Source organism: Cupressus sempervirens, chromosome 1 (assembly GCF_028749045.1).
Source record: "Cupressus sempervirens isolate cs-2001-9-10 chromosome 1, ASM2874904v1, whole genome shotgun sequence".
Lineage (NCBI taxonomy): Eukaryota > Viridiplantae > Streptophyta > Pinopsida > Cupressales > Cupressaceae > Cupressus > Cupressus sempervirens.
The window spans coordinates 665,701,009-665,845,187 of record NC_143118.1 but is presented as its reverse complement, the minus strand read 5'-3'; the positions used below and the strand labels follow the sequence as shown (position 1 = coordinate 665,845,187).

At 36.1% G+C, this 144,179-nt stretch overlaps 1 protein-coding gene across 5 annotated transcripts; it reads left to right on the top strand.

Moving 5' to 3' along the window:
- Positions 1-48,812: 48,812 nt before the first annotated feature.
- LOC149579641 (3-isopropylmalate dehydrogenase, chloroplastic-like) lies at positions 48,813-118,021 on the top strand. Of its 5 annotated transcripts, none has more exons than XM_089786235.1 (9): positions 48,813-48,872; positions 49,018-49,254; positions 52,028-52,348; positions 55,667-55,828; positions 56,081-56,155; positions 116,974-117,083; positions 117,175-117,247; positions 117,368-117,577; positions 117,697-118,021. In XM_089786235.1, the coding sequence occupies exons 2-8, from the start codon at positions 49,039-49,041 to the stop codon at positions 117,557-117,559; spliced, it is 1,149 nt and encodes a 382-aa protein (XP_089642361.1). In that variant the 5' UTR covers positions 48,813-48,872; positions 49,018-49,038; the 3' UTR covers positions 117,560-117,577; positions 117,697-118,021. The 5 variants fall into 5 exon arrangements, with proteins under 5 accessions (XP_089642361.1, XP_089642381.1, XP_089642369.1 ...); XM_089786255.1 differs by having other exon boundaries at positions 49,001-49,254; positions 117,788-118,021; XM_089786243.1 differs by having other exon boundaries at positions 49,001-49,254.
- The last annotated feature ends 26,158 nt before the right edge of the window (positions 118,022-144,179 follow it).

Below are 144,179 nucleotides of genomic sequence, written 5' to 3'. Positions count from 1 at the left end.
GGGAAAAAGCACCAATTGCAACTAGTTACTAGTTTTTACTCTTCTAAAGTGAGCTCTGTTAGGATCCAACCTTGTTAAAGGTTACAAAACACACTATTAGGTGTGACCCTATTAAAGGATTTAATCACCCTATTAGGAGTGGCCTTGTTAGAGGTCTTCAAGACACTTCAAGTAGAAAAGCCACCTTGCTAGAGGATTTACAAATAGTTGTTTAGCCAACTCTGTTAAGAGATTTAGTTCACTACTACAATGGTTAGAGAGTAACAATGATATGACCTGATTGCTAATGTAAACTTATCTTTGTTGATTTCATATCTTAATTCTGGCTTGAATACTCGATCCTTCTTGATTGATTGCAATTCCACAAGGATATTTTTCTTATCCTTCTGATTCGCTTCCTTTAAGCATCTTCTTATCTTCACACACTTGTTCCACATTTTATCCGACCACTTGACCTTATATTTATATCTTACACATTGTCAAGTCGGCTTGAATACAACTTAGAATAATCAATATTCATCTCCTCAGTCAAATAAAACCATCAAACAAAACTTTTAACTCAATATGCCAAGACAGGAAAATCCTTCTTTAGTCAACCCTGCTTGGTAGACACCGACCAAAATAGATTTTCCTTCATTAACCAAGTGAGCTTGGTTAACACTAGTTTTAATGCCAACTTTCTTTATCTCCCAAGTGAACTCGATAGATACTTCCATTTGTGAATTTTCTTTGGTAACCGAGTGAGCTTAGCTAACACTCGTTACCTTCCAACTTTCATTTGTCTCCTGAGTGAACTCGGTAGACACTATCCTCTAAACTTGGCATACATGGGAATGCTTGATAGACATAGAGAACTATCTTCATCACTCAAGTGAGCTTGGCAGACACTAACTGGTGAATGTATGGCATTTTGTGTAACATCAAAGACAATATACAAATGATCAATTATTTTCAACTCTGTGTGTGTGTGTGTGTGTGTGTGTGTGTGTGTGTGTGTGTGTGTGTGTGTGTGTGTGTGTGTGTGTGTGTGTGTGTGAGAGAGAGAGAGAGAGAGAGATTTTGCCTGTTTAAGTTTAATTGAATGCCTATAATAGAGTGAGATAGTTTGTGCATACAAATATATTAAGACTTGTCATTAGAAGTTCAATTTATGGGTCAAAAAAAATCTCAATCCCTTTTGTCTAATGGTGTAACCACCAATCGTGGCTGCAAAGGAATTGTTGAAGTTGATGAAAGCTCAACCCCATAGCTCCCAAGAATTGCTTGCATGCAAACACCTATCACATAAGAAAAAAATGAGAGAAGGCAACGATTTTCTCTATAAGCATGCAAATTATATTCTTAGATCAAGAAAAGATGTAGCATTACAAAGAGATCAATCCTTATAAAAGGGGGATCGAAATCCGAAAAGGGTAACCTAAAAAGTTACAAGGGGTAACCTAAAAGGTAAAAGCTATTTAATAATTACTAATTAATTATTAAATAAAGAATAGAAAAAGTTCATAAAGTGAAATCTTAAGAAGGTAGAAAAAGTAATTGAATTAATGAAATGAAATTAACCTTTTTCTCTAACACCCCCCCTTAAGATGAGCAACAATACAGCTACAAACAATGCAAAAAAAGAAAGGAAACTACAATGCAATGTTGAAAGCAAACTTGGATCTTAGCAACAAGACTTGATGAGGTACCCAATTACAAAAAAATCTCTATGAAATGGAGAAATAGAAAATAATCTAGTGGGAAAAACTCTACTCCAAAAAGAGACAATTGAAAACCTAGTAAATGACTGCAGAAGCCTCCAACTAGAGGAATGTTCCAGAAAAATAGGAGTGATCATGAAGAAGCATTGATGAAGCATGAAGAAGTCACAAACTCTATCAAAAAGAAACTGTTGATCTATAGAACCTCCTCTAAAATAAAACCTGACCAAGTAGAGAACACTATAATCTGCAAGGAATCGGGAGACAAACAAAGATAAACAACTAAACTCAAAAATATAGATGGCATAAAACACCAAAGCCTAAAGATCTGATCAATTGAACCAAGGAAGCATGAGAAAAAATAGAAGAATCCCCCCTAATGTAGACAAGGGTAAAGTGATAGGCAACTGAGAAAGTGGGCCAATATTTCTTGCAAAATAGAAAGAACCAAGAACATCGAGAGTGAGGAAGAGGTACAATCACCTATAAAGGCAAATGTCATCAACACATCATTGGGCTAATGTCATGGAAGGGACACCCACTTGAAAAAGAAAGAGGGCACTAAAAGGTAAACAACTATCCCCCTATGGCACTTTATAATGTAGTGTGAGTACAACAAAACATAAAGATGTGCAAGATCCTAAAATGCAATAGAGTGTCACTTTATCTCAGTGCATTTACAAAAATACTACAAAAGGATGTCAAAAAAGATCAAAAGAGACATAAGGCTGATATAAGAAATAACACAACCCTCAACGAATCATCTGAAGCAACAAAATCGATCTTCGAACTTGAAATAACCCAGATATCCACTAGAATGCAAAAATAAAAAAGACTAAATAGAATGTTCCTAGAGTATATCTAGAAAAACAACCAGCATCACTAGAAAGATCTTGAAAATACCTTTCCAACCATATAAATAATTCTCAAATTGGAGATTGGATGCTCAAGATATGTCTCCCGAAGTGCAAAATAGAACTTTTGGCTTTGACTGAATAAATAAGAAACCAAATAGCATCAGAAGTCCAAATAACCTAGACCATCATGACGAGCTAAGAAAGAGCTTTTCAATGATATAATATTTGTCAAAAAATACCTCCATATGACAAAGATATGGCCAAAAAACCACAGACAACTTTTCAAGACAAAACAAATCAAAGAAGAGATGGTTTGAAGACCATCAAATTTTGGCTCCAAAATTGCTAACATCACACTTGTGGCTATCAAACCGCTACATCAATACTGAACTGACATGTGTCAGTACCTTGTTGACATATGCATGTCCTTCAATGATGCAAGCATCACATGCTTTTAAAAAAAATAAAAATAAAAGAAAGCAAGTATTTTTTGAAACTTTTTTTTTTGGAAAAACATGCATTTTTTTTTTTTAAGTTCTTTCTTCCTTTTTTTGTTTTTTTTAATAAAAAATAAATCTTTGCGTTGTGAAGCGTGCCCAAATCTGGGAGCAATATTTGCCTCAAATTTCAACAGTGTCCAAATTGGACAAATTTAAATGGAAATAGGGGTTTTTGGGCGCTACGAATCCAATAGTGAGGTCCGTTTGGGCTCAAAATGCATCGAAAAAAATGACCCCCCAAATCCAATACAAAATAACTCTAAAAATTGAAACCCTCTGAATTTTTATTTTTTAAAAAGCACAAATTTGAAAGCCAAGAAAAATCTCTCATAAACTGAATAGAGGTGTGAAGATCCAGACCTTTGATATCATGTTGAAGTTGATGAAAGCTCAACTCCATAGCTCCCAAGAATCACCTGCATGCAAACACCTATCACAGAAGAAAAAGATGAGAGGAGACAAGGGTTTGCTCTGAAAATATGCAAATTATATTCTCAGATAAAGAAAAGATGTAGAATTACAAAGAGATCAATCCTTATAAAAGGGGATCAAAACCCGAAAAAGGGTAACCTAAAAAGTTACAAAGAGTAACCTAAAAGGTAAAAGCTATTTAATAATAACTAATTACTTATTAAATAGAGAATGAAAAAAGCACATAAATTGAAATCTTAAGAGGGGAGAAAAGGTAATTTATTTAATGAAATTAAATTAACCTTTTTCTCTAACAGGAATCTCATAACTACTTACAAGTTTACCCATCCTTTGACAATTGCCACAATGTTTAACTTGCAATGGATTAGATCCTTGTATATAGTTGGCTAATAATATTCCAAGTTTGAGAATCTTGATTTCTATCCTTTTTGTGGCAAACTTCCCTCTAGGAGTTTCATCATGGTAGGCCTTGAGTATGCCAAAATTTAATCTTCCTAGAGGCATCTACATATAGCATGATTAGGACCAACAAAGGACATATAATCAATTATTTATGAATAAGAAAAATCATATTAAACTAGTTTCTTCCTTTCTTTTGGTAAGAAATAGGGAAGAGTGCACCCTACAACCAAATAATTAGTAATACTTGCATACGATGTGTCATGAGATAAGAGGGAAAAGAGATATTCAATAATAAATCTTCATGAGATCATTTGATAAAGTTGTCAACCATAGAGAAAATCTACCACCACAGTAATCCCTCCTTAACTTTAAAAAGCTCAAAGTGTAGAAGATTTTTATATGCTCTTGCTATTTGGTTTGATTTGCTTCACTTTGGTTATAAAATATTGCTTTATCCTATTCCTAGACTCCATTGTGTGGTGATAAATAATCACACATACATAACTTTTGTAGCAAATAGATTGATACAAGTGTGATAAATGTGTTTCAATTACTATTTTGTTACTGATGTCAAACCTGCTACTTGCTGGTAAGACAATTTCTTGTATGATTTAAGTATTATCATTTATTTGATTGATGAAGAGGATTTGATCAAATGAGGTAACAATAGCACCTAGAGGAAGGTTGAGTTATGGTATGAAAAAGTAGTACAAGAATTAGTTAAGATGGTGATATTATAGTGCATTGGTAATCTACTTAAGGTTACAAAGGTTGGTTACACTGAGTAAGTTTAGAAGAACAAGTTAAAGGAAGTTTGTCTACCAAGCTTGACTGAATGGATACTAAGTGCTGAGAAAAGTTAGTACAACCTAAGAAAAAAATTAGTTGGAGCCGAGCAAAGTCAATTTTAGTGTAAGTTGAGTAAAGTTTAGTTGATGCTGAGCACCAATAAACTTTAGTTCATGCCGAGTGTTTTGACAGTGGATAGCATTAGAAGCCAGTTAATGTCAAGTGTCAGCATTATATGAAAGATTGAGAATTTGATGAATCTGAGCTGACAAGTTTGATATCTCGGATTGTATGAACTATGTGGAAGATAAGATTAATAAGCTAGTGGCATAGAATTCATAGTGAACCATTTTGAGGTGAATTCAAAGAGAATTGAAGGAGAAGTTACTAGAAGGAAATGAAATGAAATGAGGGGTAGCTTTAATTGAATCCTACCTAATCTGACCTAACCCTAAAATGGACGATAGAGGATGAATGAAAAAAGATCTTAATTCTCTATTTATAGAAGTGGTTGGTTAGAAGTAAGGGTTGTCATGTGTGAAAACCTAAGGAAGACAAGGAGTCTAGGGTATTTCTTCATTTAGTGACCTAAGAGAAGAGATTGCATTAGCAAGCAAAGAAAGAATACTTAAGGGTATGGATGCTTAAAGGGTGAACAAGATATCAAAATTAAAGTGTATGAAAGCCAAGCAGAATGGAGGACTAAAACAGAGCTCTATAATCTGTAAATGAAGTTATAAGTTGTTATCAGATCAAGCCTTACTATTACTCTCTAATAATTATATCAATCTAGGGTAAATATTTTGGATTAAGGTTGACCTAACAATCATTTGTAGATCCTTTAACCAAGTGACATTCCAAGTGAATGATCTAAAGTTCTCTAACAAGGCTCACTCCTGATAGGGTGATTGAAATCCTTTAACCAAGTCACATTTAATAATGTGCATTATAACCTTTAACAAGGTTGGCCTTTCATGGGGCATCACTTTAAAAGAGTGAGAATGAGTAGCATGTTACTATTGGTTTTTCCCAAATTAGGTTTTCGTGTTAAATCATTGTGTCAAATGTGTTATTTAATTTGTTATTTTTCATGTTTATATTTCTACAAATTGATTTGATAGTATCCTACAAGTTTGAGTGGTTGCATAATCTAATTGATGCATGCATGATGAAAATGTTTTATGGATATGGGTTTACTAAGCTATGAAAAGTTTTATTTATACATCTAGACCTTGGATAACTGATTCACCCCCCTCTCAATTATTCTAAAGAATTCCAACAATTGGTATCAAAGACATTTTCTTAAGAGGACTATTATGAAGGTAGTAGAAGAACAAAGTGTATACACTAATCTAATGTGCTAGAAATACTAATTCAATGAAAGCATTTACACATTAAACTAACATAACATATAAGAGAGACAAAGAGAAGACAAACTCAAATGAGAATGTGAGCCATGGATAAGCTCTCTCAATGAGATTGTTCTCTTGTTTTTGAGATGTGTCTATGTGTAGATTGGGGATGTATGCTCAAATGCTCAAATGGCTTCAATGGAGATGGGTAAATGGAATATTGGTAGCTTTGTGAGCTCTCAATTTGGCATTATAAGGGTATGAGTATGGATTTTGGCTCTCAAAAGGGCATGGTAACTTTAGCTCAAGGATTGTTGTTTTTTTGGCTTGGGAGGGGATTCAATTTATAGGCCAAGGGGTAGAGGGATGGAGGGCTTAGATGCAAGGATGGGGAGATGGTTAAGGAGGGCTAAGATGCACTCAAAGGGGAGCACATGGATTGTGTTTGTTTAGCACAAATGGGAAGGTGACACTTGTCACAAGGAGGATGAGTGTGAGAGGGTAGGGTAAGGGGTTGGTTAAAGGCATGATGAGTGGGGTTGAGTATGTAAGAGAGATGTAAGAGGAATGAGTGTGGAAGAGGGAAGAGTGTGGAAGATGGATGTAAGAGTCATGAGTGGGCTTGTAAGAGTCTTTTATGGTTTGTATGAGCACTCATGACTTGGTGGTTGGGATTTTTGAGGGGAGACTTTAATTTGGTTTAGGAAAGTCTTAAACTTGTTTAGGGAATGTGACAACATTAGGAGGTGGATTAGGCTTGGGTTTAGGATTAGATTAGGGATGTTAGAGATGTGCAAGTGGATGGCATTAATGAGGGTGGGTGAGTTAGTGGCTAAGCTTGGTTAGTATGGGTGGATGGGGTGGATTAGGCTAAATGGAGGATTAGGGATAAGTTAGGGGTTTTTGGATTTGAGGATTTTATTTATCAAATAGATTTATTTAATAAATGGTGATTTTTGGAATTAGATAGAAGAATAGGATTTAATTGATAAATAATAGGATATTTGATTTATCAATTAGGACTATAGATGATTAATTAAATTAATCAACTAGGGGATGGAAAAGGATTAATTAAATAGGAATTTAATTAATGATGCCTTTAGAGATGGCTAAATTAGATTACCAAAGCGGTGTAATCAAATTTAGGTGTCTACATTTTGCCCCTCTTTGACATAGTGTTGAGACAACACTATTTCAAAGAAGTTCGAATGAAGACGACATGAGGAAGATGTTTTAGCAACAAGGTTGTCCCAGTCTCGGATAAGAAGAGGAGAGACTAGACTTAGATGATTCCCCCTCAAGAAGGTGGCGGGGAGAGAAATGAGGCTCGACGACTTCTTGAAAAGTATAAAAAATTGAGATGAGCTAAGACACAGGTTGGAAAAGAGAAGGGGCTGAATTAGCTCAAACTCTCACTATGGGAGAATGATAAAGGGAAATAGGATGCACAAGCTTAAGACTTTCCAGGATTGGGGGGGGAGATGAAGGAGCGAAGTGCTATAAAAAAGGAATCCAAGATAGGGGGATGGATGATGGGGATGATAAAGCTGATGCAACAGGATTTCAAAGAGTTAGATTGGCGGAAGATGGGTTTCGGAGATCCCTAGGACTAGGATTGTGGATCTCGAACGATGAGGCTTGGTGGATTGATTTGATTGGTGGATCCCTAAGACTAGGATTGTGGATCCCTAAAGCTAAGCGTGAGGAGTGATTCAAAGAGATACTGATGCATAAGCTAGGGTAGGAGCGACAAATGCAAGATATGGATGGGGGATAATGGAGATGAAGGGATTCCATTGAAGCTTTTTGAGCGGGGGGATACTTCAAAGAGAAGTACCACCATGTAGTTGAGCACTAGATTTGCTATAGGACTGTTGGTTAATTGCCAAGGTTACCAAGAACATCAAGGCCTTTTCACCAACTGTCCAGAGGACTGACGAACTGACTCAAAACAAACACGCAAGGATTGCCCCAGTATCACACATGAATCCTAGAGGAAGCAGCATGGAAACGACACTGGGTAACCCACAAGCAAAAAAGAAAAACAAACAAAAGACCTAATCAGGACCTTATGCTCTGATTGCCCCATTCGCAACATACCATGATATGGAAGATCGTGGCAACCTTGAGGAGGGAACAAGGAGATTGTTCGGAAAAGATATTTTTAAGACCCAAGAGGGAAGATCCCAAATCAAAAGAAAGCGAAAATCCAAAAGAGAACCATTTGCCAACGAGATGGGTAGGACGAGGTACTAACAAACCAAGATCAGACATGAGGAAAGCTATATCCTACAAGGATCTATCGGAGAGCACCTATGCTGATGGATCTGGATGAGTGATGCGTCTAGCAAGCTGAACTAAGAAGGATAACACTTTGGTGACAGGAAATCTAGCTAAAGGGTGCATTGGAATAGCTAACCAAGATGTGTGATGTGTGCAAGATGTTGATCAAGGATGCACTGACATGAAAGCTGGATAGATACAATGGTACTAAGCTAAAGAGGATGTACAAGCTGACGGACCAAGATATGTTACAAATGTACAAGTTTGTTCATGTTTTGTTTTTTTTGAGATGGAAATGTTTGTGAAGGATGGGATGTCTATAATAGTTGATAGGTGGATAAGTAGATGGTTTGTGAAAAGCTTAAGTGAAAATGGGGTTTTATGTGTGCACGTGATAGGATACAAGCTAAGATACAAGATTATTTACAAGCTAGAATATGGTACAAGCTTTGGACAAGATTCAGATGTACAAGCTATGGTACAAGATTTACAAGTTGAGGTTCAAGATTTACAAGCCAAGGTACAAGATTTACAAGCCGTACAGAAGGTATTTACAAGCTCCATTAGATTTTGGATATTTGGTTGGAACACCAAGGGAACAAGCAGGTGTTTTATGGCTACAGTGAATGGATGGATGAGGGATAGGATAGTGATAGATAATGGATTAGTCTTAGTACACAAGGCGCCTGAATTACCAGGTTCTCACCAAGGTACCTATCCAAGGCACTTGAATTGCCAAGTCTTCACCATTGGATGCTTATTTCTCTTTACTATTTTTTTTGTATTTTTCAAAAGCTAGGTATACCAAGGATCTTCAAGCGTAGAACTTCTTGAGATGAATGATGTTAGTAGGATCATTCAAGAGTTCTCCTTCCGGTGTAGATAGCTGATAGGCTCTAGAGCCAAAGGATGTTGTGACAACATAAGGACCAAGCCAGGTAGGTTCAAACTTGCCTTTCTTTTCTTGATCTGCTTGGACTTTCATATTTTCTTTGAGGACCATGTCACCTGGCTGAAAGTGTCGTGAGAGCACCTTCTTGTTGAAATTCCTTTTGAGACGAGTTTGGTAGGCTGTGAGATGGTCATAGGCTTATTGTCTCTTCTCATCTAAGAGATCTAGTTGGGTGAGCCGAGCTACTCTGTATTCTTCATCTGAGATTTGCCCTCGCAAAGATATGCGTAGTGAGGGAAGTTCAACTTCTATAGGTAATATCACTTCGGCACCATAGACTAAGGAGTATGGAGTTGTTCCTATGGATGTACGAAAGGAGTTTCAATAGGCCCATAGAGCCGGATTTATTTGTAGGTGCCAATCACGGCCGGAATCATTGACAACTTTCTTTAGGATTTTGAGGAGGGTTTTGTTAGTTGCCTTTGCCTGGCCATTACCTTGTGGGAAATATGGGCTAGAAAAGTGGTGATGGATGCAGACGGAAGTGCATAATTCTTCCATGTTGAGATTTTCAAAGTTACCTCAGTGGTCAGTGAAGATGGTGGATGGGATGCCAAAGCGGCAAACAATGTGGTACAAGATGAACTTGGAGACCTAAACTCCTGTAGCTGAGACTAGGGGGACTGCTTCCACCCATTTAGTGAAATAGTCTGTAGCTATTATGATCCATTTATGTCCATCAGATGATAGAGGTGTGATAGTTCCAACTAGATCAAGGCCCCAACAAGCGAAAGGCCAAGGTGGTGCAATAGGTTGTAGATCCTGTGTTGGAGCGTCCACAAGATTTGCATGCTGCTGACATGGGAGACACTTCCTAACAAAGTCGCAGGAGTCTTCTTCAATGGTAGGCCAATAGTAGCCTGCTCTAAGGATTTTTCATGCTAGGACAATACCACTCGTGTGGGCACCGCAAAGTCTAGAGTGTACTTCTTTTAATGTCATCGCGGCCTCATTTTCATCTAAACATCGAGAGAGAGTATCGTGATAACCCCGACAATATAGGGCATTAACTATGATAACATAGCGAGATGATTTTCGGATGAGGTTCTAGCATTAGGTACGTGTGAGGTGAGGGGATATGATACCATCGTTAAGGTAAGCATGAATTTCATGGTACCAAGGGGATTGGGGACCAACCAAGATACAAACACGGTTTGAATCCTCATTCGCATAGGCGGGTGTGAGGAGCTGCTCGACTAAAAACTCATACTGCATAGCTTCTTGGGGAATTTCCAAGAGCGAGCCAATAGTGGCCATGGCATTTGCTGCATTATTCTGCATTCGTGGCACTTGTGTAAACTGAAGCTTTATAAAATGCTAGGTCAGCTGATCAACTAACTCTTTGTAGGGTAATAGCTTTTCATCTTTGGTTTGATATTCATTTAGGACTTACTTGATGATGAGTTGAGAATCGCCAAAGACTTGTAACTCAATCATATTCCATTCTGCAGCTATCTTTAATCCTACTACAAGAGCTTCATATTCTGCTATATTGTTGGTGCTAGGGAATTGTAGCTTGAAGGCTTTTGGAATGTAATCTCCTTGAGGTGTAACCAACGATATTCCTGCCCCTGATCCATGAGAGGTGTATGAGCCATCAAAATAAAGCTTCCATGGGGGTTGTTCTTCAATTAGGCAGATATGCTCGTCTGGAAATTCAATGAGCAAAGGATATGCATCTACTAGAGATGCATCAGCCAGGTGATATGCTATAGCTTGCCCTTTGATTGCCTTTCTATCCACATACTGGATGTCAAACTCACTTAATAGTATAACCCATTTTACTAGCCGACCTATGAGTGTTGTTCTAGAGAGCATATACTTGAGAGGATCAATTTTGGAGACTAGTTGGATGGTATGACTTAGCATGTAGTGGTGAAGCTTTTGAGTTGAGAAAACAACTGCCAAACAAGCTTTTTCCATAGGAGTGTAATTAAGTTCATAACCAACTAGGGTTCTGCTGATATAGTAGATGGCTCTTTCCCTGCTATAATCATCGTGTTGTGCTAGAAGTGCCCCTAGAGCAGTAGGTGTTGCTGATATGTATAAGATCAAGGGACGACCAGGAACTGGTGGAACCAAGGTAGGGGGATTGGTGAGATACTGCTTGAGTTGATCGAAGTTGCGCTGACATAAAGGATCCCACTTGAAGTTCTCATCCTTCTTTAGTAAATGTGAAAATGGTGTACACTTATCTGCAAGCTGGGAGATGAAGCGCCGGATGGATTGAAGCTTTCCCTGAAGAGAGCGAAGCTGTCGCAATGTCTGGGGAGGAGGCATGTCTAAGATAGCCTTGACCTTCTTGGGGTCGATCTCTATACCTCGTTTAGAAACTATGAAGCCTAGAAGCTTGCCAGATGTGACCCCAAAGACACACTTCTTGGGATTTAGCATGAGATGATATTGGGATAACCTATCAAAGACTTTCTCCAGGTTAGCAAGATGATCCATGAAGGTATGATATTTGACCAAGATATCATCCACATAATCCTCCAAAATGTTATGGATAAGATCATGGAAAATGGTTGTCATAGCTCTTTGATAGGTAGCCCTAGCATTCTTTAGGGCAAAAGGCATTATGGTGTAGCAAAAGGTTCCCCAAGGGGTAGTGAATGTTGTCTTATGTTGATCCTCTTCTGTAATCTTGATCTGATTATACCCAGAAAACTCATCCATAAGGGACAGAATCTCATGTCTAGCTGTAAGATCTACAATCATATCTATGTTGGGTAAGGGAAAATCATCTTTTGGGCAAGCTTTGTTTAGATCTCTAAAATCAGTGTAGATTATGATGTCACCAGAAGGCTTAGTGACAGGGACCATGTTGGAGATCCACTCTGAGTAGTCAATAGGTCGAATAACCTTAGCAGCTAACATTCTTTCTAATTCAGCTTTGACCAGTAATGCCACCTTGGGGTGCATTTTCCTCAGCTTTTGTCTAACGGGCTTGATCTTTGGATCGACTGCAAGATGATGAACTACAAGCTTTGGATCAAGTCCTGGCATGTCCTGATATGACCATGCAAATCGGCCAATGTTCTCTCGTAAGACCTCAAAGAGGAGATTAGCTTGGTCTTGTGATAGGGATGCAGCAATGTGAACAAGTCTAGGGATCTCTAAAGAACCAATGTTGACTTCTCTAGTATCCTCTATTAGAATAGATGACACCTCTGGTCGGTTATCTTGAGGAGGTAATACTAAATCCTCATGTTCTGCTTGTGGCTCTAGATGTTCTGGCTGAGGGGTTCTCTTTGCTGCCTTAGCTAGTCCCAGATTCACCTTAGTTCTAGTTTTGGGTGTATCAGAACTAGGTTGGGGATTTTCTCCAAAATACCCCTTGGGATCTAGCTTATAGATATAGGCAGAATCTGGCTTTGTCTGCTTGTGAGGTGTTTCAACTCCCATGAATCTTAGAAGTGCTTCCTCTGATGTGAACTCATCAATTTGTATGACGCTTGGTTGGTCCCAATCTATGAGTTGTGGATGAGCGAGTGGTAGGTCAATGAGATGGATGGATAGTTCTCGGAGAACAGAGTCTCCTAGGAAGATTTGGTCTAGGATATCGTCGTAGGCTCTCTTTTCAAGTTCCTCAGGAATGTCTTTGATTTCGACAAGGTCATGGTGGATGTTCAAAATAGCATGACCGTTCTCGTTGGTGCCCCCTATTGTGGGTATGCCAAAGCCAAGACCTGACTTCGTTTCCCACTTATGTGCTTCGATGGGACATTGCATGCCCCTTTCTTCTGGTCCTAGTCCACCTCCTTGATAGTTCCATTTTTCAATGATGAGCTTATGTTCTCGGGGATACTTCTGGCTGAAGTGGTCAAGGCATTCTTGATTTCTTAGAGGTGCATCCTTATGTAACCAATTGTTGATATCTGGAGTGAGCTCTTCATGAAGAGGGGTTTTTGAGGACACAAAGGTGGTTGGGCCAAACTGTTTGTATCGAGGAGGTGGAATCTCCTTAGCTTTGTGATATGTCGACCATCCATGGGTATGTGGATCAAGTGGGATTGCTTCGACAGCAAATGCATCTGATAGACTATACTCTCCATAGCCTTTGTTGTTGATCTTTACGGTAGATAGGGTGGAGGCGAGGATGGTTTCTGCATCATTACAAGTGTGGGATGAGCTAGTGATGGTTGTACCGATGTCTATTCCAAGGCAATGATTTGTATATGAGGCTTCAACCACATTGCAGTAAGCAAAGGGTTCTGGATCGGCATGGATGGTTACATTAGTGCCTTGATGCGGAAACTTGATGCACTGATGGTAGGTGGATGGAACGGCCTTCATAGCATGAATCCATGGGCGACCAAGGAGGATGTTAAATGGTAGGTTTAGATCAACAACATGGAAAACTGTCTCTTGGATGACTGGCCCAACCTTGATTGGTAGCAAAATAGTTCCTTTTGTGGTTCTTTCCAAGTTGTCATAAGCTTTGATGGTGATAACTTCACTGATCATATCTGCCTCAATATACCCAACTTGTTTTATGAATTTTAGGGTGCAAATATTCAAGGCTGATCCATTATCTATCATTACTCTTTTCACGATGAAATTGGATACCATGATGGCTATGCAAAGCGGAAGGGTGTGATCTGGCTCGACCGCAGGTATGTCGGTGGGTTTGAAAGATAGGGCACATGAGGATGAAAGGTTTCCAACAAGATTACAAAAATCAGTAGCATTGATATCAGAAGGGACACGGGATTCTATGAGAGCACTGTCAAGGATGTCTTTGTACACAGGACTAGTGCAGAGAAGATCTAAAATGGAGATTTGGGCTGGCATGTTCCCAAGGTGTTCCAAGATATTGTACTGGCTTTTTGATAGAGTTGATGGTGCTGATGAAATTGGTGGGCCTGCGATGTTAACTCGCGCTCTTCGAGTGGTAATTGCACACTCATTGTCTGGTCCTCGGATATTGATAACATTGACAGAAGGCTCTTTCTCAGATATACAACCTATAAGGCTACCATAGTCTATATAGGATGAAGTGTGGTCATTGTTCTTCCCATGCTGTTGGTTTGGCTGGCGGTTGTTGGTGTTGTTGTTGTTTTGGATAGGTGCTTTTCTAGGATTTTGGTCGTTGTGTGGAGGAAAAGCATTTTGATAAATCTGTAAGCCTGCATTGGAAGAGGTTTGGGCACCAACGGTGATTTCTTTCCAGTCAATGAGGTCCTGCACATAATCTTTTAATTTCATGCATCTGAGGGTGGTGTGACTGTTTACCCTATGGAACTTGCAATACTCATTGTCCTTGTACCATGCAGCTTTGGATTGGCTTGGATAAATTTGTTGGGTAGGAGGAAATTTGATGAGGTTTTCCTTAGCCAATTTCTCAAAAATGACATCCAATGGCTCACCAAGGGGTGTATAATTTCTAGGTGTGGGTTGGAATCTGGGCTTTTGCCCTGTAGCTATATTGATGGCATTAGCTTGATTGTCAGACCCTTGAAAGTTGGGTCTTGTATTGTGGTTTTGATAGCTTTGGTTATTCTGCTGTTGGTAATTGATAGCTTGTTGGTTGTTTGTTTGATATGGTGGGTTAGACTGGTTTTGAGAAGGACCAACAATATTCACATGTCTGGTGTTAGTAACCCCATCTGTTGCAACATGCTTGTTTTTGTTCCAATACCTAGACTTGTCATTGGAATGTGATTGATTTTGGTTGGCATCTTTGTAAATCTTCACCACACCATCTTTAATGAGTCCTTGTTCAAGGATCATTCCTTTCTCTTTGATATCTTTATAGGTCTGCAAACAATTCATGGTCATGTGGTGAGCCAAGCTGGGATGTGCATTATCAATAAACATTTTCACCACATGGTGTTCTGGCAAGGTGCAGGATATGCGGGTGGTAAGGGTTTTCCATCTTTGCAGGTATTCGGCAAGGCTTTCTCTACCTTTTTGCTTGGTGTGGACAAGATCAACTATTGATAGCTCTGTTTCAACAAGATGGGCATATTGGGCTACAAATGCCTCAGATAATTCAGCAAAGTTTTTAATTGTGCCATAGGGGATTCTGTAAAACCATTCAAGAGCTGGTCCAGCCAAGCTTTTGGGAAAAAGGCACAAGAGGAAGACATCATTGTATGCCACGTCTTGGCAGTGCATGTAAAATTCTTTGATATGTGTGACAACGTCTCCTTTTCCTCTGAATTTGTCAAATTTGGGTACCTCAAAGTGTTTGGGAAATGGTGTCATGGTAATGGCTCTGTCAAATGGGTAAGGACACACATTCTCAAAATTGAATGTCTTCGGATCATTCCCTTCTTGGATGGCTTTCAAAGCTATCTTCATTTGCTCCCATTCTAATGGCTGGGGTGCCCCCAATGTAGGAGTGCCTTGAGGTAGGTATGCACTAAATGGGGCCACTAAATATGGATGGCTGTGAGGGATTTGCTGATAGGGATTGTACATTGTTTGGGCAGCTGCATGGTGGATGACGGGTTGTTGAGGGGGAGGTGGCACATATTGCTGCATGTACTATGAGGCTTGCTGTTGATATGGGATTTGAGGTTGGGATTGAGGAACATAAGCTGGCTGTGCGATAAATGGATTGCTTTGTGGAGGTAAGGTATAAGATGGTTGTGAAGCTTGGGGAAAGGATCGGAGGGCTTGTGGGGTTTGACCAATATATGTGGGTTGCGCCCCCATTTGGGATGGTATCTGCAAATAATTGGTGGTTGGTTGGGGTGGTGGATTACCTCCTAGAAGTGGCATTGAAAAGTAGTTGGTAATAGGAGGTAATGGATTAGTTGGTGGTGGAGGTGGTGGGAATTGAAAGATTGGGAATGGAATTGATGGGGTTTGATAGCTTTGTGGCTGGATTTGGAAGCTTGGTAGAGTGGTGGCGGGAGCTAGGGTCACTTGGGAGCTTGGCATAAAATTGGCAGTAGCTTGTGGGATTTGATAGCTTTCTGGAGTGAGGGTAATAGCTTGTGGATTTGTGGCTGATGGTATTGAGCTCCCAAGACCTAATGGAAATGATGGGATTGTGCTTTGGGTTGTGGTGAACAAGCTGGGGGTGATGAAAGGTTGATTACTTGGCCCCATGGGTGGCATCCCTATTGTATATTGCTGAGGTTGGCCAAAGATGCTAGCACTGATTTGGGAGATGGGTGGATTTGGAAGGCTGGGTTGGGGAGCAGCAGCAGCAATAGTGAAGGGGGTGAACGGTGAGGTGTTTTGGGTAAAGGGGGTTTGGAGCAGAGAGGTATGAACCAATGATGGAGTGGTGGTGGCTGGGTTGGCTTGCGGCATGGAGATTTCAACTTGGGTGGATGATGGTATGTTTGGGTCTGTTGGACCATATGGATTGGCTGGAGGCTCTTCTTTTGTCATATATTGAGGATAATTTGGATCATAAGAGCCGATGGGTGGCGGCAGCTGCCCAAACAATGGGTGAGATGGATCTGATAATGGAGGGGGTCTTCCAAAGTCAAAGGTTCCTACATTGTCCCTTCGAAAATTAGCCATGATTGTCTCTTTATTCTTGTCTATAATGGCGTTTACCAATACTGCATTTCCTGGTTGGTTCATGAAAGCTTCAATGTCAGTAGGTGATGGCATATCTTTCTCTAGGCTGAAGGATGGCTGAGTGCTCAAGGGGGGTGAGGCTGTTCGATCCAGATGATAGGGCTCCATTGTTTCTTTCTTCTTGGCTAAGCGAGTGACGGGTGACATGAAAAATGCTCCTAGGGATGAGATGCAACAAATGCTGGTGGATGCAAAAGGGGGAAGGCTTTTCTATGCAAATGATTTCCTAGGTTGAGGCAAAGCTATATGACAAAACCTAAGGAGGATTGGGTTGGGGATTCTAACTTCAAAGATATGTTGCCAAAGCACGAAAGGTCTGCTTTCCTATGCGCAAGCTTGGTGGTGATTGTGTCAACTTAAGGATAGACTAATGATCCTTTAGAAAGAACACGAGATTGACCACTTGTGGATCCCAACCTTTTGCTCAAGGTGATGAGGGATAACAAGTGACAAAGCTAGATTACCCTAGACAAAGCTCTGTCAAAGGGATAACCTTGGTGAGATTGGTGGATTTGGAAGATTTTAGGAAAGGCAAACTTTTGGCAAGGTGACAACAAATTTTGAAGGCCTGGATGTGAAGATTTTGGATTGCTGGCTAAATGTTTTGATTCTAAATGAGATGGATGAGCTAATAATGCTTAAGGGGATAACCTAGGATGGCTGGCTTTTCTACAAAGATGACTCTAAAGTGAAGCTTATCCAAGAAGATGTGGAGAAACAAGGGTGTCTAATCATAGAAATCATGCCTAGTTGGTAAGGCATAAGCAGGATTAACTCCTGGATGTTGGCTAAATTTGATGGTGCACTATAACCAGGCCTCTTGAAGTGCTTCGTCGGCAGCTTTGTCCTCTGCTTTGTGGAGTTTGGCTATTCGCGGGCTTGGTGTTATTTCTTTTCTCTTGGCTGAAAGTTCTTGGTATGCCAAAGATGGCTTGATTTTGACTTTGTGAAACTTCTGTTTGGGTTTGAGTTGTTCCGACATAAATTCCTGAATTTGCTTGGCTTTGAGAGATTTTGGTTGTTTTGCTTCAATTTGTTCAACTTCTAAAATAGGCAGTGACTACGCTAAGTGTGCCCTAAGCTAGGATTGACCAAGTTTGGAAAACATTCATTCAACAAGTAAAATAAAATCAAGCAATAGATAGGAACACCTAGATAAAAGTTTTTGGTTCTCAGAATGTGATACTTGCGCTGAGGAGTGTGTATGTTCTACAAATGTTTTGATCGGTCACTTCAAACACATTAACACCTTAAATGGTTTTCTGCAAGGCTAACAGTTGGTTTAGCTAGGGAGTCCTCGATATACGCAAGGTACGTGAGGCCCGAATCCGTAGATGAGACCAAAAAGATGCCGCACAGCCGAGAGGAGCGGTAACTCACTTCTCCTCTTTCACTTCTCAAGGGTATAAAGTTCCTTGAGGCTTAGCCCGAGTGACAAAATCTTGATCCCAAGAGAGGTGTCTTTTGATTCACCTCTCGGTTTTTATACTCCATCGGAACGCTAGAGTTGAGGTCATCTAAGGGGTGATGAAATCCCCAAGCATGCCTCCTAAAAAGAAACAAGGTTTTGGATCCTAATCTTATGCACCCAAGATGGCTTCGAAAGACAACAAGGGGAGAGAAGACTTGGATGACCTTGGGCTAAAAAACATGCTTGTTCTTTTACCAACTGACTCTTATGTGTGCTAATCTAGACTTTGCAAGCACTCATGTTTAAGAGAAAATGTTCAATTCCAACTTGAAGTGCCAACAAAAGTAAATCGATCGAAGAATGCAAACAAGAAGAAGAGTTAGGGTCAACAAAAGCAAACTCGCACGCCCAGAGGCCCTCCACGTCAAGTATCGATTAATTTTCTTTAAGGCATTCAAGATTGAGTGTGAGTTTGTTTTAAGACCAAAATAAAAGTGTGTGAGATTAGATTTCAAGGGTGCGCCCGGAGGCTCTCCACGTCAATTGTTGTTCAATTTTAGTGCCCAAACTTGAAGTATGATCAATTTAATTTAGAGTTTTGGTCATTTAAGAATTATGATAAAGTTAAAGCAAATGTTCAAAGACCAAGTGAGTTAGTTAGATTGTGGAACATTCAACAACTTTTTCAAGTAGACCCATCCCCATAAATGGCACTGAGATTGCAACCAATGGTTGAATTGATGGGTGATTAGAAAAGAGGTGAGTCCAAAGAACTACTCAAATTGATTTTTAACTGAACAAAGTTTCTTAATTGTCCAAAAATCAAACTTTGCCTAAATTGCATGCAAAAGAGAGATTTGTTTGTTCTTTTTAATGCACCAAAAATTGAAGTGTGAGATATTGCGATGGTTAATTGATCTTTGCATTCAAGATTGGATTTGTTGTTTTTAATCATGCATTCAAGAAAAATTTGATTTTAATCCATAGCATTCAAGAGTGTGTTTTGAGCAACATTCATTCAATGAAAAATGTGTTTAACCATTCAAGTTCATTTTAGCAACATGCATTCAAAGACAAATGGTTAAACATTCAAGTTCATTTTTTAGCAATATGAGAACTTGCAAGAAACATGGTTAGTGGTTTCATATGTGCTCCAACCTGCAATGAGACAAAAAATAAGAAGTAATAATTTAGTTAGTCATCCAAAATTTTCAAAAATGAAAGCTTAACTCGCAAACGACAGTTTGATGAAGAAGGCAGTTGGCGGCGTCGGAGATGACAGTTGCCAGGCAGAGACGACAATAAACTGCTGGCGGCGGCGAAGACGACAGTTTGAGCTTTTGAAGTGGCGCAGACGACAAAATCCAGGCGGAGATGCTAAAACTCGTAGACGCTGATCTGCGTAGATGCCGAAATTCGCAGACGACAGTTTGGGCTTTTGGAGACGGCAGTTGAGCTCGCACAAATGATGGTTGTGCAGGCGCAGACGACGGTTGAGATTGCGGAGACGACGGTTGAGTTTTCGTAGATGATGGTTGAGATGGTGGAGACGACGGTTTGCAGAGACGACAGGCAGAGACGCGGGGTCTCACCAGGCGTGCCAAAATGTATACACTAATCTAATGTGCTAGAAATACTAATTCAATGAAAGCATTTACACATTAAACTAACATAACATATAAGAGAGACAAAGAGAAGACAAACTCAAATGAGAATGTGAGCCATGGATAAGCTCTCTCAATGAGATTGTTCTCTTGTTTTTGAGATGTGTCTATGTGTAGATTGGGGATGTATTCTCAAATGCTCAAATGGCTTCAATGGAGATGGGTAAATGAAAAATTGGTAGCTTTGTGAGCTCTTAATTTGGAATTATAAGGGTATGAGTATGGATTTTGGCTCTCAAAAGGGCATGGTAACTTTAGCTCAAGGATTGTTGTTTTTTTGGCTTGGGAGGGGATTCAATTTATAGGCCAAGGGGTAGAGGGATGGAGGGCTTAGATGCAAGGATGGGGAGATGGTTAAGGAGGGCTAAGATGCACTCAAAGGGGAGCACATGGATTGTGCTTGTTTAGCACAAATGGGAAGGTGACACTTGTCACAAGGAGGATGAGTGTGAGAGGGTAAGGTAAGGGGTTGGTTAAAGGCATGATGAGTGGGGTTGAGTATGTAAGAGAGATGTAAGAGGAATGAGTGTGGAAGAGGGAAGAGTGTGGAAGATGGATGTAAGAGTCATGAGTGGGCTTGTAATAGTCTTTTATGGTTTGTAAGAGCACTCATGACTTGGTGGTTGAGATTTTTGAGGGGAGACTTTGATTTGGTTTAAGAAAGTCTTAAACTTGTTTAGGGAATGTGACAACAGTAGGAGGTGGATTAGGCTTGGTTTTAGGATTAGATTAGGGATGTTAGAGATGTGCAAGTGGATGGCATTAATGAGGGTGGGTGAGTTAGTGGCTAAGCTTGGTTAGTATGGGTGGATGGGGTGGATTAGGCTAAATGGAGGATTAGGGATAAGTTAGGGGTTTTTGGATTTGAGGATTTTATTTATCAAATAGATTTATTTAATAAATGGTAATTTTTGGAATTAGATAGAAGAATAGGATTTAATTGATAAATAATAGAATATTTGATTTATCAATTAGGACTATAGATGATTAATTAAATTAATCAACTAGGGGATGGAAAAGGATTAATTAAATAGGAATTTAATTAATGATGCCTTTAGAGATGGCTAAATTAGATTACCAAAGCGGTGTAATCAAATTTAGGTGTCTACACAAAGATCAAGATGTCAAAAAGAGAAGTACCCAAGCTTAATAGAGATAACTTTCCTGGATGGCAAAGTCTGATAAAGCTACACCTAGGAGGTCTTGGAGATCATGCATAATCTACCATTGTTGTTGAGCATATTGATCATGTTGGAGCCCTAACTATTGAAAATCTAAAAAAGAAGAAAGAACACAACTAGGCAATGTTGGAGTAAGCTATATCGAGTTTAATGATATCAAAGGTTGTGACAGTGCAAAGAAAATGTAGGATGCTCTAAATACAATCTATAGAGGTGACAAGAATGTTCTAAGAGCCAAAGCCAAAAGTCTCAGAGGTAAATTTGATGAAATGAGAATGCAAGAAGGTGAGAATATTGCTCAATATTGCACTAGGATAAAGATATTAATGCAATAAGAGGAGCTAATAGAAAAAATAGATGATAATATTGTATTAAGTAAAGTTTTGAGAATATTGTTGCCTATATATGTTATTAGAGTTTCTACAATACAAGAACTGAGATGTATGCAGGGAAATGATCTAACTCTTGAAGGTCTGGTAGGTAGGCTCACTACTTTTGAACTATCTAACTTTGATAATTACAGACCTAAAAATATTGAATCTTTTTTCAAAGCTAAGTTGTCATTGACGGAGCGTGATGAGAAGAAGAAGAAAACAACAAAATATGTGTCAAGTGATAGTAATACAAATGAGGAAGATGTAGATCAACTTGAAGCATTATTTTGCAAGGAGATTCCATAGAGGTACAGTGAAGGTACCTATCATGTGTTTCAATTGTAATGAGGTTGGCCATATTGTTGTTAAATGTCCAGAGAAGAAGAATTATAGAGGTGGTGACAAGTACAAAAGCAGAAGAGATGAAGGTAGCAAAGACTACAAAGACAAAGGCAAGAAGTCTTGCTACATTGTTGAAGAAGAAACAAAAGATGGATCTAAAGATCATGATGATGAAGTGGTGTATGTTGCAATAAAGAATGAATCAAATGAGGATGAGGCAATTGCACTGGTGTCTTGTGTAAACAAGAATGATAGATGGATCATTGACAGTGGGTGTTCACATCACATGACTGGAGATAAGAGTAAGTTCATTAACTTTGAATAATTATAATAGAAATAGTGTAAGATTTGGTAATAATGCACAATGTCTAATGAAAGGAAAAGGTTCTATCAAGCTCACAAAAAAGATTTTATGTGACAATGCTTACTATGTTGAAGGACTTAACTATAATTTGTTGAGTGTCAAAACTAAATAATTTGGGATGTAGAGTTGAGTTTGAGAACAAAATTGCTAAGATTTATGATAATGACGGAAAACTGATTGGAAAATGTGATCAAACTAGATATAATCTATTCTACCTTGATATAGAGGATGCTACTTGTTTAGTTGTAGAATTTGATGATGTGTGGCTATGGCACAAGAGGTTATGCCATATTAATTTTGATAACTTGGTTAGCATCAATAACATGCAAAGAGTCAGCAGTTTGCCTAAGTTGAAGAAGCCTACCAATATAATTTGCAAATAATGTCAGTTAGGCAAAATGAAAAAGTCAAGTTTTAAGAGTAAGACTTGTACTTTTAAAGGAATATTAGAGATTGTTCATACTAACTTATGTGGACCAACTGAAGTGCAAAGCTACAAAGGAGATAAGTGGATTATGTTGCTTGTTGATGATTATTCTAGAATGATGATTGTTATGTTTTTGAAACATAAATATGATGCTTTCCAAATGTTTAAGTGGTACTTAGAAAGAGTTGAGAAGGAAACAAGTAAAAGTTTAAAATGTTTGAGATCTGAAAAAGGAGGAGATTTTACATCAAATGAGTTTGAGATATTTTGTAATGACAGAGGAATCAAATGACAAACATATGCTCCTAGAACCCCTCCACAAAATGGAATTGTTGAAAGGAGAAATAGGTATGTAATGGACTGTGCTAGGATACTCATGATGGAGAAAAATGTTGCTTTGAAATACTGGAGAGAAGTTGTAAGTATAGTTGTCTATACCTTGAACCATGTACAAGTCAAGAATGGTACTCATTCAACACCTTTTGAACTATGGTATGGATACTCACCTAATATGAAATATTTTAAGGTATTTGTAAGGAAATTCTATATTGTCAAAGATTTCAGGAATGGTAAACTAGATGCAAAAAGTGAAGAAGGAAAATTTCTTGGTTATTCTACAAAAAGTAAAGCTTATAAGTGTTTAAATACTAACACTAACAAAGTTGTGGAAAGTGCAAATGTGAAATTTGATGAATATACAAAAGTATATAAGGTTGAAACCATGAAGGAACTAGAAGAATACAAATCATTTGTATACTTTTTTATGAAGGTATGCCTACTGATGAAGATGTTGTAAATCAAGTTGCAAACCAACAGCAAGTTTCAGTGACTACCGAGTCACATACTATTAATGTCAAGTTGCATTTAGGAACCAAGCTACATTAAGGTGTTGAGTTATAGAATGAAGTTGAGGCACATTCTGATTCTGAAATTAGTTTACATGAAAGAGATGTTGAACTACCTAATAGAGAGGTACATAGTGATTCAGAAGTTGAGGGACCAAATGTAGAAGCCAGAGCTGAACCAAGATTGTCTAAGTATGTCAAGAGACATCATCCTGTTGCACAAATCATTGAAGATAAAGATGTTGGACCTATGGTTGGGAACAAGTTGAGAGATGATACATGTTTTTCGAGCATGCAAGAACCTAAAATAGTGAAAAATGCCTTAGAAGATATGGACTAGAGTAAAGTCATGGAAGAAGAGATTGAACAAATTGAGAAAAATAAGACATGGACTCTAGTTCCTAGACAAAAAGACAAAAAAATGATTGGTACCAAGTGGGTATACAGAAATGTTGGTAAATAGATTTGTTCTTTCTGACTACTGACTCTTAAATGCCCAAACTATGAATAATATTTGATTACTAACAGTTGAAAAGTTGCTTCTAAAGGCTAACTTTTCTCTGAATTAATAGGTACAACTCCCTATTATGGATTTGAAATGAATTATGTTTTGTTCCTAAAACTTATATGGGGTGTGTTCTTGACCTAAGAATAGGAGAGGTAAAACTGATTCAAGCCTAAACAAGATCTAACTCAAGCAAGAAGTAATTTTTGAACAATTGGTTAAGTTCATGAACCCACACATCTTATGAACTCACAAAGCTTAATAAATGAAAATGTTATAACAGCTAATACTATCTGATTCAATTAAAATCTAAGCTATAGGGAAAGGAAAATTAACTAGAAGGAAATACATCTAAGAGGTTTCTCTTTGAATATGCCATGACACTATTTATCTCATCCGCTCACTACTTCGAAACAAGAGAATGAAACTCTATTCGTTCCTTGCTTCAACTTAGATTAAAGAGAAAACATATAATTAACAACTAACAGATATGGAATAGAGAATAATTGATACAAAATACCATTCAATTGACTCTGCAACATCAAATACTTCACACCAAAAATTAGTGGACCTTTTATTAATCTTTCAATTTCATACATATAGGATTCTAAGATGACCATTACAATAGAAGTTCAATCGGTTCATCTCCTCAAAAGAATGACAAATGGTAACAAACCATTTTCTCGTATTACAATGATTACATCAAAAAATAAAAGAGGTGAAATATGAATCACTTTGCCTTCTTTCCCTTTTCAACTTTTGCCCTATATGCCTTAGCAACAACAATGATTGAGATTAGCTCTTCATGCCTAGGCACGTCTATGTTGGTGTATCTAAAAAGCCAATTAGAATGCTCTCTAGCTAGCTCCTTCACATCATTCAATCGATCTTGTAGTTCCTTCGTGGCCACATGTATGCATCTGCTGAGTTTCTGGAGTTCCACAACTCTGTTTTGATGTCCTTTCCCTTGGCTACTAGTCTGTGAATCTGTATGCAGTCCCCTTATGAGCTCAAATTTTTTGTCTTGATCCTTCTTTACCTTCTCCTCTACTTCCTTAAGTCCTTTCTTTGCTAATAGGACCATTTCTGATTTGAACTACATGATCTGACACCATTCGAACAGAGGTTCAACTCCCTTCAGCAACATCTTTGCTTCAAAAGCTTCCTTTGCCTTCATTTGAATGATCATCTTCAGAAGAGAGATACAATCATCACTCTTCACTCTTTCTCTAGCCAAAGTATTTCTATTTGCTGAGATGTTATCCTTCTCTATTTCTAATCTCAAGAAAACATTGCCAATTTGTTCTATAATGGAGACTCCCTCCAATTTGAGCTTCCCAGTCCAGTCCTTACCAATTTGACCAAAGTGCCTATCTTCCTAAAGCTAAGAGATAAAGGCTTGAACCTTGGTAGTAGTGGGATTACTTATTACTGACATTCCAGAGATACTTGCCAATGGAGTGACCAATTGTCTAATAAATCTATTCAGTTCCTCTATCTCTGCCTTCATCCTAACCTTTGACAACTTGAGGCTTTCTAGTTGTCCTTCAATTGCTTCATTGGTTGACTTCCATAAGCCAACCTTGGTGTTGTGCATGGCCTCTCCAAGATCTACCAAGTGCAGAGTGAAATCATCTGTGGTCATATCTTCCATTCGTTTATCCTTGGTGGGCTTTGCAATCTTCATTGTTAGGTGCCCAATTTCAGGATCTTGTCCAAGGATAGACAAGGTCTTTTACTTCTTGACCTTACTCAAAGCAGACCCAGAGCGAACTACAAGAGATAAGGCATCCTTGTTTGGAGCACCTTCATCCTTCGTCTTCCTCTTCTTCTCCAAAGTGTCCTCCAACTAGGAATATGTGCCTATCACCTTGGAGGCCATCCCAAGTGATTCTATGCTAAACATCTTCTTCCTGACTGGAGTGATTTCCATCATAGTCAAACAGAAGGGATTCTTTGGGGCCTGAGAAATGAGCTTGGAAGAGCTTTGGCCTTTCTCCACCTCTGAAGTTTTCTTAGTTGCCTCATTTGATTCAGTAGATTCACTACCATTTCTCTTTCCATCTCCCAAATCTACTATCTGCATTGGGGAGCTACTTGGTTGTAGAAGAGTAGCACTTACTTGCAGAACTAGACTATGATGAGGTGAGGGAACTAGAGTAACATGAGGAAAGGAAATTGGGGTGGCAGGCTCCTCTATCTTCTTCTTCTTAGCCTCAATTTGGGTTCCAATAACCAGGAGGGAGTCATCATGACAAGTCTTAGTCATGGGGATGTTCTTATCTAGAGGTTGGTCACCTCCCCCTGATGGTTGAGCTGGTCCTTGAGTAATGGCCAAGGTTACACTTGTTGTGCCACCTTGAGAGGAGGAAGGAGCTGCAACTGCTGGAGAAGCTTGAGCTAACATGCTTTTACTTATACTCCTCCTTGTAGTAGTCCATTCAACCCACTTTCCAATTCTTTTGATGATTTGGGCCATCATGATTTCCAAGTCCTCCTCAGCATCCTCGTAAGGCTCTGAACTAATAGGAGTGTTTCTTAACTTAGTCATATATGTATTACTATACATATGTTGCCCATCATCCCCAAGTCCCTCAAAATCAAAATTGATATTGTATATTTTTATTTGCTCCACTGTGAGCCTGGCGAAAGCACGATCTTGACTTTCAAATTCATCTTTACAATCTTCCCAATAATCCTCAATAATGGTAATGTGTTTGATTACACTCCCAATCTGCAACACCTCCTTAGCATATCTGTTCGGATCAAACATAGGTCTCAAGACCTCATACATCTCCAATTTGTACCACATCTTGAACACAACATATTCTTTGCATCATATTGGGACTCACAACTAAAAGCTCCTACTTTCATAGGGAACTCATATCCCTTCTTCTTCAAGCTCCTGCTCAACACGTTCACTTGGATTGCCTGCCTCACAATCTCTATCAGCACGATCATGTCACTTAGATATCTAGGCAGCTTCAAGGGGAATCCATCAAAAGTTGCAAGGCACAAATATGAGAAAGATGAGAACTGGATAAAATAACTTCTGAACTGACTAATAGCCACCATTTCTTATGGGTTGAATCTTCTCTCTGGGCATCCTTGAAGCTCCCTGCAAATTCTCATAGTGAATGCATCATTAACTTTGACATACTTTGCATAACTATTTTGCAATTGCAAACATGGATAGAACTCATAACACTTCACATCATCAAGAAAATTTTCTATCCTTGGGAGGCCCGACCATAACTGTAGAGATGCTAGCATGTAAATCAGAAAGGAAGACATATAGAAGGTGTTGTAGAACTTTGCGGCACTGAGAGCATTGGAAAGATTTTCACTTACCTCATGGGCCTAGTCTATATACTACATATCTAACAAATAACTTGTACAAAAAAGAAATATTATTCAACAAAATTTAGAGCTTCTACCTCACCTTTCAGTCTGTGTAGGAGAACCAAAATGTCTATAAAATTGGGTTTGAGATTAGTACCAAATAGAGTTTTGGGGACCTTACTCTTGGTGACCATGGCTTTTGAAACCAGGACTACATAATCTCCTTCCTCCAGACCATCTTCTTTGCAGAGAACTTAGAAACTGCTCCTTCCACTATTAAATTGGAAAACTCCTCCTGTTCTAGAACTTGGAGGCAATTCACCATTGTTTGCCTATTAATGGAGATCAATACTGTATCATCTGGTAACACAATATGTTTGGTATCTAGATTATAATGATTTATGCATTCATAAAGCAATTCTGGAGCTTGGACTACCACTAGGAAACTAGTTGCTTCCACTAATCCACACCCTCAAAGCTTCTCAGTTATGGGATGAATCAACTCTGATCTTAGCCTCTTTTGGAAGTCTTGCATATCATAAAAATAGAGTGAGGTATTCGTGAAATTATACAATGTGGACTTGATTCCATTCAGTCCATCAAAACCCGCAAACTTGGTTGCCATTCTATCTGGTAATGAAGTGAATTGAAATTTTGAATCTAGAAGAAGAACCGAATATTGAATTCACAATTACAAGTTGTTTGAAAAAGTTGTGCAATTTAATATAATAACATTTCAAGAAAAAGTAGTAGTTTGAATAATTGTTATGTTTTCATCTATATAGGAGTCTCAATTCACCTGTTGATCTTTAGGATTTGTGTCACACAAATGAATTAAAGGATAAATCCATTGAAACACTAAATGTGGGAGCTCTAATGGATATTTCGATGTCTTTTCACTGTTTTTGTTGGCCCAATGGTAACTTTACATTCTTTCACACTTACTTTCTCGTTTCCCTTTAAGTTTCAGAAAATTATGAACAAAGTACCCCGTAAGGAAATATTCACCTAGTCAAATTCTGCTCAATATACCTTTCTCGCAATGGTTAGATTGTTTCCATTATCATCTTAAGATGTTTTTTGTACAATTTGTGGGTCCAATCTAATTACAGAGTTTATTTTCTTTTAAATGTGAAAAATCATCCTCATGGGTTGGAAAATCGCCGAGGAGAAGACAATTTTCAATTCTCCACCCAGGCTTTCTTTTAAGATTTATCCTTCGAGTGAATACTTCCTTTGGGTTTGGGGAAGTTTAAAAAGACTGCAAAAGTTGAAAGGGGCCCACTTCCTTGTTTCTTTTCCTTTACAATTGCCTTTGGCAAAAAATGGACTTCATGGGTTGAAAAACTACCAAGGAGAAGTCAGTTTTGAGTTTTCCGTTTGAGATGATTCTAAGCATTGTGATGAATCCTGAATTTTTCCCAAGGTAGTATATTGTAGTAAAAATAGGAATTTAGCATAAGATACCTCATTATCTTCTTACATGGATCCGAGAGCATCATTTTTTGCTCTTGGTGAAAAATCGCCTTCATCGGTTGAAAACCCGCCGAGGAGAAGGCAAAGCTCATTTTTTCGCAAGCTTCTTCTTTTCATTGCAAATATGATAAACCGCAAGCAAGCTCAGCTTTTTGAATAATTTTTACATGTTGCAAGAATCTCCATCGGGTTAGGTACTAAACTACTCGTAAGACTCACAACATAAAGGAAAACCACTCGGCTATGAAATGTGGGGGAAGGAAAAAATGAAAAACTTGATGAAGACTCTTTCCACCTAAGGGAAGTTAAAACTAGACTCAGACATACCTAGGCTTGACTGAGACACAAAATTTTCCACTTTTGCGAAATGGTTACAGGGTAAAAGTGGAGCAACAAGAAATGAGTTAGATGAAAATGGTGAAGTCGCAAGGAACAAGGCAAGATTAGTTTGTAAAGGATATGCATAGAAAGAAGGGATTGACTATGGAGAAACATTTGCCCCTGTTGCAAGATTGGAAGGAGTAAGAACCCTGCTTGCTTACTTTGCATACAAAGGTTTCAAAGTTTATCAAATGGATGTTAAGTCTGCATTTCTGAATGGTATACTAGAGGAAGAGGTTTATATAGAATAGCGAGAAGGATTTGTTGATACTAACAACAAAAACATGGTATGTAGACTATAGAAAGCTTTATATGGTTTGAAGCAAGCACCAAGAGCATGGTATGCAAAACTACATAATTATCTAGTGAAGATTGGATTTGAGAGGACCAATGATAACAACAATCTGTACTTGAAGATAGAGAGAGGCAAAGGTATTTTGTTATCTGAAATTTTTGTTGATGATATCATATTTGAAGGTCAAGATACTTTATGTAATTCTTTTGCAATTGAAATGAAGCAAGAATTTGAGATGTCTATGTTTGGAGAGATCAAGTTCTTTGTGGGTTTGCAAGTACATCAAATGAAATATGTTATATACAGCACTCAGTCAAAGTATGTAAAGGAGATACTGAAAACTTTTGGATTGGAAGATTCCAAGCCAGTAGGTACACCTATGGTGACATGACATAAATTATCAAAGAATGATGATTCAGCTGAGGTGAATCAAACGTTATATAGGTCTATGATTAGAAAATTGTAGTATGTGGTACACAATAGACCTGATATTGCATTATTTGTAGGGATAGTTTCAAGATTCTCTGCTAATCCTAGGGAGAATCACTTAATGGCAGTAAAGAGAATAATGAGATATTTGAAAGGAACAAAGAACTATGGTCTATACTATAAGAAGAATGAGAAATTGGAATTGAAAGCCTATACTGATGTTGATTGGGCTAGGAATATTGATGACAGAAAGAGCACCAGTGGAGGAGTATTTTTTAGGCAAAAGGTTGGTTACATGGACTAGCAAGAAACAAAACTGCATCTCTCAATCTATTGTTGAAGTTGAATATGTTGTTGCTACAGAAAATTATACAAACATTGTATGGATCAAACAGCTACTCAAAGGTATGAAGGAAGAAATCACTAAACTTGTGATACTTTATTATGATAATACAAGTAGTATAAATATATCAAAGAATCCTATGATGCATACAAAAACTAAGCACATTGCAATCAAGTATCATTACTTGAGAGAATTAGTTCAAGATAAAGAGGTGAAGATGGAATATGTTAACACAAAAGAACAAATAGTTGATATCTTCACAAAAGCATTACCTAAGATACTCATGAGTATCTAAGAGGTAAACTAGGGGTAATATCCCTATCAAAGGCTATCTAAGAAGAATGAGGAGTGCCCCGCATCAAACAAGTTGATTGACATATGTTACACATTGATGCAGTGGATCTTACTTTAAGAAATGCCTAAAGTAATCAAAGAGTTGGAGCTATAAATTAGTCACAAGCAAGGTGATAGAGGGAGAAATTGAAAAATATTCATATCTACATATGAAGATGACATGTCTTTGACATTATTGTCAAAGCAGGAGAAATATATTGTTGTCAAGAAAAGTGTACTGAGTTTAGGAAATCACAGAGGGAGAAATCTAGATATAGAAGATACAAAACTTTGGAATATCTACTCAGAGGGAGAAAGTGTACAAGTGTACCTATTGATTACATCTAAGAGGGAGATAATGTTGAGGGGGATATAAGAGGTGATCATAAGGAAGTCATAAGGATGAGTTGATTGATTGTATGTTGATCAGAAGAATTTGTAACCTATTCAGAAGATAGAAATTGTTGATAGAGGGAGAAATTTCAATACAAAGAATTATTTTCTTTTTGGTATTTTGTTGGTCTTACTGATTAAGTTTGATCAATTTGGTTTGCCATCAATGCCAAAGAGGGAGATTGTTGAAAACATATTGATACAAGTATTATAAATGTGTTTTAATTATTGTTTTGTCCTGATGTCAAACCTGCTACTTGCTGGTAAGACAATTGCTTATATGATTTAATAATATCATTTATTTGATTGATAAAGAGGATTTGATCAAATGAGGTAACAATAGCACCTAGAGGAAGGTTGAGTTATGATATAAAAAAGGAGTACAAGAATAAGTTAAGATAGTGATATTATAATGCATTGATAATCTACTTAAGGTTACAAAGATTGGTTGCATTGAGTAAGTTTAGAAGAACAAGTTAAATGAAGTTTGTCTACCAAGCTTGATTGAGTGGATAGTAGGTGCTAAACAAAGTTAGTGCAAGCCAAGTGAAATAGTGTAAGTAAGTAAAGTTTAGTTGATACTAAGCACTAGTAAACTTTAGTTTGTGTCGAGTGTTTTGACATTAGATGTCGAGCAACAGAAGCCAGTTAATGTTGAGTGTCAGCATTATAAGAAAGATCAATAATTTGATGAATCTAAGTTGACAAGTTTGATTTCTTGGATTGTGTGAACTGTGTGGAAGATAAGATTGATGAGTTGGTGACACATAATTCATGGTAAACTGTTTTGAGGTGAATTCAAAGAGAATTGAAGGAGAAGAACTACTAGAAGGGAATGAAATGAAATGAGGGGTAGATTCATTTAATCCTACCTAATCTAACCTAACCCTAAAATGGGTGATTGAGGATGAATGGCAAAAGATCTTAATTCTCTATTTATAGAGATGGTTGGTCAGAAGCAAGGGTTGTCATGTGCGATAACCTAAGGAAGACAAGGAGTCTAGGGTATTGCTTTATTCAGTGACCTAAGAGAAGAGACTACATTGGCAAGCAAAGCAAGAATGCTTAAGGGTATGGATGCTTGAAGGGTGAACAAGTTATTAGAGTTGAAGTGTATGAAAGCGAAGCAGAATGGAGGACTGAAACATAGGTCTATAATCTACAAATGAAGTTGTAAGTTGTTATCAGATCAAGCCTTACTGTTACTCTCTAATCATTGTATCAGTCTAGGGTAAATCCTTTGGATTAAGGTTGACCTAACAATCATTGTAAATCCTTTAACTAGGTGACATTCTAAGTGAAATATCTAAAGTCCTTTAACAAGGCTCACTCCTAACAAGGTGATTGAAATCCTTTAACCAGGTCACATTTAATAGTGTGCATTGTAACCTTTATCAGGGTTGGCCTTTCACAAGGCATCACTTCAAAAGGGTGAGAATGAGTAGCATGTTATTGGTAGTTTTTCCCAAATTGGGTTTCCATATTAAATCATTGTGTCAAATGTGTTATTAAATATGTTATGTTTCATGTTTAAATTTCTGCAAATTGATTTGACAGTATCCTACAAGTTTGAGTGGATGCATAATCTAATGGATGCATGCATGATGAAAATGTTTTATGGATATGGGTTCACTAAGCTATGAAAAGTTTTATTTGTACATTTGGACCTTGGATAACTGACTCGCCCCCCTCTCAGTTATTCTAAAGAATTCCAACAACTTTTTGAGTTTCAACAAACTAATTATAACACTAACTCCAAAATTCTAAATTACTTTTTGTCTCTTTCTTTGGATAAAAATCCAAAGGTTAAATAAACTCCTCAACATTTTTTTATAATCTAGGTGTACAACACCCTAAAAATTTCAATGGAGAACTCAATGTATAGTTTTTCAATGAAGAATTCACATCATAATTCTTTAATGAAGAATTCACATTATAAATCTCAAAATGTTATACTGAGAAAATTTATGATTTCTATCCATGTGGGTAGACTATTCTTTTCATTAATTGAATTTATCTTTAGGTAATTATGATTATTTGTACTTTAAACCTTGCATAACATCCAATTTATTTGTCAAAACAAACATAAAAATATAAAATATCAAGGACGATATTTTGAATCTTCTCTATATGGATTCCTAAACTCTCATTTTATCACAAATATTCTATCATAAATATCCTCCATAGTCAAACTTGGCTTGAAGAGAGCTCTAGTTCTTTCAAATTTCTAGATTTGATTGTGTATAGTTTTTTTATCATCAATGTTTAAGATCATACTACATGATCTATCATCAAGATGCTAGAGAGAAAAGAACATAAGATAGCAAATTGCAGATCCATAAGAGAGTTCTAGTTGTCAACTAGTAATAGTAAAGATCCTGTTAGCATGAATGTTGATGATTTTCCTATTGGGGAGTATTCTAGCATTGTTGAAGCAGTGGAGAGACACTTAGCATGACTGTGTGTTGTATTCATGACTATGTTTTTCTTTGATGTTAGCATATTGTGAATATTGGTAGTGTAGTAGACAGAGACTGAGGTTGTACAGATTGAATATTGAAGATAAAGTCAAGCATAATTATGGACTTGTTTTACAGTGTGTCCTGATGAAATGGCTGAGAGTGTGTGTAGAAAGTTGAAGACTAGTAGTAGTTATTTATGATTTATAGAAGACAGTTTGTAGACTAAGTTCTTGAGAAGTGGTTTATGGTGTTCAGATTACATCTCATAACAGGGGTAGAATCTAGTTAATTTTAGTTCAATAGAGATAGTAGATAGTCTAATTATGACATCAATGAGTGTGAAAGGTCTGAGGTCATACGTGTAAGAAGTTATGAAGACTGTGAGCCAACATTAATTTGTAATTATGAAAAGATGTAATGTATTGATGACGTCCTATTTTAATTAATTGGGAAAGCCTAGGCCAACTCAATGATTTATTTTGAGAACTTGGTATAAAGATAAGTTATTTTCCTTATGATGGAATATGTGTAGCATACAAGAAGTAAGTGATATGCAAATTTGGTAAATACAAGTAACCGATCAAAGGTATCATTGTGATGCGAAGTTGGTGATCGGTATTAAGATCTAAGAAGTGTTTTGGTGCAGTAGTGGCACAGTAAGAAGATAGAGAAAGTATTGAGTTGTTAAGATCAGTTACATTTCAATTATTTTGAAAGGAATAATATAGAGGCCAGTTGGACAATGAGATCAGTGGTCTTGCCCCTGAAGCTATTTGGACAATGGGTCTCCATCTGCCTCTCCAAGTCCTAACAGGATTGGAATCTCCTCATAGGGATTAAACATTCATTAACAGGGACTAATATGTATTAAATGTATTTCATTGTCTCCTAATAGATTCCATTCTCTTACAAGAAACATTTATATTAGTACATGATTTTGTGGGTACCATCCCCACTAGAGTTTTCCCTCTTATAAAGGGTTTCTCTAGCTAACATATATGGTGTTATTGTGTATATGTATCTTCTTATGGTTGTTTTTTATATTGATTACATGTTTGAGAATTAATGATGTTAATAAAACTTGTATTGATCAGTTATCTTGGTGGACTTTACTCTCTAACAATTGGTATCAAAGCATTAGGTCCTTGAAGGAAAAGCTTAACAACTTAACAAAATCAATGTCAAGTCATTTCAAAAAAGAAATTCGTAAGTTTGATAGAGTGAACTATGACAGTTGGAAAGAGAAGATGAAGACACATCTACTATGCATTGGTCTAGGATATTGGCTAATTATGAAGAATGAGAAGACCATTATGGAAGAAACCAAACTTGAAGAATGTACAAAAGCTGAAAGATATTTGTTTATGTGTAACATGCTTTTTAGAGAAGCACTTTTGTCAACTCTTCCTGAAAATGAATACATTTAGCTAAAATCTTTGGTATCATCTCATGAGAGCATTGGAATCTACTTTTGAAGGTGATAACTATGCTAAAAGAGTCAAATTGTAAAACTAGATATGTTTACTTCAATAAGATAAATGATAGAAGATGAATCTGTAAGATGTTATATTGCCATAATATAAAAAATTATTGTAATAATCAAGTCTTGTAGTGGAACTAAAGATGAGGATGCGATCATATGGAAGATCTTGAAGACTTTGACACCACCATTCAAGAAGACATCGCAGATGATTGAGCAAGTGATACCTTGTACTAATATTTTTTCTTGAGAAACTCTTCTTGGAAGATTGGAAGCAACACAAGTAAGGTTGAAATAGTCTAGAGATTTTCCTAGAGTGGACACTTTTTTTAGTGCATTGAGTGTTTGTCCTTCCCTATCAAGGAGTGCAAGCACCGATAGAGTTATGCTAGTAGTAGTAGATCAAGATCTGAGGAAGACAAAAAGATTGAAGAAGGAATTGCCTTGCTTGTGAAGAGAGAACTAGATGGTAAGAAAATATTTAAATGTTAGACTTGTAATGAATTTGGTCATTATGCTTGTGAATGTCCTAAGAGAGTAAAGAAGTATACAAATAATTTCAAGTCTAGAAGGCCTAGAGAATGTTTGTATGCAAATGATGGTGATTAATTTGAGGAAATCAGTGAAAGTGAAGATGAGTTAGGATTTTTTTGCTATACAAGAAGAAAATCTTGAAAAAGAAGTCAGAGAAGAGAAAGGCCTAATATTACAAGTCGAGAAGAAAGACGATTGGACCATAGAAAGTGGTTTTTCACATTCTTTGAATGGTGATTTGAATAAGTTTGTTAAGTTCAATAACCATGATGGATGAATTGTTAGAGTTGGTAACAATGCAACTTGTCACATTAAGTGAATAGGATCTATCTCTTGATGATAAAACTAACACATGATGTTTATTTTGTTGACGGATTGAAACATAATCTTCTACTAACACATGATGTTTATTTTGTTGATGGATTGAAACATAATCTTCTAAGTGTTGGACAGTTGGTTGACAAGGGATATTAATTATAGTTCATAGAGAAGACATGTATCATCAAGGACAAGAATGTTAAGATGATTGGCACTCATATAAGATTTAGAGGTAATGCTTTTTAGTTGAATCCTATAGAGATGATATGTTTGGTTGCTAAAGTTGATAACAATTGGTTGTTGTAATGTCCCCATATTTTTAGCATCTCAATGGAGTTCTCAGCCTTTACATTCTCTGAATGCTAAGTGGAGAAATAAGGAGAAATTGAATAAATTAATTTCTTATAAAGTCATTAAATAAATTAAAATCAAAAGGTGACTTTATATTTAATTAATTTAATTAAAAGTGACTTAAGTTAAATAAATAAATTAAAAGAATCTTCTAGAAGGAGGAATTAAATATAATTTTATTTCTTCTAGAAGGAGGTCCATCTGTTGGAGGAAAAGAGTAAATAGGGAGGGCAACCTCATTGTTGAGCATTGAATGTGTTGCTTCTACTCTTCTGAATAACTTGTGGAGCTGGGGATTTCTGTAGTTGCTTCATTGATCATTGGGAACAAACACTCCCATTGATTTGCATAATTGAGGTGGTGAAATATCTTCTAAAGGGTTACAAGTGTTGGAGAAGACAAATCAATATTTTCATTGTGCCAAATTTGTAGCCTAGAGCCAAATTTGTGGAGTAAGGAATAAGTTGGATATTGCTACAGTTACTCAGCTACAGTGGCGCAGTTATAGTAACACTGCTACAGTGACGCTACTATAGTAATTTGCTAGATTAATGTTGCTACAATAACACTGCTACAGTAACATTGTTAGAACAATTTGCTAGATTGACGCTGCAACAATAACATCGCTACAATGACTTACTATAGTAAAACTTAGATTTTTGGAGCAATTCCAGTTTAGCAATTTGGATATAAAAATTAGGATTGCATGGGTATTATAGTGGTATTAGAGCTTGCTTGCAAAATGTTTAAATGTCAAACCACTAAATTAGAGAAGAATTTGGTGTTTGACGAAGTTGTAACTAGCTAGGATTATCACATTGGTATTAGAGCTTTGATCCTGTCATCCAGGAGGGTTGAGGTTTCATATGCAGCCACAACGATGCGTATACACTCATAGGAGATTAGAACAAGAGAAAAATCAGTTTGAGAATATACCCGTAGAAGAAATGGGTGACAAGGGAAGAGAAGAGATGACAAGAAACAAAGGAAAAGATGGTGGAGACTTAATGAAGAAAGAGAAGCATGAGAGTTCTTTAGACATTTGGCAGTGGAGCAGCAATGGATAATTGAAGCTTTACAAAAAATTACTACAACAATATAGAAGATGAACCCACAGATCAAACAAAACCAAGTCCTAGATGCTGACAGTAGTATAGTACAAAAAGCTTCCTCCTAGACCATTCATAGGCCTACACACCCTACCTTTCTTAGAAATAAACATGAAGATGATAATGTTGAAGGAGAGGCAACATTTTTAGATCATCTTATGGCAGTGAATTTTGAATGGAAATCGTTGACATGAGAGGTTAGGGAACACCTAAGCTTTGATAGATTTCTAAGTCAAAGGAGAGAGCATTACAAGACAAGGCGAGATTGAAGGCCAAGAGACCAAAACAAAGATCTAAAACATGTAGCCAACAATATCACATTACCTATGCTTGATGGAAGTGGGAAAGTTAGAGCACAGTCTTGGAATCATAAGAACCTTCAACCCATGATAAAGGAGAATGACTTTATGTCTGCTAGTTCCAATCAGGTGTGTAAAATTTATATGATGAATTTGATAGACATGCAAATTTGAATTAGGAAAATAGTATGACAACCTTGGGCATTGATTTGTCTACATCATCCTTACAAGAGGTTTCACAAGAGGTTATGGAAGTGACCATGGGTGTTAACACTCAAGATATTGGTGAATGAATGGAGATTTCATAAAAACTTTTGATTTTTATGACATCAGATATGAAACCTTGCATCCGCAAGGGCCAAATGCTATCCTTGAGATGTCACTTGGTAGTACTCAAGAAAGGGGTATTAATGACACAATGTATGTTGCAAATTCATGCATTGATGAATCTAATTCTTCAAATTAGACCTTAGAAAATGAGTTTGAAGGTTCAGTTGTTGGCATGGAGCCCTAGGATTGCGAGCTAGAGGAACATACAATTGAGTTACCTATTGAAGGACATAGCAACAATACCTTGGATGTTGATGTGCACATGGATGATAGAACACAACATAATGCATCTAATTCAGATTCATTTTAGTCAGGGAGCTTACTTTGGAAAGGGCAGTTACAAAAACCTCATCATTTGATTGAACCACTCGAGGTGGATATGAAAGTTGATCCTCTACATAGTGGAGCAGCCTCTAGTATTTTGATTACACATGTTGAAGGTAAATCTTTACAATGACATGATATCATTATTGATTTTTTTGAGGATAATTGTGTTATGCACCACCATTCTCCATATAATGAAAACATCAACACTATGATAACATCCATTGATGACATCCTTACACCTATTGGTAAACTGAAAGATATCAATTATACAAGAGTGAGTTTAACATACTTTGGCATTAAAGAGGTGAAGAAGTTTAAAGAAGTAAATGACGAATGGTTGCAAAAAACTAAAAATTCTAAATTGGTAGTTGCCAATGCAAGATAACATCTTCAAGATGTCAAAGGAAAGGTCAATCTCCTCAACATAGCAAGGAAAAAGAGGATGGATAACATTAGAAGACTCTTATTTCAAATAGAGAGTGAATCTAAAAATGTACCTGGATCCGATGACAACAATGAAGTTGATGAGTTTGATCAATTAAAGGATTTGGTAAAGATTCCAAACATGAAGAAACAAGAACAATTTGAGGGTTCTTTAGGTATAGCTGAAGTTGTTCATAGCTTGGAGACTCAGTTAAAGGTGGAGGAGGATGAGATTATTGCAATATTATCTCATCATGACATGATGCACAAACAAATTAAGGATCATACTTAGGTAGTTTAGAAAAAATTAGATCCAAAGGGGTAATCAACAATGCCCCTACATAGAGAGATGCTTAATGATTTGAGTAGAAATAAGTTTTGTTTTATTGCAAAGGGGTGCAGGATGCAAACCATGATTGTCCATTAAGGTGTAAGGGAAAGATTGACTATGTTATGTGTGCATATAATGAGAATTTTGAATCTAAAAATTTAGATCAGAAATTTGATCAAGAAGGGTCTGAGCTAGCAGGATCAAAACATGAGGAAGAAAGGGCTAAAACGAAAGAGTCAATTTAGATAGAGGAAGCATGTGTCACTAACATATAGTGTGAGTGATCCTTTAGGATGCGTGGAGTTTTAGTTGGGTAGAAGATCATTACCTTGCTTTATATAGGAGCCACACATAACTTCATTGATGCTTGGTTGGTTGTAAGATGCAACATACAGTCGAAGGTCTTTGAGGGTATAAGAATAAAGGTTACAAATGGCTACACTCATAGGTGTGATAGGAAGATTTCAGTTATGCCCATGCATTTGAATAACTTTGAGTTTAATGCAATTTTTTATGTTTTAAACATGGGAGATGCTGATATGGTATTGGGAATGACATGGCTCTATGACATAGATTGTGTTATGATGCCAATACATAAGAGCAACAAAAACATGTTTATCATCTAGACATACAATAATTGAGGTAGTTTGTGTTAGTTTTTTGTGTACAACAAATTGTGGAGGGATTATATTCTGCACCTTGATACAGGTTTAGGTATTCTTGGCAAAGAGACCTTGCATGTCAAGGAATTTAAGTGTGAGTTAGGCTCTAGAGAGTTGTTGTACTTAGGACACATCGTTAGCACACAGGGAGTACCCATGGATCTAGACAAGGTTAAGACAATAATTGAGTGGAATATACTTGAGAGTCTCACATGACTAAGAGGAATTTTGGGCTCATGTGGTTTTTACTACAGATTAGTTAATGGATATTCATGACATGCAATGCCACTTTCTAATCTAACCAAGAAGGGATATCTTAGGAACTACATTGCAAGGCAACAAAAGGGATGGGTTAAGTGGATATGTCTTTGTGAGTACTGCTATAATACCACCTACCAGCTTTCTATTCAAATGACACTATTTATGGTCTTGTATGGTTATGAGGCACCCAACTTTCTTGATTTGTTGATGAGTGGTAGTAGAATGCCTAGTGTTGGAGCTTTGCTACAAGAAAATCAAGATATCATGAAGGCTATTAAGGAGAATATTCTGTAGAAGCAATATGTAGATCAGAAAAATAGTTAAACATTTATTCAAGGTAGGAGACATGGTGTACTTGGTGCTACAACCTTATAGATAGTCTACACTAAAGAAGAATGGTGCAAGGAAGTTGGAGCCACGATACTATGGACCATTCAGAATCATTAAGCGTGTGGGTGAGGTAGCTTATGAGTTGAAGTTAACAACTAATAGTAAGGTCCATAATGTTTTTAATGTGTCACACATCAATCAGGTGTTAGGACATCGTGTGGTCCTTTTCACAATTCTACCACCCTTAGATGATGAGGGTAAGTTGATTTTTGTACCTAAGGTTATATTGGATGTTAGGGATATTAGAGTAAATAATTAATTAATTATTAATTATTTATTCTATTTACTTAAGCTTACTTAGGTTGATGCATTTATTCAATATTTAGTATTTAATGCATGTAGTGATGAGTTGTTGACAACACGGGAGTTTGTTCCCTTCTAGCATGTTCCACCTTTTTGTGGAAGAGTGTTTAGTTGTCAACCTTATCTTCTACCACTTTCCAACTTGTTCTACAAGCTTCCATGAGGCCTTTATATTCGGGCTCTCTCTTTGTATTTTCACAATTCATTCCATTCTCATTGTAAATACAATTTCATTTTCCTATTGTGAAATATTTTCTCTCAGCCTGAGCTGCAGAATCGGCTGGTTTCACACCACTCGGCCTCCCTTCAGTTTGAAAGAACAAGTAGGGGTAGAATAATCTAAAAGTGGGGCACCCGATTGCCCCTCTATCTCTGTATATAGGCTGGCTACTTTTGATTTCACCTTTTTCAAAATGTTGTAATTAGTACGAAAGCTATCTCTATTAATTATAAACCACAATCAAATTTGCCATGTGGCCTCTTTTTTTGCTGGGAAGACCATTTAGCCATCAATTTTAGACCAGTGTTTTGTTGATGTCAGCATGACATCACTGTATCATCAGCCCCTTGCACCTCTCCAAGGTCATTTTGGACCTACCTTCAATTTTTTGGCCATAACTTGAGCATACGGAGGTATTTTTCGAATTTGAAAGAAGCACCAAAAAGCTCGTTCCGAGACAGAGACATTGGTGTAGGTATTTTTAGGTTTTGATCAGTTTTGTTGCCATTTTTTTAGTTGAAGTCCAAAGTTTTATTTTTGACTCTGGCAAGCTTTTCTTTTGCATCCCATGTCAAGTTTTTTGAAAACGTTATATTTTTGGAAAGCTGGTTTTGTCACCTTTTTAGAAATGTGGTCTTTTTCCTTAGATTTTGGCCCCTGCTCTTTCTATCATGTTTTTGGCATTTTTGCTCTATGGTGGATATCTTGGGTGTTTCAGGTCCAAGGATCGTTTTCCTGGCATGGTTTCTTTTGTTTTGGGTTGTAATTTCTTTTGTATTAGTTTTTTTTTTGTTTTAATCATTGTAGACATCATTTGTAAGCACTTTTATGTATACGCCCTGAGATAAAGTGCCACTTTTACATTTCAAGTTCATGAACATTGTTGTTAGACAATTGTACTTGCACTATTTTTATAAAGCACCATGGGGGGGATAATTGTTTTCTGTTTTAGGCCTTCTTCCTTTTGTTTTCCCATGCAGCATCGGTGTGACCGTGTCTTTATAGGTGTTTGTACCTCTTCCTCTCTCGTCGTTCTTGATTCTGTCTGTAGAAGATTTTGGCCCACCTTCTCAGTTTCCTATCATCTCACCCCGTCTGCATTAAGGGGGGGTTATACTATTGTTCTAATGCATCCTTGGTTCGATGGTTTGATAGTGTAAACTATATATTAAGTGGTTGATCTTATATATGAGGCGATTGCAGTGGTTGGCTACCTATGCATTTCGATGAGATGGATCATCTACCATATAGACACACTCAGTTCGTGCCTTCTTCTTCCATGGAGATTCTTCAGATCAGCAATTTCTTTCTGATGGTAGATTTTTCAGCTTCTTCATGCTTCGGTGATGCTCTTCATGATCACTCCTTGTTCCTGTTTTAGGGGACATTCCCCTAGTTGGAGGCTTCTTCAGTTCTTCACTAGGTTTTTACCTCTTTTTGGGGGAGGGTTTTTCCCACGAGGTTTTCTCTCTTTCCCTATTTTCAAAGGTTACATCTCTTTGCATTTTACATGGGTACCTAACATGGCCTTGTTGCCAGGACCCATTCTGCATTTTCATCTTAGTTTTGTGAACTTAAGGCATTCCCCTAAGTTGCACTTAAGAGGGGGTGTTAGAGTAAATAAATAATTAATTATTAATTAATTATTCTATTTACTTAAGCTTACTTAGGTTAATGCATTTATTTAATATTTAGTATTTAATGCATGTAGTGATGAGTTGCTGACAACACAGGAGTTTGTTCCCTTCTAGCATGTTCCACCTTTTTGTGGAAGAGTGCTTAGTTGTCAACCTTATCTTCTACCACTTTCCAACTTGTTCTACAAGCTTCCATGAGGCCTTTATATTCGGGCTCTCTCTTTGTATTTTTACAATTCATTCCATTCTCATTGTAAATACAATTTCATTTTCCTATTGTGAAATATTTCTCTTGCATTATTGTCTTCAAGCTCTTGTTCCTTCTTGGTTTCCCTTCGACAAGTTATTTGCATGCAGGTGATCTTGGTGAGTTGCGGAGTTGGATTTCATCAACTCCTAAAAGGGAGAAATAGTTGAGGAGACAAGTTATCACAAAATATTTGATCAAGTGGAAGGACTTGCCAGTTGAGGATGCTACTAGGGAAGGTGAGGAAATTTTACAGCATCCAGAGTTGACATTGCTTGAGGACAAGCAATTTTAGGGAGGGTGAATTGTAATGTCCTCATCTTTTTAGCATCTCAATAGAGTTCTTAGCCTTTACATTGTCCAAAGGCTAAGTGGAGAAATAAGGAGAAATTGAATAAATTAATTTCTTATAAAGTCATTAAATAAATTAAAATCAAAAGGTGACTTTATATTTAATTACTTTAATTAAAAGTGACTTAAGTTAAATAAATAAATTAAAATAATCTTCTAGAAGGAGGAATTAAATGTAATCTTATTTCTTCTAGAAGGAGGTCCATCTATTGGAGGAAAAGAATAAATAGGGAGGGAAGCCTCATTGTTGAGCATTGAATCTGTTGCTTCTACTCTTCCAAATAACTTGTGGAGCTAAGGGTTTTTGTAGTTGCTTCATTGATCATTGGGAACAAACATTCCCATTGATTTGCATAACCGAGGTAGTGAAATATCTTCCAAAGGGTTGTGGGTGTTGGAGAAGACAAATTAGTCTTTTCATTGTGCCAAATTTGTGGCCTAGGGTCAGATTTGTGGAGTAAGGAATAAGTTGGATATTGCTACAATAACTTTGCTACAATGATTTGCTACACTGGCGCTATTATAGTAATACTGCTACAATGACGCTACCACAATGACACTGCTATAGTGATTTGCTACAGTGACATTGCTATAGTAACATCGCTATAGTGACTTGCTACAGTAAAACTCAAATTTTTGGAGCAATTCCAGGTTAGCAATTTGGAAATAAAAATCATAATTGCATGAGATATTACAGTGGTATCAGAGCTTGCTTGCAAAGTGTTTAACGAAATGTCAAACCACTAAATTAGAGAAGAATTTGGTGTTTGATGAGTTATAACTGGTTGGGGTTATTACAGTTGTGGCATATAAGGCTTTGTCATATAAATTTTGATAATATTGTGAAAGCAAGTAGTACAATTGTTGTAAAGGTATTTACCAAAAAATGCGAAGCCTACCTATGTTGTGTGCAAGGAATGCGTTATGGCTAAATACAAGAAAGTTATTTTCCTAGCAAAAAGTTCTTTACAATAGAAAAGTTGGAGATTATTCACACAGATCTGAGTGGTCCCACAAAGACAAGAGGATTCTATGGTGAAAGGTACTTTATGATTCTTGTTGATGAATTTACTAGGATGACATGGGTAGCATTCCTTAGAGAAAAATTTGAAGCATTTGAGAAGTTTAAGTTGTTTAAGAGCAGAGTTGAAACTGAGTCTAGATTGAAGATTAAATGTTTAAATTCAGGTAGAGGTGGAGAATTTACCTCAAATGAGTTTAACACCTTTTGTGAAGTAAATGGTATTAAAATATAGCTATCAACCCCTAAGAATCTAAAGTAGAATGGTATAGCTGAGAGAAGAAATAGGTTTGTAACAGAAGCAACAAGAGCTATAATGTTTGAAAATGATGTATCAAAGAGATTCTAGAGCGAAGTAGTTGATACAACAATATATACAATTAATAGAGTGCAGATCGGAGAAGGTACAAACAAGACACCTTATGAATTATGGTTTGAACATGCGCCATTAGTGATGTGTTAGATCAAGAGAGATGGTGACATTGGTCAGTTTGATGCAAGAAGTGATGAAGGTATGTTCCTTAGTTATTCATTGAAAAAAAAGAAGATTATAGATGTTTTAATCAAAGGACTAAGACTATTGTAGAGAGTGCAAATGTAAAAGTGGATGAGAAGTTTGGAGTTCAAGAGAGAATGCTTGATTATAATTTTGATGATGACAAAGCTAATCCTAAGTCTATCCAAGAATATGTTGAGACTTTTTACGAGACTAACAATAATTTGTAGAATGAGATTCAAGTTGTGGAATAGAGGAACTAAGATCAGAACCTAGACCATAAGTAAAGTTGAGACAGTGACACCAACACCAAACAAGAATATGACAAAGAATCACTCTATCAATCAAATTATTGGAAGCAAAGGCAGAGGATTTATGACAAGAAACACAGTACATGAATAGTTATGTTTGATTTCTCAAGTTGAACCAAAGAGTGCAGATGAAGCATGCAAGGATGATCATTGGATTCAAGCAATGAAGAAATAACTAGATCGAACTGTGAAAAATGAGACATGGGAATTGGTCCCTAGACCAAAGGAAAAAAAAATGTTATAGGAGCTAAGTGGGTTTTCAGAAATAAGATGAATGAAAAAGGTGAGGTTGTGAGAAACAAAACTAGACTAGTATGCAAGGGATATTCACAATAAGAAGGCATAGCCTATTAAGATACATTTGCACCTGTTACTAGAGTTGAAGCAATGAGAATGTTCTTGGCTCATGCAACAAATAAGAAGTTCAAAGTGTGTTAGATGGATGTGAAGTCAACATTTATGAATGGAGAATTTGAAGAAGAAGTCTATATTGAGCAACCTAAAGGATATCCTTTAACAAAAGATGAAGATATGGTATGCAAGATGAAGAAAGCATTGTACGAACTAAAGCAAGAACCTAGAACCTAACATGTGAGGTTGGATAAGTATTTGGAAAAATTGGAATTCACTAAAGGTATTACAAGTAGTAACTTATATTTGAAAGAAATTGAGAATAGTTTGTTGATTATTGTGATATTCGTGGATGATACAATCTTTGGAGGTGATGATGAAGCAAGTGACAAATTTGTTGATGAAATGAAAAATGAATTTGAGATGAGCATTATTGGTGAGATGAAATATTTCTTGGGTTAACAAATTGTGCAGAACAATGATGGTATTTTCCTATCACAAACCAAGTACTTGAAAGACTTGTTGAAGAGTTTTGGCTTGGAAAGTTGTAAGTATGTTGATACACCTATGATAACTAGTCACAAGTTATCTAGCAAAGATGAGACACCTATAGTTGAGCAGAAGAAGTATATATCCATGATTGGAGGTTTGCAATATTTGACTCATACTAGACTATATATAGCAAATGTAGTTGGTATAGTAGAAAAATTTCAAGGCAATCCTAAGGAATCACACTATGCAAAAGTTAAAAGGATATTTAGATATTTGAATAGTACACCTAATTTTGGGTTGTGGTATAATAGATCAAATGACTTTATTCTATGAAAATATATTGATGTGGATTGGGCAGGCAGTATGGATGATAAAAAGAGTACAAGTGGTGGAGCATTTTTCCTTGGAGGAAGATTGGTTTCTTGGCTAAGCAAGAAATAAGATTACATTTCACAAAATACAATAGAAGCAGAGTTTGTAGCCTCAACAAACAATTGCAATCATATCATGTTGATGAAACAGATGTTGAAGGATATTGGGATAGAGTTTTTAGAACCTATTATCATACATTTTGATAACACACGTACAATGAATATGTATAATAATCTTTTATCACATTCTAAGAAAAAACACATATAGATCAAGTATCCTATTTTGAGAGAGAAAGTTGCAAAGAAAGATATCATAGTGGAGTATGTTAATACAAATGAGAAGATTGTAGATATCTTTGTGAAGCCTTTGCCTAAGGATATATTTGAGGATTTGTGAGGTATGCTTGGGGTTATACCCCTACTTCTATGTAGATGATGCAGAGATTGCATCAATCTAGTTGTACATAACACTATTGTTTATCTGGACTGAATGATGATGCTTCCTTTTTGGAGGAGCACCTGTAATTGAGCAAAGTCATAAAGGACTCTTGGTAGCTGGTATTGAATAGTGTCTTTGGGCACTTGAGCTCATTGAAGACATTGAGTAGCTGACTGACATAGTGATGCCTTTTCCATTGATGTCAACGGGGGAGATAGAACACATAAAACACATCTCCTATGAATAGAGGAGAGTGAATGGGGAGAAGTAAGTGCTAAATATCCATAGAATATGAGTATACAGAATGGGAGATAAGTTTATCAATGGGGGAGTAGAAGTTATTCCTGAGAGTTTTAGATTTGATTGATGAACATGGTTTGAAAAGATAAGAGCAACAACAACAACAAAGTAGTATGTTTGATATTATTGGAACTTAGATGTCTTTCATCTATGTTGCCATCAATGCCAAAGGAGGAGATTGTTAGCATGAATGTTGATGATATTCCTATGGGGGAGTATTCTAATATTGTTGGAGCAGTGGAGAGACAACATAACTATGTGTTGCATTCATGATTATGTTTGTAATTGATGTCAACATATTGTGAAGATTGGCAGTGTAGCAGACAAAGATTGAGGTCATACAAATCTAGTATTGAAGATAAAGTAGTGCAGTTGAGGACATGTTCTATAATGTATCTTGATGGCATGGCTAAGAGTGTGTGTTGAAAATCAAAGACTGTTAGTAGTTATTTGTGATTCATAGAAGACAGTTCGCAGACAGAGTTCCTGAGAAGTGGTTTCTAGTGTTCAGATTATATCTGCTGACACAGATAGAATCTGGTTAAGCAAAGTTAGATAGAGATGGTAGATAGTTTAATGATGGCATTAATGAGTGCACAAGGTTCAAGGTTGTACGTGTGAGAAGTTGTGAAGTTCATGGGCTAACAATTTTTTGTAATTATGAATAAGTGATCAAAGGGATCATTGTGATGCGAAGTTGGTGGTCTGGTATTGAGATCTAAGAAGTATTTTGGTGTAGAGTGGCACGGTAAGAGGACATAACAAGTATTGAGTTGCTGAGATCAATTACATTTCAATTATTCTGAAAGGAATAATAGAGAGGCTAGTTGGATAGTGAGTTCGGTGGTCTTGCCCTTGAAGCTGTCTGAAAAATAGGTCCATTAGCCTTCTACAACTTCTAACAGGGTTGACACAACACCTAACAGGGTTGGAATCTCCTCACAGGGATTCAAAGCCTCCTAATAAGGACTAATATGTACCTAATGTATTTCATTGGCTCCTATCAGAGTCCATCCTCTTACAAGGAACACTAATATTAATACATCATTTTGTGGGTACCATCCCCACCGGGGTTTTCCCTTTGATCAAGGGTTTCCCTAGTTAACATATCCAGTGTTGTTGTGTATGTGTATCTTCTTATGGTTACAATTGTTACTGATCACATGTTTAAGGTTAAATAAGGTTGATAAAAGTTGTATTGATCTATTAATTGATTCACTCCTCCCCACCCTCTCAGTTTTCTTGGTGGACTTTACTTTCTAACAACTCCTACATCTCTAACTTTACATTTATTCCAATAATTTGATATAACCTCTAACATATATCTTGGGAATATATTCTAAATGTATTTGCATCTACCATATCAAACTTTATCAATTATTAATTGTAAACTAACATATTATTCACCTTTTTCTTTGTTGATGTAATTTAATTACTCAATAATCAACTCTATCTTATATGTATCAAAGACCACATTTCTTAGATTAGGTTGTAAGTTTTTACTAGTGAAATAATTACTTATATAGTGTGAGATAAGCTTTTCTCATCTTATCAATCCTTCTTGATTCTATCTGTGATCTAAATTTATGAAAAGATTACTTATTTAAGATGAAGATAATTTTTTAAAAAATTATCTTTCTCTTATTTATTCAACAATCTATAATACATATATTTTTAAGAAAAGATAATAATTATGTCTAAATTTCATGAAAACTTTTTATAAATATTTATAAATAAACATGTTTCAAATTAAATAATATTTTTTAAATATTTGTTTTCAAAATAATTTTACAACAAATCTACAACATATAGAGTTACTTTTTAATATATATATTCGAAATCTTATAAATATAAAGCTTTAAATCTCAAACTTTAGATCTAAATTGACTACCTATTTGCTTATCAATTACATTTATTTAAACATAATAATTATTAAATTTCTAGGCAATCCATTCAGTTTTGTTTTTTTTTGGTCAAAAGCATTAACGTGTTATTCATAATATTATTATTATTAAAAAATATTGACTTTTCCAAAATAGTTTGTTCAAACTTTAACGGGAATCACACCGTCAACTTTTTAAGACCTGCGAAACGTTCTCTGCAACAGCGTGAACGCTAATACCACTGGAAAAAGCCCTGGTAATTACCTATTCATCGTTTTTCAGCTTTCTTTATTTTAGAGCGCATTAGCATGTTCATTGACTGTAAAATTTAATTTCACTGGTCTTATGCAGGCTCGCGTGTTTTCTAATAGTTCTAAATTTCAGATGATTTAAATCTTTAGGGCTCCCTGTGAACAATTTCAATGGCTGCAGCGCGCGGGGTTCGATCCTTGCTCAGGACCGTCTTAATGCGCGACGGAAAGCCGGTAAATTGCATAGACGGTTTGACGGCGCCGGAGTATTCTGGACTGTTGCCTTTTACGAGACAACTGGGGTCTGTTGCAAATGGAGAAAAGATCCGTGCCACTTTGTTTCCAGGAGACGGTATTGGGCCCGAGATCGCTGAATCTGTTAAACAGGTAGTTTTGATATCCGGTTTTTGGTGGTTATAAATCTATCGGACAATTCGATTGAATGCAAATATATCTATTATTTTCGTGAATTCTGCAAGACAATATGCAAGAGATACATTATAAATAATAGGCTTTTGGTTTATTTAATAATCGAGCGATTTGATTGAAGTGTAATTTAGCGAGATGTTTTTCGTTGATATTTTGGTATTGTCTGGACTGGTAAAACCCTAGGGACCTAAGGAACACCGTTTACTTCCTGTGCAAAACTTGGCTTGCTATGCTATTTTTAAATTAATTTTAAAACTTTAATAATATCTTTAAGGGCTTATTCTAAGGAGCTGTGGTCTAGACATGAGATGGGGCGGAGCTTTTGCCCAAACCTGACAAAAGTATCCCTGACAAGCACAATTGCAGTAAAAAAAGGGTAAAATGGAGAAAACCCTAAGTTGCACTATTTAGTACCGTTGCAGGGCATTGATTTTTTTAATAATTAGTTCATTTCACATTAATTTTAGAAACATTTAATGAAATATAAAAATAAAATAGAGAACCGAAGTGAAAACAGAAACAAAACCCGGATAATTAAATAACATTAAACTTTTACACGCGAGTCATTGTGAAGCTAGTGGGAGTGTCAGTAAACCTAATATTAGTGCAACTGGTTCTAATGAATTAAATACTCATTTGGAATCTCTCGATGGTTAGCAATAAAATCATTTCTTCTGTAGGTCTTGATTTAAACATAGCCATTGACTACTTTCATATTTTTCTAGATAGTATTACATAATTACACTATGCATCTACATGACATCATATACCATGACTTGTATTAAATATTTTTTTTGACTGTATTTCTTTTGTTAATTTTTTATCTGTATTACATGCAAGTTATGGCTAAATTTATTTTATTGTATTTATTTATATATTTATTACAGGCACGAACTATACTGAACCTTGGATCCTTTAAAGAGTTGGTAGATCCTGTATGCACCCATAATAATACTGGTGCCCTGATAACTTAGCTATCTAAGAAAATCAGTATTCTATTGACTTGTTCCAGTGGAAGTTGCCCTCTACTTTGCTAGTTGTTCCAGCTGTACATGCAGGCTTAAGCTATGGTGTTGGGAATGGTGAATGAGGAAAGCTGCTGTCATTTAATTACCCTCTTCACCTTTGAAAATATTGCCAATGATAATTTTTCATGTTCTCCATGAATTGGGTACACTTTTCCTCTCTCTGGAGTCTGATGCAGTAATTTTCAAATTAATTAAGAGTTACTCCCCTGCATTGATATTTGTTTTTCCTCTCTCTATCAGTTGGTGGTCTGCATGGCAATATGATAATGAGTTAATTACTCCCCTTTCAGGATTGCCTTGTAGATGACTCTTTTTCCTCCAAATACATATCCCTTTTCTCATCGATTGAATTGTCACTCAAATCAGTACAAAACTAGGCAATATAATTTAGTTTATTAAATGCATTTCAGTCTCGTCCTAACACCATCCATTTTGCAAATACATACTTTACGAAGTGCATAGAATTGTACTAGAAGGTTGACATTTTTGCGCTACATTATGAAGACTTCTCCCATCTTCTATTTCCAGCAGAGGTGGTATACGCTGGACTCTTTGATAGAGTTTTTTTCACTTGTGTGCTACTATTAATGTCTTGGGATGTAGCTTGTGGTTAGTATATTAGTATTAGATCTTGTTCCATTCCTGAATATGGAGTTTAGAACGAAAAAAGCTTAGCATAATAGTAAACAATGAAATGACTGTGGTACTTGTATAAGTAATTAAATAATATTGATAATTATCAAGGTTCACAACATTGTACCAAACCTAGGTATGAGTAGGAGTCAGGACCATCTTGCTTGAGTACACACACCCTGTTGTATGGTGGGGAAGACTTTTCGCCTGACTATGCTTGAGTTTATAAATTCTTTTCCCATTTGAGCACGTGACATTCTTTCTGTTATCATATCTTAGATTGGGACAGAAGATGAGATAAACACAAAAGGCGTTGTCCGCTATTCTATATAGTTAAAATTGGGAGATAAGCCAATTATGGATTGGGATAGTAGTAGCCTGATAAGTCTTGAAAGCAGCGATTCATGCATTTTGATGAATGATCGAAGTTTCTAATGAAACATGGAAAACACTACTTTCAAATTGCTAAATAATGGGAGACGACATATTGCTGGTAAATGTAGTTTTTAAAGTGTATTGAATTATGCATGCTAATGTTTGTTGAAGCATGATAGGCAATTTTCTCATTTTTTGCAAGTACTCATCAATTTGAATCCTATTGACTGCTCATATGCCCCTCTTATTGCACTGATGGCCATTTTTTATAATGGTTGTTAGGCTTCAGAAAGGGTGAACAAAGTTGTTGGGCTGGTTTGCTCGTCTAATTGTCAAAATTGAAGTACAGAAAATCAGAAGCAAATGTTTAGGTCAGGAAGAAGAAGAAGACCTCCATTATATAATCAGCACTAGCCAGGATCCATTTGCAAGGCTTTAATTACTCATCCCCTATAGTTTTTGGCCACATGAACTAACCTTACTCATGCAGCAGTTGAAGCCTTGGGTTTCAAACCAGTGAGCATTGTCTGTGTTTGTTAATGGCTTAATTGTCTAGTCTATGACCTTTGTACTTGATATCTAATTTTATTGGTTGTTTACGAGGATAACTATTTTACTTTCCAATTCCATTGTTTTCTATTCTACATAAATTGAATGCCACAGTATAATAAATTACATGACTGTTTTGATTGCAGGTTTTCAAAGCAGCTGATGTACCAATAGAGTGGGATGAACAATGTGTTGGGACTGAAATAGATCCTCGCACTAGTAGTTTCCTGACTTGGGAAAGTTTAGAGTCTGTGCGGAAAAATGGCATTGGTTTAAAAGGTCCTATGGCTACTCCAATTGGGAAGGGCCATAGATCATTGAATCTTACTTTGCGTAAGGAGCTTGGTTTATATGCTAACGTGAGACCTTGCTACAGTCTTCCTGGTTATAAAACTAAATATGATGATGTAAATCTCGTCACTATTCGTGAGAACACAGAGGGGGAGTATAGTGGCCTTGAGCATCAGGTGAATCATTCTCCTTATACATGTACATGCCTCACATGCTGCCTGGTTTTGAAGGATGACTTGACACTATGAGATTGTGTGCCACTTAAATGGGTTTTAATGTTATTTTCCTTGAGAAAACAAATTTTAGCATGTCAACAATTGGTTGTTTAATCTGCACATATTGGAGTGTAAATGAATTGAGCTTCTTAGCACTTTTTCTTTTGTTAATTGGCCCTTTTTGTAAAATTTATTTTCGTCACTGTAAGGGTGCCATTTTTATTATCAAGATTGAGTGAATGCCATACAGATTGTGAGACATTGGGAATCTTGAGTGTCATTTTTCTATAAGTACAGAGTGAGGAAGTAAAGCAACTTTAAATAATGAATTCTCATGCATTGAGAACTATATCTATGTGGTGCTCTATGATTCCAACTTGTATGATTACATTATGTAATCTATATTTTGTATAGATCATTGTGCACACTGAGAGCTTTGCCAGTATAGAAGCATGCATTCAGTTGCAAGTAGCCTGGTTTTAATGGTAGGAGATTTGGAGTGATCTCAGCTTCTACAATGCTGATGTCTCCAGTCATGTCAATGCATGCTTCGTGTATTCCTTTGTCCCTTGGTTTGTAAACTTTGAGTTATTTCCCCTGCCACCAAGCCCAAATTAAGCCTTATGGAACCACACAAAACTTCTTACCGCATACCATTTCACAACTTTATTACTTTAGAGAGAAACTAGGTACTTAGCACATTTTTATGAAGAATATTGGCTCTCAAAGTGTTATTTGAGAAAGCATGAGAGGCATTCATGGATTTTTATGGGGCAAAATCATGACTTTTTTGACTATTTTTTCCAAAAACAATTGTGCTTTCTTTCATTTTTTTTTGCATTTTAATGTGTTGGATGAGTTTTATTCATCAAAATTGCTGAGTTTTTCGTGAGTACTTGCCAAAAAATCAGGGAGTTTTGCAGCTAATAAACAAAGGGAAAAACTTGTTTTGCATTCTACTTGACAAATATGCCATCTTTGACTTATGTTCTATTTGTTAGCTTTGTAGTTTTGAGTTTTATAAAACATTTTAAAGGGAACCAAGGTTCACTTGTAACTTGCAATGAATATATCAGACACTTTATTTGTAATTTTACTTCACTGTAAACTGCAAGTTTCATGTCTTACTCTGCACCTGTTTTTTTCCCTCTTAGCTTCTCTATCTTAAATATCTAATGCCGATTCTTTGAATCATTTAGGTCCTTGTGTTCTGCCATCAATCATTTTTGTATGTTTCAGCGTCTATGCCAATATCCCTTATTCTCTTGTCCTCTCTATTTATTCATTTCGACTGAACTTATTTATAGCAGCAAGTTACTTGATATTGTAGAAGTATAAGGTGGAGTACTGATTCAAGTAAGGTTGCACTAGGACTAGGTAAAGTCCAAATTGGTCCAGGTAAGTTCCAAAGCAAAATTATCTCCCAATATGGGTCAGGCCACAAGGTAATAGGTGATGGATTCTTTTCTCAACTACCTAAACACTTTCAACCCCTTGTTCCTACTCCCATATCCACAACTCCACCTAACTCCAATTTGACTCCTTACCTTCAACCTACACAAGCACCCCCTAGGATCTTTTCACAACTACCACCACAAGGCATCCGGGGATCATTACAGAGGCATTAGACATTTTTCCAACTTGCTTCCAACTATTCCCAAAGTTGCGAGTCTGTATTCCAATGCCCACAACCAAAACTTGCTCATAGATCTGAAACAGACCTAGTAGAATTAGGCATCCAATCTCACTTTTTGGCAAAAAACTTTAATTTTCTCCAAAAACACCTTCCAAACAAATTTGATATCTGGATACCCATTTGGAAGCTTTATTAGATTCCCGAGTTTCAATTTCTCAAGTCACTTTTAAGGCCCAAAGCCCCAGTTTGCCCAATTAAAGAGGGTTTTAAGCCAACTCAACTAGAGCTTCCCAAAATTCAAGATTTTAATGACAACCCAATCCAAATAACTTTATGAACACTTCAAGAGCACCTTAATTATCTGTCTTCCCCCTTTCAATGTCTTCCTACACCTTATTAACCCTCTGCTTCAATGGGCTGTCATGCTTTCCTGGTTAGTCACATACATATGCCTAACCACAACATCACTGTGTATTGGAAAGGTCTGATGATTGGCAAGTAAAATAACAAGGAAATCCTGTGATACACATGCCTACTCCTTTTTCTGCACGATATCTCAATTTTTCACCAGAGGAATTAAGAGGAATAGGCCACTTAGATTGGAACCCTAGGTACAGGCCAGAACAGGGCCAGCAAGCAAAAACAATTTGTCTAATCCCACCAATTCAACTATCTCAATCAATTAAGATATGCAAAATGAATGAAATAACATCCACATATTCAAAGCATTAAATTTAACAAGTATCCGTGTTCAAAGGAATTGAAAGTTGCAAGTGAGTTTGTTCTCACCAATTACCACAGTCATGCAATTTCATACCCAAAAAATCTTGCCAATCTTCATTAACCTTTTCAATAGTCTTCAATCCAACATAAAACGACGTGGGAGATGACTTTCCACCTTCCCACGTGCATCCATATGCCAAAAACCACTATGACTTCATATTCTGCAAAAATGCAAAAGTTGCAAAGTTGCATTTCTTTGCAACATTTTTTGCAATTTTGCAACTATATTGACAACTTACATACAAACTACCATTTGACCCTTACAAACCTATCCAATTGGCTCCAAAAGATGCCAATATCAACTTTATTACATCACATACCCAAAATGCAACTTTGAGTGCTAGTTGACCAGCATTGACTCCAATTGACCAAAGAGAAAACAATGCACAAATGATGTAAAAACATACCAAATGACTACAACTTATTATGCAATGACCCACACATGCATAAAACACCTAAATACATACATCTAATGACCAAATACCAATATTGGAGGGAGAAATGGCAGGATCATACATGATGCACCTGCATCAAGTACACTTTCCCTTTTGTATACTAATGGCTTAATATTTATACTTTGGATGGATGCTCATAAGCCCATGTTTTAAAATATGTAAATATATTTGACCTTGGTTGTGGATCAGTTGCTTAAGAAAAATAATTTTAATAAACTTAATATTTAGATGAATAGAGTGAGAAAGGAAGCTTAACTCTTGGGTTTTATCAACCTTTGCTGACTAATAATCTTAAGGTCTAGCTATTGATAAGGCAATATGATTTTCATCAGGTTTCTCATCTTAGAAGTGTTGATTTTCTGTTTTACATTGTGGAGTTTGTGTGCCTAATTATTGCTTTTACAGGTTGTGAGAGGTGTTGTTGAAAGCCTTAAGATCATCACTCGTCAAGCAAGTTCCAGGGTAGCTGAGTATGCATTTCATTATGCAAAGACACATGGTAGACAAAGGGTATCAGCCATTCACAAGGCTAACATAATGAAGAAAACCGATGGACTTTTTCTGCAGGTCTCTTGAAATTACATTTGATAAACCATCTGGTTAAGACATTGGGTACCTTTATGCTTCTAATTTTTTGATGAAAATAGGATGGTTGTTTACTTAAGCATGTTTTTTCCTGAGATATTGCAAGTGGTTGGTATTGATTTCTGGTATAACTAATTTTGAAAAGCTTTCTTTGTGCTAATATTTGTTCCTGAAAATTGTATTTCTCGTTGCTTATACCTTTTTTCACAGTACTATCATTTCTTTTTTTTGCAGTGTTGTCGTGAAGTTGCAGAGAAGTACCCTGAAATTCAATATGAGGAGGTCATTATTGATAATTGTTGTATGATGGTATGTTCAGTTTTCTTTGTATGCTATCCGATATAATCTTAAGTTTCAATATTATTTTTTGGGATAGAATCAGAGTTTGTGATAAATGGCCATTATGCATCTTAGCAATCTATTTACACAACATTGATTGGGAGCTGCAAAAGTGTGATGGAATTCAATTACCTAATTTGAAATGGGCAAAACTTTACAAGGAATGAAAAAATGATTACCGATTTTATAATACATAGAGAACTAATTAAATTATTTCATAGAAAATATGGTGCGTAGAGAAAAAAATGACTTATTACCTAAGTAGCCAATCCTGGTTCCATTGCAGGCCCTATTCCCTTTCCTTTTTATGATGTAGCTCATGCCCACTCCATTGCACAACTCTTACCTTTTTATGATGTAGCACGGCCCTCCACTGCAGGACTTATCCCTGGCCTTGTATGATGTAACACGGCCCATTCCACCATAGGGCTTATCTATCTTGTGAGGAATTAGTCTAATGCAGAAAGAATACAAGTACACATTGTATTCTACCTTAGTCCCATATTTCACATGATTAATCATTACAGACTGATGAGTGGGCTGCTCATCATACAAACATATATTGCAGTAGTATATACAGAACCTAATAATGGTGACAGTGTTCTTTATCTATGTCTCTTTTGCATAGCTTTATCTATGTCTCTTTTGCATAGCAGTTCAATTGTAAATTTAGTAATGTGTAAAAAATACATGTTTTCAATGTAATGTTTAAATAATTTAAATGCTTATATAATTCCAGCATACATATTTATATCAGACTATATGCAGTAATTCAAAAACCTGCAGATGTATATTTATTTTTCATTTGATTTTCGTGCAGACACATATAATATATACATACAATTTATCCAGATTTATATCAGATCTAGTGCAGCAATTTACATATAAGATATTATAATGTACAGTCATATATATAACAGTGATATGAATTGTCGGATTTATAAATAGAAACTGAATGTCCTGTGCTCAGAAGTTGATAAATTGGTCTTACCTTTGTTTCTCTGATTCTCATGTTAGCCTCCAGCAATCCTGAGGTTTAGATTTCCCATTTTGTGTCCCTCCCTTCATGCCTCTTTTTGAGGTAAATATTCTACAGAATGTATGTCCCCCACTTGGTTGGGGCATGCCTCTTCCCCTGGAAACTGTCTTTTCCCTAAATTGCACCTTTTCTCAAACGTTTTGCTTTCTTAAATCATTTTTTTTGATCGGTAACAAAAAAGCTTTATATTAATATAGAAAAAGTGTTGTTACATAGATTTCATCTTGGTTACCAAGACAGGCCATACCAGATCACAACCCCTACAAACCCAAATCCCGCCTTAATACATAAAGGGATCACAAAGAGACAACATTGTGATCACATCCTACCCATACAGCGTTGATGAATCAAAAAGCTACCAATGATGATCCAAGGGATACACAAGGAGCATATGTAAAAACTTAAAGCAGATGATATCTTTTAAACTGGAGAGCCACCTCTTCCCTGGAGAAGCTTGCAATGGCATTGCTTGCCTCAGCCACTGGACCAGCCCCCTGTTGAACACCATGGGCACTACCATGCAAAATTCCACGAGCACTGCCACTCCGCCTACAGCCTTCACGGGATTCAACCTACAGTTGGGCAAGAGTGAAATGTCCACTCCAGTAGCAGAGATGTCCTCACTCACATTCCCACAAGCAGCCTCCAAAATACCATTTTCCACGATCTCACCACCATTCACCCGACCCAACACCTCAGCCGCACTTGAGACTGCACTTCGAGTCCTCTTCCTCGGCTGAATCTGTCTCTGAATAATGGGAATCCCATCCTCATCTAGAGAAGCAAGAGACCTAATCTTTTTGACTTTCCTCCATGGCTCCATTCTGCCACCAATAAAAACATGCTCCATTTCCAAAGTTTGCAGAAAAACAACCAATTTCATCCATCCCCAACGAACAATCAGCAAGTGAACTTCTGGAGGTGTGCTGGAAGTCCAAACCAAGAGGGGTTGCAGTTCCCTTGGGGCACTGCCAATCAAGCGCCATGACCGTTCGCCCATACATATGCCTATTCCCAGCTCCAGTTTGTTGACCATCTCATCCAATCCAACACCCCATTTGGGCTCAATGCATGCCCTAACTATGCTTTGAATCTCTAGTTTTGAATCTGTGACCATTAGGGCAAGCGCCATAAAAAGGGATGAGATATCAAGATTAAACCTCGGTCTCCATCCAAATTCCTAGATTTCCTCACCAAGCAACAACTTCAGAGCATCCCAAAACAATTTGTCATCATGCTGGAAGACGTTCCCCATGCGGGTTACCAAGATCGAGCCCTTGAAGGCTGGAATTTGCCCAGCAATGCTTAGAGAAAAGTTGGCCTCCATTACTACCTGTAATCTAATATGCATAAGTCGAGAGTTGAGAACTGCCCTTGATCAACGCTCCTTAAAAAGGCTCCACTCGAAGCCCCTCTAGAGAGAAGGGGGTAATCATGAATCTGTGATGTGCCTATTCCAAAGATTGCTTCGTGTGTGATTAAAAGGCATGCCTTGATAGGTGGTACTTCCACCTCCATTCTAATAAATAATGGTCATTGGAAATCTTGAAAAAGATCCAAATAATAGGGTGGTATGCTACATAAATCTTCAAAAAGTTCCATGTTGTCACCACATATTACAAACTTTGATAGCTTATCTGCGATGGTGTTGGATTCTCTTAGAACATGTGACACCCTAAATCCCTCAAATTCTTCCAATAGGCACTGAATTAGTTTGATATATTTGTCCACATGCCATGCCTCCAATTGGCCTCTCAACATACCACAAACTATCACTTGTGAATCACCTTCTAGGTGGATTTCGCTCAAACCCAGTTTCAATCCCATCAAGGTAGCTTCTAGTGCTGCGAGGCATTCTGCCTTTTTATTGGTATGATCCGCGATCCGTTTTGCTAACATTGCCACAATGCTTCCATCTTTGCTGCTCGTTACTGCCCCAATGTGTGAGGGCCTTGGGTTGCCTTTCAAAGCCCTGCCAAAATTGTATTTGATCCATCCTTGCTCCGGTGGTTGCCATTGAGCCACCGCTTGACTACAAGACCGGGGATGAGCCCCCCCTCCCAGCCCATTAACAGGCCAAAGCTTTCTTAAATCATTATTTATATAATATAAATGTTAAATAATAAATTATGCAATATTAATCATATTTGAATATTTAATATTAAAATTTCCAATAACAATGGAATATATATTAAATATGTAATCACCATTTAATTAATATATAAGTTAATGTTTTAATTAATTATGTGGCTTAAAATATCAATGATCAAGAAAATATATATAAAATATATTAAATGTGTAAACACCGTACTAGTTGGCATTAATCACTTTATTTGGTAACTATATGAAATCATAAATATTAATTATAATAAATTGTGTTATTAGGGGGATATGAAAAATTCCAAAACATATTCTGCATGTTTCCCTATTCATCATCAAGGATCAATGCTTTTATTTTTTGGGCTTTTTCTGTGTCTGATTACCTCCATACACTCCACCAAACTATTGATATCCATAGCACTCAAGGCCTCTCTCACCTTAACAGGTTGTCTGAAGACAAGTGTCTGAGATGCAAATTGCATTCTAGCAACCTATGATGGCATAAACATACATGTCATATACCAAGTTCATCTATAAAAATAATTAAAATTTAAACTAAAAAATAAATATAAAAACAAACTTATATTATACTTCCAACAACTCCAATGTTGGAAGGTCCTGAATATGGCTTGTGCCATGTGATGATTAGTCATAAACATTTTGTATCTCCTCAACCTCTGTTTAAATTTTATCGACCCATTCACATTGAGTGCCAATCTTTTGCATGATTAAATTGAGTCAGTAGACTGTTCATGGTGTCCCCAAAATGTAATCATATGTGGCCTCCACTATAACCCCAACTGTCCTACAACTTCTAGCATTGCCTGTTACGACTTGGACAATATTTGTAGCCCCCACAATCTCAATTGTTTCCATGAGGATATTGGCAATGAAACTTGCGTCTTTCACTTGGCCTTCATAGTCCACTACCTTCAAGAACATCACCCCTTTAGGTGACATTGTTATAGAATTCATTGAAGGCCTATTCTTGCAATCTTTCCATCCATTAGAAATGATGTACATATCTATTTCTCCCCATGTATCCTTGATCACTCTTAATTGTCTCTCTAGTGAGGCGTTATTCTTTGACAATAAGGTGGTTGCACCTTTTCATACCCAAGATTAACACAACAAGAAGGTTCCCTACAAAGGGTAGTCACCATCTCCTGCCAATAATGTGATCTAACAAGGTTGAGTGGAAGCTCATTCATATATAAGAAATGAGTAATACTTTGATTAGCAACATTTCTCTTTTCATTTTTAAAGGGCACATCCAATGGGCCTCTTTCTGTGGAACATTTGTGGTTTAGAAGGAGGTGGCATTAGCAAGAAAGGATGTGAGCTAGGAGATTTTACCAAGCTACTAAGAGATCTCCTCGAACCTGTCTGAGAAGGGGATGGAGTAGTCACTGCCTTTTCTCTATTGGTTCTATGAGCTTCGTCTTCTTCCCTAGCATATTCCAGAATTAAATGAGTTGGCAGCTGGTTTCCATCTTTCCCCTTACAAGGCTTCGTTCCTTTTCCAGTGTTTGGAATGAAGTAAAGTTTCACTCTATAGTATGAGTGCAAATCCTCTACGTTGCAATGGTTACACCGCCAAATATAACTCCTACCACTAGGCACTGCCTTAATTATTGTTGTGTAATGCCAAAGCGGTGAACCTGCATTGATTTCAAAGGGGTTTGCCTTGGCAACTGAAGTAGAGCTTCCACTGGCACTTCCAGCCATTGTGTCTGATTATGAATAATGAGTCTCAAATGGAAAAAGAAAAGTCAATACATTATGGCAAACAAAATTAATTGATCTTTTTGGCATTATAACCTCTTATAAGCATACAACATATATAAAAATTCTAAAACTTCTTTAAAAATATAAATTAATTCATCAAAAACTTGAAAAAAATGAAGATTCACTTACCTTTGACCACTAAATCTGCCTTCCGCAATGATTCCTAAGTTTTTTATGCAGGTCTTAGTCCTTTGTAGTAAATGCTCTAGTTGTAGAACAAAGCAAAATGATGAAAAATGCTTGAGAGATGAATAAATGATCATCAAATGACCAAATGCATGCTTTACTGGTCAAAATTGGGATTCAGATGTCATTTAGGATTAAAAATAAATAAAACTTTGGCATGTGGGACCCGTTTTTGGGCACCCATAACCTTGGATTCCTGTTCGGAATCCTGTTGGAGTCCGGGCAGAATCTGAGCAGAATCAGAACCAGGACCGTATTGGAATCAGTGGGCCTAAATAGAGGTATCTGGTAACTTAGCTTATGACATTATCAAAATGGTAATTAGAAAAGACATGTTATTTAGAAATAATGGAATTTTAATTTCACCTGAGATGGATCCTGTAGAAAAACAGCTGGCGCTAAAATATAAGGCCATTTCGTCAGGGAGTATGGTCTAGTTCAGGAATAGCACTATGTCTTTTCACCTAAATATTCAGTGGAAATACCTGCCACAATTTTTATTTAAAAAAATTGTTAAACTAGTTTCTGGAAAAATATTCCAGATAGAAGAGGCTCAATGTTTTCTTAATAAATTCACCAATCTTTATGAAATCCCATTGACCCAATCTAATACCATATTATGGTAAATCAAATTCTTGTATTAAGCAGAGGAGATGAAAACTCCTTATGTAGATTTAGAAAGATGATGTTTTTATTATAAAACAATCGTGAACTAAAGACGAAAATAGAAACTGCCTAATAAACTAAAGGCTAACTAAGATGACTATTAAATAAACATTACAATATTCAAGTAGTGGGTATAAATTAAAAGAAAAACTCTCATTAAGATAACTTCTACAAAATATTTTCAAAGTAAAACATTTAAAATATGGTAACCTTGTATTACAATAATAGATAAGACGTCTATTATTAGTTAATGGTTATCTTGTAAATATCTTTAGCTTTAGTTTGCTTTTGTTTTTTGCTTTCTCTGGAATAGAATGTTTCTATTCTTTACGATCGTTTCCTAAGGAAACATCGTCTCTTCCTTTTGTATAAATTGACCTTTCGGTCTCTGTTATTAACAAGCAAGTATTTACCAATTACCTTGTAATATGGTATCAGAGCTAAATACTTAAATTTTTTCGGAAAAATTTATAATTTCTTCTTGAAATTATTTGTTTAAATTTTTCCAAAATTATTTCAGCTAATTTCTCCAAAACCCACCTAGGGTTTTTCTGCTTGGAGAAATTCCCGAATTACGGGTCTGCAAATCGCATGGAAATCGTGGCCATTTTTTGGAGACTCGCGTTTTTGGGGTGAAAATCTGCATGTTTCTATATCAAATCTTCATGCTCTTAGCCGTCTCAGTCTGTCATCGTGCTCTGGGAAGCAGATTCGACCATTTTTCATCAAGAAATCTGAAGTTTTTTCAAGCTTTTTTCAGCTAGGGCCGTTTTTTTTCGAAACCCTAATTTTTGGGGTCGAAATTTTTTTTTTGTTTGCAGATTCTTGGTGGGTTTTTCGAGAGCTCAACTGGGTTGTCGTCCGTTTTTTTTGGGTGCCTCGATTTTTGTGCCTTGATTTTCGAGCCAGCGGATTCAAAAAACGACAGCAGATTCCTTCTGAGTTTTTCGAGCTCTCTTTTGGGTCATTCTCTGATTCTTCTGGGTCTTCCGTATTTTTGCCTCGAAGAATGTGCCTTCACAGATTTTCACAGATTTTCATTGAAAAACGTGCCATGGCATCTTTGACAAATATTCTGCTCGAGCATAATTCCAAATTCAATGGTCGCAATTATGGAACCTGGAAGCAGCGCATCATTGCAATTTTCGAATATCGAAACACCGATCAACTTGTTCTAGGTGTCAAGCAGCGTCCGACTTCTCCGGGTCCTGATCAAGATACATGGGATCTGAACAATCGAGAGGCAGTAATGCTTCTCAAACTCTTCGTAGCTGATGACTAGCTTTCTCAGGTTCCATCCGGCAAGACAGCGGCCGAAATTTGGACACATCTAAAAGGTCTTCATGAGACATCTGACAAGAGCAGAGCCTTCTTTATGAAAAACACTCTGTTTTCTATTGTCATGGATGAGCGCACCTCGTTCAGGCACACCTGAATCGGATTCAGGAAATCCGTAATCAGTTACTTGCCATCGGTCGCAAGATGGAGGAAGAGGATATTGTGGTAATCACTCTTCGGAGTTTACCAAATTCCTATTAGCATTTTATCGAGACTCTCAACATCACATCTACTGGTGTTGATCTAAAGTTCACTGATCTCTGCACCCTGCTACTTCAGCAAGATCGGTGGAAACAACAGTTCGGTAGTAGCTCCAGTTCCACCTCCACTGAGCAAGCCTTTGCTGCGAAATCCTTTTAGAAGGATAAGGGCAAGTTTCAGCAACCATCTCAGCAGAAGTCTTCTGCTCCAACATCCGATGGTACCAAAAAGAAGAACATTCAATGCAACTATTGCCACAAGTATGGTCACATGAAGGTTGCATGTCGGAAACGCTTAGCTGCCCAGTCTAAGCAATCAGGTTCGCAACCCAAAGCGAACAGTGCAGAGCACACTGAGCAGGTGGAATCTGCCTTTTAGGCCTTCATGGCTAAAAGACCCGCAGATCATGTACAGTCATCTGCCTGGTACATTGATTCAAGTGCCTCTCGACATTTCACTCGCCGCAGAGACTGGTTTACTGACTACCAGCCTTATTCAGATTCTGTTATCTTTGGTGGTGGAGAAGAGTACACGGTTGTTGGTAAAGGCAACATTCAAATTTAGTCTATTGGGAGGAAGCTCATATTCCTTGATGTGTACTACGTTCCAGGGATGGAACTAAATCTACTCTCGGTCAGTCAGTTGCTGCGACATTCTCCACACTTGGCAGTCACCTTCAGTTCACATCAGTGCACCATCACTGATTGGGCGACTAAGTCTACTGTTGCAGTTGGTCTTGAGGATCATGGTCTTTTCAGACTTACTGATTCTGGTGATTCTCAGGACTTAGCTATGGCTGCTCGGCGATCTTCCATCAACACACTTTGGCATCAGCGATATGGGCACTTAAATGTGCATTATCTCTCACAACTTGCTCGGGATGAGCTTGTTCTTGGTTTGCCAGAGATTCAAACCCAACACCTTGGAGTTTGTGACGCATGTCAGGCTGGGAAGCAACATCGCACACCTTTCCCCAGTGGCGATTCTTGGCGAGCTTCTCAAGTACTTCAGCTTGTTCATGCTGATATCTGCGGCCCTATGGCCACTCCTGTTCTTGGGTATAGGTATTTTCTGTTGTTTGTAGATGATTTCAGTAGAAAAATGTGGGTGTATTTCCTTAAAAAGAAATCCGATGCATTTATTGTATTTCAGAAGTTTAAACCCTTAGTTGAAAAAGAGTCTGGGAAATCTATTATTACTCTTAGATCAGACAATGGGGGGGAATTTTGTTCTAATGTTTTCTCCAGCTTCTTGGATACACATGGAATCCAATGCCAGTTCACCACACCCCACACGCCACAACAGAACAGTGTAGTTGAAGACGGAACAGGACAATCACCGAGATGGCTCGTTCCATGCTCGAACACAGACATGTTCCGAAGCGTTTTTGGGCAGAAGCAGTTAACACTGCAGTTTATCTGTTGAACCGGTCACCCACAGTGGCGGTCAAAGGTAAAACTCCGGAAGAGGCCTGGTCAGGTCACAAGCCCAGAATCAGTCACCTGAAGGTTTTTGGCTCTCTTGCTTTTGTTTGGATCCCTGATGCTTCACGCACCAAGTTGGATGCCAAGAGTCAGAAACTGATGCTTGCTGGATATAGCAGTCTTCACAAAGCCTACCGCCTTATTGATGTTGAGACATCTCGTCTCATATACAGCCGCGATGTAGTCTTTGATGAGCAGCAAGGACCATTCATGCCTGTTTCTTCTGTTCCTGATCTAGCAGACCAGCCTATGCAGGTTCATGATTTGGGAGTTCGGCTTCCATTAGGTCCACCTGATGGGAGGGCTCCAGTAGCTCCTACAGCTCCAGTCCTGCCAGTGATACCTGTACAGCCACCTCCGGCTTCTCCTGCAGGATCACCTCATTTTGAAGATGCTTCACCTGAGTTTGATCCAGACTCTTCTGATCAGGATCCTGCTGATCAAGCATCTCCTAGTACTACTGTTGGTCATTCTCCTCTCCGGCATAAGTGGTGGGCTAAGACACTTGCTGATCTTCATGATGATGAGCTCATTGATGGGAGAACTACTCGGAAAAAGAGCAAAACTATAGATTCTGTTAACTTTGCTCTTATGGCCAACATTCACAGTGTGTTTGAACCTCAAACATATTCCGAGGCTAAAGGAATTCCAGAGTGGGAATAGGCCATGCAATCTGAACACCAGAGCCTGCTGAAGAACAACACTTGGGTCCTTTCTGATCTTCCCCCAGGGAAGAAACCCATTAGCTGCAAATGGGTCTACAAAATCAAATACAAATCAGATGGTACTTTGGATAAGTACAAAGCTCGTTTAGTGGCAAAGGGCTTTTCTCAGCGTCAGGGCATTGATTATGAGGAGACCTTTGCTCCTATTGCAAAGATGAGCGCCATTAGATTAGTCCTAGCCATGGCAGCACAGTTTGGCTGGAAGGTCCATCAGATGGACGTAAAGAGTGCTTTCCTGAATGGTGATCTCCATGAAGAGGTCTACATGACGCAGCCTCCTGGTTTCAAGGTTGTTGGTAAAGACCATCAGGTTCTCAGATTGGTAAAAGCTGTCTATGGTTTGAAGCAGGCCCCTCGGGCATGGTACATCAAGATTGATACGTACCTCAGTGATCAAGGCTTCAAGAGGAGTTCTTCAGACTCAAATCTGTACATCAAGACTACTGACAGTGACATCATCCTTTTGGTTATCTATGTGGATGATCTGATCATCACTGGCAGTTCGGCATCTTTGATTCAGGGAATCAAACAACGCTTATGCCAGTCTTTTGATATGATTGACCTTGGGCTCATGCATTATTGCTTAGGTGTTGAAGTTTGGCAACAGTCTTCTGGTATATTCATCTCTCAATCCAAATATGCCAGAGCCTTTTTAGACAAATTCCGAATGCAGGATTGCAAACCTGCATCTACACCTACGGAGAAAGGTCTCAAGTTATCAGCCAAGTCTGATTCTCCTTCCGTTGATGATACTACGTATAGGCAACTAGTAGGCAGCCTCATCTACCTATCTGCTACTAGGCCTGATATCAGCTTCGCAGTCAGCTATATTTCACGCTTTATGACAGCTCCTAAGGCTGATCATTGGATGGCAGCAAAGCATGTGCTTCGTTATGTGAAGGGCACTTCTGATTATGGACTTCTGTATTCTCGGAGTTATAATCCTAAACTCAGTGGGTTCACAGATTCAGATTGGGCAGGCTCTGTTGATGATAAAAAGTCAACATCTGGATATGTGTTCAGTTTGGGATCCGGTGCAGTCACATGGACCAGCAAGAAGCAGCAGGCAGTTTCTCTCTCTTCTACAGAGGCTGAATATAGAGGGATTGTTAAGGCAGGATGTGAAGCTGTCTGGCTTTGTCGGATGCTTGGGGATATGCAGATGTCACCAGCAGGACCGACTACTCTGTTTGTTGATAACGAAGGCGTGATCAAGTTAGCACGGAATCCAGTCTTCCATGAACGAACCAAGGATGTGGATGTTCATTGTCATTACATACGACAGCTGGTTGAAGACGGGACTATAGATCTGCAGTATGTTCCTACCTTAGATCAGACTGCAGACATTCTCACCAAGCCTCTTGGTCCTGATAAGTTTGTCAAATTCAGAGGACAGCTTGGTGTGTTAGATAGATTAACCATTAAGGGAGGGTATTACAATAATAGATAAGACGTCTATTATTAGTTAATGGTTATCTTGTAAATATCTTTAGCTTTAGTTTGCTTTCGTTTTTTGCTTTCTTTGGAATAGAATGTTTCTATTCTTTACGATCATTTCCTAAGGAAACATCGTCTCTTCCTTTTGTATAAATTGACCTTTCGGTCTCTGTTATTAACAAGCAAGTATTTACCAATTACCTTGTAATACCTTGAACAAAAAATGTTCAATCTGCATCGACCTTAAGTGTAAAAGGAATTGAAGAAAAATATAGGCAATTTAATATATTAATAATGATGCTTTTGGAAATTTTGGGAAGCATGGCAAATGTGGTGAGCAACAATAACTTAGGATTAAGTGCGAGGTTATCAATTGTCATGCTACCTCCGCAATGTAGCAAAAATCATTTTAGATACCATACATACAGAAGAATACGAGTTAAAGTTTTTTTAAGTGGCACTATTCTGAATGGTACAGAAGCTTTCTGATTCTAAGGGGAAATTGCACATGGTGGCATTTTGAGTTTTCATTTTGTGTGATAAACAACCATCACATTTGCAACTTAAAGCTTATGTGATAAGTTCCTACAGAGCTCCATTATCATATCTGTATTTATCCCAAGGCAGCCTAAGGCAATGCAGTCATTGTCATGCCCTGACTATCTAATTGAATTACAGCCTTAACTATAGTCAGCAAGGCTGGTCAATATGTCAGTGAAAAGAAAGAACAGCAGTTCACATTTAGATGGCATTTTGATTAATAGTTAAGATTATTAACAATTGCAAAGCAACTTATGTTAATAAGGTGACGAGCAAACCAAGCAGCGATTCATGTGATCTGTCAGACTTTGTAAGGATGACTGACCAGAATTTGAGGGTAGCCGCTTCTATGAAGTAAGATAGCTGACTACGTATTAGGTGGTGGTTCCTGGTTATTAATATGCAAATAAATTTATAATCAAAGGTGGTGATTCATCTTGAATCGATGTGTTAGAAGCAGCTCTAAGATACCGATTCTTTAAGGGGCATGTTGTGCTTGATGAAAGGTGCGATTTGACTTGTGAAAAGAGATATTTCAATTCAGTAAGAGGTGCAGTCTGTGAATGAGGTTATGGAAGGCAGTGGTTAATTTCGAAGGGTTATGTCCCTTGCAAGGGCAGTAAAACTTTATGAAACATTGCAACTCTTCCGTCATGAAGAGATAAATAGGAGAGAGTGATTTGTTGAAGGCATGGAGGAAAGGATCAGCAGATCAAAGACAAGGATAAGAGTTCAATCTAATAAGAATTGTAGACTCCGAAGATATACATATCTATCTATCTATCTATCTATCTATCTATTAAACAAGCTATATATTTATCAAATATTGCGGTATGAAGTAGAATGCATAATAATATGAATTGGCTAATTTGTTGTTGGAATGTCATTTGATAGGAAGTAGGAATTATGTAGATATTGTATTGTTTATAATTCATAATTATTAATGAAGTAGGAATGTATGCATAATTAATGATGATGAAGATTCTGTTAAGCTTATAGCCAATTTACCTTCCCATTATGGAAGGTAGAATTTACATATTGGGAGTTCAAGTAGCGTAAAGGTCCATTTGAGTAGTGGTAATCCTGAGTGGGCTGGGAGGTTGAATGGTTAATGCCGTAAACAAGCTTTTGGGCTTGATGGATGGGTTTGATGCGCCTTCTATGTTCTCCGAAGTGTTTCATAATGAGGATAGGTTATTGGGGAAAGCCGTAAGGGAATTCCACATTCACATAATGATGGAATGCATATAAGGGATTAAGTAGTACCTAATTTCCATTCAAGTAGTGGTAAGCCTGAGCAGGGCTGGGAGTTTGAATGGTGGATGGAAAAGAATAAACTCAAGGCACCTTATACATTTTTCCAAGGAACTCCATCATTGAAATTAGTTATATCTTATGATTGATTTAATGTTTTAAACTCTAGTAAGAAAGATACGTTTTATGGACTATGTTTCAATGATTACCTAGCATAATTTTATTGTCTCAACCAGGATCTATCTTATTTCACAATTGGTAAATAGCATGACTAACTCTATTCCATTTCTTGTTTTACTTGGAATTGTGAACTCATGACAAAATGGAGGGCATCGGATAGGAGACATTGCAGTCATAGCAGGGAAGGGGTGATACAATTAAGATCTGAGGGAAGAACCCATGATAAGTCGTCACTTTAACATAAAAATAATTAATAATAGCTATGTTGAAGTGATGAATTTTAGTACAGGGATCCAATTACTAGACTAAAATAAATTTGCTTGACTATATGTGGAAGGTAATGCCCAAGTTCTAATCAACCTGGGATATATTTTGCATAATTAAAATAAAAACAATTAACTTGGTTTTAATATCCCAATATTTCCGAGTTCAAAATATAGGTTCAATCCTACACCTCGATTTTCAAATAGTACATGGAATACTTATTAAAATTATAATCAAATTACTAACAAATTTCGAATAATTAATATTAACATTTGAAAAAGAACACAGGAATCGGGTGGCAGATATGCTTGTAAAAACATTAGCAACACAGGCCCCAAATAGTAGGTTAACATTTTATAATGAGTAAAGCTTGCTGTTGTGTCAAAGTTTAACCATGGTTGCTACAGGGAAGCTCTTGCACCATGATAACGATCACATTGACTAATCACATGCTCATAGAAAATGACGACTTTGATGGAGTGTGTTTGCTGATAATGAAAACAGAATTTTGTATATAGATTCATCATGTCTATTTAGGCATTACCTACGAACATCTCTGCTTGAGAGTAGGAATTTCTTCAACAATGCTTTGCGAAAAGAGGAAGTGGATGGCAAATCGTGCCACTCTTGATTGCACAAGCTGTTTGCCATTTTGTGTTGTCTCTCATCAAAGAAAGGATCCAGCTATGGTTATAGATACATTTTGTGTTTTGCTTATCATCTTCAACTATATCTTTGACCCCTCCCAATGTTCTCTAGCATCAATCCAAGCAATGTATTACACAAGGAGGTTGAGAAATAGTGGGATGTCTTCCCATAATAAGTCTCTTTATGGCTACATATCTTGTTGCATTGGCTTTGACAATTTGGACACATTCACAGCTCCAACCTTACAGATTGTGTTGTCCAACAACTTGCAAAAGTTTCAATTTTTTTGACTTCATGCAAGGAATCTACAAACTTGAAGAACATGAATGTGCTGTTCAAAGCCACTAAACAATAAAAGAAAGTCTTATTCCATCATCTATTCTTCTTCTTCTCGATAACCTTGAGTTGTGTATTTTATATGGCTTCTTCTAGCAATGGACCTAGTCAAGTCCTTAGAATCTAAAACCCATTACCAGCGATTTTCAATGCATTCACTGATTTTTCCAAAAATGAGTTCTTTACATTGAAGGGAAAATTATCGTAGGGAAAATTATTGTAGTGCCAAAACTTTATTGGTGCCAGCCCATAGTCAATACCTTAAATGAAAAAGTTTATGCTCCTCAAACACTGCATGGAATTATGCTCCTCAAAGATCAATGACAATCTCATCTCCCTTATCACTTGCAGTCACAAAGCGGTTAAGAATCCTGCAGAGAGTCTCAATACTGTGGCTGGTATACTTGAAGACCTTTGACAGGAAGGGGCAGTGGTTGATGCTGAAACGTTTGAGAAGATGCAGTTGAACACTGGCTCTTCTGAAAGGACTAGAGTCAACTTGAAAAAGAAAGTTAACTATCAAGATATTTAGGACCTGAAAAAGATAGCTCTCAACATGATTCAGTTGGAGGCAGAGGCAGCGGAGCCTCTCAAGAAACTTAATTAGTCTGCTGTCCTGTTACAGGTTTTCTTTGAAATTTTTGCAAAAAATTATTGAATCAGAAAGAGAAAAAAGCAACGGAAACAACAATTAACAGGTGACCCAAGAGGCCATAGACTATCCTATCCTATCATGCTCAACAATCTTATCTTGAATTTGAATACAATTTCGAGGCAAATCATCTTTTACTCACATCATTCCAGCCAGACATCTTCTCAGTAGCCCACTTAGCTAAACAGTCTGCCGCTTTATTCTACTCCCTGAGAATGTAGCAAAAAGACATTGAATCAAAAGCATCCAGCAGCCTCGGAATTTGTCTACCTACCACAACCAGATGCCAGTCTACATCTTCCAACTTCTGTTTATTCAATACATCCATTGCAACCTGTGAATCAGGCTTACTCATAACCTTGCACCATCTGAGAGTGCAACCATGCTCAATAGCAGAAAGAACACCCAAAGATTCTATAAGATTAGGTCTATAATGCACCTTCTATGTAGAAAATAGCAAAATAACATTTCCTTATTTGTCTTTGTCAATACCTTCAATTCCCTCATGCTCTGATTTCCATGAGAGGAGCCATCCATATTAATCTTACGAAATCTGAGGGGAGAGGAGACCACTTACCAATTCTCTGGGCCTTCTTCTTTGCATGTCGACAGTTGACTTTTCAACTTTTTCTCAAAAGAGGACAATTAGAAACATCTCTAAGAATGCTCAGATTCTGAATAATGGGAGCATTGCTTGGATCCACAATTGCATTGAGATCACACTTTGCCAATAAAGTTTTCTGCAACATAGCAATGATTCTCTATCAAACCTGCTGAGCCAACATCCTCTTGTCTTGAAAAATCCTATGATTTCTTTCAAGCCACAATTGCCAAATAATAAATGAGGGACCAATTCCCCAGAACCTGGAGAAAAGAGGTCTTAGTTGGGGGTCTACCAAGACTATTTCAAAAGTTCATAAGGGTACTGGCATGAGCACATGCATGACTCCAAGCACCGGACCAATAATACCAACTCTCTCTAAAATAAGATCACTGAAAGACGAGATAAGAGAGACTCTCTTCACTGTTGTTGCACAAGAAGCATCTACAGGGTCCTTGCAATCCCCCTTTCTGAAGATTGTCCCAGGTTAGACATTTATTCGAAACACCAAGTATAGGAAAAAGATTGCATTTGAACCAAGAGAATCTATTCCAAGACCTATTTCCACCAAGTGACCACCACCTTTCCATGAGACATTTTTTGTTGTCTCTTTGCTGTTTTAAGGCTGCTGTCTTTTTTATGCTTTTCCTTGTGAGCAGCGCTTTGTAAAATGGGTTTTCAGGTCTCTTCAAAACCTGCTTGTTCCTTTAATAAAAACCATTGCATGGAATAAAAAATTGTTTGAATATGAAAGATGGTCACAACTCTCAAAATTGGGTGAAAGAAGATGGCTTGAATTCTCAAGAATCTCACTTGTAGGTGAATGCAGATCATGAGTGTGGGGTGAAACAAACATATGTAGATGAGTCGTGATTGGCATTCATCACTGCTGTCTTGCTTCCGTTGTCCCCATCTTTTCAACAATAGCATGTAGGGATCTATTTCTCTCATAACCTCTTTACACACTTCAAGATGTCGTGATTGGCATTCATCACTGCTGTCTTGCTTCCGTTGTCCCCATCTTTTCAACAATAGCAAGTAGGGATCTATTTCTCTCATAACCTCTTTACACACTTCAAGACACACCTTCATATCATGTACAAGTTTTTAGTAAGGTGATAGTTTAATCTATTGATTCTTCCTTTCACAAGAAACTTACAAAAATTATAATGGACCTTATCCTTAACATCAGGTAGTGTTGCATGCTTCAATACAAGGACATTCTTGGTGATACTTTTCGTTGAACTTGATTTCTGTATTAACATAGAAAATCAAATTAGGAGATTTCAAAAAAAATGATATGGAAAGCATTCGTAAAATATAATTTTAAGAATATATGGAAGGTTTAAGAATTTGTTGGAGGAAGAAATGGGTAACATTCTCTCCAAGGTTTCAAAGTTGTATTTAAAAGAAAAATAAAAAAAATATACACATACTGTTGTAAAAAACAATCTAAAATAGTTTGAATCTTCACGCACTCCTTCAAAAATCTTTCTAAACCATTCTCTAGGGTTGGTTTTCCAATCGGCTGTAAACTTCCACATCTATTGATCAAAATCAAAGACAAAACAAAATGAAAATGATAGCACGTGATTTTTAGCAACCTTGCCATAAGTTGTAACAATTTAATTCATTTTGCTAGTTGATTCAGGAATTGCCTCAAGTCTTGTTGAGTATTCAAATAGAGCTTTGGGTAGGGACCACAATTATGTACAAAATGTTGTGTTAAACACAAATGTATGCATAGGGAACAATTTTAGTTAATGGCTAATGGAGCGGGTCGAAAAAGCCCAAAGAAAAACTAGAAAGGAAGAGCAAATAAATTATATTTGTTTGACTAGTAACGTCCATTTAAATGGTTTCATTAATGCAGTCAATGGTTAAAATGACCCGTTAAGTAGATCAAATTTATTTGTCTTGTGATATTAATGAGGGTGTATAGAATGTTAGAAAAAAACTACTGGTCATTTGGTGGAGAGTTCTTGATTAGAATTTCTTAATGAATAAAAAATGACCTTCCTTCTTTATGTGAATGTGTATGCCCTTAATTCTATTAAAGTAATATTATAATGTTTAGTATAATGGTCATCTAAGTAACTTTCTTTTAAATCAGTTATCAGTTTATAGTAAGTTTATGTTTGTTAAGTTGTTTAGTTAGCGTAGTAACTTTCTATTGTATCTTTAGTTCTTGATTATTTTGTTATGGAAAGATCTTGTAATTGCTTATTTAATGAGTATTCCTCTCCTTTGCTTAACAATGAAAATCAAGGTTACCATTTTATGGTATTAGAACAGAGGATGGGTTTTTGGCAAATATTTTTCAAAATAAACTGTGGTTTGATTACCTAAAAATTTAGAGGAAACTTCTAGAAGCTTTTTGCTCAATATATTTAAAACAAAAATATGGGAACTTTTGTTGGATTTTTTGTAGAATAAATAAAAATTGTGGCTTTTCTTGAACATTTTACAAGGAAATTTTCAGAATATTTACGAGGGCTTTTGGTTCAGTTTTTTTGCTTGAACAAAATTCGATTTTTTTGGCAAAGGAATTAGATAATTTTTTTGCTCCAACTAAAATCATGTTGGGTTTTGCATGATTCTTTCTTAAAAGTTGTGGATGCTATTTCATGAATTTGTCCCAAAAATTGCAATTTTTTTCTTTTTTGGTGATTTTCTTAAACACAAATTGTGGTTTCTGTAGATTTATTTTCAATTTTTTCACTAGGAAAACAAAGGTTTTAAGACTTGCAAGTTTTCTCCATTCCTGTGATGGAGGGTTGCTGGTTTTTCTGATGTCAGCATGTTTTACATGATTTTTGCCCAAAAGTGATGATTTTTTTTGTGTAGAAGGGTTGTGTATAGTATTTCCTGTACTAAATCGTGGTTTTCTTTGTTGTGGATTTGCTGGTTGTGCACGATTTTTGGAAATTGTAGTTTTTACCTTTTTTCTACAAAACAAAGGGTTTTTTACAATTTTTTTTTCACAAAACTGTGGCTTTGTCCTCGACAAAATGTTTTTTTGTAGATTGTGGTGTCACGTGTAGGGTTTTTAGGGTGAAAGGTGTTCTTGCGAATGATCTGGAGTTTTTGCACAATTTTCTACAAAATCATGGGTGATGCTGTTTTTTCAAAGCAGTGGAAGGTTTCTGACAATTATTTTCAAAAATTCATGTATGATCTCAGCATTGCATTTAGGGTTTAATAATGGTGTTGTTTTGCAGCAGCTACTTTTGTTGATTTTGGCAAAATTATGGTTTCATTGATTTCTGCTGTTTTCTATCAACAAAAGTCGAATCTTTGTGAAGACAAAGTTTTTTGAAGAGGATTCAACCTTCCATGCATTCATAGCTGAAATATCCCCAATATGATATTATTTTTAAATTCTGATTTGCTGCAAAATTCTACCCTTTCTCTTCTATTTCATTTCCCAGGAATTATGTCAAATACTGTACTAAACATTACAACCTGATATAGTTGCAATTCTGATTTAAAATTTCGAAAGAAACTGCATATAATTAATCAAAGGAATTACCCTGAGACTCATGCGTGCATCAGAAATGGCATAAAATACAGATATAAGAAGGGGATATCTGAACCCGGGTCTGCGGTATTGGTGTTTTCACTATACACATAATACCCAGATCGAACGACAACAAGGACTAGATTCAAATACCTGGTAATGCTCTCAGGCTAAAGAATGCTTTTTTCAATTATTTTTCTTCCCATGATTTGCTTCAGATAATATGCCAGTGATTCCAAACAAGGGTACCAATTGAATATGGTTCTAATTTTCCCTTGAGAAGTCTTCTTGAATGAACAAAAGAATTTGCCTAAAATCGCTTGCTTGAAACGTGCATCAGAATTCTCTGTAACTTCACACTTTAGCACTTGATATTCAAATGGTGAATTCAGATAAAAATTCACCTCAGTATCTAAAGCATGGGTTTTCGTCCATCTTCACTAATTCCTAGGTTTCTTGTCCTTAGAATGTCCTGTCACTGATTTCCAGCAACAATGGAGAAATAGTTTCAAGATCCAATTCTCATAACATGCCTCAAGTCAAAGGATAGCCTTGCTTATATATGTTTTTAGTTGGTGTAACCCATTCTTTACTTATTAAACCCTCCTTATGAAGAAGCTTCTTGAACATGTTGGAGAGCTTTATAAAACTTAAAAGTGACTTTATATTATAACTTTATTATAGTCACTCCTTAATTTAATAAATGGTATGCTCTTAATACTTAATTATTATTGAAGTATATCTTAAATAATAGTTATAATATAGTAAGTCCATCATTAATCATCACAAATCAATTCCAACTTCACCAGTATGTACTGCTAGCTAGATTGCCTTACTAAAATTAGTAATGGTCCATCTCTATCAACTCTTGATTTACTATAATTAGTAAATCTCTATCAACAACTGCAAAGACACCCCACTACACTAGAAGTCCAAGGGAAGACTGTGAAATGTCCCACATTGAAACACAATTGCTATAACACCAATATAACCACAGCTGCACAAAAATGAACAACCTATCTGTCCAATCTCTGCACACTGGAATTTTGTATTTGAAACGAATCATTTACACGAGGATCAAAAGTGAAACTACAAGTAATCCATACCATGTACACAGTGCGATACTCTCTAATGAACCTAGACTAGAACCCTGATGCATGCGAAGGATCCCACAACACACTAAAAAGTGTCCAACAGAATATACCTGGATCTCAATCGTGAATAGAAGCCTGCCAAGAAGAACAACCTCAGACATATGTTGTGCTCATCTAATCACAACATCACCATGTTGCAAATGGTGGAGCAATCCAATGGGACCCATCCAACCTGCAGTGCTAACCCTATCACCACCTGGATTCTAGTATAACTGAAACTCACATCCACCCATCATAAAGAGGTGAGAATATCTGGAGGCATATACTGTAACCAAATCTCCCTCCACACTCTATCGATTTCCCATGGGTGTGAAGTCCAACCGTATTGTGCAGATAAGAACTCCAGAGGGTGTTTGTATCACAACCACAATATCCATCCTTTGCTAAACTGATGTGGATGTGCTGATTTTGCAAGTAGTCACCAACCAACTTGCTATTGATTCCATCAATGAAGATGTGTTGGTAAACAGATTGTTCTTTATGATTTTAACTCTTAGACGCCCTAATTCATGAACAATAACTGATTACAACAGTTGGAAAGTTGCTTCTGAAAAAACTAACTTCCCTCTGAATCATTAGGTACAGCTCCCTATTGCAGATTTGCAATGAATTTTGTTTATTTCTAAATCTAAACAGCGTATGTTCTTAACTGGAGAACAAGTGAGGTAAACCAAGCTAAACCTATACAAGGTTCAACTCAGGCCAGAAATGATTTAGAAAGTTAATTAAGTTTTATGGACTCACACATCTTATGAACTCATAAAATTTAATTATTCAATGGTGCATACCAACTGATGCTAAACTGAACTAATTAGAAACATAAAATGCAGAGAAACTAAGCTTAACTTGAAGTAAAAACACTTAAGGATCTCTTTGAACCTAAGGTGACAATACTTATCACGTTCAGCTCACTGTCTCAAAATAGGGGAATGAAGCTCTGTTCACTCCTTGTTTTAATCCAGATAAAAGAGAAAGCTAACAATTAATTACTAACGGAATGGAATAAAAAATAACTGATACAAAATACCATTCAATTGACTTTGCAACATCAAGTATTTCACACCAAAAATTAGCCGACCTTTTATTAATCTTTCGTTTCAATACATATAGGATTCCGAGATGACCGTTACAATGGAATTTTAATCGGTTCATCTCCTCAAAAGAATGACAAATGGCAAGGAATCAGTTTGTCATATTATAATGATTATATCAAAATGTGAAAGAGGCGGAATATGAATCACTTCGCCTTCTTTCCTTTTTCTGCTTTTGTTCTATAGGCCTTAGCGGCAACGATAATTGGAATTAATTCTTCATGTCTTTGTACATGCATCCGCCAAGTTTCTGGAGTTCGGAAACTCTGTTTTGGTGCCCTGAAGATATGCTTGTTAGACTATCTATAAAATTAGAGAAATTTGTCTGCATGACAGTTACCCCAATTATTCCTTTTCCTTGCCCACTATTCTGTGAATCTGTATGCAGTCCCTTCAAGAGTTCGTTATCTCTGTTTTGATCTTTCTTTACCTTATCTTTAGTCTCCTTTAGGCCTTTTTCTGCCGCCAAGATCATTTCAGACTTGAATTGCATGCTTTGTAGCCACTCGAACAAAGGCTCCTCTCCTTTGGGCAGAATTTTAGCTTCAACAGCCTCCTTAGGTTTCATGTGGATGATCATCTTTAATAGAGATACACAATCATCGCTCTTAGTTCTCTCTGCGGCCAGGGTATTTCTATTAGATGAAATGTTATCTTTCTCTGTTTCTACTCTTAAGATAAAATTTCCAATTTGCCCAATAATGAAGCCCTTTTGACTTAAGCTTGTCACTCCATTCTTTACCAATTTGACCAAAATGCTTATTTTCTTGAAGCTGGGAGATAAGTGCTTGAACATCTATAGTAGTAGGATTACTAGTCATGGGCATCTTGGAGATGCTCGCTAACAGAGTGACCAGTTGTCTAATATACCCATTCAATTCTTGTATCTCCGCCTTCATCCTAACCTTTGACAATTTGAGGTTCTCTAGTTGTCCTTCAATTACCTCGTTTTTCGACTTCCACAAGCCAACCTTGGTATCATGCTTGGCTTCCCCGAGATCTATTGAATGCATGGTATCCATAGTCACATCCTCAATCCTTCCTTCTTTAGTAGGTTTGGCTATCTCCATTGTTAAATGCCCTGTTTCAGGGTCTTGCCTGAGGATAGACAAGGTTTTCTACTTCTTGACCTTATTCAATGCGGATCCGGAGCGAACCGCAAGAGATAAGGTATCCTTGTTGGGAGCCTCTTCATCCTTTCTTTTTCTCTTCTTCTCCAGAGTGTCCTCCAACCAAGAATCAATGCCTATCACCTTGGAAGCCGTCTCGAGAGAATCTATGCTGAACATCTTCTTCTTGATCGAAGTAGCTGCTCTCGCCGTTAAAGAGAAGGGATTCTTCTGAGTTTGTGAAACAAACTTCGAAGATTCTTGGCCTTTCTCTACTTCCGTATTCTTTTTGGTTGCTTTGTTTGACTCAGTGGACTCGCTATCACTACTTCCTCCATCTCCTAATTTCACTACTTGCACATGAGGGCTACTGGGTAGTAGCAATGCAACACTTGCAAATGGAATTGGACTACTATGAGGTGAGGGAATTGGAGTAACAACATTGTCTTTTGGTTCATCCACCTTCTTCTCTACTTCTGGTTGGGCACCAATCACTGGGAGGGAGCTGTCTTGGCAAGTCTTATCCGTAGGAATGTTTTTGTCTAGAGGTTGATCACCTCCATCTGATGGTTGAGTTGGTCCTTGAGTTATGGCCAAGGTTACACCTGATGTGCCAACTTGGGAGGAAGGAGTTGTAGCTGCTGGAGAAGCTTGAGTGGATGTGCTCTTACTTCGACTTCTTGTTGTGGTCCATTCGACCCACTTCCCAGTCCTTTTGATGATTCTAGCCATCATGACGTCTAGCTCTTCTCCAACATCTTCATAAGGCTCAGAGCTGATAGGAGTAACCCTTAACTTTGTCAGATATGTATTACTGTACATATTTTTCCTGTCATCTTCTACTCCTTCAACATCAATATTAATTTGATACAATTTCACTTGATCCACTGTGAATCTGGCAAAAGCACGGTCTCGGCTCTCAAATTCATCTTTGCAATCTGCCTAGTAGTCTTCAACTGTGGTGATGTGTTTGATCATGCTCCCAATCTGCAACACTTCCCTTGCATACCCATTCGGGTCAAACATAGGTCTTAAGACCTCATACATCTCCAATTTGTATTTCATCTCAAACGCCTTAAACATGTTCTTTGTATCAGAACAAGACTCACAACTGAAAGCTCCCACCTTCATAGGGAGCTAGCATCCCTTCTTCTTCAAACTCCCACTCAGCACGTTCACTTGGATTGCTTGCCTCACGATCTTGATCAGCACAATCATATCACTTGGATACCTCGGCAGCTTCAAGGGTAACCCGTCAAAAGCTGCAAGACGCAAATAGGAAAAAGATGAGAATTGGATGAAATAGCTTTCGAACTGACTAATAGCCGCCATTGCTTCTGGACTGAATCTCCTTTTTGGGCATCCTTGGAACTCCCTGCAAATTCTCATTGTAAATGCATCATTAACTCTTATATATTTTGCATAACTATTTTCCAGTTGCAAACATGGGTAGAACTCATAAGACTTTACATCATCAGGGAAATTTTCTACCCTTGTGAGGCCTGGCCACAACTGTAGAGAAGCTAACATGTAAATGAGAAATGAGGACATATAGAATGTGTTGTAGAACCTTGCAGCACGGAGGGAATTGGATAGATTCTTGCTTACCTCATAGGCCCAATCAACGTATTGGGTATCAGAACAAATAACTTGCACTAGGAAGAAATATTGTTCAACAAAATACAAAGCTTCTACCTCACCTTTCAACCTGTGCAAAAGGACCAATATGTCGATGATCTCAGGCTTGAGATTAGTACCAAATAGTCTTAGGGACCTTACTGTTGGCGCCTCGTGGCTTTTGAAACCGTGATTACATGATCTCCTTTCTCCAAGTCATCTTCTTGGCGGAGAATTCAGAAATGACTCCTCCGACTGTTAAATCTGAAAATTCCTCCCGTTCAGGAACTCTTAGGCAATTTACCACAGTTTGCCTATCAATGGAGATCAAGACTGTGTCATCTGGCAATGCAATCTGTCTAGTGTCCGGGTTGTAATGATTTATGCATTCGTAGATCAATTCCGGAGCTTGGACCGCCACTGGGAAACCAGCTGCCTCAACTAGCCCGCATCCTTAGAGTTTCTCAGTTATGGGATGAATTGGCTCCGATCTCACTCTCTTTTGAAAGTCTTGCATATCATAGAAACAAAGAGGTGTCCATGAAATTCTGCAACGCAGACTTGATTCTATTCAACCCATCAAAACCCGCAAATCTGGTTGCCATTCTGTTTAGAGATGAATTTCGAATGTAGGAAGCAAAAGGAATAGCCAATGCACAAATACTAGCTTTTGAAAAAGTTGTGTAATTTTAATGGAATAATAGTTCAAGAAAGAGTGTTAGTTTTTGTAATTGTTCATGTTTTCATCTATATAGGAACTTCAATTCATCCGTTGATGTCCAGAATTCACGCCACACAAATGAATTGAAGGAGAGATCTGTTGAAACAGTAAATGCAAGGTTTTAACGAATATCTCGGTGTCTTTTCATTGTTCTATTGGTCCAACGGTAGCTTTCTATCCTTTCATATTTACTTTCCCATTTCCCATTAAGTTTCAGGAAGTTATGAACAGAGTACTTCGTAAGGAAATATCTGCCAAATTGGATTCTGCTTAATAGATCTTTCCCGCAATGGTTAGATTGTTTCCATTATCATCTCAAGATGTTTTGCGTACAATTTGTTGGTCCCATCCGCTTACATACTTGATTTTCTTTAAAATGCGAAAAATTGTCCTCATGGGTTGAAAACCCACTGAGGAGAAGACAAGTTTCATTTCTCCGCTCAGGCTTTCCTTTTAACTTTTCTTTTTGACTTATTCCTTTCTTTGGATTTGGAGATGTCCATAAGGAGTGTGGAGCTTCATTAGGGACCCACCTTTTGTTTCCTTCCCTTTAGAATTGCCTTTTGCGCAAAACAAACGTCATGGGTTGAAAACTCGCCAAGGAGAAGTCAATTTTGAGTTTTCCACCTAGGATGATTTTGAGAGCTGTGATGAATCTTTAATACTTCCTAAGGTAGATAATCATAAAGGAAATAGGAATTTATCATCAGGTACCTCATCATCTTCTTATTGTGGCTCGTATGCATCATTTGGTGCTCTTCACGAGAAATCGTCTTCATGGGTTGAAAACTCGCCGAGGAGAAGGTGAAGTCCGGATTTCCGCAAGCTTCTCTTTTCATAGAGAAAATGATAGGCCGCAAGCAAATATAACTCTTTTGAATGATCTTTGCATGTTTCGTGAATCTCCATCGGATTAGGTACTAGACTACCCATAACATCTCTCGACACACAGGAACAACCATCCGGCTACGAAATGTGGGGAAGGGGGAGATGAAAAATCCAGCGAAGACTCCCTTCACTTAAGAGGACTTAAACTTAGACGTAGACTATACCTAGGACTTCGCTAAAGCACAAATTTCCACTTTACAAATTAATTAGAGGGTGAAAACTGGGGCAGCAAGATGGTCTATATGCATCTCGTGGAGGATGGTATAATCTTGAAGCCAATTTGCATTGACGCATCGTTAAGCACTCCTCATGTGGATCAAAGGAAAAATGATGAGTACTTCTCACTATTAAGTTATGGTAGAAAGGTCCAACCTTTGTCAATGACTTATCACTAGCAACTTTGTAATTAGGAGATAGCTCCAATCCTTGACATTGAACAACTTATTGGGCAGGGCCTTTGGTGACCCTCTTTGCAAACCCAATTGCATAATCTCTATGAGGAAGCATTGTAGTTAGAGTATATACAATCACTCCCACCAAATATTGAATGTTGCGTGAACTTTGGATGAGAGTAGCCTCAATGATTCCACAAACATTCCCTCTTGAATCTTCTGGCTCTTAAGAAGATACTCAATAGACAAATCCATGCAATAAAAACAATGAGGTATGATCAGCGTGTCTTGGCCCATAGTTCATCACTTTGACTTTGCAACACAACAAGCTGACATCCAAAATCAACTGCCTTAGATGATTGAAACAAATCTACAGGAGAGCCGTATTCCCAACCAAATGCACTCTGCAAGATCCCTGTGAAGATGATTGAGTGCATCATATACAAAGGCACAATTATTTGGAGCATCCACCACTGCCATGCAAGAGCTATCAACAATATGACTTGCATCATTTGTCATAGTGCTAACCTCGGGAAAACCTATTGCAACAAATGGTCCTCTATTGCTCTCAACCAAAATACTCATCCCATTTGAGACTATTGCACCTGTACTAGTGATGGATGTAGCGACATCTTTGCTACAACCTGTGGATATATGATCATTACCATCTGCCACTGTACAAGACTGCATTGTATCTATAGCTAGTGAAGACTATGCCAAACTCAACTCTACAATAAGCTCCTCAATCTATATTGAGACTAACAAAGGGCCAATAGCGTGCTCTCCAAGGAGTCCATAGTTACCTCCAGCGCCTGAGAGAGCCCATTAACTTCCTCTTCCTTCCCTTCAGTGCTTCATTGCAAGTTCAATCCCACTCAAGAAGATAATCTCTATCAACTAGTAACTGCAAGTAATTTTGTTTCATTAACCCAATGGATTCTCGTAGTGCTTGGAACTGTGTAATGGAAAAGCTACTATAACAATGCTCATTTGACATAAGAGTACCCCGACCAAACATAGCCAACATTTGGCGAGCAACTTCAAAGTGGTCTATGGTTGTGGCAATCATGCCATTGTAGACCTTAGGTCGCCCAACCAAACGATGTCTCTGAAATTCATGACTCCGATGCAAGCTCTCTGACAAAGTCTGCATTGTGATATGAGGTTGTATTTTATCACTCACCTCATGGTAAGCAACATTATGTCTGCTATCATTAGTGCACACATCAACAACTAATGTATTTCTGCTATGTATCTTATAGGACGGGGACATCGTAGAAACTACTGATATGGCGATATCTTTGCATACTACTTCCAAGGTAGCAACATGTCCATCCAAAACCCAATCCTAGGACTCATTGCCCACCAATGAATTTTTTGATTTATCAAGGTATGATTTGCAAAATCAGACTTCTTGTGGCATGGATCTGCATCATATAACATTTCTTACACCTAAATCTTGAGTGTCAATAGTAGGAAACTCTATACATCCGTCTTCCACTAATGAATTGGTTGTTACCTCATGAATTGGTTGTATTTTGATCACTCACCTCATGGTAAGCAACATTATGTCTGCTATCATTAGTGTACACATCAACAACTAATGTATTTCTGCTATGTACCTTATAGGACGGGGACATTGTCGAAACTACTGATATGGTGATATCTTTGCATACTACTTCTTCCAAGGTAGCAACATGTCCATCCAAAACCCGATCCTAGGACTCATTGCCCACCAATGAATTTTTTGATTCATCAAGGTCTGATATGCAAAGTCAGACTTGTTGTGGCATGGATCTGCATCATATAACATTTCTTACACCTAAATCTTGAGTGACAATGGTAGGAAACTCCATACATCCGTCTTCCACTAATGAATTGGTTGTTACCTCATGATAATGCAAAGATTTCCAACTATTGCTACAAAAATCAGAACTCTTAGTGTAGTGTCCCCAATGTTCGTAAGTGTCTTAATTAAGATAATTAAATTAAGTAGTCCAAAACTTAAAATAATATCATAAGGACTTATATAATCAATTAATTTAATGTTAAATAAAGGTGGTCCAAATAATGAAAAAATAAATTAATATAATGTCTGACTGTTGTAAATCTCTAGATGCTTCTTGGAGGCCTTTGTAAGGAGATGGCTGGGTATTGTAAATCATCATGGAATGTATTTGACTTTTGTTGTATTTCTGGAAGGTTAAGGTTGAGGGTAGTTCATATGCAGTTTCAGAGGTGCAAGATCGTCCCTATTTTGTATATGCAGTTTTGGTGGGAGTAGCTCCTCACTTGAGTTTGTCGTTGGAGATATTGCTTCAGATATTTCACTTGTACTTCATTGTTAGATCCATACCGCATGGAAATATATTTGCAAATAACTAGTTCTTGGCCATTCAATGTTGTTGGTGTATATTCTGTGTTGATATTTCATTCCTGTATATGCAATAATCTTAATCATCTGCAATTGGATTTTGTATGAGTGGAACTTTACTGTTTTGAGCCGAAGGGTGCCAAGTGCAGTTAATGGAAGGTTGAAGATACTTTTCCCTCGTGTGCTTCCCTCGAGTACTTCCCTTGGGTATTTTCCCTCAAGTATTCACGCTCGGGTGCTTTCCCTCGAGTACTTGCCCTCAGGTGCTTCCCTCGGGTACCTCCCTCAGGTGCTTCCTCTGAGTGTTTTTCTTGAGTATTTTCCCTCAGGGTTTTTCTTTCAGGTGCTTCCTTGGGTACTTCCGTTTAGGTATGTGCCCTTGGATACTTGCCTTAGGTACTACCCTTGGGTATAGTGGTATGTGACATGTAGTGAAAATTTGGGTACAATGTAGTGTGATACATCATAGTGGTATCAGAGCTAATGATCCTACCATCTTATTGGGAGAAACATCGCACCGAATGATGGATTCAGAGATGCATTGAGGGAGCTAAGAAAGAGTCACAAAAAGTTCTACCAGACTTTTACAAGAAGGTACCAATAGATGGAGGAGATACTCAACTACTTGATAGAAGTAAGGATAAAAGGATTTTCACAATGCTTCAAAACAAGGGTGACTATGCTGACTTTTCTTTCGAGGATCGAGAAACAAAAATTGGATAGGCTCACTTTGGTTGTGTCACTGAAGTAAATCAAGTAGGATTACATTGATGGTGGATGACAGACAGACATATCTCTCAAACACTATATAGAATTGTGAATGAAGTATTCATCCTTTGAGGGTAAAATATTCTGAAACAATAAATTGAAGCAAGAGATTGACAAGTCGCTGCATGACACCTTAAATCTCGAGGGGATAAAAATATGCTCATAGATATGGACCAACAACAGACAATATTTGTCCTTTTTGTAACAACCACTTTTTCCGGGTCTTAACTAACAACTAACATATTAAAGAAATAGAACTATTACTTCATTTTCATAGGAAGACAGTTATATCAGTTATGTTCAAGTGAATGAGATTAACAATTACAATCAGTTAAGTGGAAATTTCATAACTAACATTTGAAAACACCATCAATGAATTTAGTATGGAAATTAAAAATCTACATACTATGGATGCTTCTGCAAACACCTAGGTTAGTCCACAAATACCACTTAGGATCAAATGACGATTACCATCCAATACCACTATATCAAAATCAAATGACGATTACCATCAAATACCACTATATCAATATCAAATGATGACTACCATCAAATACCACTATATCAATTAGGGCATCACATGCTGCTGTATCAATTAGGGCATCTATTACCATTGGATCATTTAGGGCATCAAATGCCACTGTATCATTTGGGTTGTCAGATATTGCTGTATCATTTAGGGCATCAGATATCATTGTATCATTTAGGGCATCAAATACCTTTGTTTCATTCTTTTTCTTCCTATTGCTAACTGTGGCAATAACATAGGATTAGAAGATATGCTATAATCAATATTCCTATAAATGAAAGATTGACATAACCATCCATCAGATAAACCTATCTCTTGTAAATAAATATATTCCATGTTTAGTTGGAAGATCATCCGATCTAACTGGTTGTCAATTACATTGACGATAAGAGTTGCTTTCATCAAAGGAAATAACTGAATTCAATGATATAAATTAATCCATCATATCTTCTACTTTTTAAAATATCATAAAAGTAAAAATACCTGTTACCAATAAAGGTTTGAATATTCAACTTATCTTTGTCTGATGCACGTCCCGACATCTTGTGGAGAGGGGGATATTGTCAGGGGCTTAACCACCCAACCGCGGACCTTAAACTTATCCCCACACTTTCTCTAATTAGAAAGGCCTTCCCTACCCAGAAATAGACATGGAGCAACTTAACCAACCACTGAGCATCCTGGTACTTAATTCCACTGAGTATACTTGGACTATCATGAGCTGTCTTGGATGTTTTAGTAATTTCTTTTTAAGATGTTATTGCAATTTGAGAATCTGATCATAGTTTGTTCTTCCTTGCAGGACTCTCCTCCTCTTCACCCATTCACATGGCTTCACTAGCCTTGGGTGCATCACAGGGGACTGCCATAACAATGAGATCTTGAACATAAGGTTTCTTTGAATACCTTTCTGATTCTTATTACAGCTGGTATACAACCAATACCAGTGAGTAGGTCAAAGTATCATAATATAGGTTTCAGATTCTCACAAGATTACTCAATGCATAATATATTATAGATCATGTTATGGGAACTATGATCTGTCCCTATGCAGTTATCATACAAGATTAGAAATAAAAGAAAGAATCAGAGCTTATGCCTTATATTAAAAATATCTCTGCATGCAACATACAGGTTACACATTTACAATGCTTGAAAAACAATTAAAATGATGTCCCTCACCAATGAGGATGCAGGGATGTATTGGTAATATCACCTAAGAATCTCCAACAAAAGAAAAAGAAGAACATCCTTGGCCTTTGGGTTATGGCCAGTATGCATCAAAGCATCATACCATCGTGGAAATATATCTTTTTAACTACCTGCAAGTTAAGAGCATATAAAGGGGACTGATTAAACATATTTCATGACATACAAATACTGCATAAAATCTCTGAACTCTTGTTGGTTCGTATCAATTTCTGTTTACAACAACAATATGCAAGATGACAATAATTATATATGATGGTGACCTTAGCATTATTGCCAATGGTTAATATTTATTCCAGTGCAGATATGAATCTCCAGCCCTTGCAAGCAAAGTTCAAACACAAATACATCAAGGTCACGAAATCAGAATAAGCTACGATTTAGAAACTGAACTTGTGAGAGCCAAAACTAAAGGCAGCGGAAAGTGTATATAACTCCCGTGCACTCCATTGGTTATCAAGAAGTGGGTGGCAGAGAGTTACAAAGCCAACACTTAAAGAAATTGAAGGCACCAATTCAAATATTTGACTTATTATCTTCCTAGTAATAAGCCCGATGAAAGAAGAAAGAAACATAGAGGGCCACTCAAGGCAAACAAAATAATAATCAAGACCCCAAATCAAAGGTGAAAGAAATAATAATGTCTTAGTATATAGCATCATGGTATCTATGGATACCTATATATGTATGTATGCATATACGTGTACATGTGTAAACTCCAACCATATATTTCTTACGTATACGCCAAATATCAAGTATGCGTATACATCTTTATATATATAAAGTTGGTTTATGTATGTACTCATATACATGTATGTACATGTATCGATATGTAGGTATCATGATTTCAACATGATAAGACATGATTATACATTAGAAGGCTCCAACCAACAACACAATTACAAAGGTACAAACTTGCTTAATTTCCAATTAATGCGTAGTAATCTCTTTTACTATTAAATGACATGTAATTTAACAAGTTAACTCATGGTCGTCCAACGTACACTCTTGCTTGTTCAGTCGTTATCCTTAGCTCTGGTGGTTCAGAGCTTGTACCTATTTGCTCAATGATGGTGGTGCCCCTCCATGCCCAATTCCTTTCTGACAATACTTCCACCCCTTTGATGTGCTCCCTACAAGGAAATTCTCTGTAGTTAAATCATATTACCATAACCAATTATTAATCATAACGGCTAACCGCCTTTTCAATTCCATGAATTTATGATAAATAATCAACTAGCATGTTATCTTCATATGAAATCATAACGACTAACCATCTTACAGTTTCGCAGGATAATAACAAATTTAACTGTCAGCTGACTTCATGTGAACTTCAACGGCTATATGAACATTTTAAATTAGGTCGAAAATTGGGATGTAACACCTTCAATTGGAGAACACCATACCTTCAACAAACTGCAAAGGCAAATACGATGATTGCACAAATTTTGTCGATCCAATTTACATCGATCAACTTGATGAAGATGCCGGTTCTATTAATGACCCTCCAAAGGAGAAGGCTCTATTGGTGGTTGTTCAATTTCTTGTGATATGGACTTGACCAAGGCTCTATAATTGGCTGATTATAGAGTTTACCCTTTGGTTGGTGATGAGGTGTGTGTAATTGAAAATTCTTCATGTGAAGGGCTTCCTCATGGAAACCTCAGGACCTGCTTGACTTATGAGATTCCCAAAAGAGTCATGATCATGATGGCATGAAAGACTTTAAATTGAAGCATTGATGTGTTTTATGATTGGCTTCTTTAGGATCTTGGTGTCTCTGGACATGGTAATGTTTATTTCAGAGTGGCACAACAGAAGCTTGGTAGCAGTTTACTCATGCATGTGATCCTAACATAGCATGGAGATTTCAACAGACACTACTACCATCGTCCACACTTGGTTTGGGATCCTAGAGCTTCGTCAACAAACTACTTGATGATGAATTGCTTGAGGGAAAGCAATCTTTGGGCAATGAAGATTTGTAATGCACTCATTTTTTTAAGCGTCTTAATTAGGTTAATTAAACAAGTGGTACAAAAATTAAATTAATATCATAAGAACTTATTTAATTATTTAATTAATAATTAAATAAGGGGGTCCAAATAATAATAAAACAATAAATAAATTAATAATCTTATCCCGTTGCAAATCTCTAGATGCTTCTTGGAGGCCTTCATAAGGAGATGGTTAGGCATTGTAAGTCATCATTTTGAATCTTCTTGTATTTATGGAAGCTAAAAGATGAAGGTAGTTCGTATGGAGTTTTGAAGGTGCAGGATCCTCTTGCTATTTTGTATTTGCAATTTTAGTGGGAGTATTTCCTCACACTAACTCCTTTTTTTTTTGAATATGTACTTCTATAGTAACTATAATTGAAAGTGCTTTTTCATCAGGAAAAGGATAGCCTTGCTTATATGTCTTTTTAGTTGGTGAATGACCTTTAGCAATGTGGGATAAAACATTTTTCACTTTTTAAACCCTCCTTATGAAGTAGCTTTGCAAACAAGTTGGAGAGCTTATATAACTTAAAGTGACTTTATATTATAATGTTATTATAATCATTCCTTAATTCAATTAATTATATTCACTTAATAATTAATTATTATATATATTTTAATAATTAATTATTATTAAAGTATATCTTCAATAATAATTATAATAAAATAGCTCCACCATTAATCATTGCAAATCAATTCAGACTTCACTAGGAGGTAGCCCACTATATTTATTGCTAACTAGGGTGCCTTTCTAAAAATAGTAGGGGTCCATCTTTATCAATCCTTGATTTACTATAAATAGTAAATTCCCGAATCCATGATCAAAACAAAGGGTGCTGAAGGCCATCACTGCAACTAAGGCCGGACTAGTAGCCTTGCCAAATATTGAAATGCTAGATAAATGACTTACTATAAGTGGTAAGTGTACCGAATTGAACCAAACGAAGAGCAATCCTAAACACTTATGTTCTCTCGAAGGGAAAGGGCAACAACCATCCGGCTACGAAATTCATTGGCTGGATGCCCATGCTATGCCATGCCATGCGACCTGCTTTTAAAAGTACTTATCTTTACTTTCTGTCATTACCGTGCTTGTTTGGATTTTGTACGTTGTTTTTCCCGTACATAATGTTAAAGTTTTATGATAATTTTAAATTTTTAAAATCCATTTTATTCACTGTGCTTTTGTCAACTTTTAACTTTAAAAACTGAATACATTTCTTATAAAATAAAATTTCAAGCGAACATTATGAATTAAAAATTTCTTTAATGTTAATGTAAATAATTTATGTAACAAGTATTTATTTAAATTTTTTATTTTGAAGAAATTAAAGTTTTATAATATTTATAAAAATAAAATAAAGTCTGAATTTATGTGTTAGTTACATTCTGATATCATTTCAAAACTAAATTTTATTTTTTTGTAAATATATAGATATTTTTAATATTTAATTTATTAAATATTTACAATATTTTTTTTTGAAAATCTATGTATTATTAATTAAACATGTCTATTCTTCAAATAATTTTGAAAAAATATTAAATATGTATTGGAAGTAAAAATAATTTATTTGTAAGCTTTTATTTTTCAATTAAGTTTATTATATAATATTTAAAAACTATAATATGTTATTTTAAAGATATTAATTTTTTATTAAATTGATAAATTTTGAACTTATTTATATACATTATTTTTAATAAAGTAAAATTTAGATAATAAAAATAATTATGATGGTGTTAAAAACGACTCTATATTATTTTAACTATAAAAGAAATGATAAATAAAGTAAAATAGTAGATATGATATAAAAATTTAGTGTTAAAAGTGAATAATGTAATTAAGGTAGAAGTCATTTGAAATAAAGAAAATAAGATAAAGAATTAATGTATTTGAATGAGATGTTTTATTATATGCTGATATAAAATAAAAAAAATCTATTGACTATTAAAAGTTAAACCTAATCTAATTCAATAATCAAAAGTTATTCTAATCAAGAAAACATAAAATAGAATAAAAGATCAAATAAATATTAATATAAAATATACATAATAAAAATAAAAATAATAAAAATATAATAAAATGTTAAAAGTGCTTATATTTAATTGAATATCATTGATTCAATATATTTGATCTTTATTAATTTATTAAAATCAAACTTATTATTATTATTTGATCGGCGAAAGGTTTAAAGCCCTATATATTATATTAAAATGTTTTAATATTAATTTTGTCCTCATTCAAATTGCGGGCACTGGAGGGAAAAGAATGAGGAAGAAAAACCCAATGTAGCCCATGACATTTTAATGTCTTGTATATATTTGGATACATTTTCCTTTGACTTTCTACCAAAGGACTTTGAGAGCGCATACCCTCCCTTACATTGTACTTCCCTTTTTGTTGGGAAAAATCAGGAAGGCATACCTTCCTTTACAATAGAAACAGACCTACTTATATTTAAGATTATCAATTTTATACATTTGGTTTCTTGCATTCTTCATTATTGATGATTACTCAATTGTTCCTTAGTTTTTCTCTCCTTTCTTTACTGATGTTCATGCTAGGTCATTTCCATATCCTTAAATAAATTATGTTATATCGAGCCACAATGTTGTCGCTCCTTAGCTTTTTTGGAATAACGACAAAAAATTGATTCATTTTGGCAAGATCGTTATTAGCGAGAAAATTACAAATAGCAAAGTTTTGAAAATTTATTCAACGACAAAGTTAGATAAGTCAATTAAATTAACCTCATTATGTTGTAAGATCTTTTCTCTATCGTCAATATTGAATTAAAGGTCTCTATATTTGGAATTTGGATGTATATGTTTGTACTTAATTTACTTTAGTATTTTGTTATGGAGAATAATTGTTCATTTTGTTTGTATACATTATACGTTAAATGGTTTATGTTTTTAGATTTAACTTAATCTTCATTGATGGATTATATCAAGGGATATTAGATGAAACATTGAAGTGATAGTTCTATTCTTTTGTTAGTTCTGATTTGAATTATAAGAGGGTATGGGTCATAGAAACCTTTATTCATACTTACAATTTGCACTCCTGTATTTATCAAATTTAGATATAAAGATTACTTTAATTGATAGTTCACCCAATCAAGTTAAAAATTTGATTATATTCTCCGAATTAGTTATATTTTCTTTTATGAATAAGAAATATTAAAAATGTATGCTAACACTGCTTATAAAGCTTGGAATATTTGCAGTTCGTTTCTAATATAAATTTAAATTCTATTAATACTGCTTTGGCTGATATTTTGAATTGCCATAGAGCACATTTCTCTCTTTGTTAGATGTCTACTCCATCAAAAAATAAGCCAAGGTTATTATTTCTTACAAGCTATTACTAGGTTAGCTCAAATTAAGTCTTCCTACTTAGGTTGAGATTAAGAATGACGTAGAATGTTACCTAACCATCTATAATGATATATAACTGCGTAAATGAAGAGAAATGAGAAAAACCTGATTAAGAGAAAGACCTGGAGGGAGTTACAGGATCAAGGAATCTAACCAAGGCAAAGGAAAACTAGACAGAAGGAGGAAACAGGGAGAAACCTTAGCTAAGGCAACTTTAAACAGAGAAGGGATAACAAACCTAACTAAACTGAGGCCAAACATAAAGAGGAGACATAAAGGCAGAAAGAGAAAAAAAAAACCAGAAATTTTAGAGAAAGCTATACCTGCCAAAATAGACTAAACTCAATATCTGTGTCAAAAAAGAGAAAGATCTAATATGTATACAAAATCAAGTCATTCATCACAGAAACTGCTGATAGTATAAACTCTGTGTATAATCATAAGAAAATTGTTAAAGATCTACAAGATAATTACTCATTTAAAAAAAACCTACTTAGAAACTATATGCAAACTGGATATAATACATTACATTCCAAATCTGTACTGGTTAAGATACCATTTCTATCAGCAAATACCATATCCTTTTGAATTGCTACCGGGATTCACTACCCTTGTCGTCTGCCATGTTACCTGTATATTTGATTTTAAAATAGTTGAATCTAGGTGTTACACATAGCGTGCTTTCTATTAATTGTGATTCATTAGAGTTAGGGTAGTCATTCTCAAGTTGAAATTCTACTTTTTAATTTAAGAGATACAAAGCTGGAACTCAGAGACATTCAATTTTATAAAACTATACTTTTTATATATTGGATTAATGTACAGTATATGAATATAGGCCGGGATAAACAGATATAGACAAAACTGGGAGAACTATGGTACTGAGGTACTACAACCAGAAGAAGCTGGAAAGGAATAAGACAATAATGACACAACCAGGCAGAGTATACGACCATTACAAAAAGGATCTAAGATAAGGAAAGAGACAAATGGTCATATAAACAAGGAAGGATACAAATGATCAAGAACAGAGTAAGCTATGAAGAAGATACTAAATACATGACCATACTAAGCCTTAAGACAATAGTATCATACTAACAAAATGCCATAGATCTCCTGTGTCCTTATGGGGTTTGATAACAATTATATTTTCATCAGACTCTGTCTAATTTGATGATGTACGCCCCTATAGCAGATCTTGTGCTTTTCTTGTTTTGAAGATGAGTAGCCTTGCATAGATAAGGGATCTGCACTTCATATTGTTTTCAGTCTCTGCAATCCACATTTGTAGGAATCACTACCCTCATGGATTTGAAGAAGGATTCTGCACAGTTTCCCTTGTCTTCAACAATGTTATGCCACCTAAGCAGAAAATGCAGGTGCTTCTCCATATCTGACCATAATCTATCAAAGGCCTCCTGGTCCTTGATGTAAAGAATTGACCTTTTTGGTACATTAGTATGCTTGAGACTCCCTATCGGCCAGGTCATGTAGGCCTTAGGATGGGGGATTTCCGTACAGGTATTTATGTTTCCCACTATGTTATCCAGGCCTTTCATCCATGTCTCATCAAAGTTTGAGAGGCAGAATGATTTGATGTGCCAGAACTTAATCTTGGCCCTGAATGCTATAGCAATGAAAATACCAATGACATCCCCATTTGTCCTCCAACTTTTTCTGTAGTCCAAGTCCCTTTCTCCAATTACTTTCTTGACTGCCAGCCATGAAATATCATTGATCTTCTTTAAGATCCTTACCCAACGCTCATGCTTAATATGTCCAACAAATGCCATAATGCGTTCTTCATACTTGTCATACAAAGAAATCGTAGTCTCCATGAACAAACAGTTAAAGCATATAGAAGAAAGACCACTTTAATTGCGTAGAGATGGAAATAAAGAGATACAGCTTACAAATAACAACCAATTGAGGCTTCCAGAAATATCTAGGTACGTCTGGAAACAGCGATAGCCAAACCAAGTAATGATTAAGAAGTAATGGTAAGCAGATAATAGGGAAGAATCTAAGGACGTGAAGGCGGGGGGTGGGGGGTGTCGAAAAAACAAGATTAAAAAGACACCAAGGCCAACTAAAACTACATCATTAATAGAGTAGGGAAATGCTAATCATGAAATAGACAAGACAAGGAAGAAAAAAGGAGAAAGAAACTTAGATAAAGGTATGCCAGGATCTCAGATATTCCCTTCACTTCTAAGACCCGACTAACCAAGCATAAGGAGCAGAAAAGAACAGATCTAAAGGAACTCTCTTTTAAAGTCTAAGTGAGATGACACCATCATCTAAATTCGAGGGGAAAAGCAAAGGGTCAATCATGGAAAATAGAGGACGGGGAAACTATAGGCAAAAACTAAGAGTAGAAAAACCATACCAAGGAGAGACTAGAAAGAATAAATCGGGAGAATATAAGGAAAGACTACATGGTGTACACTATATTTGTGTAACACTCTAAACCCTTCTATCCAAGATATTCCATGAGATTGGAATGCTTAGATGCCAGCTTAGAGCTCCCTATCCACGGAGTGCAAGAAATTAGGATTTGAATATGCAAGCTCTCAGCTGAGTCTTAGAAATGTGCTTCTTGCTAGTAAACCATGCAATGGGAGGTTCTTTTAGAGACGAGATGCAAGAGTGCAAATGTCCACCAAATATGCCTCAATGATGCAATGTAAGATGAAAACTAAGCTAAGATGAGAATGCAAAGTGCAACTACTCTAAGCAGGGATGAGAGTATTACAAACCAATTAAGCTATGTGAGATAGAATTATTACAAAATGGAAACTAGACTAGCATGCAAATATGAATCTAAGCTAAAATGCTATGGTATGAAGAAATGAAGACAAGAAAATGAAGTTCTCCACAAAGCTCCAAGAAACTTGTTAGAAAACCTGCTGCATAACAATATTCAAGAGTGTGTTTTCATATAAGGGGAGAGCCCTCTTTTTAAAGAAAATTGGATGGTTGAGATCAATCCTTGCCTAATTTTTGACATTAAAATGTCCTTAGTCAAAATAAAAGGCTCCACTCAGAAAATTATGCATTTTTGTAGAAAATAATTTTGTTTTGTCAAAATGGGAGGCTCTCAACACATGGAAAATTACACCTTCATGTGTAGACAAAAATATTGTCAAAATAGGAGGCTCTCAACACATGGAAAATTACACCTTCATATGTAGACAAAAATATTGTCAAAATAGGAGGCTCTACACATGGAAAATTATACCTTCATGTGTAGACAAAATGATTTAGTCAAAATAGAAAGCTCATTTGTAAACAAAAATGCATTTCTTTTATTTATGAAATAAGAGATGTGTCGATGGATTTTTGAGAATTATATTTGAATTAAAAAGGAACAAATTTTTTTAATCAAATATGTGTTTAGAATATGATGGTCAAACTATAGGTTAAAATCAAATAAATTGATTTTACCTTAATTTTGGAAGTTTGTGATCAAACACTTGGTAACATTAACAAGAAATGCTAGAAGGGGGTTTATGGTCTAAGTAACCATTTTTAGGTGATTACATTTGCCCCTCTTTAACTAATGTGTGATCAATGTGGGAGCACATGTGGTCAAAGAATAGAAAAAGCTTAAAATTATTCATCTAATATGTGATCGATATGGGAACACATCAAATGAAGAAGCCATGATAGCAAATAGATAGATAGTTCTAACTTCAAAGAATGAAGCCATTCTCTAACTAATGTGTGATCGATATGGGAGCACATGCAGTCAAAGAATAAAGAGATTATAATAGCAATGGATGTAACAAGTATTGAGTGATCAAACTGATAGCGATAGTCTAGAATACTAGTAGATAGATCAAGAGCAAATAGAGATGGTCAAGCATATGCCCTTGAAAGAGAAAATGTTGTCAAGCATAGCAATGATAGATTATGTTTGCCCCCTCGGGATTGAAATTGAAATAATAGAGAGGAAGTGGAAAAATTAGGAAGATATGAGCAACTCGAGATATAGCAAAGTCCATAATGACAGATAGGTGATTAGAACCAAAGGTTGACCATAAAGAAGTGATGGAATGCCCCAATTTGATAAGAAGTGACCATGAATGATAAAATATGAAAATGAGGTCAAATCAATCGAAAAGAATAATGTAGAGGTGAAATTTGTGAATTTGAAGTAGACATGAAGCATGGTAATGGTGAAGACATGGAGGAATGAAGATGCCTCAGTAGAGATTCAAGGACTAGACCTCCAAAAGTCAGCTAACTGCAGAGAAGAAGGTAGAATGTGAAAATGTGATTTTGACCCAAAAGATAAACTCAGATTTCAATTTCGATCTCGACAATGTATCTAGGATGTCCAAATTAGCTAGGGTCAAAAAAAAGAAGAGATACGAAAGGGTAGATAGATGTGATGATAGTGTTAACCCTTTTGATGACAGAATATCAAAGAGGCAAAGTGAAAGATCAAGAGGGTGAAAAGACATGATCAAGAAGAAAGCAAAAGATGAGATGAAAGTAGTTAGCTGAGATGTCTAAAAGAAAAAAAAAGATAAAGAGAGAGCTCTCCACATATGTAGGAATGCAAGACTATGCAAACTAATATGCAAGTTGGTTTACTAGCAAGGAACACAAAACATTTAGACTCTAATTTCATCACCGAGCATTTATAAGATTAGACAATCATCACCAGCATGAGCTATGAAGGTATGAATATGACTTTATCCGGATGTCGGAATGAGGTGTAAGCATAAAGGCACAAGAAGCCGGAATGACCAGAACACCTATCCCTTTTAATTTAGCAAGGGAACATAAACATCAAAGCATAAAGGTTAGGATGAACATCCTAGCATAAAGGCTAGGATGACCAGAATGTTTCTTGCAGACAAGCACACCAAACACGCGAGAGATCCTTCTCATGCTAAGTAATCAGAAAGTTTTCTGTTTGCAATGACCCTTACGTTCATAACCTGAGACAAAAGTTTGTGGAGGATACTTGCAGTGACCCATACGTTCACTAAAAGAGGACAAGTATCAATATGTACTATAGCATAAAGAACTCACTTAAATAGACAAGGAGAAGAACCAACCTTACTAAAGCGTCCATATAAAATGAGTCGAGGTATACAAGGCCATCCAACATGAGATAGAGGCTCTTATAGTAGACACCCCTTTTATATGGATTCTTTAGATCATTGGAACTAAACCATCAAGAAAAAAACAAAAAAAAATCATGTCCCACAGTCCTTCCTCCTCTAGTTTTGAACATCATCGAGTAGCAAGATACATGGAACTGAAGAAAAGAAAACATCACAGTCTTTGTTTATCGCATAATAATGTGTGATAGTTTTTAACAACGGGCATTTTGGTCTTATCCTGTTGAATAAAGAAAAAGTGGTAGTCGGTTTGGAACATTAAAAGATAGTGGAAATCGAAAAATCATGTCGTATCATGAAAAGTTCAGTGTCCAATGAACAAATCGAGTGAAAAGTGTAATAACAAAGGATGTGTGAAACCCCTGTCCATGACTACCCAAGTTAACATTGACAAATCAACAAACAACTTCACCTACTCGCATTATTATTTTGACGTGTTGCAACAACAGGACGAATGAAATGACATGCAGAGATAACAATGTATGTTGAAGTTTTTTTAAAAATAAGCAACTACATTGATTGAACCAATTCACAAGTCTGCAGAGGAGCAACTATCGATGGAGGAGCCTTCCCAAGATATGGAGCAAGGACCAGTGCTAAAGCCCGTTGCATCACCATGGAGGCGAGCAAAAAACATCCTAGGGGGTATAATCAACATCCCTGAGGAGAACACAAGTGGTGTTCTCAGGTCTTCATTTCGTCCATTTAGGGAAGCGCAACTTAGCATGGGTTTGCCACCAGTTCATGATGCAACCAAGGTGATGGAAGTGGAGCTAAAGAAAGCGCTGGCGACAGAGACGAAGCGGGCTGATAACGCAGAGAAAGATGCAGAGTTCTTCCAAGGTTTGATTGAAAGAGCTTGAGAAGATAGAGCACGAGAGGAAGCGAAGCGAGTAGAAGCAGCACTGTCAGCAGAACGAGCGCAAATAGAAACTGCAGAGACATCTTTGGCAGTAGAGCGGGCGGCGGCCGAACGAATTCGCAATGAGATGGTGTTGTTAGAAGCTCAGGTGGAAGCGTTTAGAGAAACGATGGCAAAGACTAATTCCATAGCATACTGATCACAAGATCAATTAAATGCTGCCAATGCAAGGATCACCCACTTCATGAACCAGATGCATAAAGTAAAGCATGAGAGGGAATCGTGGAAGAGGACTGCGAATACATATAAGACGGAACAAGACATTGGTCAACTGGCGATGACAGTACCTGGGGCAGCAAAATTGCAAGCAGATATGAATGAAGTGAGGGAGAAGTCAGAGAAGCTGGCAAGAGAGGCAGCATATTACATGGGATTGTATCATCAAGCTGTCCCTCCAGAGCACAGTAGAGGAATATCCTTCTCAGATAGGATGTTTATTACTTAGATGAATACTTTGTTGAGACGTGGACATATCTCGATTCCGATGGATACAATTTGGGAAATTGCAAGACTAACGCCAGGAGCTTCATCATCTGGGACTGCACAAACAGGAATACCCCCAACTGGAAACCCAAATGCCCCACCTCCACGAGGAGGACATTGACGAGCATTTTGTTGATGTTGTGAGTTTGTGTATCGTGTGGTAGGGAGTATTGGTTAAAGTGGATTGTGGTGATCTCTTGCTGTAGGTGGATGTTCTTGTGATTTTATTGAAAAATGTTTTAAATGTTTTGTAATTTTTTTTGTTGATGAATATATGGATGTTTTTGGAATTTTTGAAGAATATATGATTTTTTTTTGGAATTTTTGAAGAATATGTGAATGTTTTTGGAATTTTTGAAGAATATGTGAATGGTTTTGGAATTTTTGAAGAATATGTGAATGTTTTTGAAATTTTTGAAAAATATTGGAAAAGGTAATTTCTATAAATGTGGGAATAATACAATCCGTAGAGTAAGGAAAACCTTTACTGGTATGCGGGAAACTGAGTGTCTACAGATTTGCATAACATTTGGAGAGCTGTAGTGTGTAAAGCGTAATTCTGTGTGTACTAATAGCCCTTACAGATGATTACAAGGCCAACATTAGGATGTTTCTCTAAGTTTGCGCCGAGACGATCATTCTCAAGGTCTTATAAAAAGGCATTTTGGGGGCCCAAAAGGACACCTGGGCCTCGAGAAAGACAAAATAGGCCCTTGAAAAGGTATTTTGACCCAAAAAAGATGTTTTGGGGGCCTAAAAGGGATGCCTAGGGCCTTGAAAAAGGCAAAATAAGGTTTTGAAAAAGATGCTTTGATCCAAAAAGGACGCCTAGGGCCTTGAAAAAGGCAAAATAAGGTCTTGAAAAAGACACTTTGATCCAAAAAGGACGCTTGGGGCCTTGAGAAATATGAAATAGGGCCTTGAAAAAGGTGCTTTGACCCAAAAGAGAGTTGTGGGGGCTCTGAAAAAGGTACTTGGGTCAAGAAAAGCACTTGATGGGCCTTGAAAAAGGCGCTTGGGCCAAAAAAGGCACTTGATGAGCCTTGAAAAAGGCGCTTGGGCCTAAAAAGGCACTTGATGGGCCTTGAAAAAGGCGCTTGGGCCTAAAAAGGCACTTGATGAGCCTTGAAAAAGGTGCTTGGGCCTAAAAAGGCACTTGATGGGCCTTGAAAAAGGCGCTTGGGCCTAAAAAGGCACTTGATGAGCCTTGAAAAAGGCGTTTGAGCCTAAAAAGGCACTTGATGGGCCTTGAAAAAGGCGCTTGGGCCTAAAAAGGCACTTGATGAGCCTAAAAAGATGCTTTGGGCCTAAAAAGGCACTAGACGAGCCTAAAAAGGCGCTTTGGGGTCCAAAAAGGACACTTGGGCCTTGAAAAAGGGCGCTAGAGGGGCCTGAAAGTCGCTCTGGGCCTAAAAAGGTGCTAAAGGGTCCAAAAAGGACACTTGGGCTTTGAAAAAGGTGCTAGAGGGGCCTAAAAGACACTTTGGGCCTAAAAAGGCGCTAAAGGGGTCCAAAAAGGACACTTGGGCCTTGAAAAGGGCACTAGAGGGGGAGCCAAGCTCTTACACTTACGTCTACTTATTCTGTGCCCCTAGTTGTATGAGGATAAAAGAATCCGATGGATATCTGGGCTTTCAAGATAGCATTGATATATTTGTTGAAGGGGGGGACTAATCGTGGCCACTGCAACTTAAATAAGACTAATGATCCGTTGGTAATTGTTGTTCTTGACAAGAGGAAGGAAATGGGGGCACCTCTTGCGCTATCCGAGTTGTGCCAGATTTTCCAAAGTCCCGTGAAATGTTTTAGGACATTACTACGCTGCTTCTTAATTTCAGTGAGGCATGTGGGGTTCAAATATCTAATATCCTGTTGTATAGCCTAATTGGGCTAAAGTGAGGCAGGAATTGACAGGAATTTTGGGGTTTTGTTTAATGTTTTGAGCTTTTACGGCCATGTTTGGCAATTATGACCCCCTTTTGAATGTATTGGGCTATTTGTGGAATTTTTTGATATTTTTAGATAATTTTAGATTTTTTTTTTGATAATTTTAGGTAATTTTTGAATTTTTTTGATATTTTTTGGCAATTTTTGAATTTTTTTGACTTTTTTTGGCAATTTTTTAATGTTTTTGATTTTTTAAAGCTATTTAAAATTTTTTTTGATTTTTTTTGGATGATTTTTGGGTCTATGGGGGTGAAATGAAGGACGTGAGTGAGATTTGGTGGAATATGGGGGTAACCAGGACCACATGAGGTACCTAAAGAGGCAATGAAGGGAGTTTATGATGCCAAGTGGGTTGATTGAGGGCTGAAATATTGGAGATCATTGACCAAAGTGGATAGCGGAGATGTGCATTGATTTTCCTGCAGTTCATGTCTATAGTATCTCCATACATAATCATACTCCATGTTTCCTCCAAGCCACAACCTTCCTTCTCTCCAGCTACCCCTACTTCCATCCATTTCTAATGCCGAGCAACCATTGATGGGCAGAGTAGAACTTAAAACCCAAAGTGTTTGTCAATCAGGTAGCTGTGAAATTAATTCTAGATCGAATACCAACCTGATAGACTACTCTAGTCCAGGCTATAAGCTTCTTAACTCCAGATAAACAAATAATTTTCTACCAAATACCTCCAAATAATTCAACTGTAAATGCTACCCCTTTCTCTTATTTCTCTCTTCCATTAATTGCAATGGAAAGCCACAAAGAACCAAAATTTGTCTTAGAGACGGAAAATCAACCATTCAATTGCAGCCCTTTTTCAGCATCTAAGGCCTTGTGTTGTTTAGGGAAGTCAAAAGTACTATCTCTTGCCCCTTTTTAAATCAGAGGTGGCGTCCTCACTTCTTTCTTTCTTTCGTTCTTTTTTTTTTTTTGCAATTTTTAGGATTTTTTCAAGATCATAGATATGTACAAGATAGTTGAAGTAAGCCTTTAAGCATAGAACTTCTTTAGGTGTAGAACATTGATAGGTTCTACTAGTTCTTCACCTTCGGGAGTAGACAACTGATAAGCCCCAGACCCAAATGTTGCTGTGATAATGTATGGGCCTAACCAATTAGGTTCACACTTTCCTTTCTGCTCTCTATGCTGTTGATTTTTTGGATTTTCTCTAAGCACAAGGTCACCAACTTGAAACTCTCGTGGATGAACCTTCTTGTTATACTGAGCAAACATGCGCTTCTGATAAGCCCTCATGTGATCAAAAGCTGCCTTACAGTGCTCATCAAGAGTCTCTAATTCATGTAGTCGCATAGCTCTATGGTCTTCATCAGTTATCAACCCATGTAAAGAGACTCGCAAGGAGGGGATCTCTACTTCTAATGGGAGCACAGCCTCAGAGCCATAGATTAAAGAAACAGGCATGGCCCCTGTAGGAGTACGGATGGTAGTTCTATAGGATCAAAGTGCTGGATTTATCTGTAGATGCCAATCTCTCCCAGACTTATGAACTGTGCAATGCAAGATTTTCAGCAATGTTTTGTTGGAGGCCTCTGCTTGGCCATTCCCTTGGGGATAGTAAACAGAGGACCAGTGTTGTTTGATTCGAAACTTCTTGCATAGTTGTCTTAGGTCCTTGTTTTTGAATGGTCCTCCATTATCAGTGACAATAGAGGAAGGAATACCATATCGACAAATGATGTGATTTAGTATGAACAGGGCAACATATTTGCCTGTAGCAGCCGATAATGGTACAGCTTCAACCCATTTAGTGAAATACTCCGTCGCTGTGATGATGAATTTATGACCGCTGGATGAGCTTGGATGAATCTCTCCTACCAAGTCAAAGGCCCATGGCTGAAATGGCCAATATGTCACAGAAGGGATTAATTCTCGCCTAGGAGCATGTATCAAGTTTCCATGGAGCTGACATTTCTGATAGGACTTCGCATAGCGAACAGCATCAGCTTGCATGGTGGGCTAGTAATAACCCGTCCTAAGCAGTTTTCGGGCAAGAGCAAGGCCAGTAGAATGTGACCCACAAATACCGTCATGGACTTCAGCGAGTGCCTTTTCGGACTCTTCTAGCTCTAGACACCTAAGCAACGTTCCATCTAAACCCTTTCTATACAAGTCACCAGAGACCAGAGTGTAATGTGAAGCATTACGGAGGAGTTGGCGTTTTTGGTTGCATGTGAGGGTTTTAGGGATAACCTGATCACGTAGGTAGGAGAAGATAGCCGTGTAGTGGGAGGAATCGTGACCTATAACAATGTAGATCACTTGGGTATCTGAGGAATCATAGGCGGGATGATGTAGTTCTTCCACCAAGAACTCAAATCGCGATTCATGTTCTTGCAGTTGGAGGATAGATGCTAAGGTGGCCATAGCATCAGTAGCCTTGTTTTCTGCTCTAGGAATCTATTGGAATGTTACAAAGGTAAAATAATTCCTTAGAGCATCTATCAAATTTTTATAAGGGATCGACTTGTCATCTTTTGTCTGATATTCATTGTTCACTTGGTTCACAACAAGTTGAGAATCACCATAGATGTGTAGTTCAGTTATCCGCCATTCAAGAGCCATTTTGATCCCATTTGTTAAAGCTTCATATTTTGCCATGTTGTTTGTACAAGGGAACAAGAGTTTGTAAGATTTGGGAATCGTATATCCATGAGGGGAAACAAACAAGATACCTGCTCTAGCTCCATTTTGAGTATGAGACCCATCAAAAAACATCTTCCATGTTCTCTCAGTGATGTACATGATTGAGGCATCTGGAAACTCAATTTGCATAGGTGTTGTATCTTCAAGTGGAAAGTCAGCCGACTGGCCAGCTATGGCCTGCCCTTTGATTGCCTTACGTTCGACATACTGAATGTCAAATTCGAAAAGAATCATCATCCATTTAGCAAGACGACCAGTGAGTGCAGCTTTACTTAATAGATATTTCAAAGAATCTATCTTAGCAATCAAGTGAATTGTATGTGCCAATTTATAATGTCGGAGTTTTTGGGAAGCAAATACTACAGGAAGGCATGCCTTCTCTATACTTGTATAGTTTATTTCATACGTCACCAAAGTTCGACTGATATAGTATATTGCCCTTTTTTTTACCTGTCTCATCAATTTGGGCTAGAAGTGCTTCTAGAGAAGAATCCATAACCGAAATATATAGAATCAAAGGTTTGCTCGGGATGGGTGGCATCAAAACTGGAGGTTTTGCCAAGTGGCCTTTGAGTTGATCTAAACTCTGTTGACAGTCACTGTTCCAAATATGGGTAGATCCTTTATGCAGAATTTAATTGAAAGCTTGAGCCTTATCAGCCAATTGAGAGATAAATCTTCTTATGGATTGTAGACGTCCTTGCAAACTTCTAAGTTGACTGATATTCTTTGGAGGAGGCATATCCATCATAGCATGGACCTTTTCAGGATCAACCTCAATGCCTTTTGCTGAAATGATATAACCTAGTAATTTCCCAGAAGTGACACCAAAGGCACATTTTTTTGGATTCAGCCTAAGTTGAAATTGTTCCATACAGTCCAATACTAGACTAAGGTCTCCAAGATGTGTGTCTCGTTTTTTAGATTTAGCCAGTGTGTCATCAACATAATCTTCCATGTTTTTATGCATCATATCATGGAAGATGGTTGTCATTGCTCTTTGATATGTAGCACCAGCATTTTTAAGCCCAAAAGGCATGACATTCTAGCAAAAGGTACCCCATGTGCATGTAAAAGCTGTCTTCCCTTGGTCTCCTAGAGCTATCTTGATTTGGTTATACCCGGAAAATCCATCCATGAGAGAGTACATCTTATAACCCGCAGTCATGTCCACTATCATATCGATATTTGGTTGGGGAAAGTCATCCTTGGGGCGTGCTTTATTGAGGTCTCTAAAATCAGTACAAACTCGGATGGATTTATCATGCTTAGAGACAGGTACAATGTTGGAAATCCATTCTGCATAATCAATGGCTCTGATAAAGTTTGCACTTGATAGTTTTTCCAATTCCGCCTTGACCAGTAGGGCTACATGTGGATGCATTTTTCTCAACTTTTGTTTGACAGGCTTCACATTTGGGGAGATTGATAAGTGATGCATGATGAGATCTGTATCAAGCCCTGGCATATCAGAGTATGTCCATGCGAAGTTGATCTTCTTGTCTTGTAAGAATTGAGCAAACTGTGTCTTTTCCTTGTTTGACAAGGATTGAGCTACATGAATAATCTTAGGACATTCTTCTATACCCAAGTTGATAGGTTGCGTAGGTTCAATGAGAATCGAAGATCTTTCTTGTAAATAGCTTTGCAGGCTACCAAGTACCTCATCCACAGGTGCCTCAGGGAGGTTTTCACCATTAGATACGTCTTTGTTTTTACTTTTTTGAGGATCAGACACCGCCACAATGTGGTTTTTGCCGTCTAACCGCTTATTTTTTCTTTTAATGTTTTGACTGAGGTACTTGATATCTAATTCCGTCATGTTAACTGTGGGTTCGCTGGTGGAAGAAGTGACGGGTTCAATGGCATTCAAGTCACAAGTGATCTCATAATCGTTTTCGAAAGACCGTATTTCAAGTCTTTGATTTTGGAGAGACAATCTATATGAGATCTGGGTGAATTAGCGAGAGTGAGACAGAAGTTCCGATGTGATTGATATGGAAGGAGTCATCTCTGGTGACTTGTAAAGTCGAGCCTATAGAAAATGTTGCAAAGGAGTCCAGCTCAGGAATAGACCTAGAGGGACTAGTGTGACCCATTGAGACATGTTGTGAGTCAAACTCATCCGACCCTATACTAGATCGTTCAACTACACTTGGTTGGGTTGCATAGGCATGAATTACATCCACTCCTAGCTCGCAAGATGCATCCGATAGACTTTCCCATTCATACTCATGACAATCTGTACTTTGATCCCTAGCTATGAGAAGAGCAATATTTTGTCTAATTCGTCCTCTGTTCATGTCCTCGGGAGTAGATGTTGCTGGTTCTTGTTGTTGGGAAGTGGAAGCTTCCTCATCATTATTAGTGGTCGATATTTCTTCTCCCCAAAGGAGGGAAGTGAGAGGGACAAAGTCTTCATCTCGTGAAGTAGTAGCAATCATGGGAGGGTCATCATCTTCCGATTCACTAGATATGGGCAGTCTTCGACCACGTGTTGGTATGTCATTTTCTAGCCCAAAGCCTAAACCAGCAGTGTCTCGAGTATCACGACCTTGAGTGTGACTTAAAGGTTCAACTAGAGCATTTTTATGACCAGTTAAGGACCCATGGCCTTGATAGCCCATTTTTGGCAGAAATTTATAGCCTTTGCCATATCTTTTAGGAGAAATAGGAGTAGTCACGGTAACTTCTTCGTCTTCCTCTCCTCTGTAGATCCAGTCCTTAATGGCTTGTTCTTCCTTTTCTGCCTCTAGAGGTACTGATGACTGCACACAAGTGCCCAAAAGTGTCATAGCAGAAGCGGAAGGCTTCTTTGTGGTAGTTGGTTTCCCATAAGACCGAGGGGAAATTGGAAGAGTAGCAATAGAGTCCAGAGTGTACTCGCCCATACCAAGTCTCATCATTTTTAGTTTTCGTTCACATTCTATAAAGGATGGTGCTGGTTCATGAGAAGAGCGATTGTGTGGAACTAGCGTTTCAGCAGCAGACAATGTGTTGATGGACATTGAGTTGTCACCAGGAACAACTATCTCAGTACCATTGAATGGGAATTTGATACACTGATGGTAAGTAGAGGGCACCGTTTGCATGTCGTGAATCTATGGTCGTCCCAACAACAAGTTATATGCAAGAGGTATATCTAGGACTTGGAAGACAACATCTTTTTCCACCGGACTGACTCGGATTGGTAGCACAATTAAACCCTTAGAAGGTCGTTCAACCTCATCATAGGCTTTTATGGTGATTTTGCATCTAGGATCAATGGCAAATTCTGACATGCCCAATTGTTGTATCACATTGAATGAGATAATGTTTAACCTTGCACCATTGTCTATCAGGACTTGGCGGACACGAGTATGGAAGATTTGAACTTTGACGTGGAGAGCAAGGTTATGGGGATGATTAAGAGCTTGATCATCTTCTTTAGAAAAGGCGAGATAGTGAGGTGAGGAGATGTGGTTCACCATAGCTTGGAATTGTTCCGCATCAATGTCTGTGGGAACGTTGGCAGAGTGTAAAGCTTTCTCAAGGATATCCTTGTGGAGAGGTGACAACTCTAACAACTCAAAAATGGAAATTATTGCGAGGGTCTTTTGTAGTTGATTGACAAGGTCATACGTCAAGGTAGAGGTAGTTGATGAATTGGTTGGCTTAGCACTTGGTTGCTTAGAAACATTGGCTCCTCTAAGGACAACTTTTGGATGGCTTCTAGTAACAACATTCAGTTTATCACCATGAGATGAAGGAGTAGCCCCTCTAAGTATGATCAAGGGTTCATGTTTAGTAGAATCTTGTGTTTCAACAGAACCAACACCTCTTAAGATTGGTCTTTCATCATTAGTACCATAGTCATCATATTTGGGCCTCATCATATTAACACTCTCACAAATAGATTCAAGCGTAGCAATGAGATTGTCAGTATTAGCATATGTATAGTTGATTTTAGCATCATGATTCTTCGTTCCTGCATTTGTGTTGGTGTTTGAACTTTCTCCTTGATTATATTTAGGTAAAGGTTTCTTGAAAGCCTTATGATCTGAGTTTTTAATGAGCCCATCCACACCAATCTTCCCGTCCTCGATGAGATCTTGAATAATGTCTTTTAGTTTAAAACAGTTATCGGTTGTATAGCCTTGGTTTCTATGATAGTTGCAATAATCGTCATCTCCCCACCAAGGAGGTTTAACAGTGGGATCATATGCTCTAGAGTTGTCAGGTAATGTGATGATCCCACGTGTAAGTAGGGTTTTGAGGATAATCTCATATGAATCTCCGAGAGGAGTCAAGACACGCTTGCGTTTTTTTACAAGCTTGGCCTTTTTAGAATTTTTTTTGTAGATACCCCTTGTTCCTTTGTTGCAAGTAGAGCGCTAGCCAAGTTGAAAATGGGTTCTTTAGTCTGCGGAACATCCACAACACCATCATTTACTACATACTTGTACTTATTCCAAGATTTATTCTTATCTTTCCAATTACCATTAGATTTATCCTTGCTAATAGTAATCTCACCCTTCTTAATGGCAACATCTTCTATATGAAAAGTACTTTCAACCATATCATTAACAGTGAGGTAGATTTGTTTTCTCAAGTCATAATGCAATTCTAGAATGAGACTAGACACAAAGATATCAATCTTCTCATGTTCAGGTAGTTGTCGTGGGTAATTTGAATATATCTTTCTCCACCTCACTAGCTCATCAAAAGATTTAAGAGGAGGTGTGATCTTGGTGAACCACTCCATGGCCTGACCATTTAAGCTTCTTGGAAATAATCGCACGAGGTATGTATCATCATTTATAAAGGCCATACTAAGTGCATAGAATTGTCTTATATGGTCATGAGGGTCTCCATTACCATTGTACTTATCATACTTCGGGATGTCGACATCTCTTAGGAATGGTATCATGTATAAATTCTTATCAAATGGCAACACACATATCGACTCTATAGTTAAAGAGGTCTTAGGTTTCCCCTGTTCTTTCTTTAATTTGGACATTTGTATTTGTAAGTCTTGTATTCTTTGGATAGCCACTTCAAGGGGAGTGGGCTCCCTTTTTTGAACTAGATGTCCATCAACACATTGTTTGCTACTGAAACGCTGGTTCCACACAATCGCTCTTCTCATGAACTAGCACTGTTCTTTAAAGAGTAAACGAAAATTGAAAATGATGAGCCTTGGTATGGGCGAGTACACTTTGGACTCTATTGCTGCTCTTCCAATTTCCCCTCGGTCTTATGGGAAACCAACTACCACAAAGAAGCCTTCCGCTTCCACTATGATACTTTTAGGCACTTTTGTGCAATCATCAGTACCTCTAGAGGCAGAAAAGGAAGAACAAGCCATTAAGGACTGGATCTACAGAGGAGAGGAAGATGAAGAAGTTATCGTGACTACTCCTATTTCTCCTAAAAGAAATGGCAAAGGCTATAAATTTCTGACAAAAATGGGCTATCAAGATATTTGTGTAACACTCTAAACCCTTCTATCCAAGATATTCCATGATAGTGGAATGCTTAGATGCCGGCTTAGAGCTCCCTATCCACGGAGTGCAAGAAGTTAGGATTTGAATAGCTCTCAGCTGAGTCTTAGAAATGTGCTTCTTGCTAGTAAACCATGCAATGGGAGGTTCTTTTAGAGACGAGATGCAAGAATGCAAATGTCCACCAAATATGCCTCAATGATGCAATGTAAGATGAAAACTAAGCTAAGATGAGAATGCAAAGTGCAACTACTCTAAGCATGGATGAGATTATTACAAACCAATTAAGCTATGTGAGATAGAATTATTACAAAATGGAAACTAGACTAGCATGCAAATATGAATCTAAGCTAAAATGCTATGGTATGAAGGAATGAAGACAAGAAAATGAAGTTCTCCACAAAGCTCCAAGAAACCTATTAGAAGACCTGCAGCATAACAATATTCAAGAGTGTGTTTTCATATGAGGAGAGAGCCCTCTTTTTAAAGAAAATTGGATGGTTGAGATCAAAAGACAAGAAATGGCTAATCAAGGGTGGAGAATAATCCTTGCCTAATTTTTGACATTAAAATGTTCTTGGTCAAAATAAAAGGCTCCACTCATAGAAAATTATGCATTTTTGTAGAAAATGATTTTGTTTTGTCAAAATGGAAGGCTTTCAACACATGGAAAATTACACTTTCATGTATAGACAAAAATATTGTCAAAATGGGAGGCTCTCAACACATGGAAAATTACACCTTCACGTGTAGACAAAAATATTGTCAAAATATGAGGCTCTACACATGGAAAATTACACCTTCATGTGTAGACAAAATGATTTAGTGAAAATAGAAGGCTCATTTGTAGACAAAAATGCATTTCTTTTATTTATGAAATAAGAAATGTGTGGATGGATTTTTGAGAATTATATTTGAATAAAAAGGGAGCAAATTCTTTTAATCAAATATGTGTTTAGAATATGATGGTCAAACTATAGGTTAAAATCAAATAAATTGATTTTACCTTAATTTTGAAAGTTTGTGATCAAACACTTGGTAACATTAGCAAGAAATGCTAAAAGGGGGTTTATGGTCTAGGTAACCATTTTTAGGTGATTACACATGGAACCTATAAAAACAAAACAATTAGGAGAGAACTAACAAAGACATATATGAGGTCCTACCGATATAACTACTATTGATAAATGGTTTCATTTTAACATAAACTTAAAAATCTATATCTTAATTTGGCCTAAAATTCTTTAGGATATGCCCTAGGTCTATGTTAGTCATGGTTAAATCTTTGCCTTCTACCCCTTTATTAGCTAGGGCATCTACCTCTTTATTCCCTTCTCTATAAATGTGCCCAATTTTGATCTCTTGAAATTTATCTAATATTTCAACATTTTCTTCCAATTTGGGTTTTAGGATCCAGTTCGGTGTACTTTTTCTTAATGCATTAAGAATAATTTGCGAATCACCTTCAATAAATAACTTAGAGATATCTGCCTTTAGACTTAGTTTCAAGCCTTCAATAAGAGCTTCGAGCTCAGCTAAGTTGTGCCTAGAAATTTAGCTCGTTTGACCAACCATTCACTTGATTCATTCCGGATAATGCATCCTAGACCTGCCTTCCCCAAGCTTACCAGTTTGAACCATCCACTTGGGGGAGGTTCCCATTTACAGGAAGCTCTTGCAAGCTTATTGACATTAGAATATGACATTGGAGGGATTATTAAATTATGCCAACACTTCCTCATATCTGCATCCCAAGCAGAAAGTGAACCTTCCTCTTTGAGTGAATTCCTTAGGTGATTATTGATGACTTCAATAATGCTGGCCTCCACTTTATTCAATAGTGAATCTATATCCATCTTAGTGTTAGTAAAGATTCTTCTGTTCTTTTCTATCTTAGTGTTAGTAAATATTCTTCTGATTCTTTCTTTCCATATTTCCCATAGATAGATGGATGGAATAGTTTATTATATACTTTGGTTGATCCTTTTTGGGGCTAGCTCTTGAGGAAGTTCCATAGATTGTCTTCGAATGCTGATTCCAACTTAGTTTATTACATAACCATTTCTAGCATTGATTGGAGAAAGGGCAATTGTATAATAAGTGCCTAGCTGTTTCAGATTCCTTTTCACATATCACACATCTTGATGGTCCTTCATGACCTAATTTTGTAAATCTACCAGCTGTTAAGATTCTATTTTACATCACCGCCCATAAGAAGATACTTGCCTTAGGAAGGCATCTTGGGTCCCAACACAAGTTAAGTGGAATTTCCATTTTTTCCCATCCTTGTGAATTAATAATGATCTCATATCCTTTCTCGACACTATATTATCCATTTTCAGCAGCTCCCCAAACTAATGTGTCACTTTTTTCTTAATGATTTGCGGATCTATTACTCAAAAATGTTTCAAAGATTCTTTTTTCTTCATTAGTCAAGATTGTTTTTGACACTTTTTTCCAATACCATCCTCCATGATTATCCTCCTTTGCATGCTTTATGTAGTCCTTGTGTTAGGGTATTCTTAATGTTAATAGGTAAAAATGACTTGTCCGGTGAGGGAAGACCATCCCATGAATCTTCCCAAAATAGAGCGTTGTGGCCATTTCCTATATCCCAAATAAGGTTCTTCAAGATAAGATGTCTATTTTGCATCGAACTTATCAATACTTAATTTTAAAAAATTTCTTATTATACAATATTAAAAAAAAAAATCTTTAAAAATTAAAATTAATTTTATTTATTTATTAAAGAATTAAATTCAATTATACATAGATTGAATAAAAAAATATTAGATAAATTATTAACCAAAAAAAACCTTAGTTCGTAATGTTCACTTGAGTTATTTTATAAGAAATGTATTTAGTTTTTAAAGTTAAAAGTTGACCAAATTGTACTGCATGCAGACTATATAAAATGGATAATAATTTTTTTTTCTAAAATCATATAACTTTAACATTATGTACGAGAAAAATAGCATACAAACTCTAGACAAGCACGCCACAGATAGAAAGGAAAGATAAGTACTTTTAAGAGCATGTTTGGCATGGGATGGGCATTCAGCCAATGAATTTCTTTGCTGGATAGCCTCTGCCAAGGGAAAAAGCCTCCTATTATGCGAACTAGGAACCCTCTAACCATCTGACTTAGCCTACAAGGGCCAATGATAGGCTAATCCAAACAAAGTCTAATGCTCTTGAAAAATTGGGACATTATAGTGGTCAAATGACTTGCAAATTATGTCGAGTCTTTGGGTAGCTAGTAGAAAGGGAGGGTATGAAAGTAATATTGTAATAAAGTATAATGGTCATGTAAGTGACTTTCTTTTAAGTTATTCAATCAGTTTTTAGTAACTTTCTGTTCCATATTTAGGTCTCGATCATTTCCATCATGGAAAGATCTTCTAATTGCTTACTTAGGGAGTATTCCTCTTCTTTGTTTAATATTGAATATCAATCAATTACTATTTCAAATTCTAAATGCCCAAACCTAATGTAGTACCCTAGTAATCTAGGGATAAAAAATGGGCTCCTCGATGCTGTCTTTAATATTCATAGTTCATAGGAGGTGTGGATGCTCATTAATTCAATCTAGAGGAAAATAGTACTTTTATTTAGTTTGAATCACATTGGATTGTGGCTTGCATGCTAATAGAGCACTAGAGATTCAATGCCTTGTGATGCAATCATTATGAATTCCTTGGCTCATGAGATGATTCGTTCTATAGATATCTTTATTCCATTTGCTATGAAATACTAGTCTATATCAAAGAAAATAGACAAGGTGATCTTTATTTACAACACTCTTTGACTGGGATGAATTAATCCCATATTTCAAACCTTTAGGAGGAGAGTTTGAGGAAACTTAGTCGAGTTTAGTTAGTATGCCATTACAAACACACTCAGTAGATAGGCATTTTTGGATGGCTTTTGAAAAGAGTATTTAGAGCTTTGTTCAGCTTACTAGTCTTGTATTTATCATGTTTGTGTGGGTTTTGTTAGAGCAATAGACTTTGGGTAGAAATAAAACCAAAACAAGCACTAGAGATTCAATGCCTTGCTATGCAACAAATATCAATTTCTTGTCTCATGTGATAAATTGGTCTATAGATAGCTTCATTCACTTTCGGAAGTAGTAGTTTTCATCCAAGAGAGTAGACGAGCTGGTAGACACACAAGAATTTTTGACTTGGATAAATTAGACGCTTATTTCAAACCTTTAGGAGGAGCCTTAACCTATAATTAAGTTTAGTTAGTTTGCCATAACAAAGGGCACCTTTAGTTGATGGGCATTGTTGGAGCTCTTTGCAAAGAGTATTTAGAGCTTTGTTCGATGTATGTATGCTTGTGTTTTGTTAGAGTGAAGACTTTGAGTAGAAATAAAGCCACAAACAAGCAATACATATTCCTTGTAATTAATACCTGTTAAAAAGGCTTACAAAGGGAAGGCAAATTGGTTCTCCATGAAACAACCTTCACTAACAAACAAAAGTAAAATCTTAACAAAGCAAAACAACTCGTTTTGTATGCTATGTTCCATTGAGATGCTAATTTGAAACCAACATTAGGCCGTAAGTCCTATTTAACTTCTAATATACCCAACACTTTCCTTAATGACTAAACTAGAATACAAGTTCAAGCTTATTACTAAAATTGACAAATTCATCTCTACTAAGTGGTTTCGATGTTATTTCTACAATCTGCTTCTTTGTAGAACAATTATAAAGCATCTTCATTATTGACCAACTGGTAAAGTAACGTTATTGCATTTCAATATTCTTATTGCGTGTTTGATAGGCTAGATTCTCCCCCATATTGAGAATTCCCTAATAAGGAGTGAAGTTGATCTAGTGGTACCAAGTTGAGGATTAATAAAGATCCTTTCCAAGTGCATTGTTTCACCTTGCACTAACAATAACTTCATCATATGTGCAAAATTTGAATACTCACAAAATCCTAGACACAAGTGCGAAAGTTTCTTGCTCACCACCTTACAGCAAAGATTTTCTTGATTTTGTAGACCTACCTTCCACTGATGTTGGCATTTCATCTTCTTGAACATCCTTCAACAAGTGTAGTACCTCTTTGGTCATCAATACTCATTTTTTACGACCTTCTTGGGGGTTGGGTGTAACCTTGTTTGTCATCTAGTTCTTCCTCTTTTCATACATTTTACAAGTGGTTGTAACATTTTGGTTTGTTGTGTTGGCTTTCCTCAAGGTTCTGAGTGCCACCATAAAACCTAAATCCCTTTGATGCTCTCAACTCGGTGCTTTGTTCAAAGCTTTTTTCAATTTTCACCCCATATTTATCGATCTTAAATTCTCATCACTGAACAACCACACAGATGTGTCTCCCCAACCCTTGATGTCCATCCTATGACCAAGTGGTTAAAGGAAACAAATTAATTAATTGGCGACTCTAATTCTCTTAAAAGGGCAACCTCCTAAGGAGGAGATATGTTCCTCATAAGGGAAGAAATTATTTTAAATCAAATATCTTTTGTTCTGGCTGACCTTGGCGAAGAGGTGCCTTTTGGAAGGAACAAATAGGAGATTAGTGAGGGTCATTTATTGACTAATTTATTAAAGCATTTCTGATTTTAGTGCAGACCTGCCTGTGTATGTAGGGCAGAAAAAAGTGTTTATTGCAGCAATATTTATCATATATATGAGCAGATATATGAAGGCATGTTAGTGAAGATACTCAAGGCAACATTATGCAAATAGTGTGAAGAAATATATCAGATTTGCGAGCATACTTTGAAGATTAATTGCAGATCTGAGTGAGGGTTTGAGAATTTAAAGGATAAATTGTCTGAAGTTGTGGGCAGACTTTGCAAACCTTTAAGTTATCTAAGACAAAATATAATAATGTTTTTATTTCTTGAATGCTGGTGCCCTCTATGTAGCAAATTCAGGAGGTTGGCGCTTCTTACAAAGAGATCAGATTCTGTGAGTTGGTCCTCAGTGGTGGGGACTGGTGTCTCCTGTGAGTTGATGCCTACAAGTTGTAAGTAGTTCTTTATAAAAGCAATATTCTGTCATCATTTTCTCCCACAAGGGTTTCTATGTAAAATCATTTGTACATCATGTGGAGAGGAGAGAAGTTTGTGGCTTTTGATAGTGCTTTGCACCTCTTTGATTGCAAAACATTGCTGTACAAAGAGACTCTAATAGGACAATAGGATGTGTAGTCAGAGGAGCTAGCATAGATTGATGAGGATGATTTAGTTACAGGATTAAGTCTGGTTGGTATTAGTTTGGAATAGCTTAAGCACTCCTCAATATGAATACCATCAAGTAATCACATTAAAGCACACTACAGGCTTGGGTTGGCTCGTCTCTGATACCATATAAGAGCGATAGACTTTCAGCCAGTATTCCATGAGGACACATCCCCTGCGGAAAACCTTGGACCACCTATGGGGGGATGTTTCCGAGACTTGGAGATTGGAAGAAACATTCTGCCTGCAGCACCACCACCTTTGCCACCTATGCTGTGGACATTGTCAGGCCGCTTGCTATGTGGCACATGCCATTACATACTAATTGCAAGCTTTTAACTTTTTGTAAAAACTAGTTTCCCTTTCATGGGGCATTCGCGGAGATATTATATTGCAGATTTTGTCTTGAAGCAAGTCACCCCATTTCGTATAGCAATGCTACCCTTCCACACCACCACTCCACGACCACCCCTCTGCTGCCTTCTTGCCATCCCCAAATTTAGGCTCCCTTGTCCCTGTCGCAAAACCCATCCCCACATACCCTCATCAGGAAACTCTGCAGAGCTATGCTTTTAGCAGAAACAAGGCCACAAACAAGCAGTACTTTATTGTAATTGTTCCTATTAGTATTAAATAGTCCAACAAAAGCCAAGTTGGCTATCCACAATTTAACCTGCACAAGCAAATGAAGGAAAATTCTCAATTTAATTACTTTCCTAATTTGGGTGCTATGATAAATCACCAATTTGCTAACTTAAAACCAAGGATGGTGAGCCATCTAACCTATTAATCTATATTATATCTAACACATTTTGTGTTTGAATTTGTTAATACTCAATTAAAAAGTCACTGTGATGTTTTTATTTTAACGTATTATACTGTTCTTGTCTTGGTCATCAGCAGAGAGCAATGGAAGATCCCTCCATTTTAGCATTAATGTGATTATATATCATTGGGATGTTATTTCATTTATATAAACATTTAAATATTTTTGATTTCATACTTAAATATTATATTTTTTTATTCTTAATTAGTCATCTTCTCATCCTCTGACGTGTCCTGAAAACAGAGTCTATTTTCTAACTTCACCAGAGAGACGTCTCCCCAGGCATACATTTACCCAATCTGTCTCATATCCCTCTAGAACAATTCAATTATTAGATGTTTTCTATTGATATTTAAGGATCAGAGTGGACAGACCTGCCGATGTCTAAGAGTAGGATGCCATGCTGACCAAGCTATATGCTTTATCAGAGGTTTTACACCATAAAATTGGTTATAGTGTCATCCTCGTATCATTCTCGATATAGTACAACATTACGGGTTAAATTGGTGTATTAAAATATTAATCGTCTTGCATAATATTTTTTTTTTCTCTATATGGTTTCTGTGAAAGTCTCGAAATTTAAGTCATTTGAACAGATTTAAATTCCTGGAGAACAATTAGTTTTATTTGTATGCATGCTTTAATTTTTCTACATTAATCTACACAATGACCTGGTAATTACTAATTAATAATTTCTATAATGTTTCATATTTAACTGCTTTATCTTTGTGGTAAATATATGAAGAATAAGTAGTACATGTTTATCGGTATCCATATTTAGTATTGTGTTTCTTTGAATTTCTTTGTTGGCTGCAGTTTTGTCAAATTTTCCTCTTCTACAAGATCTTAGAAAAAGATTTTGGCTTTACTTGTTGCACTGACAATGTAAAATGCATATTTGGTTTTGCAGCTTGTAAAAAACCCTTCACTCTTCGATGTCTTGGTGATGCCTAACTTGTATGGTGACATTATTAGTGATCTTTGTGCTGGTCTTATTGGAGGATTGGGTTTGACACCAAGGTAATTTTTAATAACATCTTACTTCGCATGCCCCTTATTCTGGAATTAATGGTCTGAAATACTATATTGTTTGACATATATTATGCTATAGTTGCAACATAGGAGAAAGTGGTCTTGCACTAGCTGAAGCTGTACATGGTTCAGCACCTGATATTGCTGGCAAGGTGAGGTTCAGCATCAAAATATAATTATAACTGATTTGAGTGCACTTCAATTATGAGAAGGATGCATATGTTCTTGATATTAATTGCAAGAATCTAATCACGAGGTTTTTCTATTTTCAGAATCTTGCCAATCCAACAGCTTTACTTCTTAGTGCTGTAACCATGCTTCGTCACTTGGGACTGCAAGAAAAGGCAGATCAAATTCAAAATGCAATTCTGAAGACCATTGAAGAAGGGAAATATCGTACAGGTGACCTTGGAGGCACATCGTCCACTACAGAGTACACAAATGCTGTATGTGATCACCTTTGAGAACTTGACATTTTTCAGGTATCTTATTGAAATTCATCCATGGGTTTCATTTAGATCTTCAATTTTGGTTTTAATTTTGCCATATAATGATGACAGCTTTATATGTGGATTTTTCACCTAAAAAAAATGTGACACAGAATTTGATTTCATTGGATTCACATGTGACAATGGCAATGGGCATGGGCATTTACAATATGCACACCTTTGAAATCTGTTATTGGATTTCAGGTTTATAGTCCTTTCATGCAGTAGCTGTTTTCCGCAATAAAGTCTTTCATTCTGTTGGTAATTCGCTATTGTTAATTACATAATTATTTTCAAAGCAGATTTGAATATTCAGGCTTACTATTTCTGAGCTCTGATATTGTAAATCTGTTGTACCGTAGGCATTGCAAATGTTCAATTTTTATTTTAATCAACCATTTTTTGGTCATGAAAACAAGGAGCGAGGATATTTTATCTTATTTGCCTTAAGCTGGTCCATATTGGTCCTTTATTCTTTTATTAGTGTTTTAAGGATAATTGAAATTTCATTGTGAATTTCCTATTGACACCCTTTTAGTAGCTTATAATTTATTATTCAAGATTCGGTAATGCAAGGAATAAGCTATATACTTCATGTGGTTTCTTATTACAGTTTTGCCCCATTTTATGTCTCGAATGTGATTTTGGATGCTTACCATTAATCTCAATATATATTTTTTTCAATAATGAAAAAATATATTAAAATCAAACAATTTCGTACAATATAGTTAGATGAATCTTTTAGTTTCATCTAAAAATACTGTGATTTTGATAGTCAACTATTCTATAGGACAAAGAGAATAATTCCATTAAACAAAACGCTCTAGGGAACGATCACATAAAACAGAACATTCTAGTGTGAGTTGAATTATAGGGTTTGATCAATATGAACGTACTATGAGGTTGAAGTCAAAAGTTGCATTGTAGCTCGATTATCACATTTTGACAGTAAAGTTAGAATTGTTTGTTTTTAGGTAACATTGGGGTGACTGATACCTGTAATTTTCTTGCAAACTTAATTAATAATCACCAAAACAAATATGAAATTTGTGCTAGTGGAAGTTTAATCAAGTACTCAGTCACAATACTGAGACATCAACAATGTTTTTTATATTATTGTTGAATTTGAATTATATACATATGATTAATGCTGGAGCTTTTTTTAACGGTTGAAATCCTAGTTCTTTTTGCTTGTTTTATTCTTTTGCTTTGTACAAAGGTTTGGGCCTCTCCAAAATGCATGCTTGCTTTAATGAAAAAATAAACTTCTGATTATCATTAAATTGATTGTCTCAATCTTTATGTCGTGTCAAACAAAACAAAAACTGCGGAGTGCTACCAATTAAATAATGGATAGTGAATATAAAAGGTATAGAATGATGGAACACAGTGACATGCCACTGAAATCACTTCTATATGCCGGTCTCGAATGAATTTGAAGTTTTTGTATTATTAATATAGGTTCATAATAAACTCTGCCCAAGGATAAGAATGTATCATTGATAAGGACCTAAACTTAACAAATAATGCACGGATAGCTGGATGCGTGATGTTTTATAGCAGTATGTATGTCTATCTTTACATCAATTAATTTATATCAAACGTCATCTTTGTAATTTTAGATATTTAATCAAATATTGCTGTATTCTATATAAATTCAATTAATTAAGAAATTAAAGGGAGAAAAATTGTTAAGGGTGAAATAGATTTTCTGTTTTCAAATTTCAAATATTTTTATCAAATATGGCTTCATCTGTAAACGAATGGCATTCTAAAGTGTATATATGTTGTTATTGGTCATTTTAGACCACTGGAATTTTGGTAGGCAATAAACATTATTCAATAAGTTACTGCGTAAATATGGTCAAGAGCAAGAATGAAAGATCTATAGACAATAGTTGTGAAAAGTAGATTGCATTCATAACCTAGTTGTGATCACTTGACTTATAGATTGAGATGTCCGCTTTGTTGATGTATAAATTTTCATGGTTATTACATACCCTAACCTTTGGTCTTTCTCTTGTATACCAATACTCTTTGTTGGGGTATGTTTTTCGTGGTTATTAGGAGCTGCTTGTACCTAACCCTTGTGGTAGCTTTAGTTTTTCTCTACTTCGCCAAATGTGCAGGAGAATTAAAAACAAATTTATGATACTAATTAACGTGTTAAAAAAATGACTACTTAGGTAGAGATCATAGTTTGTAGGCTGCAATTTGATCAAACTATTATGCCATATAAACATTAATGACAAACATCTCAATGTAGGCTAGAATCTGATCAAACTAACATGCCATTTTTGTGTTAGTTTGGACAATAATATTGATGTATTGGGAATTATTTTGTAATACTTTCTTGAACTTGTTGGTTGCACAACTTATATTCATGAAAGTGGCGAGTTTCAATTGTAGCAATCTACATAACAAGATATATGGTCTTTATTAATATATTCTTTATATATCCCCTTTTCAATATATAGAAGTTAAAGTTCGAAATTGGGATTTCATTCCTTGTGTTTATTCACTTCATTTTATAATATTTAGCATGAGTTTGTAAGAACATTCTTTTGTCTGAGCTTTAAAGTACATTGTTTTAATGCTTGATTTTCATTTATTTGGTTCTAATTATCCTAAATATTAATTATCATTCAATTGCATTTAATCTTTTGATAAAATTTTAAAACTTCGATTATAAATTCTATTACTAGTTTTAAATTGTAGTTGTAATTCTGAATCAAGTTCCAATTTGCATCAAACAAAAAACTTTGATTCAAGTTGGAATTGGACATCCAATATTGACTTTTTTTTCGTAGTTCTAATTTTTAAAGCCCTAAGTTGACTGAAGTTCAACTAAAGTCAATTCTATGTCAAACAATAAAAAAAACTTTTATTTAAATTAGAATTACACATCTAATATTTACTCTTTTGAAAGTTCAAATTCTATATCTAGCCCTAGGTTGACTAAAGTCCAACAAGTTTTTCTATGTTGATTTTTTCCATAGCTTTCAATATATGCATACAATGAGTAACACCCTATGTCATTTGGATTATCTCTCACCATTTGAGACCACCTCACGCTATATTGTCTCACTCTAAGTGATTGCGGTGTTAAATATCACTTATTTCTATGTGGTAGCACTATTTTTGCATCAATAATTCCTATTACATCAACCTTTAACCAACATGCTTTAGAACGTATTTAGTTTAATAAGTAATTACAATTACAATTTGTTCGTCTCAAGTTTTTTATTACAAAAAAAGTAGGTTTTGAAGGTACTTAAAACCTGTTAATGCAAGATAAGATAAATCATTATAGTCCACCTAAACAAAAAAGAACAAACAACATGGGAAAAACCAATAGGCTTCCCCAAACCAAAACTTAAATTGCAAGAAAACAACCATTAAGCACCCAAAAAACCAACGAGAGGGCCAGAGGAAACTCCAACCCAAGCTCCCCCATCCAAGAGCCATCAAAATTATCTTTTAGCAATGCCCTTGTGGGAGTAAAGAGTCATGTCAAAAGAGGGCATGGACGTCTTATCTTATAACTCTTAACAATTTTCCAACTCTCTTTAGCATTCGTTGCCTTATCATGCCAAGCCACATAGCCAACGAATAGACCACCATCATTCTAATAAAGATTGTTACAAACGCCAACTTTGGAACAAAATTATAACCCCTCCCTATAAGGAAAGCATTGTTAGAAATGTTGCCAAAATTAATAGCTAAAACACACTGGAAATAATAGGTCAAGCTACATTCCCACCCACATTCGGGGACACAACAAGATTATGGACATTAATCATAGCACCCATGCCATCAATAACTAGATCAACTTGAGAAGAAGTTGCAAGACATTGAGAATCCTATCTAACCACTTGGGTGAAGCTCCTTTGATCAGATTTCTTCACATTTGTATAATGCTTATATGAAGCACAATTCCACCACGAAGCTGACATATTCTTTTTCTTTGAATCACATTGAGGAAATGCATGACCAATTTTAAAACATCTTCTACACATAAAGGGAACCCCTTTATAGTCCAAAATTTTGAACCCACTAGCCCTTAGAGAAATTAAACAAGACGTCAACATGCAACCCTTTAGATACATCCATTTTGACTAGTATACAAGAAAAGGTGGAATAAAAAATATTAGACTATTTAGCATCAATTATCAAAAACTCCTTAATTGCATCTCCCACTCCTAAAAGAGAATCAACCCATTGATGAAGATGAAGACAAAGAAGATACATACCCGAATGCTCTAAAGAGGTAAAAAATGGTAGATAGAGACATTGATGCAAGCTATAACATCACAAACTTAGCTCTAAGTCCCTTGGTTCAACAACTTGCCGAAACAAGATTGAGACAAAAAGGAAAAAATTGGGATTTAAAGGGTTTTCATGCGGCATTAGGGGCTTCAAATGAAGCCTTAGGCTTGACTTGAAGCCCCTAAGGCTAAGTGCCACGTTGGGCTTCGAATGAAGCCCCTGGGGACCTTCATTTGAACGGTAGGCTTCATTCAAAGCCTCTAAAAAACATGATATCTACCTTTCCATCTAATTTCTTCATGATGGAAAGTGGGAACCATTATTGTGGCCTCAACTCTAGCAAAATACCACTTAAAACATTTGAAATACATCAATTTTTTCTTTAAGAAACTTCATAGTAGTCATTGTAGAAAACTCATCAACAAATAGAATGACATATTTGTGCCCATAATAGCTTTGCCCTCCAATAGGACCACATAAATAAGTATGAACCAATTCCAAAATATCATCAGAAGAATAAGTCTTTCTCTTGAAACTATACTTTGTCATTTTTCCCATTTGACATTGTTTGCATATCGCTTTCTCAGGTTTGCTAAACCTTAGTAATCCTCTTACTCTTTTCATATTACTATTGCTTACCAAATCATCAAAGTTTTAATGACATAGCCTCTTATGCCACAACCAAACATCTTCGAATTGTGCAAATAGACAAATATCTTCTGATAGATCTAGATAGAACAAGTTACTTCTTGTTTGATCACCACTTTCAATTAGCTAGTAGTATCATAAATCTTTGCCTTCCTATTTTGGAATTCAACTTGGTAGCCTGGACTGATTAATTATGCCACACTCAACAAGTTATATTTTAAACCATCAACCCAATACGTATTGTCACATTAGATCTTCTCATTCAGTACAATTGATCCTTTTCCTTTCACATAACATGGTGCATCATTAAACTACTTCCATTATAATGTTCAAACTTTTCAAACTTACTTGTATCACCATTCATATGATGTGAACAACCATTATCAATTATCCACTTGTTATTCTTGTTCACATGTGAAATCAATGCAGTTTTCTCATCTTCGTCATATTCATATTGAATTGCAACATAAACAACAACTTCATCATTTTCATCAGTATCACTATCAGAACCATCTTCTTCAACAATATAACAATATTTTTCACCTTTGCCTTTGTAGTTTTTGTTACCTTGGCTGTCTTTGCTTTCCCTTTTTTCTTTGTATTTGCTATCCGTCCTATCTTCCTTCTCATCTCTATCAAGACATCTTGCAACAATATGACCAACTTTGTTACATGTAAAATAAATAATAATGAGTTTACCTTTATATTTACCTTTTCCTAGTGGTATCCTTCTTGCCAGTAATGCTTCAAGATCATCAACATCATTCATTATCACTGTCCACATGTTTGATTTTCTTCTTTCACTTAGATCCATCAAGGGTTAGTTGAGACTTGAAAGCACACTCAATACTAGCAGGAGAATAATTGTCAAAATGTGACAGCAAAAATGCAGTGAGTCTACCAATTTTTAGACTATCCAAGGTCGGATCATTACCAGGTGTACATCTTAGTTCTTGAATTGCAGATATTCTAATTGCATAGATAGGAAGTAAAGTCCACAATACCTTACTTATTAGAGTCTCATCAGATATGATGCCTCCAACTCCTCTAATAGCATTCACAACCTCCTTGATTTAGTCACAATATTGTGCAACAATTTCACCTTCTTTCATTCTCATGTCATCAAACTTGCCTCTCAAGCTTTTTGCTTTAGCTCTCAACACGTTTTTGTCTCCACCATGGATTTGTGCCAACTTGTCCCACATTTGCTTTGCATTAGTACATTCCTTCACATCACACAATTCAACATAACTAAGAGAAGATGCTAGGTCTATCATCATTTGATTATGCTCATGCTTCTCCTTCATTTGTTCAAAAATCACGAGTCTAGGAACTTAAATGTATTCATTTTTTAGGCAGTAAAATGCATAATATCCAATTCTAGATAGATGTAGTTTCATTAGTCATTGCCATGATGAGAAGTTCTACTTGTTCAACGTAGGTACCTCTCTCTTGTACATCTTGATCTTTAGCTTATATACTTCAACTTTCATCATAAGCACCAAAAACTCTAATACCAATTGTTAGAATACTTGGAATAATTGAGAAGGGGGGGTGAATCAGTCATCCTCAGGTCCATATGTACCCATTCAAATTTCACTAACTTTAAACAACTTTAACAATTCCATTAAATCACTCACTCCATATAGTAACTTATCAACAACTTAATATTCTTTTCACTACTTAACTCTCTCTTTTGAAATGAACTCGATTAATAACCAACCTTGTTGAAGGTCACAAAACACATTGTTAGGTGTGATGTGACCTTGTTAAATGATTTAATCACCCTGTTAGGAGTGGTCTCGTTAGAGGACTTTGGATCATTCCATTAGAATGTCAACTTGATTAAAGGATTTACAAAATGATTGTTAGGTCAACCTTGGTTAAAGGATTTTGACTATCACAATGGTTAGAAAGTAACAATAGGGTTGAGCTATAAAATACAACTGACTTTGCAAATTTAGATCTCCATTCAACTCATTTTCTAGTTCATTGACTGGACTTCCTTAACATTTCCTTTCATTGATCTGCTTGACAAATCTTTGAGCAATCACACTTCACTAATCTTTTCACTTCTCCTTTGCTACTCCGTTCTTCATAGGTTCTCCTTAAGATTGTCAATAAACAACGAACCAACCTTAGAAAACATCTCTTATGCCTACTTAAATAGGTAGCTTTGATGTATTGTCACTTAAACATCATCATAAATGTTAGGGTTAGGTTAGATTCAACAAATCTATCTATTGTTTTGTCTTTCTTCTCCTTTCTTGATACTTCTAGAAACTTCTCTTTCAATTCTTACCTTTGATCACATAACAAACTCAATTCGTGCATTAAATATGCCACCTCATCAATCCTTATCATCCACGTGTTTTGAGTAATCAAAAAATTCTACTATGTCGGCTTCAAACTTGATTCTTTCACAAATTGTTGTTTTGCTGACACTCAGTCAACCCTGTGTTCTTCTGCTCGATTGTCATAGGGTAGCGCAGTCTCTATAGTTTAGTCTTGCTCAACTTTCATTGGCTTGCTCAGTCTTCACTAGGCTTGGTCACAACTACATTCTGCTTCATCATCTTTCTCAACCATAACTAACACATGGCTAATATTGTTTGCTCAGCTAACTCTTAAGTTCCCCAATCTTCCGTTTCAACACTTTCATTAACCAACCACTGTTCACTAGAGGCTTTTTGTGTTTAACTCAACACTTCTACACTTCATTCACTGATTAAACAACACATCATCTTGTCAAAGACTAATTGATCAAGTGTCCATTGTAATTCCATCATACTTGCTCATCTTTACTCAACAACTTCACTAATTCATCTAGTTATATCTCATTTCAAATCCTCTTCACCAATCAACAGATATGACACTCTACACTATTAGTAAATGTCTTTTCAGTAGGTTTGACATCAATGACAACATAACAATTGCTGCAATTGTAGTTTCCAACAAGAAGTTGAATTCATTGGCCAAACACACATACACAACTTTACAAGTTATATAATAGATAAAAAACCTTGACAATGTTGATATCTTCAATATATGATTTGTCGTTGTAGTTCCACTTCACAAACATTCATACAACTACTCTGCTCTCATTATATCATCAGTTTCACATCTATACAATACATACAAAGTCTGCATATAGCAATCATATCATTACAATATAATTTGTGACTTCACTTAAACAAAAGATATTTCTTTATACCCAAAACTGTGATTTGTTAGCCTTGTGATGTCTTGAATATTACCCAATTATTAGAATAACATTTTCCATGCGAGGGTTAACATCTAGGATGTCGTCCCTAAGTAATTATTTTGTCAAACCAAATAGTTCGTTAACCAAAAACTCAATATTCTGCCAGTTGACTTGTTCTACGATGATAAACGTGTCTCTAAAAATCCTTCTAAAACTCATGCAAAACTTGAAATAATCTTTAGTGGCCTTAATCACTTATTCTACAATGTTCGTACTATCTATTATTAATCCCACATAGCCTGATATGCTTCCTATGAAGCTCGCTGAACAAAACCATCTGTTTGTTACCTATAAACAAATATTATACTTAGATAATTTTCTAAGTATACTTCCTCAAAACCTCATTATGTCTTCTACCATCTCAATCTTATATCTTTCCATAAATGATGACCCTAATAATTTCTCTTAGCCAAATCACCAACCCCTTCCTCACTTTCTAGGGACTTTGTTTCATATTCCTCTTTGGGTTTGACCCTTGACCTTAATTTCTACTCACTCAATTTATTGATTCTCATTTTCATTTCCCCTCCCACTCTCAAGTATTGGCTCACTCAATCCTCCATATATTTCATTTTTTCCTTCCAAACTTGAATTCCAACTAAGCACCAAGTTGATCCATTCTTGTTTCAAAATGAAAACCCTTGAGAGACATGTTTACCTAACTCAACCATTTGTAAAATTCACCATCACACTTATTTAACCCTAAACAAACCACTTCACCTTTTTACTCCAAAAAAACATTAGTTTGAGGTATAGGATTGGTTTCAATTGTCACACTTTTTGATTTTGTGAGGGTTGCTTTGGAACAAAATTAATATTCAAGAGTTATCTTTTAAGCAGCATATTATGTTAAAACCACACAAACTAGAGATGGAATTTGGAATGTGAATCACAAAAATAAAGCAAGAAGATTTGAGTCCACATAGAGAGTCTACTGAAAAAGTGATTAAATTATAGTCTTATTGGAATTTGAAATTAAGTTTCGAGTCATGTAAAAACCTCAAATTATGAATATTCAAAAATTCAAGTCATTATAAATAATAAATAGGAAAATATTACTCAATTTCATAATAATTTAATTATTTAAAATTTCACCTTTGCCATAATTCATTTTTTATTTATTTTTTACCATGTCACATGAAATAGCTCAAATCATAAAATACTATTTATAATTAAATAACATAAAACACTATAAACAAGCTTAACTAGTACTCAATTTTGTAACAATTTAATTATGAAAAAAGCACCTTTGAAATCTTTATAATAGAGCATGTGTCTTGGCTTATTGGGGATGGACGTAAAGCAAATTTATGGGGAGACTCGTGCGATAGAAAGGGATTGATTGCAACTTTTGTGAATGAAGAAATGACGACTGAGGTAGGTAAAGAAAGATGGGGATGTAAGGTGCGGGACTAGATTGAATTGGAAAACATAGTTGATAAAGAGATAGTGAGCTAGAAAGATTTGAGCACATTGGGGATTGAAGAAAGAATGACCCTTACATTTGAGAGGCTTTTGGACCAGTAGGGCATCTCTCTTACAAAGACATAAGAGAGGATTATCTCAAGTTGTTCAAAGAGCGAGGAATATTAAGCTAAACAGGGTTATAATTTTCTAGAAAAATAAGAATCCAAGGAGAAATGGAAACTGTGGATATGTTGGCATCAGTTGTCTCTTCCAAAGGTAGGTGCCTTGGTTATAAAGTAAGGGTAGTATTTTGACAAGCAAGAGACTTCAGAGGATAGGCTTTGCTGGACCTTTCATATTTTTCTTATTTGGGTGGTGATTCTTTCAACGAAAGTGTGGGAAAATTGGAAGGAGCAAAACATTAGGATTTCCCAAGAAAAGGAAGAGGACTAGGGCAGATTCTCATAGAGATTAGAGATAGCCATCTTGGAATTGGTTTCTAATGTTGCTTCTTATGTCAATGTTTCTAAAACTTCTTTTTCTAGGATAGATTTAGGCAAAGTGGCCTTTGATCCGATTCCAACCCATTAATGGGCTTCTAAGGGTTAATCCTTCAATTACAAATCAATAAATCAGGGAGAAGGATTTAAGGGTGGAGAAAGGATGGTTTAGAGTGTGGATGGGGCATCAAAAGGTAATCCATGACACAATGGTGTGTGGTGTGCCATCTTAGAGATAGATAATAATATTTTGGTACTAGAAGTGAAGACATTAGCGTAGGGGAGGAAAATGTGGTTGAATACTTGACAACAAGTTTTGCTCTCAAAGTTTCCAAGAAATATGATGGAAAGAAAATCCATCTCTTCTATGGTGATTCAGATTGTGATTAATGACATTATCAAAGGAAAGATGGATACTTGATTTTTGGATAAGTTTAGCAGAAGGATATGAAGGTTACAAGATGGATTTGAAATATTTCTAATTACCTAGACTAGATGGGAAGGGAATGAGGTAGCTGACAAAATGACTAATGTTGGTGTAAAGTTCGGAGAGCAATAAGAGGTAATAGAGGACTTCAGATATATTTCATTAACTTAAACATCTTCCTCTTAGTTAATAGTTGTAGGAAAGGAACCCATCAATGATGGAGCGGGGTGGTTGTTGGTTGGCAGTAGTGAGATATCCTTAAGCACGCGTTGAAGCTATGGGAAAAGGATTATAGGATTCACAATGAGAAGGTGTCATTCCCAATGACGTAGGCACCTGGTGAACTTTCTAGATAAAGACAAATATTAAATAGAGCTAAAATGCATATGTCGTCTTTCCACTATGATTAGAAGGTAAAGTATAAGGGTAAAATGGAGGCAAATTTCTCTCTGGTGATGCCCAAGAAAAAGTGAACGCCAAGTCTCCACGGTGAGATCTAGACACACCATCTTACAAAGGTGTTTTACATCGATGAGGAGGAATTCATCAGTATTATTGGGCGAGAATTTGGTAAGGAGTTAATGTGGAAAGACTTCTGCACAAGGACTAATGTAGATATTTCTTCTATGTTCTTGCGTGCGTATTTCTTTTGGATCAGAACAAGGAGGAGGCTGCTAGAATGATTGAACTGTGCCTAGAACCTAATTGGCATTTGGAGTTTTAGTGACTTGACATGACGGAGGTGGGAGTTAGATTTCACACAGTCGAGGGTGTATAGAGACGTGTCGAACAACCAGAGGATAGAGTGCAACCTTTCATTATTTTCAATACTTCAACTCCAGTTTGGCAGAGGAAATGGGAGGCTCATTTTGCTTGGATAGAATTACTTCACCTCATGGTTAAATGGAAGGAGGATCAGGCGAATGGTAGAAGAAAGGGAGAGAAAGAGGGAGTTTACTCCAAGCAAAGTCAAGGAACGAGATTATGGCGAAATTGCAAGGGAGGTTCCGCCACCTGTGTTGGGCAGGAAGAAGGGGAGAGTGGACATAGTCGGTAAAATGATGATCAACGAGTCAAGGGATATGATATGATATGATAGATTTTAATGACGTCCACGAGACTAAAAAGGACATGATGGCACGATGGGGGTGTAACAAGCGAGCTTCAGATTGGGTGTTGTTAGACAATCCATTTTCTGTATTAGGGCCTACTTCCTTCTTGTTTGATCCGTGTCTATGTCCTGGAAGTCTTTATGTTAGTGTATGTTAGAGTCTTTGTTGGTGTCGGGTTGTAAAGGGGTTTTAAATCTTTTTGATGTTTTTGGCTGCAACGTAATGGAGGGATTTTGAAAATCAAGGTCCACTATGCTTTCAATGTAATAATTTATAAAAATCAATAAAATATGACTTATCAAAAAACAAATCACATTTGTAATCTTTATTTTTATTTTTAAAATTTACTTCACATTAAATAATTTAATTATTTAAAATTAACAACTTTGTAATCATTTCTTTTTATTTTTAAAATTGCACCATGTTCACATAGCTCAAATGATAAAATAGTCACCTTAAAATAAGACCATGTCACATTGAATAGATTAAATCATTACTACTTATAAATAAAAGATGCAACATTATAAGCAAACTTCTCTTAAAATTTAGTGTCACATTAAATAATTTAATTATTTAAAATTTTGTCTTTGCAATCATTTATTTTTATTTTCAAAATAACACCATATAATGTTAAACAACTCAATTTACATTAAAGTTTACTTCACAATAAATAATTTAATTATTTAAATTTTACCTTTACAACAATTTATTTTTTATTTTTAAAGTGGCACCAGGTCACACGAGATAGCTCAAATTATAAATAGCCACATTAAAATACCACCATGCTACATTAAATAGCTTAAATTATTAAATATTATTTATAATTAATTAAATGACACAACATTATAAGGAAGTTTGTCTTAAAATTCATTGCCACATTAAATTATTAAATTTTTTACCATAGCAATCATTTATTTTTATATTTAAAATCTCACCATGTCAAATTATTAAATAGCCACCTTAATCAATATCTCACCATGTCACATTAAATATAACTTAAATTATAAAAAAATCTAATATTAACATAGAAAACACTATTAACAAGCTTAACTAGTACTCAATTTGGTAATTGAATTATACAAAAATTCACCACTGCAATCATATTTCCTTTTAAAAAAAAAATCACTCACATTACATAACTTCAATTATATAACATTGGTTGTTGTTGAAGTTGATGAAAGATGAACCCCACAACTCCCAAGAGTCACCTACATGCAAACACCTGTCATAGAAAGAGAGAAACAAAAACTATATAGGCTAGAATTCCCAGATCCATAGATGAGACATTCTTGATGGGAAAAAAGAGAAATTGCTATAATAAAAAATGAATTAATTATTACAAAGAGATCAAAACCGTTAAAGGTAAAATCTAGGTTGCATGATAATAAATAATAAAAGAAATAATTCTTATTTGTCCAAAGTTTAGCTTAAATAAATTAGAGATAATAAATGACTTAACAATTTAATCAATATGATTTAATTAATAAGAAAATACTTTATTACTCTAACACCCTCTTAAGATAAATATAGGGAGTAGCTAAAAACCTAGAAACTACTACTGTGATGGACTAGGAACCAACTTTTCAAAGATATCGTGTTTGTGAAAAATGAAGTCTGTATGCCTGAGATATAGGCAAAAATATGAAGGTAAGTCCAAATAAGACCTGAAGAGGTGACAAGAGTGCCGATGCAATGTTGACGCTAACAAGTGATGGGCATAAATTTGACGGTCAAAATGGTCATCGAGGCAAAAAAAAAAAAAAAAGCCAAAAAATGATCCCTATTGGAAAAAAATCTAGTTGCCAAAAAACAAAGGGCCGATGCCAGAAGAAAAATCCGGTGGCCAAAATCAAAATTTCACATGTACTATTTTTTTTTCCAAAAATAAGGCAAAAATGCATTTTTTTTGATTATACCACCCAAGCACGTGGTAAACCACCTATGCCAATCTAGAAACCACCCATAAATGATGCAAATCACGTACAAAAAATCCCCCAATCATGAGAAATAATCTGCAAAAAAAGTGGTGTTTAAAGGAGGCCACATGACAGTAGGACACGCCAAGGCCACATGGGCACGAATATCCAAAAGAAGAGGCCAAAAATTGTAGAGGCATGTTAGAAATTACGCACCAAACCAATAATTGCATGGGGCCAAATAAAATGAGAAAACTGCTCAAACCACCATTTTTGTTTCGGAATCCACCAAATAAATACCACCTGATATCCCAAAAATCACTGGGTTGCATGGGCCCCAAAACAACTAGAAAATCCGCCATGTGAATAACCAAAATAAAGGGTATGACATGGCGCCCAAAACAAGTGCCCAAAAATGCCAAAACTGCTAGGTGAAGCCCAAGAAACATGCACTATCCACCATGAAAAGCATGTTGATCGAAGCCAGAGCTAAAAACACGTGGCTCAAAAATGATGCCAAGCATGGAGGGAGGCCTGGTCCCAAGCCATAAACATAGGCACCGGCTACGGTGCAACATATTTGCACCGGCCGGTGATATCAAAGTAGTCATGCTCAGCATTAGCGACAAACAAAATCTACTTAACAAAAAATAGCTTTTGTGGGGTTCTCGCTTCGTTTTAGAGGAGGATTTAACTATGAGACAACAAGTAGAAAGAAGGATGGAAATGGAAAAAATCAGAACAGCTAGAAATGAAGGCAAAAGAGCTTGGATGTTCAAGGGAAAAGCAGTTATTGCTCATTTTGGCCACCGCTACAATGAAAGGCAGCAAGAAGGCAACAAAGGTGCAACAACAAACACCTTAACAGGCAGCGATACAACAAGATCCATAATCACACCTAGCGATAATAACTCAACTTTGAGTCTTTCACATCAAAATAAATAGCAATCAAGCTTAACCCAGGCGTCCTTAAGTTTAGTCTGTTGGAATTGCAGAGGTTATCCGTGGAGACGTGGGCCTGGGTTAGGGCCTATTGCGGAAGGCAAAGACATTATTTGTCTCATAGAGACACATGAGCATGAGGGATGTAAGACCCCATTGTTTGAAGGCTACTGGAAGATGGCAGTGTGGAATGAGGCAGCGGGAAATGGTAAAGGTTATGGAGGTATAATGGTTCTAGTAAAAGAAAAAGAAGGTCGTGTCATTCAGCTGGAAAAGACTGATTCTAATAAACAATTTATATGGCTCAAAATCGTGGAAAATAACACTCTTCTCAGGATTGCAGCTTGTTACTTTGCTCCACAAGTATCTAAAATTTATAAAAAGTGTGGTTTAGATCACAATGACCCTTATGCTACGTTAAAGAAAGATGTTGCTATTTTTTCACAACGTGGGGATGTCCTTCTCGTTGGAGATTTCAATGCTAGGACAACAAATTGGCAAGCAAGTATTTTCAGCTCCGAAGTAAATGATAACCCTATTTGGCTCACAGAAGAGAGAAATCATCCATGGGATAGAATATCCGAAGATGCTAAAGGCTGCAATCATTTTGGGGAAGAATTGATCACTTTGTGTGGCACATTTGATCTAATAATCTGTAATGGTTTGGCTAGATGGGCTAAGTCGGGCAATTTCACTTGCAACACATACAACGGGGCAAGTGTGGTAGACTATGTAATTTGTTCGCGGCATTTGTATAACAATATTGAAGAAGTTGAAATTGGAGAGCACATTTGGGATCTCAAATCAGATCATAGACCACTGTACGTAAATTTGTATTGGGCAAAGGATAGACGGATTGGGGCAAAAATCCAAGGCCCTCAACACCCACCTTCTCAGGGCAGAATTTTGTTAACTTCAGAAAATAGTAACACTTTCAGGGCTGCTCTTGAGGAACTTTGTATGGGACACCCTATGTATAAGCATGGTGTTAATAGTCATGATTTATCAAATCTGATTCACAAGGCTCTTTCAAAATGCAAGAGAGCAAAAAATAGAAAATCTGAAACTAATTGTTTTCCAGCCAATGCATGGTTTGATAAGGAATGCAAGAGGGCTAGGAGAAATCTAAGGGAGTCAAATAAAACTAACCTTGACATTAAGACCTACAAACAGATCCTAAAGAAGAAAAAAATCGATTTTATGTCCACAAGGAGAGAGGAGCTAATTTTCTTGGGCAGAAATAACCCCAAACGTTTTTGGAAAGAACTCCAACCAAGGAGGAAGCAAACTGAAAATAATATTACTGCCACCCAATGGTTTGATTATGCTAAGAAACTTTATGAACAAGAGGGTGGAGTGGGACAGCCACCTTTGGTCAATGATACCACAAATATTTTTACTGTGCAAGAGATAGAGACAGGGATTAAGAAGTTGGGTGGAGGCAAAGCAAAAGACCTTGTTGCACTTCAAGCTGAATATTTGAAGTGGGGTATGAAAACTCTTGCACCACACATCACTGAAATCTTCAACAAAATCTGCCAGGAAGGGTTTCCGAAAGATTGGACAATCAGCCTTGCAATACCACTTTTTAAGAGTGGTGATGTTAACAATCCCTCCAACTATAGGACTATAATGATCAATCCCCTCTTTGCTAAAATTTTTGGCAGTATGATAGAAACTAGGATCAGCAAATGGGCAGAAGAAAATCATAAACGTGCTAAAGGGCAAGCTGGTTTTAGGCCAAAGCACTCAACAGTGGATCACTGTGTCACTCTGAGACACATTATTGAAAAAGAGTGGGAGAAAAAAGAAGAGGTTTTTTGTTGCTTTGTTGACTTCAAAAAGGCTTTTGATACCGTTCCGAGAGACAAGCTTTGGTTGAGGATGGAAGAATTGGGGATTCCTAGGCATCTCAGAGCTGCTGCTCATAGAATGTACGAAGAGGTGAAAGTCAAAATCAGAACTTCAGATGGCATTTCAGAATGTTTTAGGAGCGATATCGGGGTCAAACAGGGCTGCCCTTTATCCCCTACTTTATTTGGTTTATATATTGACAAACTGGAAGAGTGGTTAAACACGCAAGAGCGTGAAGGCATTCAGCTAGGAGAATTTGTTATAAAGCTACTCCTATATGCGGACGACCTCATTTTAATTGCCAAATCTGCTTGTGGTTTGCAAGACCATCTATCTTCTCTTGAGCGCTTTTGTAGAATGGTGGGGATGCAAGTCAATATCAGCAAAACCAAGGTTATGATTTTCTCTAATAATAAAAAACAGCATCAACATGAATTTTATTACAATGGAAGTGTTCTCGAAGAAGTTGCGGAATATAAATACCTTGGCATCGATTTCAACAAAAAACTAAGCTGGTCTAGCTGCAGGTATAAAAGGACATTAGGTGGATGGAAGGCTTTCTACGCTCTTCAGAATAGGTGCCGTGAAGCGGAGTTGTGGGATTGGAAAACTATTCAAACCTTGTTTGGTCTTCTTGTGCTGCCAGTTGTTCTTTATGGGTGTGAATTATGGGCCAGCAGCACTACTATAGCACAATGGAAACAAATCGAAGGAATCCAAAAGCGCTTGATTACAAGCAAGTTTAAAATTAAAAGCACTGTTCCATATGACATCATGCTAAGTGAAATGGGGGCTGCGCCTATTGAGGCACTTGCTATGGTTAGCCTTTTAAGCTATCTAAAAAGAATCGAAAAAATGGAAGAGGATAGATGGCCGAAAGTTGTCTTTAGTGACACACTATGTAAGCGAAAAAGGACATGGATGCAACAAAACATCAAGTGGATGAGTAAATGGAATATTCATTTCAATATGTGCCCCGCAAGTAATAAAGAAATAAAGGTCTTTGTTATGGAGAAATTCTACAAGAGAAATTGGGGAAGCGAGATTGGGAGGAAGAAACTATATTATATAAATGAGTTCAACCCCACTTGTGATCAACTCGAAAAAGTGTACATAGGAGCCAACATTTCTTGGAGAGCTAAAATTCTTATTGCTCAGCTGAGAACCAACTCTCACCAACTTCGTTGTGAGACCGGGCGTTGGAAGAGGCCAAAGGAGGCTTGGGAAGAGAGAATTTGCAGATTTTGCAATTCTGAGAAAGTGGAAACTGAACAACACTTTATTCTAGAATGTGAGGCCTACAAGGATAGCAGGGATAAGTTTGCAGATACTATATGTGACAGTTCTTGGCATAACCTGTTCAACGAAGAGTACATTGAGCAATTGGGGGGGCTCATCATTAGTCTACACAAGAGGCGAACAGCGCTACTTAAGTCTGCTTGAGTTGTCTTGCTGTCCCATAGGCTATTTTTGGCCTCGTGGACGTTAAAATTTTATCTATCTATCTATCTATCATTTCTTCATGTCCATCCATCATCGTACTCTGTCACATCTGTACCATCGTACTCTGTCACATCTGTACCATCGTACTCTGTCACATTGTACCACCGAGTTAATGTTTACGAAGAATACGTATCGTCAGCTGCACATAGTGCAAGGTATATATATTTTTGAATATAATGTAACTTAAACACTTATTTTGTGCGTGCTTGTTTTGAGCTTTTAAAGTTTATTTAAGTAAAAATTGAATGAATAATTTGTGAGTTTGACATAGATTTGTTTTAATATGTTTTACGAATTACTAAATTTTAATATGTTTTACGAATTACCAAATATATATATATATATATTTATATTTTATTTAAATAAATTTGAAATTTGTCTCTCTTTTTTTTTTCAAAATTTTAAATGAATTATTTTTAAAACTTTCTTGATATTAAATTAAAAATTATAAAACTTTGTCCTATTTTTAATGACAATGTATGATTTATAATTTGATAATAGATTATAAATTTAATAAATTAGAAGTTTTTTTTCAAAGAAAAAAAAAACTTTTATTTAACAATATATAATAGTGACAAAATTTAATTATGTTTCTATTTTACATATTAAAAATAAAATAAAATTTATACTAATTGTTTTATTTTGTTGTATTTCATTTTGATGATTATATATATATATATATATATATATATATATATATATATATATATATATATATATATATATATATATATATATATATATATATATATATATATATTCTACCTTAGGTTTGTTAAACTATCTTAATGTTATATTCCTATATACTTGTAGAATTTTTATTTTTATTTAGACATTACATTTTAGTTTTAGAAAACATTATACATTGATACATATATCTAAAGATACATTTTTATATCTTTATATAGATAATACAAATTCATTAAAGTACGAACTATATAAAAACATAAAAGTAATTGAAAAGTACTTATTTTAAATCTTCATATTATTATTATTAGTAATTATAAATACATTTATAAACATTCTAAAAATATAAAAAATATCAATTACTAATGTGTCATACTAATATTTTAGAATTAAAATTTTAAATATATAAAATATTAAAAACATTGATTTAAACTCATCTTCCATTAGATGTAATATATAAGTATTTTCTTAAAAATATTTTAATTATCTAAAAAGACACTTTGGTTCTGAAGACTAACTCGATGAGGTTCTAATACTCAACATCCACCATCAATGCTCGACATCGTTATGCACTTGATAGACATAGAAGCTCAATCCATACTGATCACTTTCAAGTAGTCTTGAACTCGGTCTACACTGGTGACTTGATAGATATTGTGCAACTTGAAAAACACTGAATCACTTGGTTAGCATAAAGTAGCTCAATTAACACTGGCTTCACATCACATGAACTGCGAACTCGGTATACATTGCAATGCTCGGTAACCACTAATAAACTCAGCATATACTGAAATGTACAGTTTAAACTATTGGACTTCACATTGATTGAATCTACTTGGTAACCACTAGAATTTATCGAAAGGACTCGGTAGCAACTGTAGAACTCAGTGACGACTGAATTACATGGAAAACACTGTAAATTGTTCAATGAGCTCGGTAGCTATATATAATCTAAATAAGTGTGTCACTAATAACAAAATTGACTGATATGTCAACAGGTGTGCACCTTGTATTTATAAAAACTTGTTCTCATTAACCAAACTAATAAAACTAAAAAACCCTAAGCTAAAATTTGACCTAGTATAAGCTGTGTAGCTACACACCTATCCAAGGTGCACTGCTGTGCACTTTATACTAAGGTTAAACACCACCTTTCCACTAGATGCACATCCTTATTTTTAAGAGCTTTGTTAAAGAAAAGCACACCTTTGAGGTGCGCTAGGTGCGCTCTTTTTTTGCCTATCAAGGTTAGAAATATGGTTTTTTGGTGTTTTTTAGTAGTTTTAAGGTTTTACGTTTTAGGTCATTTTTTGTGGTCATAACTAGGGTTTGTTTAGGGTTTTATTTTTTAGCCTTCTAGACTAATGTTTGCTTCTTTGTGTAGGTAAAAAGACATCCTTAACTTGTTGGGGTCATAACTGTTGACCTAGAGCTCAGAATTCAGAATCGTTTAAACCATTGGAAAGAAGAACTAAAAATATAATTTTAGTCCCTAAAATAGAGAGCCTTCAGCTGCCTAGTTTTAGGGATCGACGAAGGATTCAACTTGAAATTTTTAGTAGAAGACCTCTAAATAATCTAGTTACAAAGACCTAGGAAAAAATTGTAAAAATGTAGGAAAGAGTTTCAAACATTTGATCATTTTGGATAAATCTGGAGCACTTGGTCTCTAATCGGGAAGGATCAACTAGTCAGAGAGAAGAAAGAATCAAGCAATTTACATTGAAGATCAAAGATACATAAGTTGGATACATGAATTAGAACAGGTTCTTCATCTTATGCAACTATTTATGACAAGATTTAACATAGGTGCCTTGGGATTTTAGAAGCAGGAGTTCAGGACTATGAATTTTTTTGGCTATAAAGAGGGTATAAATCATCAAAAGGATCAAAGTAAGTAAACAAAAGTGATCTAAAACCCCATTTGAGCAAAACCTAAAAACTATTTTCAAAATTGAGAACTTTGATTTTTTGACGAATTGAGCTTCTAAGCTTTTGAGGTGTGCAAGGTGCACAGGTGCACTTCTTTCGAGGTACGCCAGAAGTTTTTGAAGAATTTAGAGGTGCACAGATAATTAACTGCCAATTCTAAATTTAGAGCTTTATATGTATCGAAAATGCATTTTGATGATAGCTTATCTCCTACAAACATCTAGTGAAGATGAAGCTTTTATTTTTGGCACCTCCAGACACTCCTACATCATCTTAAGGCTTCTTCTTCATATTTTCTCATGCTTTCTTTGTTTTAAGACATGTAAAGACTCATGCACCCATTAAATGATATAAACAAGGGTGGAATCCTACTTAGCACCATTTAGAGAGTTAGTTTGTATACAATTAGATTTGTTTTATTAGTTTAGAAGCATATGTTTGTAGAAAGAGATCTCTCTCTCAACATAATTTGAAGAGAAAATTTCTTATAGATTCAGGAATATAATATTTATTTCAGGCCGCCATTATTTTGATGCAATAATACATGCTATTGGTGCTCACATTTGAGTATAGTGATTCTTGCCTAAGTGTGTTATATTCTGTGAATTTATGTTCATGAAGTGTAATTGAGCCAATAGTTTTATTGTTTTGTTCTGGTTGTGCAATCTTTTAAATTTGGTGTTTTCTACGGGTCTACAAATTTTGATGTACTTAGTTTGAGAAGAGATCACCATATTGTTCCTACATAACTTTGCATCTCGTATGAGCGCACTTTTCGTGGCCTTGCGATTTGATGAAAAGTGAAACATCTTACGGTTACTAAATTCCCATCGATGATTGCATCAGTGGAATTAAGGAAGCATTGCTCCTATTTTCATTGGTTACCCATCGATCTTTTCGAAGCGTTAATTCATAAGCGTGTTGTTTCCATAGCTTATGTCCATTAGGAATTTCTCTTTCATGTTATTTGCTTAAAATTCTTCTTATCTTATCTTTGTTATTTTATTTGCTAACCCCTGGTTAAATTAGGAATTCATATAGTTGAATTGTTAGATTGCATTCAGTAAAAAAATAGAAAATATCAAAAAACATAGCTCTTTTGTGGTTAATTTTGAAATAGCAAGCAGATTGATCATTTGATCCAAAATTGGTTCGACCAACAAAGACCTCCTCGTGAACAAGGACATTTATCTCTAATTGAGCAGATTCCAATAGGTCGCAAGATCGCCCAAAATCTTGGAGTTGATCCTAGATCAACTTTTCAAGAGAGAAGTTTGAAAGGATTCCTTCTATTAAGCATCGTGCAAAATGACAACTTAATAGAATTTATAGGTAAACTCTGTTGTATGTACTAGCAAATACCAATTTTTTAAATTTCTAGATTATCAATTGGAGAGGAAATGTAGTCCTTTCCCAACACTTAAAATATCTAGAATGAACCCGTCTTCAAGTTTAGTTGTGCTAATTGCAAGATTACATTTATAGGCATAATAGATTACATTCCAGGTCTTCCCCCAATGCACCTACAAGATGTTCCATCAGATATTTCAAGAGACCCATCAAATGCTGTGGAGGATGCAACTTGGGTTATTAGCAACATAGTCTATAAACTAGAAAGCCAGGCAAACGATGGTGTATCAAGCAGAGGCTCTGTTAGAGGGTATCAAACAACCCTGTTCTATATGGGTTAGTAATTTATATAGTGAAGGAGATTCATGGTTAATAATTTCAGCATTGGCATCCAAAAATGTTTGTAACTGACAAATCACTTAGATAATAGAAGTTTGGAGACTCTTACCTAGATTTTGGGATATCAAGATCAACCATTGCTTTAGAGAAGATAACAAATCAATAGACTGATTGAAAATCTGCTATAGATCAAAACTAATATATACAAATCACATCCTCAGATCATTTGAGTGATATTTTAGCCTCATCATCTATAGAACACTTAGAAGAAATAAAAAGTGAACTTCATTTTGCACCGGGTAATGATTCCCAGTAAAGGCACTATTCTGGGAATAGGAATTTGATAAAGAGATCAATATGCTCTACTAAGGGGCACATGGCATTTCCACCCATGAAGTGAGTTGGGTTTCATTTTCCCAAATTTCAGTTTTGTATGTTTCTTTGCTCAAATCTCAAATCTCTAGAATTCAAGCACAAGAGATAGCAAGAGGATTGATGTAAAGTGAGCAGGCAGTCTCCACCCTGTATGAACTATAGAGACTATTTTCATAGCATACGTTGCTGTTGTTTCCTTAGAAAAAGTTAAGTTCAATAATTTTTAGGCAGTTGGTTATTAAGAGGGTTAGTAGATTAGTGGTAGAATAATTTTTAATTTAATTTTGAAAAAAAAATTGGCAGAAAAGAACTATTGTGTAAATAGCTACATGAAACATAAGAGAAAAACAGTTGAAGAGACAACTATATCATGCCATTCAAAAATATTGTGTGAATTAAAGATCTGAAAACCCATTTTCCTATTGTGAACAACCATGATGTGTAAAAAAAATTAATTTGGAAAGTGAATAAAATTTATAAATTGAAAATGCAAAAAATGATTTCAATGCTATGCTTTTTTGAAAGATTGATCTCGAAAAGAGAGAGGTGTCACAATTTTCTAAAATTGAATGCATCAGTTTAAAATGAATACAAAAGCCAAGGGAAGATGCTAAAAGAAAAAATATATTTTAAGCTTGATTTGAGAAGGCCTAAATTGTATATCTTTGAATCTACAACTATGGCTAATAAGGAAGAAGCCAATGAGCTTATGTAGCTGGTTGAATTTACTGAATTTTAAAAGCATTTGGGTAAAATTAGAAATCAGAAATGACACAAACCAAAGAAAAAAAAATAAAAGCAGAAATGGACAGACCGACTAGCATGCACACTCTAATAAAATACGAAGAAAAAAAAAGTTTGTCAGGAAACAAAGAAATGAGAAATCAGAAGTACGTCTTTTAAAAGGGATTTTTTCATGAAAAGGAAGAAACAATGTTTGATTTTTTGGAATGGTAGAAATATATATCCTAGCCTAATTTTTTCCCCATTTTTTTTTGGCTTGCCCATAATGTTCAATTCAAAAATTTGTTACCGTTAGACTTAGATACTTAAAGATTTCAAATTTGAGTAAGATATTTTACTTTTCAGATTTGTATCCTAGGTATTTTAGATTTCAAATTCAAACAGGTTGCCCAGAAAATTCGACTTGCTATTTTGAAACTCAGTCGAGTTTTGTTTTAGAAACAGTCTCCACATTCTGAGGTGGCTGATTTCTTGTAAGAATGTAAAATAAAATTTTTATCGATACATTTAAGTAATTTTACTTTTTATTAATTTAAGTTAATCACATGTTTTCCTTGATATTAGTGTACACATATTTTATTGTATAATTATATTTAAGTTAATATTAAAATAATTAATTGATATTTTGAAATATTATTTGGGATATATAAGAGATCATCATTGGGATCGAACCTAACTTTTTAAGTATGGATGAAAATAATATATCAAATTTAAGTAACTTCATATTGAAAAATAATCTAGTAAATTGTAATGTATAAAATTTTGAGAAAGGAAAAATAAAATTATAGAAAATAGAATAGTTTAGAGATTAATCTGTTTTAGAAAATTAAATTGTTATTGTTATTATTTTTATTAAATATAAGATAGGTATCATATATTTCTAAAATTTGGATTGTGATTTTATCATACTGTGTTAAATTTGTAGTTATAGTCAGATTGATATGTTCTTGAGTTTCATTATTGAATATAAATTATCATTAAATAAATATTATTTTATATACATATAATATAATACATATAATATAATACATATAATATAATATATATAATATAATATATAATATAATATAATAAATATATTTTATATACATTGTTCTTTTCATCTTTGATTGGGGGAAGACTTTTTTGATGATACCTTCTTGTTTAAACAATAATTGATCAGGTGAAGACGTAGTTTGAGGAAGCCCTAGTTATGAGGGCCTAAATAGGAGGGTTTGTAAGTTGAGGTACCATACTAATAGTGTGATATGTAAAATGGGTTGTACTACTACATTGAATTTTGTGTAGCATATTGTCTATCTTCTATAGGTCAAAATCTAATTGGAATGCTATTCTTTCTTGCCATATTCCCAACACATCCAAACCTGATCAATGAATTCATTTGAAACAAACTTTATCATGTACTTTAGATTGAGAGTAACATCCAACCTTTCCCCAAATTCTATTTGCTCTATACTAACTAAATCTAAAGCTATCAAATTATCAGCTTGTGTTTCTGTAGAGCACTCCAACTCCCCAGATGAACTTGCAAAAGTTGTGGCAATTGATAGGAATAACATTGGCCCTGAAACTTCCTACAATATTCACATTAAACATTAGAAAAGAGAGTAACTATAAAGGAATAGGATACTCTTTCAAGTGAACTGTCTATATCATTAATTGCAACTTATATTCAATACTATCATTTTGAAGTCTTGCACTAAAATAAATGTAGCATTTGTCATAACTATACTATTGCCTAATGAACTATTTAAATGTTGACAGTTTAGACTTCATAAGTCTGTCATGGACCATAATAGCACTATTGACTGGTGGAAGACTACAATATATACTTTACTTGAACTATTTGACTATACAAATTAATTATCTTAGCAAATTTTAAATCTCAAATTTTCTACTAACTTTATGCTTTTAGCAAATTATATCTTACTTGGGAGTTTCATTGATAGATATGCACTTGTGATCTTGTTTTTCAAAATATGAGCAAATATTATGGTTACCTTTTGTTTTTTTCTCTATTTTCGAGTAGATGATGTTATTCAGGGTGATCTTATGCTTGATAATGGTATACTAAGAATTATATTTGTCAGATTCAGAAAAGATGTGAATCTATATTCTAGTGTTGATATTAATTTGGATACATTTTTTCTTTACAATAGGATATTGTTGAATATTCTACATGGTTTTGAATGAGCATGTCAATTCCTATAAGTTTCGAACTCTGAATAAAACATTTGCACCTAACAATGTGGGCATATTTCATAACTCAAAATAGGTTGTGGCATAACTAAATAACTAGATTAAGAAATGAAAATAGAAAGTAAGTCATGGATAATAATGAAAAGTAAATTTGAATTGAGTAGGAGACATATTCAAGTGTTTATGCATTGTCGATACACAAGAGCCCAGTATATATATTTGATATGCGAATGTGTGAAGAATATGATACTATAGGAGTGACTATAGAAACTATCCCTGAATTTATATCTTCTATTGCCACTCGTTCATTAAATTTCATACTAATTGTCACCTTAGTTACACAGGAATTGTGTCTACCTCTTTTCCATGAGAACAATGATAGTTCAAAAAGTAGTTCAAAGTTAAAAGAGTTCAAGAGTCATCAACAATTTAGAAGAAACAAGAAGTGGTGTCGAAGGATAAACATGAAATAATAGTAACTCTATTTTTTTTTACAATCAGAACATGTTTCTTGGCTCCTCCATCAATGTCCAATATTAAGGACTACAGATGAATCAAAAGAGGCAGAATTGGCACAAGGAGAAGCTAGTAGTAGGAGAGAAAAATCCTTGGTTTTGCATGAAAGAGAAAGAAGCTCTAAAAAGGAAAAGAAGAAGATAAAAAAACCAAAAGGTATCTTACTAGATATTCAACTGGAAACTCTTCCACCTAGACATGTTGAGGAAATAAATGAGTTTGATTCTATCATACCCTCAACATCAATAGTTTTTTAAGAAATTCATTTAGAGGGCATATCTCATATCAAGAATCCCAATTTTATTTCCTAACTAGCCACTATTTTTGTATCTAACTCATATTTGTCTGTAGAAAGAGTGATGCCACAAACTCCTACTGAAGTTACATGATGTAGAGAGAGAGGACAATAGAGGTGGTGAATAGGTGACAACAATTCAAAGAAGATGGTCATTTAACAAAGCAACTATAACTTATATTTATCCCCCAACTATGAAACTTTCAATAGTATTCTAATATGACTCAAAACTAATAAAAATCAACTCAAAATGACCCTAAGGTCTTTGCAACTATCAAAGCCCCAATTTGGTCTTCAACAAGCCCTTAAGGCTAGG

Excerpts from the sequence above, each read along its gene's own strand:
- LOC149579641 (XM_089786235.1), top strand. The coding sequence starts at position 49,039 with ATGGCTGCAGCGCGCGGGGTTCGATCCTTGCTCAGGACCGTCTTAATG. Across the intron at positions 49,255-52,027 it reads TCGCTGAATCTGTTAAACAG|GTTTTCAAAGCAGCTGATGT; the intron begins GTAGTTTTGATA and ends TTTTGATTGCAG. Across the intron at positions 56,156-116,973 it reads TTGATAATTGTTGTATGATG|CTTGTAAAAAACCCTTCACT; the intron begins GTATGTTCAGTT and ends TTGGTTTTGCAG.